Source organism: Embiotoca jacksoni, unplaced genomic scaffold, assembly GCF_022577435.1.
Source record: "Embiotoca jacksoni isolate LCO1_2020_lvr unplaced genomic scaffold, fEmbJac1.0.p SCAF_23, whole genome shotgun sequence".
In the NCBI taxonomy this organism is placed as follows: Eukaryota; Metazoa; Chordata; class Actinopteri; family Embiotocidae; genus Embiotoca; species Embiotoca jacksoni.
This window is the reverse complement of record NW_027185374.1, coordinates 2,056,508-2,178,403: the sequence shown is the minus strand read 5'-3', so window position 1 is coordinate 2,178,403 and position 121,896 is coordinate 2,056,508. Positions and strand designations below refer to the sequence as shown.

The 121,896-nt window shown below is 40.6% G+C and overlaps 5 protein-coding genes across 11 annotated transcripts; 2 read left to right on the top strand and 3 right to left on the bottom strand.

Moving 5' to 3' along the window:
* Nucleotides 1–1,626: 1,626 nt before the first annotated feature.
* adgb (androglobin) lies at nucleotides 1,627–40,643 on the bottom strand. Of its 4 annotated transcripts, none has more exons than XM_069158213.1 (35): nucleotides 40,502–40,643; nucleotides 40,021–40,168; nucleotides 39,733–39,825; nucleotides 38,453–38,524; nucleotides 38,014–38,190; nucleotides 34,576–34,715; nucleotides 32,683–32,769; nucleotides 30,614–30,789; nucleotides 28,025–28,101; nucleotides 27,159–27,333; nucleotides 26,656–26,749; nucleotides 25,924–26,071; nucleotides 23,458–23,503; nucleotides 22,296–22,407; nucleotides 22,123–22,186; nucleotides 21,864–21,944; nucleotides 20,160–20,268; nucleotides 19,749–19,887; nucleotides 18,018–18,132; nucleotides 17,095–17,262; nucleotides 16,448–16,586; nucleotides 15,925–16,059; nucleotides 13,863–13,956; nucleotides 12,994–13,125; nucleotides 12,554–12,707; nucleotides 12,040–12,227; nucleotides 11,719–11,888; nucleotides 10,943–11,079; nucleotides 9,292–9,403; nucleotides 7,118–7,254; nucleotides 5,759–5,914; nucleotides 5,485–5,557; nucleotides 5,264–5,366; nucleotides 2,469–2,643; nucleotides 1,627–2,311 (listed from the first exon to the last, which is right to left on the bottom strand). In XM_069158213.1, exons 1-35 carry the CDS (start codon nucleotides 40,570–40,572, stop codon nucleotides 2,210–2,212), a joined length of 4,299 nt encoding a protein of 1,432 aa, XP_069014314.1. In that variant the 5' UTR covers nucleotides 40,573–40,643; the 3' UTR covers nucleotides 1,627–2,209. The 4 variants fall into 4 exon arrangements, with proteins under 4 accessions (XP_069014314.1, XP_069014311.1, XP_069014312.1 ...); XM_069158210.1 differs by having other exon boundaries at nucleotides 1,628–2,311; nucleotides 5,473–5,557; XM_069158211.1 differs by having other exon boundaries at nucleotides 1,628–2,311; nucleotides 5,473–5,557; nucleotides 15,925–16,056.
* Nucleotides 40,644–41,505: 862 nt separating this feature from the next.
* Nucleotides 41,506–55,912, bottom strand: rab32a (RAB32a, member RAS oncogene family). The gene is made up of 3 exons (XM_069158209.1): nucleotides 55,537–55,912; nucleotides 45,085–45,362; nucleotides 41,506–42,755 (listed from the first exon to the last, which is right to left on the bottom strand). The coding sequence occupies exons 1-3, from the start codon at nucleotides 55,748–55,750 to the stop codon at nucleotides 42,606–42,608; spliced, it is 642 nt and encodes a 213-aa protein (XP_069014310.1). The 5' UTR covers nucleotides 55,751–55,912; the 3' UTR covers nucleotides 41,506–42,605.
* Nucleotides 55,913–56,459: 547 nt separating this feature from the next.
* Nucleotides 56,460–90,903, bottom strand: grm1a (glutamate receptor, metabotropic 1a). Of its 2 annotated transcripts, none has more exons than XM_069158207.1 (9): nucleotides 90,801–90,903; nucleotides 89,099–89,942; nucleotides 85,908–86,157; nucleotides 67,443–67,678; nucleotides 65,856–66,102; nucleotides 65,104–65,272; nucleotides 63,415–63,541; nucleotides 60,886–61,822; nucleotides 56,460–59,323 (listed from the first exon to the last, which is right to left on the bottom strand). In XM_069158207.1, the coding sequence occupies exons 2-9, from the start codon at nucleotides 89,814–89,816 to the stop codon at nucleotides 58,525–58,527; spliced, it is 3,483 nt and encodes a 1,160-aa protein (XP_069014308.1). In that variant the 5' UTR covers nucleotides 89,817–89,942; nucleotides 90,801–90,903; the 3' UTR covers nucleotides 56,460–58,524. The 2 variants fall into 2 exon arrangements, with proteins under 2 accessions (XP_069014308.1, XP_069014309.1); XM_069158208.1 differs by having other exon boundaries at nucleotides 59,082–59,288.
* Nucleotides 90,904–93,846: 2,943 nt separating this feature from the next.
* On the top strand, nucleotides 93,847–98,761 carry LOC138203394 (F-box only protein 30-like). 2 transcript variants are annotated; one of them, XM_069158206.1, is made up of 3 exons: nucleotides 93,847–93,974; nucleotides 96,011–98,093; nucleotides 98,353–98,761. In XM_069158206.1, the coding sequence occupies exons 2-3, from the start codon at nucleotides 96,024–96,026 to the stop codon at nucleotides 98,542–98,544; spliced, it is 2,262 nt and encodes a 753-aa protein (XP_069014307.1). In that variant the 5' UTR covers nucleotides 93,847–93,974; nucleotides 96,011–96,023; the 3' UTR covers nucleotides 98,545–98,761. The 2 variants fall into 2 exon arrangements, with proteins under 2 accessions (XP_069014307.1, XP_069014306.1); XM_069158205.1 differs by having other exon boundaries at nucleotides 96,006–98,093.
* Nucleotides 98,762–103,820: 5,059 nt separating this feature from the next.
* epm2a (EPM2A glucan phosphatase, laforin) lies at nucleotides 103,821–112,792 on the top strand. 2 transcript variants are annotated; one of them, XM_069158202.1, is made up of 4 exons: nucleotides 103,821–104,271; nucleotides 105,359–105,536; nucleotides 109,866–110,110; nucleotides 110,909–112,792. In XM_069158202.1, the coding sequence occupies exons 1-4, from the start codon at nucleotides 104,025–104,027 to the stop codon at nucleotides 111,190–111,192; spliced, it is 954 nt and encodes a 317-aa protein (XP_069014303.1). In that variant the 5' UTR covers nucleotides 103,821–104,024; the 3' UTR covers nucleotides 111,193–112,792. The 2 variants fall into 2 exon arrangements, with proteins under 2 accessions (XP_069014303.1, XP_069014304.1); XM_069158203.1 differs by having other exon boundaries at nucleotides 104,070–104,271; nucleotides 105,334–105,536.
* The last annotated feature ends 9,104 nt before the right edge of the window (nucleotides 112,793–121,896 follow it).

The following is a 121,896-nucleotide window of genomic DNA, read 5'->3' as shown; positions in this document are numbered from 1 at the left end:
CACACACACACACACACACACACACACACACACAGAAGAAGGAGAAGGGCGTGTTTAGGTGTTTGGAAAACCTCAAATACCCACCGAATGTCTGATGAAGGGAGGAATGAATTGGGCGACAGGGAACAGTGCAGAGACAAGAGGGAATGTTCTGTGCCAAGAACAAGGCTTTCAGGATTAGCTCTGTCGTGCAGTTACAAGGGTAGAAAACAGTGGTTGGCTAGACGAGGCCTGACGGACTGAACAGACACACGAAACATGTGTGGGATGCACACATAACACAGCAGCAAAAACATTTTGAGCAGAGAAAACACGGAAGCAATGCACACGTGCAGTGTGCGCAGATATTCAAACATACACTTAAATTACTCTTAAAGTTCGCATGTGTCTACAGCATCCTTGTATTAGTTCAACTAAGCCTCTCCCTAATTTAGGTCTATAATAGGGTATCACTCCTTTCAAAGAAGAGTTGTAATCGATGAGGAGTCAGCAGCTCTGTACAGCAGAATGCTGCAGGATGCACACACCAGCAGCTGCTATCTGGTACACACAAGCACATCCACACACGCCAACACATGCATATACTGTACACACAGCATAAGGATGATTTCCTTCATGCAGCAGCACAAAATTGAACTATTCATTTATGTCAACCTTGAAACAGCATAGTGCAGGAATGGTAATGAGAATTTATTAACGTCCACAGCCACTAGATGGCACCCTCTTCCCTTTCATTTCCAATTTGGCTTCTCATTTTTCAGCTGACTTTCTGGGATGAAGAGCAATTGGATGCGTTCTCAATGCTAAACTGAAAAAAAAAGCCCACTTACCATTTCCAATTCATTTGACAAAAAAAACAAATTGATTGTTCACAAGTCTGACACACATTAAAAACCTAACAATCTGTTTTGAAACGTATTCACCTGCTGAAAAGATCTGCCACCCACCTGTGTTGCGTTTTTAATGGGCTCTTCCTTGTCTTGCAGAATGTGAGGCTCATGTGGACTTCAAGAATATGTCAATCAACCAATCAATCGGTATCACTCAGCTTGCAGGAGGTTGGCTGTTTCCACCATGCCTTGAGTCAGACAGTCAATACAGTGACCTTTAAGAAAACAAAAGATTCACAGAATATAATCAGGCATATTGGACATTAAAAAGTCACACTGCGAAGTGAGACGGCTTGGCATTCTCAGTGCTTTGAAAGAGGAAGTGGTTGTTTTTTTTGTACATACCTGTATTTAGTCGGTACGACCATTTTGTCATTCCGGGCACGTTTGAAGATATATAAAAATACTCTGCTTTTTATGACAATTTCAGTCCGTTTCCAAAACTATAAATTAATTTTAAAGTTGAATTATTAGAGACAAAATGGTCTCCTATATCACTGAAAGTCCAAATTTACGCACAATGCTGGCTTCAAGTTTCCACATCACACTGGAGACTAGTGTGGGTCTCAACGACAAGTCTGGATCCCACTGGAGCAGGGTTGGCTTCCAAACTACTGGTGACGTACCAAATCCTCCATACGGATACACTCCTTCAGTTCAGATCTGAGGGGAGCTCAGGAACACTTTACACATTCAGCAGAAGAAAATAAAAAGTCTCTTAGTGTCAAACTCTGAACATACATCATTCATCATTCTGTACAGTGAAGCGAAATTGTCAAGGAAAGCAATGTTTGAGTGGAGAAACGCTTTAATTTATTCCAAAGGAAAATTAATAATAAAAAAAAAGGAGAAATGACTTATGTAGGTGTTGATACATGTTATAGATGAAAAATGAAGAACGAGTGTGCTAAAAGGATATTATTAAATATGGTATGGAATACAGTCTAAATATTGAAATAGTATAAACAACTTTGTTATAAAACAACAATGATAAATATTAACATTTCAGTTGAGAGTTAGTTTAGAATAACATTTTTTTTTTTTTTTTAAGAGTTGAAAGACAAGAGACAACAGCCATCGCAACTCTGAGTCATGTCCAATCAAACTTTTGGGCAAGTGTTGTAAGTACAAGCGACGATGCTGTGATTAAACCAAGATACTTCAGTGTTCCAACAGACTTGTTGAGAGAATGTCTGCTGAGAACTGAGACGGGATGTTAATGCCAATGACCATCATTTCTTCTTGCCAGCGTTCTTGGCATGTTTGTTGGGCTGCTGAGTGGGAGCGGAGGTGGGGGTTGTTTTTTCCAGAACTGCCGGCTAGGCCTCCTCCAGAGTTTGTTTCTCTTGTGCCTGTTTCATGAGCGCCATCTGATGGAGCCTCAATTCTTTGCAAGCATCGAGTAATTTCTTATTGGCTGCCTGGAGACAAGACGAGACAAAGAGACAGAAGTTACAGAATGATGTCTGATCAGAAGAGAAGGCAGCTGGTTTCACTTTGATGGTAAAAGCAGCTCATTATTGCAGTCTACGATTTCTACACACAATTTGGGACATCGCATACTTCTGTCTTACTGACCTGCATGTGCTCATACTTTACATACTGACATCTTATGAGCTCCTGCCTGTCGAAGGCCTGTTCTTCACGGTACTCCAGCCATTGGTCTCGGACCAGCCGGTAGGTCTGGATCTTTTCTAAGCGCTCCATCTCCTCTATCTGTGAGTCCATCAGCTCCGGAAAATCCTTCGAGCATCTACATGCATACACAAGGACTTAATGTATACAATGTATATATGTATACTGCAATTTAGTCTCACATAAACTTATACCTGCTTCAATTATGTCTCTAACCAGAATGAACAGAGTTCAGGTTGGACAATTTTGTTATAGACAGTCAATATTCAACACTTTTTTTTTAAATATAATTATATATATTGTGCTCCATCCATCTAACTATGAAAGGAATATCTTGAGGATCAGATAATAAACAAATTTCAATCCAAAGTACAGGCTGGATTGTGAGATGCGACGTATGAGGATTTTGACACAGGCATGACCAGTTGAAATTGAAATGTGGTCGATAAATGAAGAGATGGGTCGAGGAAATGACAGGACGCACAGTCCCCTGCCGTATCTTATAGTCCAAGTCGTATATCCAGATTGATATCTGAGCAGTCTATTTAGTTTTGGTCGTAAGAATCATATTCTAGCATTCCTCCGTACAGAATTGATTTTTATAACTAACCCCAAAACTATGTGTTGGCATAGAAAAGGGACAAAAACAAAGAGTAGAGAATGAGGGAGGCAATTGGTCCGCCAGCATGTGTCCGTTTGTCGAAAAGAATTGACAAGTGGTAACCTCTACAAAGCGCACACACAGTGAGGAACTCCAAGTGAGATCGTACGTGCTAAATGTCGTCCGCCATTTCCTGTAAACTGCCCTTAATGAAGCAGGAGGTCAGTGGAGGTGACGATGGAGTTCATCTGGCTAATGAACATTTCCCCGCTCGGCCTCTTTCGCGACGTGTGCAAAAGCTTTAACGTTGGCATGCGAGTGTGTGTCTGTGTGTACGCGACTGTGAATCTATGAAGTGCTCTGTGGCGTGCCTTTGCGAGAGACAAGCGCAATTCAGACTAATCAGACACACCTAATAAGATACTCCTCAGGATCTCTCTCTTTGCAGGCCATCGTGTCAGCAGCCATTAGCAACTGGACACAAACACACATGCAGTCACACACACACACACACACACACACACACACACACACACACACACACACACACAGGAGCACAGCCACAGCAGGAGAGGATGGAGAGGTGAAGGGAGAGGGGCACATCTCATCGGAGCAATGAGGTCATTGGAGCCCTAAAATAGCTCTCTAATTAACAGACCCAAATATCATCTCATTTATCCTGGAGAGGGATGGACAGAGGGAGAGATGAAGGAAGGGAACGAGAGATGGTGTGAGGGAGAGTGATGGGAGACTCAGGGGGGAACTGTGGCGGAGACTCTTCTCTTCAAAACTCTGACACTGACAAAAGTCAAAAGTTGACACACACACAGCTTACGTAAAAAGTGCTTGTGACCCGACTGGCGGTATGCCTTGTATGTTAAAACAACAACTGAACCCATGTAACCTTGACATTTCAAGTATTTATGTAAGCCAGAAAAGCATCAAGTTGCTTGGCTGGGTGTAATTTAAACATGTAAAAAAAGAATAATTGACTAATCATTGATAAACATTCTGTCCTCCAATGGGTAATTCTTGTTCACAGCTGGACATATAGCAAACCACATGACATAACTTTTCTGAAATTGAATGAAGATTCAGAATTACTTTTTGTGAAACTGCAACAAAGAAATACAAACACAAATCATGACACGACTATGTGGCTACGTAACAAAACAAAAAAACGCATAGTCACTTGTAACTCGATTAACAGCTTGCAGCTACGCTAACTATAAATTAAATCAATGTTAAACATAATTTGCAGCAAAGCAAATATACATGAAATATTTCGTGCCTGTGATATCAAAGAAATCACTGACGAACAGCGTCCAAGGCAACAGCGCAGGAGATTGCAGCAGGAGAATCAGTCTGGTGTGCTCTCTACCCTGCATCTGAGGGATATTCCCCTGCTCTACAACTACTGGTGATATGACCAACAGAGGGCGCTACTGTTACCAAAAATCAAATTCTCTATGTTACGTGCACTGGGACGGAGGGCAAAACAATAAACAAATGCCTTTTATCGCTAATGATTCAGGTACAACACACAACAACTGTATCTCAGTAATGACAAGTAATTATAATAATTTACAGGAGACATAGCCCCCCCACTTATTGTCTATAAACTCCATACAACACTGTCCTCCGGAGTCCACGCATTGCCCTTTGAGAGGCCAGGGAAAGAATACAGTGTAACACTGATGTTCGCTGCACCAATGGGAGCAAAGACAAGACGCTAAAAACAAGCCAACATGTCTGTCAACACAGAAACGTGCATACTGAACAGACAGACAAAAAAAAAAAAATGATGCTATCAAGCCTTGCAACAAAGGCTTAATTCAGGCCTACAAAGCAGAGTGATATGACAACGACATCAGACAATTTACCTACAGGATATCAACACGGAGAAAAAAGACAGAGTCTTACAAAACTGAGCTGTTTATGTATTATAGTCCATTGTTGCCCTCTGGGCACAGATATAACTTTGTCTGTTTGCACAGTCTGTTGTAGAGAGGTACACAACCTGAAACCCTGCTGGCTGTGGTCTCATTGTTATTCTCCCTTTATACCCCTCTTGTCTGTCCCAACAACAGTATGAGCAATCAAATACATGGAAAAAGAGTGAAAAACAGGGGAGAACCTGGTGAGGTGGCTGAAGTCCATGTGAGGATAGGAGCAGATGGTGTCACCCAACTTTTGATCTGAAGGACTGAGCGAAGTATCTTGACTAGATCTGGAATCAGCTATGAAAGAACCAATCAGAAAAGGCCTTATTACCACACTGTACGTGACAAGTAAGAAAATTTAAAGTGCCCAAATACATATGTGCATGTATCTATAGTATAATACCAGGGTCTTTGCCTTCATTTGTAGCAGCTTCATCACCTCCTTTATGTTGGACTTTGTTAAGACACTGGAGACGAGACTGTAAAGCCTAAAAATAAAGCAAAGCATTCGGTCTGCAGAGTATGTTTGAGTATAGATGGGGTCAATAAAAAGGAACTTTTCTTTTTCTTTCAGTTTTGCTAAAAATAGTTATTAAAGGACATTTCTAACTCAAACGTTTTATATTTCTACAGGAGCCAAAAAATATAATGGAAATTGGTTTAAAAGGACTTCAGGTTAACTGGGTTACCTTGGCACGGCGTCCTGGCTCAGCCATTTCCCAGGCCTTTTTATTGGCTTTAATCTGGTCTGCTCTCTCCGTGTCTTTCTTCATCTCAATGCCCTCTGTTTTACTCTTGTCTATGACAACACGCAGCGTCCAGTTTGGCTTACTTTGGTCAAAGCCCTGCACAAACATATAGACACACAAAGCACACACAGACAAAAGTATAAACCACATACACACAAATATCCGAGCTGAAGGTCATTGTACCACAATAAATTATGAGCATGTCTCTTTCACCGAGTGACACAAGACAGTCTGGCACACAACCAGCCGACCATTTACCAAGGTTTATATGTTCTCTTCCAATGTCTTGTCTTTGCTGTAAAAAATAGATCATTTTTATTGAATGTTTTGGAGATTGTTACGTCCTTTGCCTCTACCAACGCTGCACTATCAACACAGAAGGAAAGACTGAAAATGGGAATTAAAGGGGACCAGTATTATAAAAACCTGCCTTTCAAATTTCATTGTGTTCACTGTTCGGTGTGCAGCACAGCTGAGAGCAAAAGGTATTTATTACATGGATCAGAGATCTGTGAAGCAGCTATGGTTCTGGCTGGTAAACCAAGACCATCATTCAGAAAATTATAGATCACAGGATTATAGTGTAGGATGAGAGTCTCTTGTATAGTTTGAGTACACACAGGTCATCCTGGCAGAGATTTGGCTGATGCCAGTTGCTCTTTAATAGCATTTAAGAGTTGGCTGATGGCAGAGTCAATTAAACCTGTAAATGCAGACCTCCCTGATAAAACAAGCTAACAATACAAATGTCAAGACTAAGTTCAACAACAATGCCATTATGCAGTGTGTGGTTCAGATGGGCTTCTGTGAAGAGAAGTTAAGAGTCCACTTACATTAAATGCCACCAGTCTACTCTCAAAATGACTACAATGAATATTTGTGCTAATTTTTACCATTTAACCTTGTCTTAACATGGAATACTGGGGAGAATACACGTTAAAGATTCAATATGACAAAATCAGTGTATGACCCTCAATTTAAGTTTATATTGCCAAAAACATTTTAACGTGGCAAAAACTCATTTAATGAGTGATTATTGTATGTAAAATGATGGATATCATAGCATCTTGCAATAAAATAGGAGTATCCAATTCAATAAAAGCAATACAAACCCATACTGTTCTTATTTGGAAATGGAATTTAGGAGATATGATATAAACCTTTGTAGATATATGCTCAGCTGTACTGACCAGTTGTGGTCAGTAAAAAAAAAAAAAAATACCCTTTAACAACTCATAGCAGTTGACAGTCTTGTGGTGTTTAGTTGTTGTCTGTCACAATGCTGTGGTAATGTGTTACCGTGTCCTGCCTGGAGGCAAATTTGGATATGGCAGCAAGCTTCCCCTTCTCCTTGTCACCTTGGCGGTTGGTTTTGGGCCCATCACGGTTTTGTATGTTAGTGATGGATGAACGCCTCGGATACTCTTGGCTCTGTTCTATATTTTGAAGCAGAAAGCAGAAGTACAATCACAACAAAATCTGACATGTACTTATCTTACAAATACTAGCAAAATGGTATAACATTTTATGTTATATAAAAGCATTACTACTAACTATTCATTTTTATCTTAGGTGAGCAATTTACTATTTTTTTTTTACATTTTTGATCAAGTTTTTGGGAATGTGAAGAACACTCCCTTTTATATATATATACCATGCCCACTGGTGTACATTCGACTGTTCACATTTTACTCAACACAAGTGAAGCTCATCTGAAGTGACAGTGGGAAAACAATGCACGTGTTATACCGTTGCATGTCTGATAGATGGCACTGTTGGACTTTAAAGCTAAACTGAACACAATCCGCAGCTCAGATGAAGCATTAACCGAGTCTCACTACTCTGATATAGAGGCGTAATAATCCATCATTTAGCTGACACCCTGCCATTCTGCCTGAAGAGCTTTGGTGCATGCTCACTGTGCCTTATCTCGAGTCATATAGAAATTCTGTGCTCAAATTGGATTGAAATATCAATCTGTGTTGTGGTAATTTCAGGCTGAGACGTGTATTGAAAAATTATCTGAAGCTGGACAAACTTAAATAAAATGTATCGGGAAGATTTTTTTTTTTGAGTGAAAGCCTAAATACTGAAATGTGTTCTTATTGTAGCACACGAAAGAAAATGTCAGTGGTTGGTGAGGGACTGAAAACTGCTTGCACAACTGTATGTGCAGCTACTCCTGACAGCTTTAACAGTATATACTGGGATTTAAAGCAGAGATGTGAAAATGTGCATACATTAAACATGTGCAGTACAGTATTTTGACTGCAGCTTGTTAAACAGCTTGTTAAAGAGGTTTCAAAGCTTGGCGTGGCATGTAGTGCGTGCGTATCCATGTAGTATGTAGTGAGCATGATCAAGGGCACAGCTTCACCACTGAGACAGAGTTAAACTGGGTGAAATTAATTCACTTTCCTGCGGAGATATTTCCCAGGGCACCAGGGGGCAAGAGCCAACTTCATTTGACATCCCATTGACCCATTTTCGCAAGTTTATTGGGAAAACACAGGAGGTTTGTGTGGACACTGGTCTATACATACATAGACAAACACGAGCATAGAATGGCAAGAAACTTTAACATGCTTAACATACATCTATGAAGATAAACCACATATTAACGGCTACATAAACAGGGAGGTAACAAATCATTAGTGTTCATCTAGTAGATGACATATACATACACACACACACACATATATCATCTGTGGCTTTTATGCCATGGGAAATGAATGGGTAAATAAGGGGAACATTGTCAGGATCTTAAGAGAAAGAGAATTCAATGACAGCAGACTGATTTTTCTCTTCAGGCAATCATGCAAACTGTCGCCATGCAGCACCCCTTTCACATCAACATCCACCCATGCGGTGATTAATTCATCCCATTCAACATTTTAAGAGGCTTCAACAAATTTCAAAGTCCTGATTTTTCAATTGATCCAATTTGTGCAGCATGATTAAAGACAGAAAAGCCGAGCTGGTGGCAGAGGTCAGGATTATTGCCACAGCCAACGAGCAGCGGGCCCAAAAACAAAGAAATCACACTATGTGATCTGCGAAAGCAGCTGTATTCATTTGGCTTTCATTAGGCTTGTGATAACAAGCCCCTGGCTAGCAAAAGCAAAGAATAAACAGCGCCTGCCTTGGCCTATGACAGCCTACTGAGTATCAATCACATTTCACACTCAACCCAAAAGCTGTGCAAAAATGAGGGAGAAAATTCATTCAGAATTTAAATAATAAAACTGGAACCGCTTCATGGTCCATTACATGCATCTTCGGAGATATCATATTTACAACATTATGTTCAGATCAAGATTCATGTGACGATGCTTAGGAACCTAACATTTGTGTACTGTATGTTTTCAGGAAAAGCCAAATATAAATATGGACTTTCTTTCCCAGCCTTCCCTCAGGCAACTCAGAATGTCTGACTGTTTGATGTGGCATTTGTGGCTATCTTGAATGTGTACCTTTCATCTCATTCTTCTCCAGGTCTTTAAGCATCTGGGTAAAAGCCAACTGGGATTCATCCAAATCCCAGCTCTTATGAAGCACCTCTGCCTGCACCATGTACTTATGACCCTGTGAAACACAGACGAGCAAAGTCAGTGTAAAACGCCCACCTCACACTATAAATACAATGTGATAGACAGATAAGACGCATTACTAAAAAGACATTTACAATGTAATGCATAAAGCGTACAACACCATAAACCTAAAGCCAACATGAGACACACAATATTTTCTGAACATTCCACTGTGAATTATACTAGAGCTGATGATTCAGAGAGATATAAAGACCTTAAAGAAGAACAACACATTTTATTTTGGCTGTTCTCTGCCCTCTTTGAAATAACCACATGCTTAGCACAAAGGCAGAGAAGAGGCAGAGGGCTTGTTAGCCAAGATTATATCACGGGTGAGAACTCCCACATCCGTCACGCTGAACAGAAAAGACAGAGTTTTGACAAAATTCCAAGGTGAGACTCAAGCTAATAGAGCAAGACACACAAAATGCTAAAAAAAAAAAATTATACTTAAAGTCTTACTTTGTCTGGTTTTGATGTTTATGTGTGCAATAGAGCTCAGTAAATGCATTTTGAAGACATTGTTATATTATGCATTTGTAACACCTTTGAACATATCTACAGACAAAATGAAAGCAACAGGGACATCAGTGTTTGTTTATTCATGTGCTTACATGTGTGTTTAAATTCCAGACTGATTACATTATAGGAGTCTTTCCCAGTAATCCACCATTACCGAGCATCCATATGTCTGCTGTGAGCCCCTGTGGTAAAGAACAGCACCTTAATCACTGACTCTCTGCTCGAAGTCTTGATCAATTCTAAGTCCTAATCAATGCCCGTTTATTCTGGCTGGCTGCTGATTGATGGGATCTGACATGATCTGTCTCAGTATTACAGATTGTCATTGGGTTATTTTGTTACGTTGGGAAATTTGTTATTAAAAAGTATTAGCAGGTTGTAATTAAAAGAAACTTCTTAAAGAACAATGTTCTTGTTGCTAAAAGGCTTAAATCACTGCTGTAATGGCCAAATAAACTGTACTGATTTACGAGCGGTTGCTGAGGGAAATTTTTTTGGTTATTCTCCAGATTCATGCTGACAGTCACGACAACAAAACAAATAAACCTTTGCTGATTTTCCGAGTCTTATGGACTTGTTTTGTGTGCATGAAAATATATGATGGTACACACTTATAAGAATGTACAATAGGCTTTGGCAATCATCAAACTATGACAACAGGTCTGTTAGACTGGGGGTCTTCAGACAGCGAATCATGAATCACCCACAAATCACTGTTCCCTGACAAGCCCTGATAAGTCAGACAGTAACAACAAACACACCCCTCCAGTTTCTGCTGCTCTCCTCTTTTTGTCAAATTTTGTCTGTGAGAATGTGTGTGTGGGTGAGTGTAAATTCATGTGTGTCTGCGAGTGTGTGTGTAATGCGTACAAGTAAGGCGTTATCTGGCCGGAAAAAATTGATATGAACAGGCAGCAAGCAAGTGGGTGAGAAAGACAGAGAGGCAAAGTGAGATGCACATGCAGAGTGTTTGAGCAATAGCAGATACCACGCAGACAGTTGTCAGTGATACCATAGTCTCTGTGGGAGGCTGGTACTGGTCAGATGAGGAGTCTGAGTTTTTAACGGTGACGTCCTCCCCATCTCTTTTCTGGGCAGTGTCCTGGGTGGGGGATCCTTTCTGGTTCTTTTTATCTGTGCTGCTAGGGCCTGTGACAGAGAGCGAGACACTAAACTAAGTCCATATCAGAGAAAATACCCGAGTAGTCAATAATCTGTCTTTGTAAATACTTTGAAACCACTTTTCATGACTCCGGTATCTGGCCTAAATAAATGCCAGATGTGCAAAAGAGAGCTGCATTTAACCACTAAACATTCACTCACTCTTTTATAACACAAAGAAAAGACTACAATTGTAAAACAAGTTTGTTTTTTGGACTTTTACAGTGAAAATAGTGTGCATTAAATAGTGATTCAACAAATGTGTGTCCCTCGCTGACAAAAGGAAAGAAACTACCATTTTACTGTGTATAGACTCTAATTATCAAGTAAAAAACTATTGTTGCTGCTTTTGTTGCAGTGGTATTTGTATCTTGAAATTGTTTACACCGTTTGAATTGTAAGGCTTTGTTCCTTCAAACAATGTATAATTTAATGTACATTCAGAGTGGGCCAATGTCATTCAAAATACAGCTGTTCACTCAGCTCATATTCAGGCCAGGTGGGTGGTAATGGGATAATATTGAATGAACAAGATAGAACATGCAAAATGGTTTCTGTATTAAGAGGCAGTCTTAAAAATCTTTTGCAATGATCCAGAAGAAGTTTCTGAACCAAATGACTGCTCACGTTTATCAGCCAGGAAGTAGAACACAGGAATTATCACATGGCCTGTCCCAGTGTTGCTAGCCACTTCCTTCTCCTGGTCCAGAACAGACAGGCGTATCCATACATCTGTCTTGGAAGTCTGAACCTGAATTGTTCCGAGGACGTCGTCGTTTGACACCTGCAGATTATAACTGTAGAAATGATCGAGGGTACCGTTAGTTTCTCAGACGATCCTTAATTTACTCCTGTGTTAGAAAATGTAATAATGAATTTCATTTGACCATTACACAATCTATCCGTTCTTTACCCTTCAATTAAACGTGTACCACAAAATTCTCTCACCGACATATGACATTTTTGTCATTGGGAATGTAATAATCCCGGAATTCCTTCACTGAGAATGCATTGACTGGCGTCTCACGGCAGAGCTTCGGAAGAGGTTCCTTTGAGCCAACCAGGCGCATCCTCCACTTGGCACCAGAAGGGGGTAATTCTGATGTGACAAACTCGGCTACAAAGGTGTAACCAAGCTGGGACAAGAGATACAGAAATATTTCATAATGAAATCAAAATAACTATATTTTCAGAGGGAGGGTGTAAACAGGAAAAACAACAATGTGGAGATTTTGCAAATATTTCTGTCATATCTAATACTAGAAATGTAAAAAAAAAAAAAAAAAAAAAAAAAAAGGCATCATGCCATCACAACTGTCCCTGACACAGACAACAGGTTTGCATTCAGTTGAGGACTAAGTCATGGTGGGAGTAAAGTGAAGGGATTTATTATGGAGAGTGTGCCAATATTCCCAAAAATATATGAAGTTTTGAGGTCCAAGAAATGTTTACATCCACACACCTTATTGGGTTGATAGATATGGGGTGCTACTTCGTTGTGGACCATGTTGACCTCCTCTCCTGTGTCATTATTTATGACGTGCAGCAGATGATTTGGGACTGGAGAGTAGACCTTTGGTATCAGCAACATCTTCTTTGGAAACTTGAACACCTCTCTATATAAACAACAAAGATGAAGTCAACCAATTATGTGACCAAATTCCAAGGTCTGACCAAATTTTTCCATTATTTTTTTCAATGCTACAGAGGTGTATTTCTAGCCCCATATTAGCTTTACCAGCACAAATGAAAGCTGAATACAATGCTCGAAGGCAACAATGTGAAATTTGGTAAGAAGGGAACATCAGTCATTTACAGCAGGATTCCTCCTGATTCTCCTCGATAGGTGTGGAATTCTTTTTCACTGACAAGTAAAACCTTTAAGTTACAAAGTTCTCTAACCTGAAGACCAAGACCCAGGAGTTGGCTGTGTCTTGAACAGAGACAGAGTAATCATTGAAGGCGATTCTGGTCGATTCATCCTGCACACAGGGGTAGACCTCTGCTTTCCTCTCAGAGTTTTCAATGATATACCTGCACAGAAAAACCAGAGGGCCAAAGCACATTTACAAACTTCATTTTCAAATAAATCCATGTATACAGTGAAAGGCAATGATAAATATACTCTCAGAGACAACCTACGCAAACGTATCCTCTATGTAGCTGATTATTACTCAAATTCAGTAAACGAAATAGAATGAAATAAAAAGAATACACTGGAGGAGAGGGGAGGCACTTTGCTTCTCAGCGTGATCTTTGACTGAAGTGGTTATTTCTGTCATTTGAGAAAAAACACATGCTCAATGATTCACAGCACCCAACAAATTCCCCCTTCACCCTCAATACACACACACATTGACCGAGCTCTCGATGCTCACGCACACACACACTTCCCCAGGCAGCAGGTCATTCGGCAGACGCTGCTAGCCGATTGGAACGAGGAGAGTATAAACAGCAGATGGTACCACTGGGAAAAGATGGAACACAATGTGGAAAATGCTCCCTGCATGGCCCCCACAGGCTGCCACAACAAGGAGAGGGAGCAGATTCTGGGCATGCAGTGCAACAGAGAGGCTAAACGCATGCCACACACAATGCACATGGCATTGACACACGACTGTAGTAAGAGAGCCCTCGTATTCTCCCAGATAATGACATTTGTTTGAAATATCTATGATGCGTAGTACAAGCCGAGGAAATGTATATATTTTTTATTACTTGTGAAGAAGTGATTGATAATGTGTATTTGAAATGTTTTATCCCTCATTTACCGTAGCAAGAAGGCAGCATGTTTGTCCGCATCAGATTCAATCTTCAGCCACATTTGTAAAAGGATCTTCGCTGCACTAAGATTCTCCTTCGTTCCTGGATGATATGAGCGTACATACACGCACACACACAGAGAAAAGTAGCCACCATTAAAGATGAAAGACAATCCATGTTGCTGTCAAACACATGAAAAAAAAAATTGTAGCTGACCTAGTTCACAGACAGTAATTGCAAAATGCATTTTTTTTTTTTGCCTCATTCAGAGAGAGATGATCGGGGGGAATTATTCTCACCTTGACATCAACTTTCACACTCATTTCACCAGAGAGGTAACCACTCTGAACAGAACATAATCTTTGATAAAGAATGTAGTACTATGTGAGTATGAGTATGTGTTTGTGCTCATAACCATAAGAAAGGCTCTGAGAAGACAAGCCGAATGATAGACTTTTGTTTTGCGTATCAGACATGTGGCAAAGGTGTCCTCAGATTCTCTTACCACACATCCCTCTTTTCCCTCAGCTCTCTTTTCAAATGGCCACCTTTCCAAATAGACCATTATAATGTACCTGGACTGCCTATTGTGAGAGGAAGACCTTCTATCATCTTTATGAGCAAAGAGAGAACACAGAGGCAGAAAAACAGGCAAACGTGAGAGAGTGGATGGAAAAGTGTAAAAGAGCAATAAGCAAAAGAGCTATGTAAGGAAATGTGGTGTGAGCACTGCGTTGTTTGAGGAAGCCTCATAGACACGTGTGCCGGGGAAATTGGCCCACTTAAAAAAGAAAAAGCCAGTTCTTACTTTTATTGGAATAAATGGCTTCTCAAAGTGTTATTAGACAGTCAGGGCTTCTAAAATATGATTGGTGTTTACATTACAGTACCTTCAACTCTGAAAGCTGCAATTTGTGCCTTGACAAGTCAATGAATAAAATCTGAGAGAACTTAACCATGACAGGCCAATTTCATAGAAGTCAAGCTGTTAAGCCTGCGTATATCTATGTGTGGCTCATGCTAATGCCACATAACTACCAGCGATATTTTGTAGCATTGCAGGCAGATGGGTTCGATAGTGATCTGAGTATTTTGGATGTTTGATGCAAAGTCTCATCGATGCCATAGTGCTGTGATGTTTTATGCAAATTATGTAGTAATGAGACTGTCCATACTCCCATATGTGCAAGTTATTCAGAGGGCGACAGTGTCATGTGTTGTGCCAGGAGAAGACAAGGTTAGCCCCAGGTCAATGAAATAAACAGAATGTCTGTCACCCCAAGTGTTTCCTCCGGAGTCAACAAACGGCGGTGGTGCACTCTCACATGAAGATAATTACTGTTACGTCAAATCTAAAAACATAAAAAATATTTGATCTAAAACTGCAGAAAATGTCTAAATTGCCTGCAACTAGCACAAAAACAAAACTCACACTAAAAACAGTGATCAATAAAAAGAAAACATTATTTCAAAGCAAAATTCCTTAATACATTTACAGAGGCAGAGCTGCACAGTTCTGTCTCTCTATTTATTCTCATTCTTCCCTGGAAACTGCTCACCGTTTCTCTATCTTTTCCTCCCCATCTTTCCTTTGCTGTCACTAATAAACGATTTGGTTGTGGATGCAGGAATGTTGTGTGCACATGTGTGTGTATCCCCTCTGTGGCCACCCTTCATCTGTCAGGGTGTATTAGTAAGAGTGGCAGTCTCATCAATACATATTTGAGCCTCGGCTCAGAGGCTCAATATACGCCATCAGGCTAAATCAAGCAGCGAATGCAAGAAGCAGAAGGCGTTTCGTACGTGTGTGTTGTGCATTTTTGGACACTAAATAATGACCTACAAATGAAACACGGGCATTCTCATGTTTTCCCCCCCTAATATAGTCTTTTTATCCTTCTGCAATGGATACAGATGTTTCTGTCTTTCCTTAATAAAGCACTGACAAACAAAAGTATTTAATGGCATTGCCAAGTCTATAGTCAGTATTTTTGTTCTCAAAGATGAGATTTAAATCTGACCATGTTGCTTGAATTAATATATTTTTTGTGAGTACATGCACTTGTTTACCAGGTTTTGAGGCATTAAGGACCTCTCGCACCAAGTGCCCTTTGAATCCAGCCTGCAGGATGGTGACTGCCTCGACCTCTTTGTCTGTTGGCTGCCTGTCTCTCCAGATTTCTGGAGGCTTTGACTCTGCATCTGCTTAACAGCAGAGTGACATCAGAAAAAAGCAAGTTGTGGGTAAATATTGAATTATGAAAATTATAAAAACTGTGAAATACCATTTAATTAAAAACATGTTAAAAAAATATTGTGGATTTAATTAATTTACACACTTACCTGTGTGGCTTATCTTATGCTATACTTTGATGTCAACTATTATTTGGGTAGAGTAGGTGTCAAAAGTGCTTAATTCACTGATTTAAGAAGTTATATACTGCATTGAAGATGTAGTTTAAAGTAGAATATGTGAACCTTGGTGCAACTGACAAAAACTGTGTAACTATTGTATGTTTTAGGTATATACTTACAATTACATGTAAATGTACATCATAAAAAAAAAAATTGCAAACACATAAGTGGCACTTACTTGTAGGGGAGTATTCTTTGGGGTCAGTGGCCAAGAGTGAAGGGTCACCAGTGAGGGCCTGCACAGCGAACCGCTCCTCTGATGTCAGCTTCCGACCCAGAACCTCACACAGCATGTGGTAAACTGCTGAGTTAAACACCTTCAGACCCCAACACACATACTGCACTTTACACCACGGTAAACAGATGAGCATCACCACATTCCAGTATCTAAAATGTACAGAAACATTGTGTATATTTAAAGAAAATGGTGCAATAAGTTTCTAAAATTTGACCTTTGTCTTCCTTTTGTCTTGAAAAAAAAAGAAGCATTTTAGTGTTCCAAAAGTAGAAGAAGCAACAGCCGTGCAATAGCTGAAACAGGTAGGCAACCTATTATAATAATGTTACTCAACTAAGCTACACAAATATGGTACAATAGCTAAACATGGCTGCTGATAAATAAATAGTACAACAAGCTATATGGTAAGTCAAAGTTAAGCTGTACTTTCATATAATATATCTGATCAGAAATAAAGACATGGCCTAATGTGTGCAGCATGCATTTATCAACCTGAAGACATAGCAACTGTCAATCAACTGCCAAGGTATAAAGTACAGTGAGGTATTCATTGAATGTCTAACTGTGTACCACTACCAGTAAACTACCTTGTTGTGTTTCCATTTTCCCAGGGTGGTGGTGATGTTTTGGGGACAGTGAGCCTCTTCTAGGGTCTTTCTGAGTGCTGGCAAGTCCTGCTCATCTCCAAAGGAAGCCATCAGTCTGGACAGGGCCCCAAAGATGGATGAGCTCCACTCAGTGAAACGAGCACTTTCCTGTCAAAAGAGCGGGGAAGCATCTCCGTTTTATTTAGTGCTGCAGGTCAGATGAATGCTCTTAAGTTAAATGGGACAGTGAGGCAGTGTGACCGCAATACCAATACATTTGGATGCACTTCCATTGTGAAAGAAATCAGGATTTTTTTTTTTTCATTTTTTTTACAGGAAATATGCCCCAAGTAAAAAACTGCGCCGGCCTGTGGATGACAGATAAGATAGAGGCCTTTTATTTCCTTTTTTTTTTCTCACATATACACAGCCTAAAATTTAATCCAGTGTCTCTCAAAAACGATTAAAAAATTATTCTTTCAACAACAGAAACACTGGGCTAAAATGTGAGAAAGCAGAAGCAGCGTCTTACTAACGTGATGTGATTTTGTAAAATGAAGCTGGAATAAACTCTATTCAAAAATGTTACGACAAGGACATTGCAACAAGGGCAATGTAATCCTTTCTGTCACTATGTCCAAGTATGCAGTATTTTGTACAATTCATACTGTCATGATTTAGGTTGAGGAGCTGGTAGGCTATATCATCTCTCCTATTTTGGGATATTTCTATTTCTCTCTCTTTTTTGTGTATTCTCTCTCTGCTCCAACAGATTTTTTTGATCCAGTAATAAATTGGAATAAAACACAAAAATTGCTATTCACCTTTGTTACTCCGAAAAACCAAAAATTACCTTTCAAATCCACACAAAATTGGACTCAAATTACTATCATTCTTAATCGATAACTACAGGCCTTGGTCACCTTCGACAGCTGTGACATGACAGCGTCTTCATCCCCAAAGATGAACGGTGTCTTGCTGCACAGGTGGACATTGTAACCCAGAGCTGCTCTTGTGTGGATGCAGTACACATGGCGCCTGAGGGGGAGAGAGGGAAGGCAAACTGCATTTAAAAAAAAAAAAATGATTCCAGTTTGAATAGTTTTTAGAGGCTTTAAGAGATCCATCTATCTAGAATATTAAAAAAGAAGAAACATTAGAAATGAGAGTGCTTCCATAGAATACATTTTGTCTTGAGCTTTATCTTGCCGCCCATTAGGCTCCACTGCTTTAGAGATAGATGCTAGTTTTCCCCAAGTCAAAGTCTGAAGTAGTTAAATATTACACAACAGAACGGTTTAAAAACAAAGTAAAAAAGAGTACAGAGGCATCCCTTCACTCACCACCATGTGGCTCCACCGTTTTTGGTAGCAGTAACCACATAAAGAATAAATTCCATTTCCTCTCAATAGTAGAACTGCTATGTTTCTGTCAAGTAACATTGAGTGGGTCAAACAGTCAGAAGTGTCGTAGTCTAATGTCCTATCTGCCAAGTGCCAAGCTGAGTTCACAGGGCCTCGTCAGGCATGAGAGAATGGAACCCCACTTCCTCGGCCCCATTAGCTTTACATAATTCAGCCATCACAGCCTAACTAGGTGGATGAGCACTGAGGCAGAGCTGGATAAGGGCTGTACAAAAGTGAAATGAATGGGAGAGAGAGAAGAAGATAGGGTGTGTGGGAGAATAGACAGGGAGAAGAAACAGATCAAAAGTGAGACTAAAGCAGGGGATTAATAGACTAGCGAAGGACAGTATGTTTAAAAAAAAAAAAACAACAGTGTCAGTGGAGCGACTCAAGAAAGCAAAACATTCGTCAAATAGCGTACCACATACAGGTGGACTTACAAGGAGAAAAGAGAAAGGAAAAAAAAGATTGCTGCCCAAAAGCGTGGACATACCAGCTATTACGTCTTGGAAAGAAAAAATAATGGGGCGTAAGGGGAAGGTGAGTGCTGTGTGTGATTATGGCTCAGTGGTAATTGCCCTGCTGCATACCTGCACCTGACCCCAGAAACTAGGCCCTCTGCTTCTAGGCCAAGTCGGACCCATTAATAGAGACTAGGACAGACGCTTTTTAGCTCTTTTCAGAGCATCTGACGTAGGCAGATATCCTCTGCCCACTTTATGATCGTTTTAAGTAGATCTCTGCATAGATTTAAAAATGACTACAGGAGATTATACGTTTCATGTCTCTTCATCAAAACATCCCAAACTGTGCAAAAAAAAAAAAAGCACACATTTTTAGAACAGGTTCCTCATGATGGGATTTATATATCGCCATGGGTAATTTAGGGTTATGAGGTGTAGATGTGAAAGCAGATAAATTAAATGTAAAGAAATATGAGAAGGGGTGATATTCTGTTTAGATACACAACCTGATGATATTAAAAGGCATCCGAGAATTCCCGTATGAATTTCACAAGATAAGCATTGAGTCAGCAAATGTCTAATGACATTAGACTAGTCATAACTATAACGCTTTTGCTTACTATGGTGTGTAATATGGTAACTGAAAAGAATTAAAAGTACCACAATATCAAATATTTTAAGCAGCATACTGAGGACATACTAACATGGTAGTGCTAACAAACCTGATTTAAGCTGAATATTTGAATTAATATAGTGCACACTTGTATTCATCAGTGCTACCCACCCTGCGGATAAGTTCAGCACAGCTGCCTTTGAGGAGGTGGTCCTGATGGTGAGAACAGGCAGGTGAGAGGACAGACTTGTCCAGCAATGCGGCAGGACAGTGAGAAGTGCAGCCCAACGTGCGGTTGACTTGTCCTTTTCTATGAGGTGTTGTAAAGTGGAGAAAAAAAATTGTATTAGCTGCACACTGCAGTCAAATATCACAAACCCAATGGGTCACATTTATAGAATATTAATACATTTTGGAGTGGTTTCATGAATAATTACATACTGTATATCCTGAATATGGTTATGATATGTGGTTTATGCATGCAAATACAGAGATATATAAATGCTGTTAAACAGTCAAGCTGCTTACATTACTTGCACATCAGAAAATCTGTGTCTGTATGTGTGTGTGATAAATTCTTACTCTCCTCAGCTGTATCTCCCCAGACAACGAGAGGAGAGAAGCTGATGACGATCTGAGACGGTTGCAGGCTGTCCACACTCAGGTAGTAAGTGCCTCTCACATCGAGACACTACGGGCAGAAACACACACACACGCACACACACACACACACACACATACACACACACACACACACACACACACACACACACACACACACACACACACACACACACACACACACACACACACACACACACTGCCCTTAGTTATCAGCATGAAGGCAGACAAGGAAAAGAACAAGTGAAAGAGAGAGAGAGAGAGAGAGAGAGAGCAGAGAGCCGTAGGAAGGGATGATGGATAAACTGATAGAAGTGTGGCTTAGTGGAGGAGAGACTGGAGGAAACTATGGAGAAGGGAGGGGAAGGAAGTGAAGAAGCGGTGGGGTTGGGAGGCTGAGGGGAGGAAAAAGAAGAGATAGAAAAGAGCCAAGTGAGCTTAAGAAACATTTGAGGTGGCACCTGACGAGGAGAGACCAAGGCAGTGAATTTAATAATGTAAGAAAAAACATCAGGTGAGAAAGTCAAAGGGGAGGGAAGACTGACAAAGACTACAGGGTGAGAATGCATACTCATCTTGAATGATGAGCAGAATCAATTACTCCATACATGCAGGCATAAAAATACAACCCTACACACACACACACACACACACACTGATACCACAGACAACTTCAGTGGGGTGTCTTCAGTATGTGATGCATGTGACATGAACAGGCAGTGCACTTTACAGAGAAACCTTACAGATTTAAGTAACTATCTATCTATCTATCTATCTATCTATCTATCTATCTATCTATCTATCTATCTATCTATCTATCTATCTATCAATCTATCTATCTATCTATCTATCTATCTATCTTAATACTCTCTGAAGAAAGGCATTTTACACAGGCTGTTATTAACAGAGACTCTAAAAAAAAAAATCACCCTAATTAGTAGTAAAGCTTTATGTAATCACTTGTAATCATTATGTATGCGAATGCCTCAAATATCTTTTCTCTAATAAAGATTTAAGTGTGGAGGTTCATTTAAAAGTCATGGGCCAGGACTAAGCAGGCAGCCACGAAAGATCAAGGAGGTCATTGACAACCGACATCAAAAGGTAATAAATTCCCCCATTTACATTCACCTGTTTAAGCACGCTCCATATGCTGTTGAAGAGCACTAGATGAGGCGGGAAGCTCCAAAATGTTTAGGCTATTTTTGTCAAATCAAAAGACCCGTGTGACATGTTTTCATAAATTCCTCTATAGTCACTTTTTGTACTCTTCGATACGTCGTAATTGTTTTGCCTTAACAGTAGCACAGACTGCAAAAAGGATCAGATGAATGAAGCATCTGCAACACAAACTTTAAATTTCTATAAGAATCAAGCTTAGAACTGAGCTTGGTAGTAGCTTAAACCATCAATATCTAACTTATGAAAGGAATGGATCTGAGCTAAAGTGTGATGAACAACTGTCAACCCCTGCTGAATTTCAGCAGGAGCAGCATATTATTTTATTTGTTTTGCGAGAGATTAAGTTACCTTACTTTTATGCACTAGTCACAGATCTACTTTCATACAACTCACATGTACAGGGTTAGGTATGTGTCCATGTGCATTTCTTAAGAGTGCATGCGTGTGTTTCTGTGTGTTGTGCATGTCTACTTCTGGGCCTACCACAACAGGGGATCCACTGATTAAGCTTGTAGGTGATCCAGTGCTGCTGATGCCTCCTGTAGTTTTGGACACAGTGGTGCTCTGCAGACAATAACAGCCAAGTTCATTGCAATATATCCAATACATTCACCATCAATATGTCAAAGCACAAACATATGAAAACCTGTGGGAAAATAAATCAACAGCTTTAACATTGCCAGCTTTGTAGAGTAAACCTGCAGAAATTAGTCACAGAGTTATTTTGTGAAACATTATGTACCTTAAAATATGATCGCTGGATATGATGCTGGTAAATCTGTTGCTTATGAAACACCAAGAGAGCCCTGGAAGAAAAGTATTATAATCTTAATTGTGGTTTTTTTCACAACTGTCTACGATTATCCACTATGTTTGCAATGCATAAGTACATATTTGTGTCTATCTGTGTCTCACTGGAAGCCGTTAGTTAAATCATCCAGGTCCACCCAGGTCTCCTTCGGGGAAGGTTTGACAACAGCTGAGAGTTCCTCAGTTACAGGCTCCTTCTTTGTAGTTTTAGGTTCATCTGGAAGGAAGGTTCAGATTGCATAATTTAGGAATGCAGTTCCTGATAAATTATGAGTTTAAAACATTTTTGTTGGGTTACGCGTGATATGTAAAGTAGCGGGTGCGCAGTACACAGCCGCCGAGCATAGAGATGGATTATAAAGCAAAGTACTGTGTTTAATATCGTCCATGGCTAATAGAAATTGGCAGAATCTTAGTAAAAGAAAAACATGTCTTTATCAAGCTGAGTAGCATCCGAGTCGACTCGTATTTTTCATGCCGCACTTGGTTCTAAATGGATATGGAATTGCCTGTGAAATCTTCCATTTCAAAATGCTGCGAGTAACAAAATGCCTTTTCTCTTGTGACTCCAGTTATCCGAGACTCAAATCATTATCTTAAACATAGTGAGTCGAATTGGCCAAACTCCCACATAATGGTATAGTGTAACTGCACATGCACATCTATACTCCCACTCACCGACTCCCACTATCTCAATGCGTGCAGTGCAAAGCAGTAGACATATGCACACAGACACTCTCCACCCCAAAACAAACACACAGATGCACACACACACACACAAACAGTCTGTCTGCCCCCCAGCTCTACTTAAAGCGAGAGTCTGATCAGAAAGCTGAGGCGGCAAGGGCCAGTGTCCCTGCTTCTGAGCAATGGTGGTCCGCTAACTCCAACTGCAGGTGTTACTAAGCAACTAAACGGGGGCAGAGAGAAGGCAGGGAGTTGGCTCGTTGTCACCAGGCATAATTTCAGTTTTTATCTTCTTCAAAGTGTCTTGGCCAACTGATCGAGGCACGGAGAGAAAGATGGAGGGAGGGGAGATAAGAGATGCAAATACTTCTAATCAAATTAATTGGACTATGCTGCACAGATGCTGTTCAAGTCAACCAATAATGAAGACCTTCACGACATCTTCAATATAACAGAATTAATGAGCATCTGCTCATTTTGGAAGTTGAATATTTGACCTCGGGTAAAGCGATCTTGTTTACAGATGCAAATTTTTTTGAACATATATGAGGGCCTAACATTGCAAAGGAACAGCTTTTACCAATGGAGATGTCATCATTGTCCTTCTTCTCGTCCTCTGCAGTAACCTAAAGGGATGAGAGAGAGAAAAAAAAAAAAAAAGAGTGAGAGAGGCATGAACTGTGAGTTGCTGACAGAGTAACACTGCCAGAGATACGCCTCCACCCTCTAGTGATTCCATGCCAGCTGTGGTGTTGCACCATTCTTGCCCAACACCGAGACACGGTTTAATGTGACAAGGGCTGCTCCTCCCCTGCTAAAAACACCACCAGGGAAGACCAGCTCTAATTTATTTGGACTGTGAGCAACAAATGAGGAGTTATTATGTTGTTTAGCATGGTTTTTCTCTTAGAGGGGAATTCAGCAGCTCTGATATCATGCTCATCTGGCCAAAGCAATACAAAAAAATATGGTGAATTAAGCATATCAAAACATTAAAATACAAAATTCTTCTGAACCTTCTAACTGGGAAAAACAGGAGGTGGTGTGGTCTGGAAAAAGGCAGTTATCTAAGCTACGGGCAGAAGTGGAACACCCGTGTCAACTACCTAAACTTTCTTCAAGGCCCCATCATTTTACTTTTTTTTTTCAGGACAAATCCTGGTGAATGTCCAACAGTTTACTCAACTCTGAATAAGAATTGTGTCTTTGTGTCGTGTAACTTCAAAGCAACCCCTGCCAAGACTCTCTGATGAGTCAAGAGTGTGTGTCTGTGTGTGTCTACGTGTGTGAGTCACCACTTGTGTGAATAAAAACCCAGAGACCCAGACAGACAGAAAGAAGCATTTCGATTGGGAGGCACACTTGACCTCCTCTCCCCCACTACAGCAACACTTTCCTGCAAGAAAAATTTCAACTTGCACACCTTTTTGTGTGAATGTTTCTGCATGTTCACAATAATGCATAAAGGTTTGAGTGAAGCTCTGAGGCATGGTATGTCCGGTCCACCCACAGCATACCATTTTAGCAGACTGCTTGTACAGGAAGGGGACATTGAGACTGATAGAGTTTACACACAAAGCTCCTGGGATTTTTCGTTACTACTTTTGGTGTAGACGGCTATTTTTTTTCTGAAATCAAATCACATTCATTGTTGATGGGTGGGAGCGGGCATATAAACCCACACTTCATGGGGCTTTATTTTACACAATTTGCTCAACAAGAGACCCCGTCCAAATTTCCCTTGACTATTTTCTTCAAGCAAACTGAAATTATGGAGATACTTTGGTGATTTTGTGATTCATCGCAACATATTAGAACTTAGAACAAAACGCTTACACCAGGAACTAATGCTCTAACCCACACTACAGCTGAGTGAGTAGACCATTGAAGGTATTAGGGGCATCATGTGACAGCACCTTCTTCTATCCTGGGAACTAGGCATAGTGGTTGATTCTGTTGGCCAGGGTTGACAGAAACAGAGGGAGGGGTCAAAACAGAAAAGAAAAAAAACCTTCATTCTTGATTTACAGTCAGTCAGCACATTATCCGTCATGTGCTTGGGAAGAGCGAGAACACACACTCAGTATAAATGTGGCATACATATGATACATGCACAAACCAACCCAAACGAGTGTATGTGTGCACACATCAAACGACACATCAAATTAGCTTGTCCACCCTGCCCTAACCTAACCGCTCTATAACTGGTCACAGTTACACAAGAGGGCGATTAATATGAACTATATTTTTCCTCTGTATGCCAGGAGTGAAGTGTAATAATGAAGCCCCCAGGAGATGCAGACACTGATGGCTCACCATCTAATTGCGCTGCTTTTTTCATCAGCACAGTACACGACCTCTCCCTGTATGAAACCCACGCGCCCTGTTCACTACCACCATACACCAGAGATTCTCTTTTCCCATCTCCCTCTATTTCCTGCTCCGCTTTCATCTCTCCCTGTCCAATCGTCACTTTCTTTCAGTTTTTCAGTCCCCTTCCTTTCTTATTGTACAGTACAGTTGTCCCCCTCCTTATTCCTTGCAATCTTTGTTTCTGTCCTCATCTCCGTGTCTGTCCAGTGCTGCTGCTCTGAACCCCACCCCCTGGTATTTTCCTTTCCTAGCTGGTTCTCTCTTTAGTGCAGATGTGCCCCTGGTCAGTGGTGGCCTGGCTGGGAGACAACAGAAGTGACTTTGAGACTGGGGGATGGAAGCCTTGTTGTCACTGACACACAAACTACTCTGATGAGCCTTCAATTGCATGCTTACAGGGTAAACATAGGGGTGAGGGAACACAGAGGAAGCAATGAAGTGAATAAATAACAGGAGGCAACAAAATTTTGGAGACAGCTGCTGCCATTAGTTGTTTTTTTTCCGACAAATGGCATTACCCAGGGTTTCGCAGATCCTTAAAACTATTTATAGGGTGAAAACAACTACGTAAGGTCTTATATTACCAATATTCTGGAAACAATTATCTGTAAAATATTAAATCCACACAATCGAATATACAAATGAATATTGTACAGGCAATAATTCTATGTACCTCTTTTTCATCCTTGCTGTTTGGTGAGTTGGTGGTGCATTCAGTTGCATCGGGTTCAAAGCCTTCTCGACATTCAGTCTCTTCCCCCTCAGTAATGGACACCAGAGATCTGTGGGAATGCTTCTTTGAAGCGCTCTGCTTGGCCTCTCTGACACACGACGACACATATTCATGGAACAAGTTATGTGTGGATGCAGCGCATGCATCATATCATAAGCATGACATCTCATCTCATGGCAACACTTTTAGAGGCAATACACCATGTCATCCACATGAGTCATACATGCCACATTATAGACATCAAAGTACAGCAGAGCATTTCTACCATTAGACTGCTTTGATCTATGAATTTATTTTTGGCTTAAGCATGTATAAAAACATTTGTTTCAGTCAGTATCGTAGTAGTTAAAATGGCACAAATTCCCAATCCCAAAAGAGCTTACATTTCTCAACTACTACCAAGTAGTATTATTGGCTTGTTGCATTGAAAAATAGAAATAGAGAGCGGGATAGAGCAAGACCATGGGAAAAAGGGAAAAAGACAAATTTGATCATAATAATGTTCTCTGGTGATCTCTGTATATAAGCTGTTTTCTTGCTTTCTTTCCTCGACAAAGAGGTAAGTGCATGCACAGGTTACCTGTATAATACTGAAAGACTCTTTGCAGAGTAGAAGAACAGAAAACATTTTTTTTTTTATGTTTTAAATGTACATTATTTCAGTATACGCACAGTTTTGGTTTTGAGCCATCCCTGCTCTTGACACCGACGGAGAGAAAAGGAGTGGCAATCCCAATGAACTGCTCTGGTTTTGAAAAAGGGATCTCTGCAAAAAGAAAAAAACCTTTACACATCACGCTAACACTGCTTTTTCACGCTGACTTTTTACTGCATCTTCTGTTTTTCACTCAGAGATCAGCTGATGTCAGATATGCCTGAGCCAGCAGCTATTTTCAAAAGTGAAATATTGTAGCTGCCCTCCTATTTTCATTTCAGCATGTGGTGCTGTATGCCCTCTGTCCTGTAGGTTTGAAATCTCCTGCATTAACACACACTTTTTGTTCTAGTCATATTTATTTATGACATTCACCTACACGCTATCTCACAATTTGTGCTTTTCGGTTTGTTTGATATCCTCCCCTGCATCCTCCTCCTGGTTCCCCTTCACCACCTTTTTTTCCAAATTTAATTTTAACATATTTCATTTCCTGCTACCTTCGCCGTCTCTCACTCACTCTGTGGTTCTGAAGTGACCACAATGTTCTTGGGGGGACGGATGAGTTTCCATTGGGGTACAGGTGGAGATTTGGGTGGTGGATCCAGCGGGCAAGTGCGGGTCCTCGTCAAAAGGACAATGTGGCTGTGCAGCAAGGTGAGACCGTAACGATGTAGAAGTTCTGCAGGATTAGCCTGCGTGACCACACAAAGACAAACGTACAGAAATATACACTCATGCAGAACACGTGCAATTTCAGTCTTTTGGATAAACTACAATTCATTTATGGTTTTAAAAACAAACAGCTGTTTAAAATTTACACTCCTATACTGACAATTACTGTCAACACTAACCAACTGAACAGGGGAGCTCAAAAAGTCAACAGGGAATTCTGACACAAGATCACTGGAGTAATTTAACATCTCAAGCAGAGAAGAATCTTGGAAATTGTCCTCCAATTAGGTTTAGCATGGGTGTAAAAAAAAAAAAAAAAGGGAAACCTTTTGAGGCAAAACATCCAAATAGAACACACCACGCCCCCAGATTGAAATCAAACATAGTTTAATAACCACCACCCACTGCTACTACAGCGCTTCAATGCATTTTGATATTATTGTGCTATATAGAAAGCAGTAGGTATTTTAAAAATGCATTAAATTGTGTGAACATGCAAAAAAAACATGATATTATACATTAATATATGAAGTGATTCAAGAAAATTCATGCGGGGAGTATGTGAATCTGTATGCTTCCACATTTGAGATTAATATCTGAGTGCCACCAGCAAAGTGTATCTCGGAACAGTATGGCTGAAGTGCTAAACTTGTACTTGTGAGCAAGTGTGTATACAGTCAGGTAGTGAGAAAGAATTGAAAAAAGACATACCATTTGGCCAAACCCAAAAGGATATTCATGTAGTTGATGAGGGTAGTAGCAGGCACACACCACTAACTCAGAGCCACCTGAGAAACACACACAAAAAATAACATAAGTAACCAACAGGTAAACTCATGCAAACATACATAAGCATGCACATTGCAACATTACAACATGGACACATTGACAATCACATTGTAGACTTTGCACAGTGTCACTAGACAGTGGATTTTATTGAGAGACTGAAAATGATTTACTCCGATTTAACATACAGATGAAGTAAAAGTGGCATCTAACAGTGCTCGAAGTGGGCTTTACTCACAGTAATGGTAATTCCACTCCTCGAGGTACACAGAGTTTTTATTGCGTACTGGCAATTCTAACAAAGTGCTTTTTCTTCCCTCTCGATATCAGGTTATCTGTGAGGTTCATAATGTCTCTGTATAAACTTGATTACCAAGGGGGCACTTCATGACACTCGTCTTTTCCTGTTCTTGCTTGCCAGCTTTTCTGTCAGCGGCTAGTCTAAGTAACGTTATATTAGGACTTCAAAAGTAAAATCCTTCCCGACCAGGTCTAAATGCAGGCTTGGAGCAGAAAGCTACTGAGAGCAGTGTTGACGTAACAGGAGCATTAGCAATAAAACTTGTAACTGCAATTCAGTTTAAACCCGGGACATACTGGTGCCATTTCCGGAAATTCTGTTAACATCTTCTTCATTTTGAGTAACAGTGTTGTTTGTCCTTCCAAAAATGTCTAGGGCTTTCTGAAATGATGCTCCCATCAAATATTATATGAAATAATCCAAATAATTCTAACTGTATGGTGTTTATCATCTCAAGAGTTTGAATGAGGAAATGGCTGAAGTCACCATTCAGACACTTTAAACGCTGACATCAACAAATGCAAAGTAAAGCTGACAAAAGACAATAACTGAGCTTTTCCAGTCAATGTTAAATGAAACCCTGGAGATGTGAAAACACTATTGGCCACCACAAGCATAAATAAGACAACAAGGCTATATCAAGGCTCGGTAGAGAGTCACCGCCCCTATGCATCTTAGAGTATAGCGTATAAAAGCACAAGGGCCAGGAGACATGGAAAATCAATTTAAAAGGACCATGTTGTAGAGAGATGATAGCACGGCTAGGCTAATATAAAGGCTACACATTAAAAATTGAACAGAGATGTGGTTCTCACACTGCATCGTGATTTTTGCATTTCAATTTGTGCATTTTAGTGGAATATAACAGTGAGCGCCAAAACAGTGAGAGAAAGAACGTGTGGTTTTTTTGTGTTTACATGTGTACGAGAGCACCATGCAGTGCGTTTCCCTTAAGAGGAAATGTGTGAAGTAATACCACTTATGCAAGTATGCCATCACACAATGTTATTATCCAGCACTTGAATTGTTGCAAACAAGCAGGAGAGCAAGGTGCAGTCTACTCTCAGAAAGTGCATGCATACATACATACATATAACTGTAATCAATATGGCAGAATGACAAAATGTCATGACGAGTTTTTGAGGACAATATTTTGAATACAACATGAAATATAATACAAAAAGACATTTTTGTCCCACAAAAGGACATTATTTTGTCTCTTTAGTTTGATTTTTTTGACACTGGAAGTTCAGCTTATTCCTCTTAATTTTGTTTGTAAAACACGGTATAATACCATATGATTAGTGTGCTTGAGTGGATTGAAAATGCATTTAAATTACAAATTCCTCTTTAAATGAATTGTAAAGGCTTGCAGATGCTTTTCTTTAAGCTGCTACTATGAGCTGAAACAACTCCAAGCCACGCACTCCTTTCTGATGACATGTTTCAATGCTGCCATCATCAGATAACCACACTTGACTTGGGAGGCTCCTCTGCCCTGCGGGAACACGAAATAATTCACCCTTCTCCTGCTCCCTCTGCTGGTTTATTTATGGTTCACCATACACACGTTAACCCTTCCTGCACTCCATAATACATGAGCTCAGAAAAACAGGAAGTGATGCTTGAAAAAACAGGAAAGAGGCAGAAGGGCACTGACTGGATGAGAAGAGGGCCCAGGAATTTCGATATTTTGCCGTATGGCACAATAGTAACACAAGACATGGAGTCTGTATTGTTATGATGTAAACACCCAGAGTGTTGCAAGTGTTATTTCTGCAGCTGTATAAAAGGAATGGAATCAGTTGCAAGAGTGAGTTTCTGAATTCAAGGATGGAGCATGACAATAAATATTTCATTGTCATGCTCCATACTTGAATTTTGGATGCAGGGAGAGGAAGATATATACATAAAACTATATAACTACATATGGTATGCAGTGCATCTATATGCATAGTGCATAGACACCGACGCAAAACACATAAATACATTTCTAAAATCAACAGCTGATAAATTAATCAAATGAGAAAGTAATTATTCAGTGCATACAAATGATCACAGTAATGGACGACTGATTCAATCGAGTCACTCAATTAAATGTGCAACTAAAGTGCGTAATTGAGATGGGTGTTTATACGCAAGTACGTATGATTGCATAATTGTCTGTCTTCCTCTGACTGTGTGTCTGTGTGAAAGTGTGATGCAATTTGAACCTTTACTTTTCTTTGGCTCCGGTTGCTGACTTTTATCGTGATGCAGGGCAGAGTCACGCCCTGCTGCAAGATCTGCACTGTCAGGCTTCATCACTGGCAAACATTTATCATCCGGGTGTGTAAATGCAGGAATGGTGTCTTGTAAAAAATCCCAGATCTTTTTCAGGTACACCGACCTGTGAAAGAGAAAACGATTAGTTCCAGCCTACGCTGGATGATGTTTCACCATCGTCACTTCATGGTTAAAACATTTCCAGTATGTAACTGATAGCAACATCAGGTTTGGTGGGTTTTTTTTCCTTATGAGTCTCAAGTTGTGTACAAGCAGACAAGCAGTGATTTCAGGCCCTCAAGTCTACAGTTTAGTTTACACATAGATGGAAACAATGACTGCTCTGCTGATATCAGATAAAGTCTACTGTTTTTGCCGTTTCTGTTCATGTTCTGTCCCTCTGTTTGCAATACGGTGGGCTGCAGTATTATTGGTCATGTAAAAAGTAAATACAATTTGTGGGGGATTTAAAAATAGGCAGGATGTGCAAGAAAACCTTTAAACATCTCGCAACTTACGGAACTTTGCATCAAAGTTTTCAGCAAGCCAATGTCGGACTGGTGGACAATTATGCACGGTAAGCTATTTCTGCTACAGAGGGTAATAGCATTGGGTCATTTAAACACATTCAGGGAGACAGTTTGAGCCCCAATAGAGGCAACATTAAGCTACCATCTTAATTTAACACACCAGAAAGAGTGAAAATGTTAATGTTTGATTAGTAAGTAAGAGGCAGACTTGTGTTTTTATATTTGAAGGACATATCTTTGTCAATAAATTAGTCATTGACCCAAAAACTCTGCGTTCACCTGCATAATTAGATTATTTAAGAATAAGAGAGAATTCTAAGGCACTAAAAGCTTCTTTAGTTTATCTAAAGGGAGCGCTTCATTGGTTTTCATTGTGATCCTGTCATTCTAATATCACCTTAAGATTAAATATATACGTCCTACTGTGGTAGGTGTCTCCACAAATCCCCGGTGCCTGCTCTCTCTGCAGCCCACTGCTTAAAGGTCAGTCTCCAAGAGTTCAGCAAAATCACAGTCTACAAACATGTCCCTCCATCTTGTTAGCTAACTCGGTGTGGATAATGGCGACAGTGGATTTCAGCGATAATATTGTCAAAAATACACATATATATATATAGCTTATTATACAGTTTTACGATTATAACAATGCATGTTGTGCGCTGATTTCAACAGTCAGTCAGAATAATAAAAACTCCCAGATTTCTAAGGCCAACCAGCTTTCATTAGCAACAAATATCTTATTAGCACTGCCACAAAAATACATACATAATTAGACAGTAGAATATTTGCAGGCAATTGCTATTTTGTAGTAGATGAAGTAAACAGAACCCTGTGTGTTGTTTGTGTGTTGTTTGTGGGTACGTGCACAAATGACTGAATACCCATGTGTCATGAATCAATCTGAAACACAAACATAGTCCTGTTCAAAGCTTGTAGGCGTCGATAGATTCCCCAGGTGACCCAGCAACAACACCTAACCTGCTGAGCCAGAGAGAACAACGCTCCCCGGCTCTCCTCCAAAACATTGTTGTACCATTAAAGTTCCATCACTGACAGGCTGGGATTCTCCACTTTCCACTAAATCTCCTCCCCCTTTGTTTCCATCTTAGATCTCAGTCAATTTCTTACAAAGAACAACTTTTCCATAGTATTGGAGACAGAAAGAATTCTCAGCAGGATTTTGCAACAGTCTACTTTCTAAAACAGTATACTTGAAAAGGAAAAAGGAAAATGTCTGACTGTGTGAGTGAATTTAGTGCCACAGCCTTTACTGCAAAAAAAATCCCAGATATTAAATAGCCTTTTTGATTCTGACTGTATTTTTTTTTTTAGAGAGGACAATGGAAAGCAAACAGAGAGAATCTCAACCCACAATTAAGAGGAGAGATGAATTATATAATGTATATAAGACAGACATAGAACAGAGATAGAACAAGAGATGCGGACGACAGAGATAGAAGAGTGGAGTCACCCAATGAGGATCTTACTTTAAAGGACTGATTTCCGGGATCCAGCTGGTGAGTTTGTGGATAAAGGTGAACTCGCCTATCTCCCCACTGAGCATGGACACGACACTGTGGAACAGACACACAAAAACTGTTTCAAAAAATAAAGACAAATGTGCAGAAAACCAGAGGCTCCATTTAAACCACGCATAGTGGCGCTGGCGCTGTTCTCAAAGACAACTCGTGAAATCATAGTTTCAGTATATGAAATTCATACAATATGTTTGACATTCAAGTGGTTTAAGTTATGAGAATGCTTTCAAATGAAAACCAAAATATGACTTTCTCTTTTTGTAAAAAGGTGAAGAAAGGTGTTTGCTGACTTTATATCGACATCATAGAACAACACCAAAGAGGAGAACAAAGGAAATTAAGCTTCATTAACATTTTATACAAAAAAACTGTTTGTGACAAAAGTTTATATTAGGAAATAAAGAATTTAGTGAAATCATATTATAAAATATATCATAGGAGTCGCCAAATCAACAAACCAGGCATATTTCTTTTTACTTTCTGTGTGACGAAATGTCAAGAATACAGGCCCAACCCATGTTTTACATTTTGAAATTTGTATAATCTTGTAAAGCTCTGTAAATGATTTTGAAGAGTGTACTGTAAGTGTCCTTCACAACAATTTTCACTTGAACCACATGGCTGCAGGCCAACCTATCCAGTCCACAGTCACACCAGAGGAAGTGACTTCATACAACTTTAACGGTAAAGCCACAATCCCTAACCACTACAACTATATGCTCCTCGAAACCAAAGTGAAGTAGCCCTCAATTCAGACACCTGCTTTTCTGAAAAGCCCAAGTAGACACCTGGGCAAAGTTTGGTTCTTGTTCAGTGCAAAGAACTTTCACTATGGCTTATAAATGATTCACCAGGGGAGAGGCTCCTTTGTTTCCTGTCCCAGATGAAACATTTATGTCTCGACCTTCTGTGGACAGTGGAACAGCCACCTTTACACACACGCCATGTTGCCCCATCACAGACATGAGCACTGTCTGTCTGTCTGTCACCAAGTTCAACACAGCCCACGGCAGAGATTAGGTCAGGTGAAGGTTTGGCCAAGTCAGCAAATGGAACTCTGTGGGGGTTCTTCTGAGTGTGAGCTTTTAACTGTTTGGTTCACGTTGTTTCCATAAATGTTGGGACTACATGTGTGTATTCCAGTTGAAAACATAACGTGTTGACCCCTAATTTTACTTTAAAATTCCCCTTTAGTAATTTAGTAATATCGCATAAAATGCTGACAGGAAGAGTTCAATTTAGAGGCCTTCATTTGAGAATATTGAGTTGGTTTTAAGATCTTCTTGAGGTTATAAGGACTGCAAATAAAACACTGGAATCGTGTTAAAGGCGGTACCAGCGCTGTGGGGTTTATTAGTGTCCTTGATCAGGAAAGGTGAAGACATTCTTAAAAATCAGTTTGTAGATTTAATGGCTTGCTTTCATTTTCCTTCATGTAGATGTGATGGCTTCGCATACTAATGGTGAATGATTGTAAGCATGTATTGATATGCATTTAAAATTAGGCAATAGGTTAGGTTAGGTTAGGTTAGGTTAGGTTAGGTTAGGTAGTTACTTTATTAATCCCCAAGGGGAATTTTTTTAAGTACTACTAAAATAGTACTACCCTGTGTACTGCTTCAGTAAAGCAGGGTTAGTGTTCAGAGTTAATATAAAACGGTTCGTGTGCATTCTGTGCGCTGTATTTTCACAGAGGTCTCATTAAAGTCAAGCTGCGACCAAATCTACTGGGAATAAGGCTGAGTCTGTCCTAGAGCAGCCTTATATTATAATTGTGTTCCTACTCCTCGGGGTTGCACAATGAAGCTCTTAGAGTTTCTATTGGAATGTATAGTCACTCACTTTGTGTTGGCCACTTTAATTAGAGCTTTAGCCAACAGCATTGGCCACAGCTCTGACTGACAGGCGGAGGCAGGGAGAAGAAGCCTATTTTCCTCATCGAATGGCATGGAATCATCCACTGTTATCTTCCTCCAAGAACCCTGACAGCAAGAAAAGGAAAAAGACAATAAGTGAAGAGATGGTGTAGCAATTAATGCACCTCAAATATTTTCTCTAACAAATTAGACACTCTCATTATGGTAGTTTTCCCAATGTATTCATATTGGAGCAATTAATGTAAACCTTTCACATTTTGAGATATATGTACTTTTTTTGGTGGCAGTCTGTAACCTTAATATGAAGCTACAGTCTGCAGCTGGCTGTCACTGTTTCACAAGGACAGAGGACTCAAGTGCAGAAACTGGAGGCAGGAACTTGAAGCAAAAAAACGATCTTTACTGACGATAAGCAGCCTCTCGGAAACAAGAAAACCAGGCAGGCAAACAAAAACACAAGGAGAAAGCTGGGGCAGACTCCAAAAGACAGGCAAGGTCCACAACACAGTCGGAAATAAACAGGCACGTAAAGAAATGAGCACTGCAAGGTTAAGGCACCGAATACAACACAACAATCTGGCAACTGAGAAGTAGTGAACTGAGGGTATATCTACAGTGAGGGGTACGTTAGCTGTCTGGGAAGAGGTGAACTGATTGAGGAAATGGGAGCAGGTGAAGTGGGTGTGGTAGACTGGGAAAACAGGGAGACACAGGGAAACAGACTGAATGAAAAACTACAAGGCAGAACCATAACACTGGCTAACTTCAAACAAAGACTCAAAACAGGGAGGAATATAGCACGTCCAACGAAATCTGTCACAAAATCCCCCCATCAGCATCTCCAAACCTCACCAATTAACAAAATATATCTTGCTTATTCAATTTATACACAAACCAAAGTACATATATGACACCACACTGATTTACGATGGGTTATGTGCCGCACTTTGGTTATTTTAAACCAGTAATGTCCTGGGCCTACTTTTGGTTCTGTCACTGTTTAAACAGCAGTTGTTTTGTCAGAAGAAGCTAAATGCAACAACCTCATTAACGACTTTGGTAAAACAAAGTAAAGGCTACCTACATCAACACACAGAAACAAGATATGACATGTTCACCAGGGTTTCACAAACCACTAAATACATATTCAGCTTAAGAGGTATCATCTTACATATGTGCAATATCCTGGCAAATAGCATATTTCTTTCTGTTATCTACAGTCATAGTCATAACTCAGCTGCTGTATATGCAGATTCGCAACTCTGAACATCTTAGACCAGAGTCGAGTATTGCATTAGTTCAGGCAGAGCAGAGACATGGTTCTGCTCAGCCTCTCTTGTTAATGCATCATCTGCTACCAACTAACTAGTAACATTCAAGTGTACCAGCTAGCCTAACAAATCTGACTATTATTATACTAACTCGTTGAGGCGGTCCTCCTCTACCTCCTCTTTGAGTGTTACGTATTTGGTATTGTTGCCTTAAATAGGATCTTATGCTCCTGTATGTAAACAAGGTTGTGTAAATATGTACTACAGTGTAATGCAATTTGTTCTCCCTGCAGAATTCTCAGTGCTGCTCATGTTCTTCAAGAGTTTGATCACAGTACACAACCATTTGCGGTTACCTTCACTTAAATGTTTTCCACTGAAGTAGTAGTTTCCTGTTTGAAGAAGCTTGTTTGTGCTCTCAAGTCCTTTACCAAACCGTCAGTACGTTGTGATGTGGAGGATGACTGCATTTAGAGATAATAAGAGATGTGACTGACTTTGACATTGACTATACCACCACCTAACAAATGTACTGCTCCTGTAAATTATTTGATTCCTCTTTCCATTTCCAAATGGGCCTCAGCTCAGACTCACATCATTACAATAAACACCTGGAGTGAATTAATTTTTTGAAAACCTAATCTGTAAATCTGATTACGGATTCAGCATCAGTTCAGAATCTCTGTGTCTGTGGCCTTTATATTTTCAGCTTTTCTACTGGCATTCGCTACCTTATGCCTGTGTGGTGTCCAAGCTTGCTACATGTCTGTGATGTGGTCTATCTACTCGCTGTCTGGGGGAGTTTCACACTGTTTATAAGTAAAAGCAGCACTAGCAGGTGATAATCTGACAGACTGTGCCTCATTAATTATCAGAAAAGTGTGCATAAGCAATGCAAGCCTATGTACAGTGCAGGCGGGCGCACTCCGCTTCTCACTTGTCCTTCCATTTTCCTGTCAAATTATTGCCCCAAGGAGGAGCTTGATGTGTTCAAAAGGGCAAGTTATAGTAGAGATAAAGAAAATCAAGAACAGAGAGAGAGAGTTTGTTGAAAACAGGGCAAGAAAATGAAAATAGGATGGATATTCTCTCCAGTGGGAAAGAAAATGTTGAACAAAATAAATAAAAGAAGACAGATGTGGAACAATAGATAATCAGATGAATGAGAAAAAAGGAATAACCTATGAGAAAAATGACAAGGAAAAGGAAAAGGGGAGGTGGAGGAGGGTGTGTGTGGGGGGGTGGGGGGGAGCTGGGTGCTTAATGCACTCTCAACAACCATCTGTTAGCGTGCTATGGTTGGCACGGGGACTGCTGCCTACAACTGTGTCATGCTTGTTTGTCAAGGCAACAGTCACAGTGTTACAGATTACCATCACTTTTAGCTCTGTCTTTTTCACTCGCGTGCTGACCCAAATTGTTGTGCGGGAAGAAGTTTCCTCTCTGAAAAGACACAACGATGTAGTGTCGGGTACTTTTAAGATCTGTGGCAAGCGACACGCATACTGAAACTTACAGAACAGCCACTTCAGGCTGTATCCCAGCGCAATTATGACCTTTAATATGTTGCCAAAAATCTGTAAAATCCGAACACATAATCAAAATGAATGACAGTGCCATGCATAACACCCTCACAGGGCTGTGCCTGCTCTTGAGGGTCCTTTCTAAGTGTGGATATCCAACTTGAGCGTTGCTCTCTGAGAAGCAGCTGACTCCTGTTAAGCCTTATCTATTCATCAGACGATGTATGAAGCCCAGCCACGTTTGGCACAGCAGTGAGACTGATTGATTTTAGCTCTGAGAGGATAAGGCGCTCTCACCCCGCCGTCCCTCAGTCCATCCCCATTCCCCTCTCATCTGCTGCATCCTATGGGGTCTGCTGAACAATGTAATGCAATCTTATGTGATCTAACTGTGCCTCTAAAAATGTGTGATTAACAAAGAGGTATTGTGAAACAGTGACTTCCTCTGCAGTGGCGACAGAATCTCTGTGTTTCCCACCACGTTCTGCATTTTAGTTTGAAGATCCGACCTCAAAGACATCTCACTGTAAATGAGAGCTAACAATGCCTCCTGCGGATCCTTAACTATGTGTCAATGTGTGTTTGCATTCATGTGTGAGTCAGTCTTACCATCCAGTAAAGTCTGACCACGTATTTCCCGTAGATGTTGTAGAGCGGCACATGACCTTCTACCACCTTACACAGCGAGTAGATGTGCTCCCAAGGTCTCCAGCTACCTTGCTCTGTAGATGTGGAGTCATTCAGCATCCAAACAATATGGATTTCACTGATGAGCCACCTCATCATCTTGATGGAACGTGGTGGAGAGAAAGGATAGAAAAGGAAGAAAATAATCTTTCAATCTATTGGCTGAATCCTAAATTATCTAAACGTAAATTCAAAAAATCACTAGGGCATTGCGTCACCCCCCCCCCCCCCCCCCCCCCAATCTAATCTATTTCTCAGTCAAACATCACTCTGTTGACACCTAATTTAAACTATCCAAGAGCTGATCGATACTGGCGGGAAAAAAAGTCAGTGCAAAGTAACAGGCATGTTGAAAACTCACCTCACTAAAAAACAGATGTTCGTTGGGGTAAACCAGGTCAAAGGTCATTCGATTTTCAACAACAGTGGGAGCCTAAAATAAAACACGTCTTCATTGTAGGCACAGACATTCAAATCTTTACTTTTGCAGACAAAATTGACAGAAAAACTGCACTCACACTGGTGTAGAGTACAGCGTGTTGTAGAGCGCGTACATAACAGAATCATTCATTAATAACGGTGTCACAGGTGAGCAATTTAAAAGACACGAATAAGTGATCTACATAATGCTTCTGAACTCATCCAAAGACCTGAAGTGGTCTAACCTCCCCATGACACTCCCAAGACTGTGTCTGCAATGAATATTTGACTACAATGTTAATAAACTCTTCCGTGTTACTAATTAAATATGAAATAATGGGTCAGATGATGGTGAGCCAGATTGGCTGCAGGAGAAGGAAACTTTTGTTTTCTCTCATTGCAAGCAACTTCAAACGAAAACCAAACTTTAAACCATTTCTGTCAATAACATCTTTGGAAAAACAAACTGGTTTCGACTGCTGGAGGGAAAATATCACAGAAGAGCCGCTGCCTGCCTAACTGCCTGCATCTGCAGGGCTGATTGCTTTTGTAATTAGCCCGTGCTCCTCTTGTATGAAATGAATTAAATGATTTTGACATCTTGAGTGAAAAGGCAGCATGTGACCTGACAAGGACTAATTTAAAAAAAAAAAAAAAAAAAAACAGGAAGCTCCCAACAATTGCTCAATACTGCACTGAGAACGGGGTCGCAAAAAAGGTGGAGTGATGCAATTCAAACATCATTGAAGCAGACTAGAGAGCATATTTTCCTTAACTACAATTCACACTGTGGAGCAAAAATAAAAAAGACATTTTCTCTGACATATACTTCCCAGAATATAATTAACCTGTCTTTTATTTATTAGGAAATTAATGCATCAGTCTACAAAACAGTGAATAAAGAAAAATGACCTTTGAAGGCTGCAGAAAGCAAACATTGCCTTTAAATTGGGAACTGTATGTGACCACCAATCCGAATGTTTTTGATTCACAGTGTGGAAAAAATAACTTGAACAATTAAAGAGTGTAAAAAAGTACAATCCGGTCACTAAATTGACATGAAATGCGGACCCGTTTATTGGTCATCCTTGACATGAACATGAACATGTGCATGTACTTCTGCAAAATGTGGTTGACTGTAACAACTCCTCACTGCATAACCGGGACGTGTAATTAGCTGTTCCATCTCGTTTTGAACCATATTATTTTAATAGAAGTTACCTTGTCAACAATAAACTCTGCAACACGCTTCCAGGAGTGCACTTTCAAAGATGGAGGCAGAGCAAGTTTTCCCTCCGGATCTTCAAAAAACGGCTGCAGACAAAAGTAAACAACAGGAATGTTAAATACGGAAAGAAATAATGAACGTAATGTTAAATGCATATCCACCGTGAAGTGGGTTTGAAGCTCACTACACATTTTTGAATGCTCTGTAGGGGGATATCGTTGCTGCTGGCAACTTCATAAAATCTTTTCAAAATGTAGAATATTTTCCAACTCCAGATTTACAGCACTGGGAGTCTTGCTTCTCTTGTTTCCATCTTCAGCTCCTTTATTTGAATCCCATTTCTCCTTGTTCACTTCTGCGTCATTCCACTCAGGCCAAATGGGGAACCGGCCTTTCCCCACACCTCCGAGGTTGTCTGAGGACGGAGCTCTGCAATGATGACACACATTTCATTCACCTCACTTCGTCTTTCCAAAAAGCCCTTTAGTCAGCATTTAGCAACCAGATTAGCCAGCTCAGTACCAGTACGTTATTATTTTTAGATTAAATCCATCAACTGCCCATTTACCCTCGTGATATTGCAGCTGACTTATGATAGTCACAAGGGGGGGTTAGGTTAACTCACATGCCATGTGTAACACGCTGTATCTCGTCTTAAATGACTGGCAGGGTTTTCATGTGTGTTGTGAAGCTAAAGCTAAAGCTAAACAACGGCGGTCCTTAAATCGACTGTAATTTGCCAACAACTCGCCCAAAACTCACTCCATCTGTCGGTCGGACGAAGACAATTTGCTGGAAGAGTACTCCTTTTTCTTCGGCTTGTCCTTGGACATGGTGTTTGGTGGAAGTGAAATAACCTCACACAAAAATTTAAAAAAATAAAATAAAATAAACTAAAAGCCACGTCCGAGCTCTTGAAAGTTTACGCGTTGCTAAGCAACCGAGCTTTTAAAGGAGGGGGGACGGGGGGGGGGGGGTCCGGGGCTGCCACGTGACTGCTCGTAAAGTGCAGGGATGAACGTGAACAAGGTGCTCCCTTCAAACTGCATTTCCACGTACAGAAAGTTACCTCAGATTAGACATCTGGTCTTATTCCCGAAATTAAATTGACAGCAAATAGGCAAAAATATTAGACACGTTTTTTTTTTTAATCTCTCTCTCACACACACACACACACACACACACATTTTGTATTTTTCACACATACAGCTTCATTCATGGTGCTTTGCGCTTGGAGTTACTTCGAGGGGAAATTTAACACTTTGGTTTGTGTTTTCTCAAACGTTATTTTATACATCTTTATTTCATTTTATTTTCTTCCACTGTTATTGTTGCTGTTGATGGCAACACCGAGTTCCTGCCAGTTCCAAGAACCAACATCCGGAATTATTTATTGTGCGGTATGCTAATAAGAAATGTGTTCATATTAGAATAATCCCCGCTGAGTTTGTTTGATCCAAGAGGTTGAAGTGCCAGAAAAAAACACACAAAAAAATGATATAATCATAAACATTTGTTTAGACAAATAACAGTAAAAGCCATGTAGGGAAACAACATTTTTATACTATGAATAAACCAAATACTGTGCCTTAAGTATATGGTGCAGAGTTCATTTACTAATCCACAAAATGTGTCCATTAGAAGGTTATATAAGGGAATGAACATTGCCCCAGTGTTTTGTTCTTATGCAAATACATTAGATAAACACATAATCTATTAGGTCCAATCAGATTAGCAGGCAGTCTAATTACAAACAGACAACACAAATCTGTTAAAATGTTTATTCTATTTTGGTCTTGAAGATTTAAAGTATTTTCACATGTAAACATGTTTTAATAAAAAAAAAAAAAAATCCTTCATATTTCATCTGAACACTTTCATAGATTGCCATCCCAACGTACAGGAGTGTGGTCCTCTGATTCAGTTTTTATATCTCACCCGTTACATAACCCATGATCCAACACATTTTAAAAATACATCCTGTAAATCAGATCTACATTATCATACCAGCAGAGACTATCACGCACAGGTTTCTCAATGTTTCATATCGTACCATCATTAGAGTTCTTTTTTTATATACGGTATTGTCCATCTGTTTTCCTGTGTGTGTATAAACAGTGAAAAGAGTGACCTAGCCCCTAAGTAAATTAAGAATAAACAGTATTATGGCACATTACCTCAGAGAAAACATGGCCAAGATGACCAATCTCAACATAAATTTAATTTAACACTTTGATAATGCTTCACTGTGATGCCCATTTGCTTACTTTTTACACACAAGTCCAATATGAGAGTGCTGTCAGATAAATGTTTAAGGGATGTTATTGACCTTCATTGTCAACTGAAATAATACTTCAGAATTACAGTAAAATGGCTTTTTAACAGACAAATGTTGGGTGACAAAATTACATCAAGATACAAAAAGATAAAACTACAACAAAGTGACACTAATTAAAAGGCTATATTTTGTGTTTCTCAACTTTCTGCTTAGCTTGCACCCGTTGCTCAGGGGTGTGTACAGTCGGGGATTCAGAGGTCGTCAGGACAACAGGAGGTGAAGCAGGGTTCAAGTCTGCACAGGTGAGTGGGGAGTGAAATACACAATCAGGGTTTAAAATGAGACAACACTGGTAAACAGCATGGCAGATGCAGTGAAAACATTTGGGGCAATATCAAGATAAAACTGGGCTAGGAGAAACTGTGCAGGGCAATGAGCATCAGTGCAGAGAGAACCTCCTGGAGCTTGAAAGACCCAAAAATTCACATTCCTCTCCGAGGCTGCAATAGAGGGACGGAGCCACGGGCCGGGTGCACTCACTGGACCCTGCCAAAGGGAGGCGGCTGGCTAATGTGAATGGATTGAGTGTTAGCAGCAGCCTGACTTGCTCTCTGCAGCCACAGTCTCCTGGTCCAGTTTGATCCGGTCTCCATTGCTCTCCTCGTATGGTAAGCCTTTGTCGTTAGCCAAGATATTCTCCACCAGGAAACGTGCGGCCTCGTCCACGTTGATGTTGTCCTATAAAAATTTTAAAACAGTGAGTCACAGGTGATAAAACACATATTCTGAATTTCTTCTTTCATAACAATGCAGACACAAGACTCCTGACTTGCCTCTGCCTGCACAACAGCAGAAAACAGCGACAGTGGCTCTTTTTAGTCGCCTTGGAAGTTCACCAAACGCCTTTATATAAACCAGCTTGTTAAAGCAACAGCTGGGTAACAGAGAGACAAACTGAGGCCAGCAGAGACAAGCTAAAAAACACTGTTTGCTTTTGTCCTTCACACTGTGGCCAAAAGCTGTCATCCTATGGGTTGAAGAGGTAATGCATATTAATGAGCTTTGTACACACCCTACAGTAAGTAAGATGTTTACAAAAAAGCCTGGGCATCTTGGGTAAAGGCACACAGAGGGTAAGTGTATGTTCAAAAAAGAGGTGGTTTGTCATTTAAAAAAAGTGCCTGTGTAGGAAAAGGATATTGAGCTACAAAAGTCAAGTGGAACTCAGAAAGGGATTTTAATCTGGCAAAAAGCCATGTGCCCAAGATTTACCCAAATTACCCAAGAACACTTGAAAAAATAGTTTTTAGGATTATATGGCATGTGAATACAACTAATAAATATGAGTATTGTCTGTGTAATTTTTCAACATTCACAGTTTCTTAAAGCAGAGGGTGTGAAATAATCGCAATCAGGCTTTCCTTCTCATCAAACAGATTAAGTTGATAACTACATAATATAAAAGGCTGGCGTGTGTCAGTCCCAAACTTTAAGAAACTCTGGTTAAAATAATGCGTATCCCGTCATGACTACATTTTTCTCTTGTATGGCCTGAAGGAAACTGTCCTTTGTGAATTGAGAGTAAAAGAAAGTTTGGTGCTCCTTGACAGAATTCCAATCACAGGTTGCTGTGGGTTGAGTTTAACACCAGCGTGACAGGCACACAAAACACAAACACTTCATCGCACTCGCAGAGAGGAAATTGCTTTGCACTCATCATCACACACACCCACATACTTCACATGACACAGCATGTGGCACAGCTCCAGGACTCCAAAAGTTATTTGGAATGAGTTAATAAAATCAACTAATTCCTAATATTAAAGCATTCCTAAACAATGGAAGTGTGTATAATAGATGGTTATATCTCAAAATGTAAAAGAGTGATTTTGTGAGTGATTTCAGGCTTGTAAAGTTCCTACCATCTTGACTACATTCAACAGTGAAGAACAGTTTACATGTTAATGCATAAATAATAATTATCCCATGTTAAAATAATGTCATTCTGACAATGGTCATTATGAAAAATGACGACTGCATGAATTGCTACTGTACTTTAGCTCGTGGTCAGATATTTTCTACACATAAAACTTTGTGGAAGAGAGAGGCTGCAGAAATGATATCACTTCTACCCAGATCTTCTACTCACGAGGACAGAAGTACAAAGGCACAGGATGAAAACACCGAGGCAGTAACACCAAACCTGTGACCTGAGTTAAACAGAGACACCACCAAACATTATCTTTCAGGGCTTCTATCCCTCCAATCCTCGCAGCTCTGGGCTGCAACATCAATCAATGTCATGTGATACCATATCACACCAGCTGTCCACCAGAACTTTCACTGGATGTTGTGCACACATGGCAAAGACATCAAATTCCTGCTGCATCATTTGTACAATTTTAACACAACTTCAGTGTATTTGGTAACATTTTAAGGTTCTAGAAAATACTAGAGCTCTATTATTATACTGATTATGTCCAAACCCTCCACCCTTTACATTGAATTTCGGATCAAAAATGCTAATGTGAACAACTGCCCGACAAAACCATTACAACATGAAACTACTTCGCAGTAACTACACTGTAACCAGTGTGATGACACCATTCAGAAGAGACCCGGCTTCCCCAAAGGACAACTACAAAGGATGTCTTGTTTCATGAGAAGTGAGGGAGGCATTCAGAAAAATGGCAAAATATCTAGTGGCTCTTTTTATTTTTACTTGTTTATGTGGGCATTTCAAAGCTCTCATCGCATCTAATTTGTCGGATTCATGTGCAAAATAAGGTTTGAAACCAGCGCTAATCATGTTTGTCGATGACTCGGTACTTAAAAAAGAAACATTCATCCCAATGATACAAAATATTTCAGCCAGCATTAATAACTTTGGTAATTTGTTACCACTGTAGCCCAGTTTTAAAGTGCAGAAACACTAGAACTAAAATAGAAATAGACAACAAAGGAAAATATTTTAAATAGAAGCCTGTTGAACAGATACTGTATAGAGAGGAATGCATGTAAACGGTCTATTTCATGCCTATTTGTGTGTCTCGGAGAGATTTCTCACCTTAGCTGAGGTTTCAAACCAGCCCAGGAAGCCAGTTTCTTTGCAGAAATTGTCCATGAGGGCTGTGTTGTTGGAGTTATCCTTCTTCTGGTCACATTTATTGGCGAGCAGCACTGAGGGGATGGGGTTGCCATTAGCCAGCTTCACCTTACTGTCCAGATCATGCTTCCACTTAGACACAGCCTCAAACGTGGAGCCCCTCGTCACATCGAACACCACGAATGCCCCCACGGCCTCTTTGTAGTACACCCGCGTCATGTTCCCAAATCGTTCCTGGCCTGGGGGACGATAGAGAGAATTCAGTGGAACATTTGCATTTTTACAGAGCAGAAAAAATAGATGAGTAATACAATTTGGAGTTTGTGAGAGATATTAAAAAATGTGGATGTGATTAAACACCCCAAACCAAACACCAAACTGTATTTTAAGAACGTAATTAAATGTCTAGCCTTGAGAAGGTTTGCAGGAAATGTTGCCTCGTTCTCATTTCTTTCTCTAACTCCGTTAGTACTGTACAATTTTTCTCCTCAAAAAGTGGCCCAAAAAAAAAAAAAAAAAAAAATGGGTATAGAGATGGTTCTTCTTCGACCTACTTTCCCCTAATTTGCCATGGGTCTAATCCGCACACAGTGAATGGCAGAAGTAATATGCCATAATAATGAACCCATTCTCTGTAGTCATTCTCTGTGAAAATCTGAGATGATATTTCACAAAGGCAAAGCAAGGGGAGTTAGTGAGGTATACAGTGTGTCACTGTCAATCTGAGAGAGTTTCCTGTTTTGTATTTTTCTCAGACTACTAATTGTAGTTACACTACACCAGTTCTTTTGAGGTTCAGCAGCCAGTGAAGACGATCCCTTTTATTTTACTAAAACACTAACGCACTAATTCAAAGTATTTATTTTGAAATAGTTTGTTGTATTTTTCCCTTTTCTCAAGCATTTGTGGGTTTTTTTTAGACACCACCAGAATACGGAAAAGGATTAAACGTATGAAGTAAAAAGTACAATCATTTATTTGCATATGTAGAATGAAACTATAAAAGAGGAAATCAATTGTATATTATGTAGGTGAGAAAATATGAACTGGGCTCAAACATCTTTTTTTTTTGTCTGCCCACATTATTTCACTTCAGCCCAAGTGTGCAGTGAGGCGTACAGAACAGCACCTCAGCGGAGGGAAGTGAATCTATGATCAGCAGCTAAACTGACAAAAGTTACCTCTGGTGACACTTGACTAACGTCACATTTTCAGATATCAGATCAAAAGATGCCTTGATTTCTGCCTCGGATCACTCTATCTATATCATATAAAGTGATATATAGCAACAGTGACTGGTGGAGTACCCAACTCCCATATTTTTTTTTCAGTTTTTAAAGTGCAGCTGCTGATATAGGCTACTTTATTTTTTGTTGTCAAAAAACTTCTCATGAAAGACCAAAACCAACACTATCTTAACTTTTCTCTCAGAACTTTTGAGCTTCTCCGGCCTGTTTGCTGCACTCAGCCTCAAGCCCATACCTTCCTTCTGAAGACAGACATCTCCAAGCAAGTGTTATTCAAACAGGAGTTTGATTTACATTCAAAATAACACTCATATTGCTGACAATAAAAATACAATATGTATTCAGACATGTTGCTTAATGGCCACTGTGGTACTATAGATTAACCGTTTACCAAAAAAATGTGCTCTGTGATTGGGGCCTCAGAATGGAAGTAGAGGTCCTCTTATTAAAAGGGCGCACTGGTGTGCGAGCCTACATATTTAGATTTGATAGTACTGTGCCTGAACGCAGCATGCAGCTAGAGGAACTGAGCATAAACAAGCATGATCATAAGCTGTGACTTGTGGAGGGCCGTTTGCGAATGTAAACTTTCAGTTGTGGAAGTCCTGCCAAAGAATGGATCCTTTTCACGCCAAGAGCCACTGGTTATGATTTCCTCTGTGTTTCAGACTGAACTATTTTCCAGATGCAACAACATCAGGTTCACACTGAAAGTTAAATAATGTTGTTTGTATTTCCTCCTTTTACATGACAGTTCTTTTCTTTTTACATAAAAAAATACTTTCTCACGCACGAACTTTAGCTTCCAAATAGGTTTCCTGTCTTTTATCTTTGATAATTATACTGTGCAACTGATATTGGTATATAAAATCTTAAAAGGCCCAGAATACCGAGTTTGAATAAATACACAAAATGCAGATCTTCGAAGAATAACTAAAAGTTAAGGTCTCCTTGTTTTTTGATGGAGCTGCAGATTATGATCCTGTGGACTACTATTTCTTTATTTGTTTTGGTAAGTAAATTTGTTTTCCCTGCATTTTGTGTCTTTTTTTGTACAGCACAGTAGCAATAAAGAGAGTGGGGCTGACGAGCAATGAAGGTCCAGCCGACTTACACCAGACTCAGCTTCTGAGGGCATTCAGCTGCGTGAAATGCACCCTAACTCTTCAGCCCTCGGGTTGGCCCAGGGCTGTGATTTCTTAGCGTATGTTCACAGATCGGGCCTTCAAAGCACCTGCTCATTTTTAGACCTTCTGCAATTATAGCAGGCCTCCAATGGCATGACGTAGCATGTGATGTATTTAGCACATATGTATGACACACTGCTTCAATTTGAGAAAACCTGCAGGGCGAGTGTAATTGTACAGTGTATTCGATAGTTTCCAGCTGTCACTCTTGCTCTGTCACAAAACTGAAAATGATCTAAGAAAACGATTGAGGAACTGCGAACACAGCTTCTCCCTGCATACTTTCACTTTACTGTAGGAACCTGCCAAACCACGCAAGGAACTGGAGTGGCGTGGCGCAGTGCGGGTGTGAGCGAGAGAGTGAATACACTGCGGGGCCCACAGGCCTGACAGTAATTGCTCATAATTGAGAGTCTAATTTTAGCTGTTATAACCCCAGGTGAATTCACCAGAGACATGACACAGTGGGATAAAGAGCCGACAGGCTGAAATAAGGCTTTCATTTTCAGGCCTTGTAAAGCTCCTACCTCCAGAAGAGAGGAGGCAAGGGCAGAATACAGAAAAAAAATAATGGCTTAATCATTTTCAAGGCACTTTTCTTTCTTTTTATTCTATTGCAAGGTCTCACTGAGCCTAAACATAACAATTTTTTTTTGCCAGAATGGAGAGACCGAACAATATTGACCACATGCAGAAGCACTTTAATATTTTCATGATTTTCAGTTGTATGACTTGATAAAAAAAAAAAAAAATCGGCAAAAGAATATAGCATGACGCGGTTTATCAAACAAAACAAAAATCGATGAACAGAGCAACATGGACATATGATGTAAGATCCAAAAACACCCTCTGTGCTAAGATCAAAAGATGGACATGTGCTGCTACAAGGGCTCAAAATGTCTCACTGGTTCATATAAAGTACAGAACTGCATGAACAGCACACAGACTTGCACAAAAGCTTGTCGGTTAATTGTTTAATTTGTGTCTTCTGGTTCTTGTTTTGAATTTACAAAGAGTCAAATGAATGTGACAATAAGCACAACGGGTGCTCTGGGGAGCGAGGACAAGCCATTCGATGTACACCAACAAGGACATGACATCATGTTATGGTCTACATTAAACACTTGACTTTCTCTCACATCCTGTCCTTATTGCTTGTTCGATATGTAAGCAGTCAGCCCCGGGGGCATTAACAGCACTCCTCATGGGAGGGAAATGGCTGAATAGAGAGGACTCACTATCAGTCAACATCACTGATGTGACAGTAGTTGCACAGTGAACGTACACTCGCACGCACACCTGACTGTTGTACAGGGTAATGAGTTAGTTGGGGTATCAATAAGGTTTTGTGGTTTCCCACATGAGACACTAACATTAAATGACAGCAAATCCCATGAGGCCTGACCTTTCAAGTGCCACAAGTAAGGTCTAATAATCATTATCTGCAGCAGAAATACAACACACTGTGCACCGCACTCATGAACTGATGTTTAATTTGTTTAATAAAAGCTCCTTACAGTTTTCTTCATTCTTATTCAAACTGTTGAGTATTTTCTTCATTAACTTATTGTTTGGTATTTAAAATGTCAGAAACTATTGAAAAGTGCCGATTTCAATTTTCAAAGTTTCAAGGTGACAAAGAAATCTTCATAGTTTAGAAACTAGAGGTAATACATGCTTAGAAACTCTGCAGTCGATTGACAACCCGCCACTACACTCGTGTCAGTGTCATGTTTTGTAAGTAAGTATAAGCATGATAGATCATTTTAACGGTATTCAAACTTTCCTGTTGTAATTTTTTTCTTGTTCTATTTGTCATAATTTTTAACATTTCATAAGCATTTCATAAAAAAGTATGTCTAAAATAATGGACAACTATAATTATAGCAAAGGCAAAAATGAGGGTCATATGCTGCTTATCTAATCAACATAAAACACAGGGATGGACTGAGCTGGAGGAACAGTTGAGTATTAAGTCAGTAAATGCCACAGAGGAGCACGAGACTGCAGGAAAGAACAAAGATGTGTGCTGCTGCGTCAAAAGAAAAACATGACAAAACAAAAGTTTAGGAGAAGGATACGTCTGAATCTCTCAGGACAGTGAGCTGTGGTGGAATTTTAAGAGCTTTAAACATTTCGCTTGAGTCTACATTCAGTCTACCACGCTGATGAATACTGGTGCATGACCTCAAGTACAGTGAGGCACCCTGCTTATGCACACATGCAATCTTCACTTACAGAACTCCCTGATGAAAAAGAAACTGTTTAGTCGCAGCCGCTGTATCATTTCTGTTTGCTGTGTGGGAGAAACAGAAATAAAGCAAAGTCTCATCATTATCCATAGCCTCAGCAACCTTAGTTTCCTCTACGGTCGTAGATATTGCAATCCTGTGGGTGGGTTACCATAGAAACTGTCCAAGCCAGACACGCAGTAGCAACAGCAGCAGTCTCCGTCTGTTGTTAGGAGGCAACTGGCTGTGAAACTCCCCAACCCCTAAAACACAAACACACACACACACACACACACACACACACACACACACACACACACACACACACACACACACACACACACACACACACACACACTCACACACACACACACACACACTAGCAACACTAAAGTAAAGAAGTCAACACAAGGCCCAGTCATTAAGGTAGTCTTCAGCACGAGTTTCAAAAGAGGGACTGAACAACACATGACTGGCACATTCAAATTCCTGTGAGCAGCATGTGAGAAATGATTTACTACAGCTTACTACAGCCTTTAGCACTGAACAGAGTCTGGATTCAGGAAAAATCCTCAACCTGTAAGTGGTATTACCCTTGTTTTCCCCTTCACATTCAACAAAAAGCTTGGTTTGGCCTGCATAACGTAAAGTCTTGGAACAAAGTTGAAGGCATTTAGCTCAAAATTAAAATATTTGTTGTAGAATATTATACAGAATTATTAAAATAACCCATTAAAACATTCATAGTCTCTATTGGTGGTAAATATTATATTACTATAACACTAAAGAGGTAGCAAGAATACAGAGAAGAACAACCAACAATGCACAAAAGATCCGTTAACAGGCAACAAATGACTTAAAAATTACACCAAAGATATTGTCAGCGTAACGTGGCGTGACCAAGAAAATCTATTGCAATAATTGAAAAGCAGGCATGGTAAGGAAAGAGGTGAATCAATCTTAGCACTAAGGAGCACCTACAGGCGTATATCTAGTGTCAAGCAACAAACATGTTTCCAATGTTATATATGGGAGACAATTTGAAGGAAAAACCTCAAAAAATGAGGGAGAAGCAGGACGATGCTCATAAACAGACCACTAAATGGTTCCATACGAGTGGAAATAACGAGAATTGGGTGCTTCAACCTTAACACTCAACAGATGTCAACACAGTTAAGAATCTTCAGAGGATTTACGGATTTAACACCACTCCTGACCATCATCAATACACCAAATAAGAGAATATCATTTGGAAGAATGTGTTGCTTAGTTTCAGACTTGTATGATTGTACTGTATCTACGCCAATAAATACTGAGGCTGCTCTGGCAGCTTGTGGTAACACCTTACTGAGACACTTCATGATGTTTTTTTGCTTTCATGTCTCATCCATGGGTACATTGTGTTTTCTGCTGTTTCTGAAGCAGTTAAGAGTTCTTTCCAGGTAAACGTCCACGTCCACCCTCCTGTGACGGTTGTGTTGTTCATCACACAGCCTGCTGGAAAATTTCACATTTAGTATGCGCAGCCATAATTGGTAAAAAAGGAGCTAAATTGCTTGGCAGTGATTGGGTTTCACTCAGTGGTTCACAAGTAGAGCACAAACAATAAGCTGATTAACATATTACTTCATTGACAGGAAATAAATCTGTAACTATTCAATCAGTTTTGTAATTGTTGTGTTACATATCTTGTTTATGAGGACATGGTGTTTTTCTGTGTTTTTCTTTTCTGGGGGGAGGCGGGATCTGGGTGGGTGGGGGTTATCACGTATGCTTCAGGGTTCAAGGTCAAATCTGTGTTCCTAATGGGACTGAAAGTTATTAATAACAGCTTACATCCCATTTATGTGCGACCTTCTCTCCCATCCAGAATGTTTGATCTTACAAGGTGCCGGCTTTTTTATACCATAGCGGTAATCATCCTGTCCACTGGCTTAGATAAATCCAGGAGAGAGTAGCAATTCTGGGTGAAAAGGGGTGGCAGACCCACACTGACTTCGCCCATCTTGTTCAGGCCTCTGATTACCATCATTTCTCCCAGACTGTAATCACTATCTAGGCTGGTAAAAGACAACGCAAATCTGAAGTTGCTGTCAGTGTTGCCAAGATAATTGCTCCTGCTTTTCTGCACGATTAAATGGCTTAATGGCCATTAATTAATGGTCTTAATGACTTGGCAAATATACATCCATCTTTCACTCTCATACAGCCTCATTTTGTTCCTTATTTTATCCTCATAGTGTCCTCAGTCCAAGCCTTGCTGTAGGTGTAAATAGCAAAGTTTAGTATCTGTGTCATCCAACCTCAAACTTTCGCACATAAAAGCTAGCGTGTTCCCGAATCTCGATGAATGATATCAGTCTATCCAAGCGTGTGCGTGTGTCCGTGTTTTATTTACCCTCACAGATCCTGTGATCAAGTGCTGTCTGGCTGTGACAGGCAGACGGCCCTCTCTGGCAATGCCCTGCACACTGAGCTGGTGCTGCCAGGGTCCCAGTGACATCGGGGAACGGAGCCCACACTGCCAATCAGTCTGTGACAGACATGCAAGTTGGTGTGACGACCAACCCCCCCCACACACACACACACATACCCTCCCCACCCTACCCCCACCCACCTCCACCACCACCACCCAAATGTTTGCCCCCTTTCTGTCACTGCTGTAAGCCATGGAATAAATATAAAAACAGCAGTCTTCTAACCATCTGTCCCAATCTGTCTCAACATGTGAGGTTTGTTTGATTGAGGGAGAGGATGGACCTGCTCAACCATGGCCAAAAGTAGGAATAGAATAAGTATATATGCCTAGAGGTAAGCAAAATAAAAAAAAAAAATGTGTGAAATAAACAATACTCGCATGCCTCTATCTACAATGAAAGTGTTAATGGTCACTATAATTCAATTGCAACAAAAAAATTGTTTTACCATTTCACCAGTGCAGCTCAGCAAGAAAACACTACATGTGTGTAAAAAAAAATAAGTATTAATATGAGGAGCAAGTCCAGTGACCAAAAACTCCTTCTGTGTACATTTGGCATGTGAGTTCTGCTTTACACTTCTTAAAAAAAAATCTGTAAACAGACCACAATGAATGGAATTTGAACCAACAACATCTAACTTGAGACAGATTTAAAGTCTCAGAAAAAAAACACAAAAAAACCCAGAGCCAGATGAGAAGCTGGAATTGCCCCTTTAGGCCAAGACAATATGAACTAGAAACACTTGCTGCTCTCTGTGGCACATACTAAACCACTTGCACATGTTGATGTTGCCTCATCACAAATATTTTGGAAAAGCTTGTTTTGTGAAGTTTCCCTCCATAGTTTCTCTAAGCATATCCTTCTCTATGTGCATTTCTGGTACTTCCCATAACTTCACAAAGTCAAAGTCACTGTATTTTTAATTCTCTGGCTGCTACAGGTCAATCAGCTGGAGGGTAGGGGACATATATGTGTAACTGGACCATACGTTCCGAGCACACAAAGTCCAATTTTAATTACAGTTGACATTTCATACCGCCACCTCAGGAGAATACTTTTTTTAAATTATCTATGTCACCAATCTGTTTTGTTTTTTTTAGAAAAAACAAATCTGCAACTGAACTGCATCATTATACAACTGTAGTAAGTCAGGAAGTTAAATGTTTAAATAATTTTGTCATTTTTTTTTTTGTTTTCTTACATCTTCATGATGAATATCGTTCTTTTGACTGATTGATATAACAAGAATTATAAATATGTCAACTTCTTCTTGGGAAATGAATCAGAAATGAAAAGAATCATTAATTGTAGCCCTACATGACTTTATCTTCTTGAACAGTGTAAACATACTCTTTACACAGAAAATCCTACCGTCCTTCTCCACAACTGAGATCTTGACTGTTTGGTATGGTCTAATCCATGTGTTGTCAGAAAAGACCATTTTCATTTAAATAAACTGCCTCCATTTAAAGGTCCCATATTGTACAAATTCAGATTTTTAAATCCGGTTTAGGTGCTACATAAATACTGTGAAAATGTAAAATTGCTCAGTCCATAGAGATGTGTACACTGCCTTGTATTTAGCAACTGGGTCGTTTGGACTTCCATGAATTTGAGATGTCACAGGGAATTCACGTTCATGACATACGTCAGCCCTCAGCATGACCAACTGTCCAACCTTTTATCTGGAGGTGAGGACAGAGTGGTCGAGCTAGCAAGCTACAAGACCAAAATGGTTGGCCTGGGCCAGTGTCTCCTCAGAAGAGAGTCAACCAATCAGAAGAGAGGACCACTGATATCAGTGCCCCTTTAAGACACACATACAAAACAGACTGTTCTTGGTAGAGTTCCAGAGACAAGCTCCAGAGAGATGTTAAACTATTTGGAGATACCTTATTATGAATATCAAGACTGCAAATAAAACACCAGAAAAATTTAAAAATTCACATAAATGTCACAGTGAGATTTCTACAAGACGTCACAAATTTGACCCAAAGATAGTCCCTGTCACAAATAACAAAGAAAAAACAGACATAGAATCAACTGTTGGCATTTCCATGACAGGAGACCACACACACACACGCACGTTCAAAGGCCCTTAAGGCACGTGATCTCATGACACTTGGCATAAAAATAACCAGCATAATTTGGCTTTTTGAGTTCGTCTCTGAGACCAAAGACTTTCACAAACCCTAATGTCAGGTGTATGTTTGACTATGAAGACGCTCACATCAAACCAAGAAGGATAAAGGCTAACGGGACAACGCTGACGCCCCTCACTCACTCAACACCCACATCACACCCTTCATCAACTGTACCGAGCCTACCGAGAGTGTCTTTCAGCTTTGGTTGCCACTTGTGATTTGAAAGTTGAGTCTTTTTGGTTGCTGGTTTCTCTGCTTCTCATCTTTGCTCACTTCCTCCCTCACTGGTCCTTTCAAATGTGTCATTGTCAGGCTTCTCTGTTTACAGTGTGATTTTCTCTCTTCTTTTTCTTGCCTGGAGATGACAAACACTGGGAGTTTGAGCAAGGCTACCAGCCTGTCCGCCTGCCTGCATGTGGGGAAACTTGTATTTACACTGCTCTGATTTCTCACAGCTTGCTTACTCAAGCTGCTGGAATGCACAGGTTGGCAAGTGAGGAGAAGTTACTTACTGAAAAGCTTTCAGGTCTGCATTATAACAGGGGTCTGTACGGCAGAGAGAGACAGGGATGACTGGAGAACACTACAGTGGCATAGCAACAGGAATAACAGCATGACATAAAGATAAGGGACAGTACAGTCACTTTGCAGGTCCATAAACACGTTTTCTATCCCAAGAGAAAACATCACAAGAGTATGACGGTATGCGCTCAGCCGGTTATAACAACGTGACCTACATTCCACTGACAATTATGAGCTGCTGTGATCATGAAGTGGAAAAGACAACGAGCAGACGTGATCAACCGGTCTTTTCTCCAGGAAACTACTCTCCTGCTTTCTTTCTTTGGAGTTCACGACCAACTGGGAATTTAAACGTCTTACTGCTGAATAACAGCGCCAGTGTACCCCCCCCCCCCCCCCCCCCCTCTCCCCTTCAGGCTGCATCACTTCATTATGGAACATATTGAGAAATAGTTCTCTAAACTTTCGTCTGTGAAAGTGGAAGTTCCCCTCTGTGACATAAAAGTTAAAACTTCACCAGCTCCAAACCATCTGTTTTGTAACACTATATGTAAGGCAAAAACAAACAAAAAAAGAGAGAGAGAGTCAGTGTGTCTTCTTACCTGCGATATCCCACAGCTGTAACCGGACCAGCGTTTTGCTGTCCCAGTTGATAACTTTGAGCGCAAAGTCGACCCCGATCGTCGCCCTGTAGTGCTGCGAGAAAAGCTGGTGCACGTAGCGCTTGATGATGCTGGTTTTGCCCACACCTAGTTCCCCGATCACCAGCACTTTGAACAAGTACTCCTTACACTCAGACACCGAGCCCCCGGCCATGCTGAGACTGACAGCTGTGCGCAAAACCCGAGACAACTTCTGCTTTCTCGCTCATATAGGTGTCCGAGGAGAATCTGTCGAGGACTACGCTGGTCAGAGAGCTGAGGGCCAGATACAACAGAGAAACTGCATGCCCTCCCTCATACCCCTCCTAACTTTCTAATTCTCCTTTTTCCCTCCTCCTCCTCCTCCTCCTCCTCCTGCTGCTGCTGCTGCTGCTGCTTAGAAACCACCTGATAAGTCATAAGACCCGGAAATGTCGGGGAAACTATGCCTGACCTCCTCCTGCTGCGATTACAGTAAGTCTGTCATGTTTATATTATGATTTCTTAGTCTGCATTAAGTACCCATGAAAAATCCTTGATCAATTATCCATCAAAGACACTGTGCTTTCTTTTTCTTAGTTGTCCTTTTTTTTTTTTTTTTTTTTTTTTTTTTTAGATAAAGCAAAACATTCACTAAATTCTGGAAAGTGGGGAATAAATTATTGTGGTGAAAAAAAGCATTTTAGCACCAAACGTCTTCTGCACAGAGAAGATCAAACATCTGTGAAGAAACAAAAACAAAAACATTTTCTTTGGAGACTTGAAAACCTCTTAAACTCAAACTTGAAAAACATTTTCAAGGATGGAACTACCGACCATTGACAACTTTTTTTGCAGCCTAACCTGGAGAAGATCTTTCAGGCTATTGCAGACAGTAATCAGTCTTCTTAATATAAATCTTTTTGTTTTGTTTTATTTTACAGCATCGTTCATGTTCAGCTCACCCAAAACATAAAGGCCTATTTCATTCTAGATTTAACAGTGTTAAACAGGTGGCACCTCGAATATTTTACATCGGTTCAAATCATTTAACAACTTACACTATAATAGACTAAAAACATTTGGAAATACAATACAATTGCACTATGTACTGTGTAGCCTTGTACTGAAATGATTTGCATTCTTATAGATAAAGAACTAAGAAACTTAACCTCAACTTACTTAGGTTTATAATGCAAGATTGAAGCAAAATTGAAACATGTAGAATCTCATTACAAGAAGCAACTAATCATTGGTCACTTTTACAACCAAATGTTCTCAAGAGGATACGGCTGACTCAAGTTAGCTTAAAAGTTACCCAAAAAACCAAACACACTGCTCCTTGACAAGTATCTGAGGACAGTTTCAAAATGTATAAACGCTTCTTCTTTTTTTTTTTTTTTCTGTTGACATTCTAAATATAGAAACATTGATCAGTATTACAAACATACCACCTGTGTGAAAAACAAGAGATGGCTTAACAGTATTACAAACTTTGAGAACTGGTACAACTGTGTTTTCCATTACAATGACACAGCAAACTCAGAAAACGTGAGAAATATCAACACGGCATGGAAAGCAAAAGCATTTCTTCGATCACGTCCCTCATCATACGTGTAAAACTTGTTCTCTGGGTTTTTATGATGGAGTGTAAACGGAATAAACAACATCGCCATCATCTACAATCACGCTATTACCTGTATCAGCTACATTATAAAAATCGAAAGCAGGGATGTAGTTTGATTGGCACATTATATCCATAATCACGTATCATACAGCGCAAGTCTTCAGCAGAATCGCAGTCCGTGAAGAATATGTTTGTGATGAGGACACGTCGCGACACATATAGGTGTAATACTCCACCGATGTACTGCACTTTTCTTGTTAATTTGTAATGCTTCAACTACAATGGCGTCTGATGAGAGAAAGCTGAGGTGCAGTTCATTAATTAATTAATACAAACTTTTTTTTAAAAAAAGGCAAAAAGCAAATCGTTTTTCCGATGCAGCTGTTACTGCTACACTCATGAAGAGACCTGTAAGTGTGCAGCAGAGAGGAGCAGAGCTATTGCACTTGAGCTATTGCAGTCCAGCGAGAAAGTTTGTGGACGTGTCTTAAAGGACCGGTGTGTCAAATTTATGAGGATCTAAGGGCAGAAATGGAATAATATTATAAACATATTTGTGTTTTCATCAGTGTGTAATAATCTAAAATTGAGAATCGCTGTGTTTTTGTTACTTAATGAGCCCTTCAAATTGACATAAAGAGCGTGTCCTCTTCAATTGAGCACGCCATGTTGCACTGACATGTTTCTACAGTAGCCCAGAGGGGACAAACTAAACGCAGGCTCTAGAGAGGGCCTTTTGTGTTTTCCGTGGCCACCCTAGACTCTCTCACACACTTGGGAGGGTGAAAGCGAGTGCTATTCAGTTGTTTCTCATCAGCAACCTCGTCGTTAAATGTCACTAAATCCTCCACACTGCTCCTTTAACAGTATACACATACAGTTGTGTCTCTCTTTCCAGTTACCTCTTGACAGTTTAATTGCACCGCCTCTGTGAGAACCACAGCTACATCTTTTATCGTGATTCTTAATGTTGCTTCATTCATTAAAATTTGGCATGAGAGCTGACTAGTTTTGGCACTGTTGCCAGTTTTACGTTTTAAAGAAAGGCTTTGTGCTCCGACAGCCCTTCACAAATGTAAACACTCAAAGATAATTCCTGGAGTATTTCTACTTAAGAGTTTTCATGAACCACTAACTGATAAAAGCAGATTAATAAATAGAAGCAAGCAAAATGACAGAGAAAAAAATAAATGTTAAAAACTTGGAAATGTTCAATTATACCTTTGTATCTACCTGTATGTGTTTGTGTGTGTGTGCCTGTGTACCTGACCTGTGTGTGGAAATGCATGTCTGTGTGATGCACAAGTCTGCTGACAGCCACCGTGTCAGTGCCGGTCTTGCTCTCACAGTGTTGAGGAGCTGTGTGCGAAGTCTCGCAGGATGTTTGAGGTGTACACTAAGCTTGGAGGACTACCGAGCATCGACTCGAAGATGGGGGAGCCGGTGACAGACTCCTCCGAACACACGGAGTCTCTGAAGGGGGAAGGGGGAGACAGAGCGAGGGACTCCTCCAGAGTTGGCTTGTTTTGAGTCAAATCCTCGCCCTCTCCGTCCTCCCCCTCCTCCTTGGCATCGTAAATGTAGCTGTGTAAGAGGTCCAGCTCCTCATCCTCGGTCCCCTCCTCTTCAAACACCCCGACTCGTGGGGACGAAGGAAGCCGAGAGGGTGTCGAGCTCGAAGGCTCGTTGGCAGGGATTGCCTCTCTGGCAGTGTAGTCGTTCAGTGCAGGGACGTGGGAGCTGTGTGTGTCCACCACAGCTCCCTGCAAGCGCTCTGCGGTGCGGCCCGCCAAGCGAGGGGGCAAATACGAAGCCGGCTCGTCTAAATCAGACTCCAGCCCTTCAGAGCTAGTCAGGGTCCAGAGGGGGCGCTGTGCGTCGCCCTCGTCTTCCTCCTCCAGGTTGTACAGGGGCTTAGTGCCAGGTGGTTCTTGAGGGAGATGGGGGTCTGTGCCAAGGTTGCAGGTAGAGGGCTCACAACTGTGGGGGTCGGGGGTGTTAGTTAGGGGCCTGATGACCGCCGTCTGATTCAAGCCGGCTTCCTGTTTCCTCACATGCACAGACAGTCTGTGCCACACATTCCCCCCCCTCGGAGGGTGTCTTGCACCTGATTCAGACCATGACACAGACTTGCCATTAGAACTATGAACGAGATAAAGACCCAAGTTACTATCAAAGGAAACCGTAAAGTGGAGGCAGAAAAAAACGACATCAATATAGCAGCAACATAACACAAGAGAGCAGCAGCATTTCAACATCTCTGACGCATGTTAAAATACTTTTTAACCACATGACTTGACATTAACAGACTCGCTAGGGGGTTCACTCGTGAGCTCTAAAGAGCGTTACGTTTATCAGCTTCACAAACAGTGATTCATAATGTGCTGCAGACAGCATTATGATCCTCTAATTGCTTAAGACACTGAGTTCACGGAATTAAGAGCCATCCAGGTCATTTCTTCTTCTTTTTCTTCTTCCTGTTTGCTTCTATAGTTAAAATGGGACGCATGCATTTTTTTGCAAAGTATTTTCTGTTGGTGCCTGAACTGGCCTGAAGACGACACAGAGTTTAGAGCAGAACGAGCTAGGACTGGCTCTAATGTGATTAGTTCAGGAGGTGGTGAGGGGAAGGGGGTCATGCTGAGTAAAGTTAAATGTGGGGTTAATTCAGGATAAACCAAAAGCAGCAGGGTGGCAGAAGTCCTTCTTGGAGGGCTGCAGGGTCAAAAACATTTTGGCTCAGGAGTGGCAGGATCACAGAGGCAAGTGATACCTTTAATTCAGATACTTTAACCAGCCAGGTTGTATTTGCCACTGGATACAAAAACACTCAAACTCATCCGATGTAAAAAAAAAAAAAAAATTCTTTATCACATTTCATCTCACTGAAGCTAAATAAGTAAAATAAACAATCCACGTTTTTATTGAGGAGTTCTCATTCTTTAGGGCAAAGATGTGTGGACAGTCGTACCAGTGGTCATCTGGCTGGTAAGTGTCTGAGTTTTCCCCCCTGATGATAACAACATAACTCCATAACTCAGTTGACAGTGCAGCTCTCGGGGAAAGGAGCTCAACGACCGCCATGCCAAAACATTTGCCAGCCTCGACACTTTGCAGTATGCCTCTCAGTATAGACAGTTAAAGGGTTAGACGATCAGATAGGCTGCATAGCAAGGGTAAGAGACGACACTTAAACATATTGGGATCCCTCTCATTCTCTGCCCCCCCCTCCTTACTTTAGTCACCTGTCCATGTTCCACTGCTGTGGATCTCAAAAAAGTTATATGCAAGTCTTATATCTAGTTTAGACGTGTAAAAATCTATACTTTATTAATCACTGGCATATGCAAACGTCCCATCTTGAGTTTTCTGCTAAGTTCAGCTTTATTTCATTAATAATATTTCATTCTCAGGGAGTGGGGGATGTGCTATATGAACCAGTGTTTACTGCATCTACGTTGTAAATCAATTTATTAATTTTACACATATTGGGGCACTAGAAAGTTTGAAATGGACCACTAACATAATGCATAAACAATCAAATATTCTTATATCGTAAAAAATAAGCACCTGCATCTTACTAGCTAATAAATGATAGCTTTATTTCATATGTAATTTCAGTGCTTAGGCATTTGGTATCCGGCCATATACCCGAGGAAACATCTTAAAATCTACAAAAATAAACAACACAAAGCTTTACTCACTTGGCGTTGCCAGATGCGAGCTTCTTCCGGCGGAACATGTTGAGGAAGCTGTTGGTCCTGCACGGCGCAGCAGACTTCCCGTCTCCAACATGCATCCGGACCACATCGGATGTGGTGAAGGCGCTTCGGACATTCCTCTCTGGTTTGGCAATGATAATGTACATCTTGGGTGTGAACATGCACCCCAGTGCCACCGTTACGCTCAGGCTGACAGAGAAGGACGTGGTTATGATCTTGTAGTTGGAGCCAAAATAGATCGGCACAAAGGCCAACCAGATGATGCAGGTAGTGTACATTGTAAAGGCAATGTATTTAGCCTCATTAAAGTTGGCAGGCACGTTTCGCGTCTTGAAGGCATAGTACGTGCAGCTCATGATTAGTAGGCCGTTGTAGCCCAGTGGCGCCACCATGCATGTGTTGCTGGTATTACAGATGAGGTAGACCTCACTTATGCTCGGGTAGGACTTGACGGGCTCAGGAGGCTCCAGAATGATGAGCGTGACCTCCAGAGTCAGCTGCACACTGATCAGCATGAAGGCAATGACCACCTGGGCCCATGCGCTCATGAAACGGGGTTTCTTGGTGCAGATCTTCTTCTTGCTGCCGGCCAGAATACGGGCAATGCGGTTAGTTTTGGTCACCAAGGCAGAGTAGCACATGGCAGATGAAAGGCCCACCAGGAGTCGCTGCAGGTAGCAGGAGGCCACGGTGGGACGGGCGATCAAGGTGAATGGACAGATATAGCCCAGGAAGATGCCTGCCAAGATGATGTAACAGAGTTCTCTGCTGGAGGACTTAACCACAGGCGTATCACGGTACTGGATGAACACAAAGGTGACAAAGGAGGTGATCAGGATGCCCACGCAGGAGAAAACCACCGCCACTATGGATTCCACATCTGCCCAGTCAAGATACTTCAAAGGCAGGGGCTGGCAGACTGAAAAGAGTAGACGAGATGTTTAGTCAATCTTTCGGTGTTAGTGTAGTGCACGCTTTTTTTTTTTAATGAATGGTACATTACACGAAACAAAAAAAGAACCGATGAGTAGAGGGATGGGAAGAAGTAGAGAAAAGCAGAGATCAGAAGATTCCAAGATGGGCTAAAATTGTTTGGAATTGGGGGCCTGAGGACCCCAATTCCCAAACAATTAATTTAGCACTACTCTCAGTTTCCAGGCACTGTCAGGAACTAATTTGCATGTGTCATCATTCGCATCCCAAAGCTCTAGTTCTGTCAGATTTTTCCGTCATTTTCATGTGGCTGTGATGACACGTGGGTACGTGTGTGTTAACTAGTTCCATACTTGTCATCTAACATGCAGAGGAAGTTCGTAGAGCTTAATGGGAGAAAACTGACATCCCTAGACTTCCCCAGCTTAACACTCCATAAATTACATGCTTCTGCTAATAGCATTACAGTGACTTCACGGACAAACCCACTTCTGGTCTGCGTGCTTACTCCTAATACGTCAAATCATGAGGCATCTGAAATTTTAAAATAACTTGACTTGTTTCCCTCAGGAAGGTATTTTTAATGCAAAATGTGAAAAGTACTACTGAGCACATTGAGGTTAAAACACTGGGGTTTTATTTACATGCAGGACCAAAATGTCTGAAGCTCTTAACTATGAACTGTTGCCTGTTTTCTTTTGACCACCCATCAACCTTACTGCATGCAAATGTTCAAGAGTGGCAAAGATGAAATGCACTTATCTGCATTCCCCTATCTAAATGCACTTATCTAACACAATCCTCAAATCCATTATTCCTGACTGTCATATCCCAGCTCTGGGAAGACCTTTGAATATTTCAAAAACAAAATCTCCCTCTTCTGCTATACACTTTCAAAAATACACCTTCACACTTGATTTAAAGAGAAACGAGCACCCTTTAATAAAAATCCTGTCCTAAATTACCACAAGTGAAAGTATGGACAGCATACTGAAACTGTATGAATATAGGAGATTAACTCTCTTCATTAGTATTCTCCAGATGTGATGAGAGTAAAGGGAGAACGTCTTCCTAGACAGACTGCTGAAACGTATCCTCAAGCCTCTCACGGCAGTAATAGGATTTTACACCTGGGAACCGAGAGCTCCTCTCAACTTTATAAAATCGCTGTCAAAACAACCACTGGGTCACAACAAGGCAAAGAGTGGAAAGGAGGGAAGTGAGTAGTGTCATTTTTAGGGGAGAGCAGTGTGGAGGTTGAGGAGGCTAAGAGAGCAGGGGCATCGGACCTGGATGATGAAGAGCACCAGCGAAAGGAGGTGTCAGGCTATCGAGGCGTGAATAGCCTTATGGTTGGGAATGATGATGTCTGAGAGGACAAAGTAGTCTCAGCACCAATACACCAACTTCACTGCTGGGATCAGGCAAAAGGTTGGTTAGCTGAGAGCAAATACACGAAATGGGTCAAATAAGGCGTGTGGATCGGTTCAAGGGTATCATGAATAGGGGGTGTGGATGAACATTGTTTATTAGAACAACGTCAGAGTGGCTCAGAGTGTGCGGTCTTGTCTCTCCTACCTGCCAGGTCATCGTCGGGCCACCAACCCAGCTCACATGCCTTGCAGGTGAATTCATCCTGGACGTATTCATTGTCCTTGCATGTGGTGCAAATCCAGCAGCAGCTCACCTCGCCCTTCCTAATCACCTACATGCAGAGAGGGCAGACATCAACAATGGGGGGGGGGGGGGGCATCTTAGAAACCAGTCACAACACTGATCAAACCGTAAAAAGAAGCACATCACACTGGAAGCAAGCTAAATAAGTAATCAGCATCAAGGGGATATCAGAGACGAGGAGATGTTTGTGCAAATTGTTTTTTTCTTGAGCCCCAGACAGTCTTTAGAAAACAAGGCCAGCTGCTTTTACATTCTGCTCCCAAAGAAGCTGTTCCCAGCACTGTGATATGTAAAGCAGGGTGATAAGTGGGGCAGGAAACAAAAGCAGATAGAGGAGGAAGCGTGAGCAGCCAGGAGAGAGGATGCACCCTCCCTCAGGGCAACTCAGCGTATAGCCAGACTGAAAACAATCGGCCCCAGATGAAGCAAATGAGGGCATTTCTTCAAACTGGGCTCAAAACACGTCTTTACTTACTGAGCCAAACTGGCCTTCTCCTCATCCAGGATGGGTGAAAGTCACAGGAATTCATTTGTGCACACTTAAATTTTGTGTGATGTTATCGGGAGTGTTTATTTGATGATGCTTATTTTTTTTTACATAATTTCTAATTGATGAAAAAGGATTTGGAAATGTAGGCCACCAGAGTAACATCCAGAAAGTTTTTGCCAGCTGTTAGATGATTACCAAAAATAACAAATGCAAAGGGTTAAGATTCATTGCAAGAAAGGTAATAATAATAGCAATGACATAGTTACCCGTAATGACAGCTATTTAACAGCAGTTCTATTTCTTAAGTGATTGAACTCTCGTCTTAAGCACAGGAGGAATTGTCTTGAAAATTAGTTATTCATAGTGCCCAGAGGCTGAATCCTAATAACTACAGAGATCTTCTGACTGTTCTAATAAATCCACCATAATCAGGGAAATGTCTAAACAAAAATCGGATGGTGTATCCTTAACTTTGGTCCAGATATCCATGGTAACCAGAGGCTTAGTCCTAAATCTTTGCTGATCTCAGAACTACCTATTGCCACCAGGTTAGTTAATTCATTCTGTGAAATATTCGGTGAAATGTCTCCATCATCTACTAAAGTGACTGACAAGAGGTTAAATACAGAAATACTAATGAGTTTGGGATGCCCTGGATTTTTCCTATATTGTGGTTGCCATTTTTATATATATTAAGATATATATCTTAACCACTATTCAAATGATTGTTATGAAATTTGGTAAAAGTATTCAATCCCCCCTCAGTATGAATTTTAAAAACTTTTTTTGATGATCAGGATCAGGTTATTTTAGTTTGGCCAGTACTTACGTTTATTACAAAATACCTGCAAAAGTAATGATATTCTCCTCAGCCACTGAAGTACTTTGTATTGACCGCAATCAAGCTGTTTTTATTTTTTTGTGATTAAATCTATTTTTCTTACTTTTCAATTCATACAGTTAATTTACCAACAACATCCAAACATAAACCCCCAAAAATAAAATAAGAAAATTCACAAAAGCTGTTTTTTTAATATGCTAAATTCACACTGACTTTATTTGACAGAAGATTTTACTCGAAGGAGGATTTGAATGCCCACCTTTATTTGTCCTTTGGAGCAGGGTTCACTGCAGACTGAGCGAACCATGTCACTGCTGTTCATCCACAGCTTGTAGTCATCGATGCTTAAGATGCCCTCAGACCAGGACCCCACATTTAAGTAGTCATAGCGATCGCCACCCACGCTCTGTAGATTCATGATGTCATACCTGAATGTGCAGCGGGACAGACGAAGGAGTATGAATAAGTTTAAGTAAAAAAAAAAGAAAAGGTGGGGTGGGTAAGACTAGATGTTAGAGAGGGTAGATCGGAAAGGAGTTAAAGATCACAGAGACAGAGCGGGGGCCAGGGAGATATGGTGGGACGGGAGAGTGACAGGCAATTTAATGAGAACCAATTTACAGCTTAGCAACCTTTATTTTCTTATTCAAACTTATTCAAACAGCTTATAGCCCTGTTAGTGTGACATAAAGAGCTCATGCCGTTGCACACTGCGGTCTCGTTTTTATATTGAACCAGAATGTGCTCCATCTAACCTCTCGCTGACAGAGGAATGACATGGTTGTGTTTTCTGACTGTCAAACGCTGTCCGTTGGACTGAGCACAAATGAAAGTGGCTGCCAAAGCAGACACTCCACGGAATCTGTTCCAGTCCAAACTAATTACATACTTTCCTGCTCAAGACTGGGTGCACACATGTGTGCATATGCATATGTGCTAATGAGTAGGAGAGTGTGTGAAGAGAGAAAATTCACAGTGTTCACTTTCTTACCACCCTCCTCATCCTCTTACCTGCCTGGGGTGTCTCCGTTTTGATCAAAATAAATTTCTTCCCCTGAGACTCCTCTGAAGGACGTCTTGAGCAGGTAGTCCAGCAGCTTGCTGCCGTCAATAGGATCCATGGCTTCACAGAGCCCCGTCAGCCCAGGGCACAACTCCTTGTGCATATCATGGAGGCCGTGAGCCATGGCGTAGATGGCATTGATGACAAAGCCCATCTTACTATCCTGAACATAGTTTTCATGCAGACCCTCGTTTCCTGTTAGAGAGGAAAGAAGAGGTCATTAAACAGTTGGAAGAATTACAAATTACAGGTGAAGCTATTGTACTGTTTGCTGATTTGTGTTGAAAGAGAAGTTACTCTGTGAGAGTGAAAGCATGGGAAGTATGATGGAATTTGAACCAGATGCGGAGAACAGAGAAAGAAACAGAGCTTCGTTTGCACCAAAGTATATCAGCATACATATCCAAACATGATGTCCAATAGGAAACAGATGTGGAAAGCAACCGTTGCCTGGGAGGAGACTGTACGTACGTTTTACTTCAGTCATCTAAAGGCACTGTCCCACAGTCCAACCTCAGTGTTTTAAAGAATGGGAAATTGTATGAAAGAAAAAAAGGATGCAAATCGTTTTTCCAGTGTTTAAGAATGAAATTAGATCTTGAGACAGTGCATTTAAAATACTGATATTTTTTTGTCTGTGACATTATCATGCACATAAAACAAAGGGTGTGCTCCATCTCCATACAACATCCTTTTCAGGTGTTTCAGCAGGTTGTGTAAACAGTGTGTGCTAGTTGAGCCATTCCTTTGTGCAGTTTTATAATGTATAAAGCAATTTTTAGATTTTTTATTTTTATTTTTTTTACTCCCCATACAGTGCAAACAAGCCCATATTAGAGTTTGACTGATGTAATTCTCACTCCAGCCAAGATCCCGAGACTGCCATGATGAAAACGTCTCACCTTTTCACTAAATCACAGACATTACAGAGAGTGTTGTGTTTAAAAAGAAGCATCAGTCAAACTCTTCCTGCCTTTGAGGAGTCGAATGCGTAGAAAATGCAGGTAAAATTCTAAAATTTATATTATAATAGTGGCTACAAAGGTACACTTACCACCTTGAAGATCTTTGGAATATAAGAGGTTTGTAAAAGTGTGATACAGACAAAGTAGAAAATCAACAATGACCGTACTGCTCTGAGATGGTAAAGTCATCACAAACCATTAATTGATTTTATTTTTTTCTATTTGATTAAAAGCATGCTGGGCAATTTATTTCAAATGACAATCTGACTGCAGTGTTGATTGAATTTGTTGTGAGAAATTTTGAATAGTGATTGAAATGCTATAAACAAGCCAAGAACACAATTTACCGTGGTCACCTTTTGCGAGCAAGTGGAGAGAATATTGAAGGATGAAAATGGAGAAAAAAACAAACAGTTTTTGTTATTATTCATGAGTTCTGGTCAAATTTAACCCTGTAGTCTCTGTGGTAAAGATGGAAGAAGAGAGGACAATGCCCGAGAGCTCTACATGGAAAACAAAACTGTATAAAAAACCAAAAGCCAAACCATGAATTCCTCTGTTTTCACCTACCAGAGCAGACTTTTTTGTAGTTCTTGTTCTCCTGTGGATTGCCGGGGAGGCGACACTGGAAGCGGTACTGCCAGAATTCGGAGAACCAGGGGTTCCTGATGTTGGTGTCCAGACGCAGTTTTAGGTAGTAGTCGTCAAAGGACTTGACCACCGCCGACTGCAGTTTCATGGTGATTCCTCCCTCTGCTTCCTGCTCATAACCCTCCACCACCTCGTACCGGTCGGCCCAGCCGTCACTGCAGAGGAGAGAGGAGGAGGCTTTAATATAATGATCACGAGAAGAGCTGTAACATCATGAAAAAAAGATCTGAGGAAGAATAAAACCTTGTCAGAATAATGAGAGGTACTGCTAGACAGTGATGGTACTCTTTGCTTGTCACTGTCATGGGCCCTTTATGTTGAATTGTTGTATATTATAATTTGCACTTAACTGCTAATTCACATTGACAAGTCCATAAAACTGTTCACAGGAGCTGCTTTAATAATTCATTCATTCATTTCACACAACATCAATAAAAAAAAGGTTGCACTGATCTGGCTTTACTTTACAATAGATCCTCTTTTTCATTCATAATCATCTCTGTCTCCCTGTGACAGGGCTGTAAAGGTGTTTAGTACAAGCACAAACAAATCTTTAACACCAGCTCTTCACACTGAACTACTAAATCACTGTTCTCAGTCTAAATCAGTACCTTTTAGCAGTGAAGCTGCTGTCAGTCGAGATCAACAGTATCGTTGTCAGCTCCCTCCTTAGTTCCTCATTAGAAGCTTATTCAAATGCCACTAAAGGCACAGGAAAACCGGGATGTGTAAACAGGTGGCTGTTGGGCCATTAACACAGCTTGTGCAGGCTTTGTACTGGGCTGAGTGGAACAGCTTGTACCAGCCAGCAACTGAACATCCAAATGAACTGAAGACAGAGAATCGATTGGATGTTCCTGTGTGTTGCCTTTGAATGGTGATGTGAGGCGTAGCTTAGAGAAACAAACAAATCTTTGACCTAAACTGAATGATTCAAATCATAACCATGTCATTCGGTCAGACAGAGCGGGAAACATAAACCGCAGTCCAAGTGGACTAAATCCGTTGTTCTGTATGTGTTTTTGGACGGAGACTTACGAGAAAGTTTGCGTCACACAAAGCAAATGCGATAACAGAGCAACATAACATCACGGGCCCCAAACTTTAAGTCGTGTTGCTTTCATTAAAAAAAAAAAATCCACCACAAGTAGGTAGACTACAACCTCCCCTCTTGTACAATGTTAAATCAGCATAGCAGTAGTGCTCGGTGGCTTATCTCAAGTCCACTGCAGCAATTTAAGAGGATGGAAATCTCAACAATAGCGCCTCCCCCATAATTGTAAGCTTTACACAATCCCTTCAGCTTGCTTGCTTGTTTGTTTGCTTGTGTAACCCTGTGTGCAAGAATGTCTACCCTACCGAGCTAATTTGGACACAACTGGCCGGTGGGCTTGAAGAGAAATGGAAAACACCCGTGCAGGGGACAGTGAGAAACAAATTAACAGATAAACAGCACCGCTCTGAGCTCCTCTTCCTCTCAATCAGAGCCAGTGAAAGTTTTCATCTGGATTTCAGTCTCCGTGTCTCTGCCTCCCTTTAAGGTGGGTTCCAGCCCGCAGTGCTGCCTTCAAATATCTGAGCTATTGACAGCTACACACCAATTAGGTATGACTCACCATGGAACCAATTATAGCACACACACACAGGATGTTTCGCCTGCTCGTGTGTGTGTGTGTGTGTGTGTGTGTGTGTGTGTGTGTGTGTGTGTGCAGGTCAAAGTCTCTGACCTTTGAAAAACGAGACAGTCAAACTAATTTGTGAGAATGTATGAAAAACACTATAAAAAACAGAATTTTGAACCAAGTATAGCACTTCTTGAGCTAAATGTCATATAGATGTGAAGACAGGCTGGTTACAATTTAAATATAATTTGCCTGAATCAAATAATCCCAATATAAAATCACAAAATATGTAATTTCCCTCCTAATGTATGAGTTTTTTCTGCATTTTGTGCCCCTATCGTGTGTGTGCGGGTGAATCTTCATCAATATAGCCTTTTACAAAAATCCCTCTTTACAAAGCAACGATTAGAAATCTATCCAATCAAACACATGCAAGAGAGAATAAGAACAAATTGGGGCATGAAAGCGTCAGTAAAAGGCATTTTAGAATAAACAGGTCTTTAGATGAGATTTAAAAGTCAGTATTGAACTTGAATTTGGGAAAAGTCAGGAGCCCTAGTTCTATATGGGATCAGTTACTCATCAATATAAGGTGTAAATGTAATTAAAATGATTTTTAATTCAATCCTAAATTTGACAGGAAGCCAGTGTAGCAAAGCCAATATCAAGTAATACAGCAAAACCACATATCATCTAATAGATGCTGAAAAGTCTGTCTATTTTCCTCCAAGACTTTCTAGTGTATAACATCCCTTGACAGTCACCTGTGCTTCTGATGAAGGAGTCACACAAACACAAAAGAAAAAAGTAAAGAAAGACTGTTTTAGGCATTTGAACAAGTCACTGATGCTCTTTTTGTGGTGACGACACTGAGAAACAATTTACGCAGCTCCGCTCTGAGATCGTCTTCCTCTCAATCACAGTCAGTGGAAGTTTTCAGCTGGATTTTACTTTCCATGTCTCCCTCTCTTTAATGTGGGCGTCAGCCCACAGTGCTGCCTTCAAATACGCTCGCTATTGACAGCTACACACCAATTAGGCATGAATCACCATGGAACCAATTATAGCACACACACACGGGATGTTCTGGGTGATGGATGAGGACGTGTCTGTTCATGTGTGTGCAGGTCAAAGTCTCTGACCTTTGAAAAAGAAGACATTTCAGACTCATTCGTGAGAATGTTTGGAAGACAGTTTGGGTTAGTATAGCCCTTCTCAAGCTAAAAGAACATGTGGATGTGGAAGCCCATGTCATCCTGAAGTTAGCTGACCATAAGGTCTGACTCTCTGATCCTTTCATGTCTGGACAGGCTCTGAGTCAAAGGGTACGCGACCTGCACTCAAACGTACGCTGTCATCCTCTCACTGATCAGTATCAGACACACATCCGGTGGAGCTGAGAATTCAGAGAATAATAACAAACATATATGTTTTTCTTACTGTAAAATATACAGTACAAGTGCAACAGTTATTAATGCATTTCTGTCTGCCTTCCCTACCATCTCTATAGTCTTAAACTGATGTGGATTAATACACATTTAGTAAACTCATAAGTATTTACATCACCAGGCGATGTAAGAAGCATTGAGTGAAAACAAACAACAGTGTCTACATTCCTTATAATGAGGGAACGTGTCACCGAGTGCAACAGTTGCATCACTGCTAAATAAAGGAACAATATACATTATATCAGGCTGCTGATACCCAGCTGTGCTTCTTAAGAGCATCAATTTATTGTTAGTTTTGGTTGTTTTCATGGAATCTGTTGACAATAAAAAAAAAAAGTATTTAGTTTTGCTGATCAAATTTATTTTAAAAGAAAAGGTAAAATAGCCAAATGTTTTTCACAGGTGTATTTATGTGTTTATTTAAATGCTGTGGTTTAATTTCAATGTTTATGTCCCGGCAGGACAGGTATCCTGTCTTTGGTATTTTCTACCTCTCTCTTTGTCGATTGCACATTCAGAGGCAGTTAAATGTTTTGGACAGCAGAAAATAGAGCCTTAAATTTGCATAGGAGAGATATGAGTGTGCAGATTATTAAAGATTTATAATACATTACATGGCTAAAGTTGACAAAGGTGTGCTGAAACTGTTGAAAAAAAGTGATGAGACACGTTTTTATAACTGGTAGTGAATGTTGTTTCATAAGGCAGTCTGAGAACCATTAAATAAAACATGTATTCTCCTAATGCACGCAACAAATATTGTTAAAGACAAGATCAATGTTGGATAATTGTGAGAAAGATAGCAATATGGTCATAACTGTCCTTTTTTCTGAGTAACTACTGCAAATCTGCTTACGTCTCAATACGTTTGCTGTACTTTTGCTGTATATTTATAAAGCACAATTCAGCTGAGTCATCCTTTTCATTCACTTAATCGAGTTAAGAGTCAGAGACACGTGAAGTTCATTGGTGCTAGTCACATTTCTTTCATTTACTCCAAGTGAATACTGTCTCTGTCCCTCCCTCGAGACACAGGCAAATGCACCAATTTAAAGATGTGTGTGTGTGTGTGTGTGTGTGTGTGTGTGTGTGTGTGTGTGTGTGTGTGTGTGTGTGTGTGTGTGTGTGTGTGTGTACTTAAAGAAGGGTATTTCATAAACGCATGTACACCTGACAGCGTAACTGCATTTAATGTGGTATTTTTGGTATAATTCAGTGTTTAACATATTTGTTCTAACACAAAAGTGGAAAGAAGACGTCTTTAGATAAAAAGAGAGAGAGGAAGAGGAGGAGTGCTGCATGAATAATGCACAACGCATTGAAGACATGCTTGACTGTTTCTCACAGCGTAGTTTGTGATGAGTTAAAATGACATCCTCTCGCTTTCCTGTCTCAGGATAGCACTGTCTGGCAGGAATCCAAACAGGTCATCAGAAGTCTCGTGCCACCTGAGGACGCCTAATGGGACGAAATCTGATTTAATGTCACCTCAATGTTCCACGGCTTCACGCTGCAAATCGGAAGGTCCATTATCACATAACCTGAGTCACACATACCACAGGAACACCTGTTTAAGCAAATTAAGGAGTCATTGCTGCTCAGGTGGGCTATTAGTTCTGTAGTTGCTGCATTGACAACAGAGTGGCGGGAAGTCTGAATTTATAGTAGCGCATACCTTAAAGGGTTGCCGTTGAAATATAATTCCTAAAATCAGCTAAATTAAACTAGCCTGATGTCTAAACCACAAAATATGTCAATGCTATCCTAACATCATTCACCACTGCCTTCCAAAAATGATCTTTGTGACTGCTACAAAAGGTATTCATTCGAGTGTAATCTGATCTGATTCTTTCTTTAATCTTGATCAAGGAAAGAGAAGTCAGGCGGTCCACCACAACACACAGTGTCCACGTCATTTCAACATAGTGTCAAGACCCTTTAATTGCACCTTAAGCAGTCATGGCAGTAAAATGATTTGCATGTAATTCTTCAGTTATATGGAAATCTGTCCAATAAATATTCAAATCAGACAAGAATTGCTAAAGAATAAAAACAAACCAGAGCATCGAGGTGTCAATGAAAGGTCCTTATAAATAGGTTTTTAGATGTGATTTGAAGTTCCTCTCCTGGCATTGATTAAACTCTTAAAAATTAATCTCTTCATAATTAAAAGTTTTTTTCCAGGAAAAAAAGAAATCCTCTAATGCCATGAAGGGGTTTGGATATAACTCTGCACCTTTGCCTTCATTCAGTATGCAACCATCAATTCATTAGCTTACCGGTTTATCCTGAATAGGGTCAGGGGTGCTGGAGCCGATCCCAGCTGACTCTGGGCGGGAACCATTTAAACTCTAACCCGCAGCCAATCTAGAATCACCAATTAATGTCTTTGGGCTGAGGGCGTACTCACAATAAAACCCATGCAGGCACAGGGAGAACGTGAAGGTTCAAACACAGAACAATCTTGCTGTGAGGCATCAGTGCTATCCACTCTACCTCCGTACTGCTCATTCAGAATGTGTGTACATATGAATATGTAGATAGTCCCCACCTCTATCTCCCTCCACCCCTCCATCGCTCGCCTGCAGCTCAATGATATGAAAAGCCCAACCCCGCAAGTTGGTGGGACAGACTGTCAGACTGTGACTGAAGTTCCAAAGTGGAAAAACTCAGCCATGACCTTGACTGCTTATTTTTGCCCTTCAGATGTCTCCTGGCATTTAAAAAAAAAAAAAACAACTCCATATTGACAGGTTAACAAGTGTCAAGAACTTGACTTCTATTATAGGTGGTCTTAAAAGGCGCTTTCTGATCTGACCTTGTGGCAGACTGTTCCATAATCTACAAACCAAGACAGTCAAATTGCAGGCAGCTCAAGTCTTGAAGTTTGAGTTGGGCACAATCTAACAAATCATATGGCGTTTCAGGTTAACAGAAGAAGCCGTTGGTCCATATGGGATCAGTAACTCTTTGATATAGGGCAGGAAAGAGAAAAAAAAATGGACAGGAAGCCATGTATTAAAGCCAGCAGCAGGTATTTAGATGAAAGAGATGTGGGGTCCAAACATAAAACATAAAGGAAAGGAACGGTTGTTTTAGGGATATAAACAAATCACTGATGCTAATCATCTGGTGAGGACAGTCTGGATAAACTGTGAAACACTGACCGACCATGAATCAGACCTGGAACTTGTGATCTGTGAAATCAAGACTGGGCGGCAACCAAACAAATTTAGTGGGATCAAACTAGTAAAACCCACAAGACTGAGGCAAGTCTTGATATTGCAAACTCAATTTCATTTCCCCTTTAAATTAAACTTTCCAAATACATTTAATTAATCTTTCTAATCAGTATTTATCTTTGCAAGTAAAGTCAGCAGGCTGCTAGTCCTTCGATGTCATACACTAAGAGATTGGATGTGTGTATTTTGATGATTTACTGAGGCCTGATAACATGGTTTAGAGTAGCACAGCATGTCAACAGCTGGATAATTTAAAGCATTGTATACAACAGTGAGTAGACTGAGAGCTCCCCCGACTCTGCCGGATGATCTAGTTCCAGTTTGATAGCACATTTGTATATTTATGAAGCCATGAATTAATTGGCAGGGCAGAGATTTAATCACATGCGCTGTTTCCCCTGGAGGATGAATGAGAAGAGTTACTTTAAAAAGAGGAAGGGGAAGATAGGGGAGTCAAGAGTTTCCTAATTGCTCTGTGCAAATGTTAAAATGAAATTTCAGGTAGTTAATGGGAAAAACTTTGAATCTGTCATTCACAGACCATTAGAATGTCAATGAGTTTAATTACAAGAATTCAATTATACTAAAACTGCTTTAAATCTTCACTTTAACATGAAAAACACACCGACCCACAAATTTGCATGTCCATTATTGTAAGGACCCTCACTGACATAATAATGCAATCCCCGACCCCCCCAGTCCCAACCCTGAACCTTAACTGTGTCACAACCTTTTAAATACAGTCTTAACCTTTCAACAGCCCTTTAATGACGTGTCAGAGAGTGACGACTGAACAAAATGTCCTCACTTTCCCAAAATAATCATATTCATCAAACTGGAACACGAACACACACACACACACACACACACACACACACACACACACACACACACACACACACACAGTTCATTTACTTTCAATAATATTTTTTGTCTCCTTGTTCAGCTCACTCTGATTGGTGGAAAAACTTCTCAGGTTGTCTACATACAAGTCACCGTAATTGTTTATAGGAATATATGCTTAAGTATCAAAAGTAGAAGTACTCACATTGGCCTCTATATTATCAGTTATATTAGCATTACTGACGTAGTATGCAACATTTAAACCCTTGAAGGTCCTGCAATATTTGATGTAAAGAACTATGAGTAATTCTTATATCTACACTCAAGAGTTGTGTTAAGATGGATTTTGTGAGAAATCTAATGTGACAGCCAAATACAAAACTGAGGTCCAACTAACCAGTGAAATGTGTGAGATTTTCTAACAGCTAACAGCCTCAAAACCAGCAAATAACACAGGCGAAGATGGACAACAGCAATCTTTCCTCAAGTAGCTTTCACTCAGATTTTAGTCAGGTTAAAGATTCTCCCCCACAACCTTTTGGACTCCACATGACTCCAAACCAAATTATAAATACCTTAGACAAGCCTCATAACCGATAAATGCCATGGGCAACTATTCTTTGGGCAATTTATAGCCTTTTGCACCATAAAGAACAATGAGACTCACCCAGACTTTGATGGACACACATTACTTGGACTGCTGTTACAGCACAACGAGTTATAAGCATGAAGCTTGTTTTGCTCACAAGCATCAGAGCACTTGATATGTTGACTGATAGCAAGAAAGATCAATTATTTCATGAACAAGCATCAGCTGAACAACAAACAAAAGCTACAGCATTGTTACCACTTTCATTTCTGATGGTAGAGTTCGATCTACAACAATGTCTCAAATGAAACAAGACAAACATTTAGTAGTTTCATAAAAACTATGTAGACAGAGGGATTTAAGGGAGTAAAATACATCACTAAAATGGTTTTAGTTTTTTCCAACCCGGCTCTTTCTAACTTCACACAACAGGACCTCCTGCGGGTAATTTTTGTTTTCAGTTCTGCATTTTATCTCCACTGTGATCCCACAACATCCTTAATTAATTCCAAACTGTTCTGGCTGTGGAGAACAAGCCATACAGGGGTTGTTTTCCACAGCTGAAAACTAATGCTCCGTCCCCACCTCCCCTCCCTACTCATGTGTCTCCCCAATCTCCCATTCTCCTCCTTTTATCTTAATTCTGGGAATCTGTGGAGTTAAGGCAGGAGTGGCGGTGGCTTGTTAGCTACATGGCAGCAAGACTTTTTCGAGGTGACACGGAGGCCCTGGGTGCGCCAGGCAGCCTTTAAAAGCCTATCCAGGCTGCTTTTATTTATTCATCATGCCCCAGTTTGAGTTGGGAGATCAGTGTCCTCTACATTGATAGGGAATACTGCTGGGAAAATATCCTTTTTGCTTTATACTACTGCAGGATATCAATTCACTGCTAAACCCCATGACAAAGCCTCTATATCGAATATCAGCAGTAGCAGTGACTGATGGGTGACGAGATCTTGTTTTGGTCAATTCAATGTAAAACCATAATCTAAGGCTGAAGAGAGCACTGCTGCTATAGTAGTCCTACATTTTTAAGTGTTTCTGTGATCATTTTTTTTTTTGGCATTTTGGTTGCTTATTATCACACTACCAACAACATTAAGAGTCATTGCTCAGTTTCACTTGCATTAGGGTATGATGATGTACCACTGATGTCCAGCTTCTCTTGTATCACTGGAACTAACACCTGTTTATAATCCTGACGAATCTGTATTTACTCCTAAATGATAAACTCATTAAAGAAGCTGTAAAATGTTGGAAAATAGTGAAGACGTGCTTCCAAAAATGTGTCATACAATGTTCTGTCCAACAAGGTCTTTGTCAGGCAACAATTCATTTGAACAAAGACAGATATGTACAGTATATGGACATACTTAGGAAAACATGATAGAATATAACAGCCATTATTACAGCAAAAACAAATACTGTATTACAAATGACTGTATATCTACATAATACATACATAATATGTATATTTTGTGTGTGTAATGTTGATACTGTCTATATAGGTTTCTATATCACAGGGAAACAGAACAGATAGGTGGGTCTAAACGTATTTGCTTTACAAATGCTTTGTGGGTCAGAACAGAACAGCCTTTCCTTTTCATTTGCATGCTGCTCCACCCAGCTGGGTGGATGCACACCATCCACCTCCTTTGCTTTAAATGGTGAAAAATGTGACATCACAATTGGTCAAAGCTCAAGATGATGTTTTCACATTACCAACGTCACGTTGTTCAATATACAATCCAGATAATAAAAGAACAAAAACAAGTTGAAACTGAAGAATATTTGGAATTGTTGCATTTAAAACAACTTAAACTAATGATTTTTAACAAAACTACTGTTGATTCATTTTCTTCTTTTTGTCAATATTGTTTAAATTATTGTTCTCTTGTTGCAGTTCCTGACTGATTTGTAGTTTTTCGAGTGTTTGTGGTTACAATTTTTGTCACCGTTTCCTTTGTGTATTTGTGTTATTTCTAAACACTTTAGTCCAATGGTGGCTGTCTGTTCAAGAAAGCATCTCAGCTTCTACTAATCAGGCTGTGACAACTATGTCCAGATGCGAAGCCTGTGTGCTATTTTTGCTCCAATGTCATTCACCCATCCCCTCGCACGAGGGAACACAAGGCATCAATTGGAAAGAGAGAGATGTCCTTGACAATGTGTGGCTGCTTGCAATTAACATCAGAAGCGTGTTATAAATATTCAGATGCAGCTCATTGTTGCTCCGTTGCGCAGTGGAACACAAAAACATATAATCATGAATCCTGACTAGATTTGAATATACGTTAAGGTCACGTGTGTGTATGCAAGCAGGGCTCCATTACGGAGCAAGCGTCAACAGTGTGGTCTTATCTTCTCATTACAATCTTTGTTAATGTTGCTGCTAAAGGGGAATTTTTTCAGATCACAGCCATATTTTCTGAGAAGGAACAATTGTGTGGTACAGTGTGGAGTCCCGCTGACAGACTGAATGACAGATCTACAGTGAGACGATCACACCAAGTCCGTCATGAGGCCAAACAAAGTCTCCATGGTGACCGTAGCACAAGCAGCACACAAGTCTGTTCTTCCAGCAGTTCAGTAAATCTGGCTCCGCCAACAAAAATGAAATTGAGCTATATTCATCCATTAGACCCCCCAGTAAACTCTCACTAAACTTTCATGGGGGCTGCTTTAGCTCAGAGGGTCAAATAAAGGAAAAGAAATCATGCAACACTGAGAATAACGCAAAGAGGGAAGGTTGGCGGTCCATCCCCTTTTTACTCCCCCACCCTACACGCCTTCTTTGTCATTCGCCAGTCCTTACATTCATAACTAATGTGTGAGCACTATTGTGCTCCAACTGGAAGTCCAACGAAGGAAAGATGTTTCTGGAAAGTAAACCGAGCAACAGCATGAAGCATGTTGCCAGTGGTGGGGCTGATGCTTCGCCATGCTGAAAAAAATACAGAGAATTACAGATGATCTCGGAAAAACTTGTCTGTGGTTTTAGTATGAAAAGCGGGAGGGTTAATAATATTTCCTCTTTCCTGATAAGCTGAAACTGTAATAAATGCAACTTTAAAAGAATAGTATATATCAAATCAGAGGAAAATAATTCGCCGCCATCTTGGTTATCCTTGATCTTCTTATCAAAGAATTTTCATAAATCTGAATACATTTTAAAAGATGTGATTCAGAAGGATTTATGGAGGATGGATGACGCCTCGAAACAAAAAAAAAATTCCGTCTTAACCCCTTGTTCAGCTACAATTCTGGATGGCAAAGATACCCATTTATTTTGGCATTGTTTTCAGTGCTGTTGCCAGAGATAAGGTCTCTCTTTGCTCATGCCCCGCTTTTTGCCAAATCACTCGCAAGAAGGAGTCAATCGGCAGAATTCCACATCCTCCGCGCTCTCCTTCCTGAGATGGGGAGATGAAAGCCTTTGGAGATGACAGGAAAAAAAAAAAAGCAGCTAAATGTGTCGCACCACAACTCCTCTCTCTCTCTCTCTCTCTCCCTAAACATTTCATTTATTCAAGCTCAGAGCGAAACCTCAAAATACTGAGTCCCCCTTCTTATGGTAAATTGAATAGATCCATGTGACACGCACAATATGGGTCTGCAGCTTTCTTTGCACCTCAGTGTAGACTCAAAAGACAGTCACACCCTGTTAATGACGAGTGCCAAACCATTACAGAGGCAGAACATCCACATTCCTGTTTCAGTGTCCATTTTATCGAGGATAAAATGAAATATAATGAAATGTTAAAAAATAAAATAAAGAATTGAGCATTTAAAATGGGACCCAGACCAAAACGGTGTGTGTAAGACAGGGACAGAAATGAGCGTTACATGTGGAAAATCAGCTTATGCAAATGATGTTTAGTAATAACAGCATTCAAGCAGCATTAGAGAGAGCGAGAAAACAAATGCTGCTAATTGCAAGAGAGCAAGCAGGCAGACAAATGAGTAGGTGGATTCACTGCATGTTGCCATTCAGAGACTAGGCTTGGTACCGGGGAACAGGCAGCAGAGGGGATCATAACAAACGACGCTGTACACTAAATGTACATATATTGAGCCCTCAAATCTGCACAAACTACAGCTCAGCAGTGACACTTGAATTCCACGCCAATTTCTTTATATAAGTGAGTAGGATGAAATTAACACCCAGGATTCAGAGCTTTCCTCTAATAGTTTAATGGTGTTAGCCCCAGAAAACCCTAAGTTAAAACACACACATACACATAACTACTGCCAGATCATTTTATGATGCATTCCTGTCAGCTCCCACACGTGTTCCCACATTCACAATTTTAAAATCCACTTTATGAATGAGTAAATCTCCCATTTCATGGTTCTTTTTTATTTTTTTTTTAAAAACATACTTCTGAGTGTTTCATCTTTAATCGAAAAGTCATGACTGCAAACATAAACATATTTGTAAATGTTTTGTTTTATATTGTAGCTGAGTTTGGTGTACTTCACAGCACCAAGTGTCATAGAAGTATTCATAAGAGTTTTCATGAATCCCCATTTTTACATGTTGCAGGGATTTTCAAAACAGGCATTGAATCGTGAGGAAGCTTTTTTCAAAAAAATCTCGAACATGACAACACAATCTATTAATGAGCTTTAGTAAAAAAAAAAAAAACTAAAAAAAAACACATTGGTTGAAAGCAGTGGTCACATTTCAAAACCAGAACTGGATGTGTTTTAATACGCACAGATCACTCCTGGGAGTCGTTGTGTGTATCGCTCTCCGTTGTCAAACAACAGGTAAGGGATCTGTGGCCATTTTACAGCATCAAGTGCACTTTATGCAGCACACGCTGTTCCCTCCTGATGTTCCAGTGTTCAAAGACAGAAATACTGCACCACACAAACACTGATAAATTAGTTCAATAATGTTTTTAATCAACTGCCAAGATAAACTTTCTGGTCTCATAAAGTTTTTGAGGAAGAACTTTTTAACTTCTATCTTAGAGCTGTGTGGCTGTGAAATTGGAACAATTATTTCATTTTATTTTCATACAAATCCAACCCATATTACTCATCTACTTGCTCTCCAGTGTACATCAAAATGATTTCTCCCTGTGGTGAGACTAATGTATGATTTATGTCCTAAATTCTCTGGATTCTGTAAAAAAAAAAAAAAAAAAAAAACTCCAGTAACTTCAACAAAGCTTTGAGAAAAATTGTGGAGGCTTGATGTGCTAATTTATTTTACCAAGGTCTATTTGTCATGGACTGCCAGATGATGACTTTGGTCTTTCATAGTTTATGAAATGTAAATTTTTAGGGCGATATTATCAGTGCAACAAATATCTCATAATACTGCCATCTGTTAATAAAGATTTTAAAAATTGAAAAGGCACATTGAGCTTGAACTAAGTTATGATAATAAGTGCAGTCATTTGTGTGCTTTGCAAAGAGCCAACCATCCATCAAGAAAAACAAAACTAGACCTCCAAACCAAACAATGAAATATGTTGTTCGTCACTGCCTTCAAAAACCATGCTCATGCGTTATCAATATGACACTCCTTATGCCAAGCTGAAGGTTTGTCAGTACTGTAATAAATGACAATTCTTACATCTGCAAAAACTGATAATAATGCATTGATTCATTTTTTTGTCACTTGGGGGCAACACGACAAGCTGTTAACACAACAGTGATTATTCTCTGTTACTTGGTTATTACTGTGAGCGTGTTAGCTAGCAGTTGACTATTAGCACATTGAGCAGATATGATGCAATATTATTATTAATTTTTCAAATTTGAAATTGTGTTTCTGAATATTTTTCATTTGACAAATGTCCAAAGTCCAACATTTGGCCCCTCCTTTTAGCTCAGTGTGGGTCTTCCATACTTCCTGCCTCTTTCGATTTTAAAGTCTCCACTTTGTTTACCAGCTGGATGTTAACTTCATCAGTCTGCTGTTTGCTTTACCAAACCTGGAAATGTAAAAACTCTACCAGACTCAAAATCAGTCCCTAACACAATCTGCTCCCCGCTATGCTTATGTAACTCCTTCTCTTCTCTCTGTGTCCATATCGACATCTCTGTTTGTCTGTGTTTTCTCTGACACATTTTCTCAGCAGGTTACTCTGGAGGGTTCTCCGCCTCAATGTGTGGTCAGACCAGCAGGAATCCAACTGCTAATTGATCTGCATCTACATCTATCCATCTCCAACCAATTTACTGCAGAACTGACTGATTCTCCTGGGCTGTTCATAAACCAGCGTCCAGCTCGGTCACACAGTCACTTCTAGTTGTAAAACATTCAGGCTAAATTAATCCATTTCTTTTTCTTTTTTTTCTTTTTTTTTTTATCTAACAGAATAAAAGCACTTTGAAATGCACTTTAACACAACAAGGAGACGGACATTAATGTCTACTTGACTGGAACGAAGTCAATAATCTACGCTGTGTGTCAGTATCTGCGTGCCAGATTATATGCACAGAGTAGATACAGTCTCTTCATGCCTGCCAATGTGTGTGTGCATGCAGTAATGGAGGCAGCTGGCAAAATCATAACTGTCAACAGAGAGAGGGAGAAAGACAAGAGACCCTCTGACTGACAGTACCAGAGCTGAGTGGATGTAAAGTGTTGAAGTGATGCAGAGTAGAGGCTGCAGATAAGGGCTAAAGTGGGTCGAGAACGCTGCCACACCTGGCCCTTGTCTAAAGAGCAGGTTAGCCGAACAGCAGAAACAAAAGCTCTCCGATTCAGAACTCTCTGCGTGCCTACTTGTAGTTTACGTAGCCACTGCTGGATAGTGTTTTTGTCTGCCTCTGTGGTTTTCTACGATCATCTCAACGTATGGAGATGAGGAGAAAAAACAACACTTGCTGCTCTTGGATTTTCCTAATCTTCACGTTTGGTACACCGACCTCTTATATGATTTTATGTATTTGTGCCAAGTACAAGTATGCAATTTAAGACAATAACCACCTCATCATCTCACTGATTTGAAAACAACACACCTTGTTATCCTTACAAAATATACTGACTGCCATCAGGTGGTGTCATAATTTAAAGACGAGTGTACTTAGATGCAGTGCATTTTGGGGATGTTTTGACATTTAAAATGCTATTATATTTAGCCCGCTGAGGACAGTACAACTGAATTTTTTTTCTACTGAAAAAAAGCTTTAAAAGCTGCAACAGAATTTGCTTGTTTTAATCGGTTCATATTTTAGGCTTTACGTGATGACTTCTTTAAGATAAATCTTCAAAACACTTTACCGGTGCTTTACGTGGCTCATGCAAAGATCAAATGAAACAGAAATTACGTATGTAATTTCTTCTCTGAAAGGAAGCAGCAACAAGCTGTCACCACAGCTGAGACTTATTATCACCTTTCCAGCTGATTTTGTGAAATGGTTTTTTTACACATGCAGCAGACACAAAGCAACATTAGTAGTCATTTGTCGTGCTTCCGTGCATCACTCAGCCAGTCGTTAACTTTGTCAGCGTGGAGCCGGGCAGGTCGACGTGAGGGGCGTTTATGGAGCCAGCGACCCGCAGCAACTGCAAACAACGCTTACGAGAGCAGCGAGGGGGAAAACAAAACAGTAAAGTAGCAGGTCGGAAAACTAAAACTGTGAGCTGAGAGATGTGAAACAGCTCGTAGGTGAGGTGCAGAGTTGGGTGATGATTCCTTGTGAGTACATTACTACAAGTGACCCACATTTACAAACAACAATACGGCAAAAACATTGATAAAAGCAGCAAAATCAATAATAGTGCACAACATTTTTCTTCTGTCCACACTGCTTTTTTGTGCTACATTACCAGTTTTCATAGAATTATCTTTTTGTTGATTTTATAAAGACAATGTGTGTCTTAGATATCTCCAACTCTCTTTAGCTCTGAGTACATACACTCACACACAAATACAAACAGACACACATGCACACTTCATAAAAAGAGGCTTCTTCGGGGGTGGAAGCATAAATTAAGAAAACAAGCTTCTCTTTGATTAGCTAATACCTGTCTGCCAGCTTCATTCAGACACACACACATGGCTTGGCATCTGTGCTGGCCAAGACTTGGTCTGTCATTTTTACACACTATCTCCTTCTCTCTCGCTCTCGCTCTCGCTCTCTCTCTCCCGGTGACCCAGAAGCTTTTCTTCTGCCCATGGAGACTTCTACAAAAGCTAAAAAAAGACACACTTTCCCATCTCCTATGGAGGAAAGAGAAAAGGAGAGATATGGGAAGGAATGTAGCCAATCCTAGAGTGTCATTATAATAGATCATTTAAAAGGCATCTGAAAAAAAAGAGTGCCTTTCCCCCTGCTAAAAACCTAAATATGCATGCATGCATTGAATGTAACAGATAGACAGAGGTTGCTAGTAAAAGCACCACTTGTCTTCCCTTCCTTTCGACCAACAGGAGATATAACAGGAAATAGAGAAAGGCTTCTTCAAGGATAGTGGCAGTGACAAAAAAAACAATCCCTCGGTGCCAGCCAACAGCACAGGTGTTGGCTAGACCAGAAAATCTCTATGAAGTATGTGTACAATACAAACAAGAGAATTAGATATAACAAAAGCTCATTGCCAGGTTTTATCTCAGGCAACAAGGAGTCTCGACTCACATCTTAAAGACAACTTGAACTTTTAAAGCATGAGGCTGGTGGTCTTTGTATTTTTCTTGTCAACAAATGTCATTACAGGAGCGTGGTCAGGGTGCATACCACATGAGTGCAAATGCCGTGAGTAGTTAGTCCCCGGTTCGATTCCCAGCCAACTGGACCTTTACTGCATGTCATTCCCCTGCTCTGTTTCCCTACCATCTCTGTCTGTCTCTACTAATGGTGATCTAATAAAGGCAAAAAATAAAACATCTTTTAAAACAAATCTCACGAAAAGACCAAAAAGAAAAAACTGTGTTCATTTGTGTCTTAATACTTCCCTGCTGTGTCAGTGGTTTTTAGGCCCAAGAAAAATAGTTCTTATGAAAAATTTTAAAAAAGTGGCCAATAATACAGTGCATTGTTCATCCTAAAATAGCCAGACCCCTTTTTAGCTCAGGTCAGTCGAATAGGAACTGATTAAAGAGCGGCAGTCTTTGGCAAGGAGGAATAAGCTGTAGGGGGCCTTGGCTACTCAAATGCTTGGTAATAGTTTCAGTTCATGGTTAGTTTTAACATCCACTTTGTTGCAATTAAAAAAAAAGAAAAAAAACCTGCCGAACTGTACGAGATGCCAATATATTTCACCAAGATGTTTGTATTCCAGTTTCAATAGAAACTGATGAAAGACAATTTCTTCAGTGTAAAACAACTAACATCAACAGTAAGAATCAAAGAGCAGAGGAGTTTGTCTAAACACAACAATTTGTAACTATTTGTAACAGGAGAAGTGTATTAAAACGGACGAGACAACAATCTTTTTTGTTGGCACACAAAATGCAACGCACCGGTGTATCTTTGAACCGTTGTTGTTGTACTGAAATGTAAAACTATCTTTACGGTTATTTTAACATGGAGTTACTGCCTCGACTTATCCTTTTAAACATGTTTGATGATGAACAGAGCTTCTCACTGTTTCAGATTGCTTATTGTCAATAAACCAAAACAAGCCTTTCAGTGTTAATCGCACAATAACATCTCACACGCAATTAACATCCAAATGTGATTTGACCCAAACAGCGTTGAATGGATTCATACGTCCTTTTTATGCAGAACAAAAGGAGTCTTCACGTTTGAAAATGCAGTGGATTATGTGGCAAAATGTTCATATAAGTGAACATACTGTAGAGGTGGAAGATACTGTACTGTCTTATGTCTCTACAGCTCAGAATCTGCGTTGCACTCATGCAGTGTTCAGCACATCTTCATCAAATACAGCTTGGCTTGTCATCCTTAGCTGTCTTATTAATATCCTTTTCATGTAACATACAGCTGACAACTAACCTAGAACAGATGGGTGCCAAACAAAACCTCCTCCCTGTCTGAAATGATGTGGGAAAGATACCGCATGAATGAACTGAAAAGTAGCATCAACTGTGCTGTGACTTTTATTGACAACTGTGAATGTTGCTCGAGGACGATCTCTCACGCTGTAATATGACACTGTATGAGCGTGTGAGACGACTCTAGTTGCCCTTCTCTAATGAATACAGTCAGTCACTGTCACTCAGCACTGACTAACAGACAGAGAAAGCGAGGAAGAGGACAAATATGGAGAGAAAGAGGTGGGGTGAATATCCAATAAGGAGGTGTAATCACAAAGAGAGAGAGAGTTTTATAATTCAATTTGATTTCTCATGTGTACACACAGATATGTACATGCTAATATTTGATTACCATATACGAGATGAGTGGCAATGCCTTAAAAAAAATAATAATAATAATAAGAGCACGAACAGGAAGAGAACGGACCAGAGGCATTGTTTCCCTCTAGTTTTGTGTCTGTGACAGAAATACCAATTATTCATTGCTGGAGAACATTTCTATTCAGTGCTACTGGTATGTGGTCTAATTCTTCTTGGTTGCCTTGGTTACACGCACATCAGGAAGACAACGCAGTATCTCGCAGGCTTCCAGCCTGTTAACCGAGTCAATGCCATCCAGAGAAATGCTCTGAACTGTGAAGTGAAAGGTAAGAAAAGAAAACCACACATCCATACCTGCCAACAAGGAGGAACTCCCCGTTCACCCCCAGTCGCCTCATGGCCATCAGGAGACCTCGGACCGTCATGCCCTCGCAGAAACACACCACGACGCGAGCTTTGGGTAGACGTTCCCGTAATTTCCTGAGAAGCCGATCAAAGTGTTTCTCCCCTGCGTTACTGTAGATCTTGTCCGAGTGGGCAATGCATAAGCCTTCTTGAGAGGCCAGCTCCTTGAAGGCCTCCATGCCACTCTCCCCATAGTTTCCTAGAGGTGGTGAAGAAAATATTGAGAAATCGGCAGGAAAACATTCTGTCCTTGCTGAGATTAAACAACAAAATATTTGTCTGTTCATCCCATTTCTTAAATTAGCCTTCCTTCGTGTACACAGATAATAGAGCGTCTGTGGCATTTTCAGTTATTGTGAGCTGTAAAATACGAGGCATTATTCTCCAATTGGGACACAATCAGCATCTCAGTCATGACAAAGCATTACATGCCTTGTTACTCTAAGAAACGACATTGATGTTATTTAATAGCACAATTAATTGCTTTCAACCATTCATCTCTAAATATTTCAATGTTATGCTTAAAGCACATCTCCCAGCAGTTGTTCCCCGCATCAAGCCCTGACTGAGCTCTGGCCCTGATCCACTGATAATAAGTGTCAGACAGTTTGCTGGCTACTGATTGCAATCAAAGCCAAAAAAAAAAGGGGGTGAAGATGGCTATCCTTGTTTAGCCGCACGCTATCCCAATCAAAAGGCCTGCAAAGCCGTTTTCAGTCTAAATCTTCTGTTTCCATGTGGACTGCAGTGCTTCCCTAATGTGCCACGGTCTGGATTGTTGATGAAGCCCACGGCTCTTTCGTATGAGAACTGGATTACACAGACAATCCAATCGCTCGTGCATGCGGGAACATGTGTTTGGTTGAATGTGCGCGTTGTCAGACAGAAATTAAAAACACCTACACAGAAAAATCTGAGAACATTTGTTGCACGGTTGCCTTGATGAGGCAGGGTTCCCAAGGGTCTCCATGCCACTCTCCCCTTATATGATGAACAACAAATACTCTGTGTGGCGCTGCTTTATAGAGCAATGATGACAGCAGCTGAAACAGGCATCACAGTAATGCATTTACTCTGGTGCACAATGAGCCCATGTGTTGGTTTTCCAACAGTCCTTTGATGATGTTTTCAATTGCCTCATTTCATTCTCTCACTGGTAAATGGAAATAATGATATCCAATTATTTTACTCTTTCCATCTCGGCTGTGAGACAGGTGGGTGGTTGTGCATTAGTTGACAGCCCGTTTGACAATGACCACCAAAACAACCCGCTGTGCGCATTCCCTACCAGACGGATGATAATCGGGACAGGTAATTTATGCAATTTCACAGCCCTAGCTGTTGCTACGGGCAACAAGCTGCATTTATAACTTGTCTAAGGTGGCGGCGAGTGAAAACTCATGAGCTCAAGCCAGTCATGACCACTGTTTAAGAGGCAACGAAAGATAGAGCACAACAAACAAGTGGATTTACATATGACTCTTCAAAGGTCACGAGAAGGTCCGCATCGGGCAAATTAGGATGTGAAGTCTTGGTTGTTAACATTTACTGGGGCTCCAAACTTCTGAGCTGCTGTTCCTTAGAAAACTGAATCTACTTCCAGTGTAAAGGCTTGTATTTACAGAATGTCTGCATGCAAAAGAAAAAAAAAGATTAAATTGCAATTAAAGATTAGAAGTTTAAACATTGAGCTTCACTTTTTATTGGGAAAATATCCTTCTTTTGTCACACTGCAACATATTGAGTAAGTGATGTTGCTTGCAATCAAATTCACCCTCCTCTGACTCGTCTGTCATTACTGCTAAATTATGACTTCAGTCCCAGAGGATCCTCCTGGAGGTGTATGCTGAAGGTCAGACAGCTGATGCCACCTAGTTATGCCTCCAGGTACTGCAGTTCCCTAACTCCCTCTCTTCATCAATCTGATAGCAACGTGTGTCCAAGCCCATCTCCATAACACCGGACTATAATAGGACTTTCCAAAGATGTTTTACACTCCCCATGAGTCCACAGTTCCTCAAGGGGGGGATCCTGGGTAATGTAGCCTGTCAGTCATAATTTGGGTGCACATCACTGACTGTGTGTTTCACTAAGACTTTAATGAAAAGCCATAGACATAATTCATTTCACAGTAATTACTTCGCCTGCCCAACCCGCCTCTCCTTTTTACCTCCCGTCTTCACCGCTGTTGTGCTGTTCGGCCAAACAAATGGGCAAAAAGAGTTCTTGAAAAGAAAGTGAGCACATCGTGGTATGTACTGCTGAATTCTAGGTTGTTGTTTTTTAGACAATGTGATACTAATTTTATTTCATAATTATCCTGAGAAATTTAAGACAGTCATGCCATTATTAATTAATAGAATTAATTTAACATTTCAAAAGGAACACCTACATTTTTAATGCTAATATGGCCCCTCATGTGTTCCCCTTGATATCAACTTCAGAAACTTGCTATGATGACTTCGATAACACAGCCAAGAAGCTCCAGCTTTGGTTCTACAAACTAATGCACATTATAACAAAGTGTCAGGGCAGCAGAAAGAGAAACACTACCTATATTTCTCAATAGAACAAAACACGAGGCCACCCAGTAATTACTCAACATACACCGCATAGCTGAGTTGTTTAAACCACGCACAGGCAGCTCTGTGACGAAGCACAGGAAAGATCCTTTCCTGTAAGTTATACCCACACAACCTTCAAATGCAGTCAATGTCAGTGAAGAGAGACTCAGATATGCACAGGTGTGGATGTGACTGACTGCTCCAAAAAGCCTGAGTGGCAGACTGAGACGGGAACAGGGAAGAGTGACTAAATGTCTTTGACTAGTTCCCCTCAAGAGACAAACATGTAAGTGCACCTGTGAAGCTGCAATTCCAAAAAAAGAAGCTGTGATTAGGTTAGTGTGAATTGTTTAGGAATGAAGGCCAAAAAATGAGCCATGAAGCAGACCCATAAACAATTTTGCATTTGGGCATTTTATCAAATTAATAAATAGGGCAGTAACAGTTTATTATCGTTCCATAGTCAATGAAAAAAAAATACTAAATAATCAGATCACTTTAATCTCACCATATTGTCCACTAACAGACAACATGACAACTGGCAATATTGGTGATTTGATAGTGATGGCCTCTCACCCTCAGTGTGCACTGCAGACACATAGGTCCAGTTGTAGAGCTTGACAATGTCCAGCATGGCCCGGGCCTGGAGGGTGTCTGAAGGAACCACCCTCAGGAAGTACTTGAACAAAGTCTTGTCGCTCAGGTCGATGCTGGTGGCAGAGTAGGCAATCTGCGGGATGTTGAAGAGCTGCAGTAGGTTTTGCACCTGAATAGCCACAGAGCTGGATCCGGGTCCGATCACACCCGCAATGGGTTTCTTGGAGGGCGGTGGCTGGTTGGACGGGGTGCCGTCAATACACCATTTGGACCCGTCCTTATCATCCCGGATGGAGATGAGGGAATCCCGAATAAACTCGATGCTCTGCTCCAGGGCAACAGAGGAGTGCCAGCAGGAGTCCCGGATCTCACAGCCGAGGCTGATGTTGGGGAGCAGGTTGGGGTCTGAGTTGATCCGGTCCAACGTGTGGAACATGGCCTCCACCCTTTGGATGCCATACTGCTCGCGGACGTCCCCGCACTTCCGATCGGCCACTCTCTCCGCAGACGGCTGGTGGTGGACGGAGAAGAGCGCGCCGATGATCACGTCTCCGTCCATGCGAGCCACGGAGCGGGCCGCGGCACGGGGGACCACCGACCGCTCATAGATGTTGCTGCTGTGGGAGAGCACGAAGACGTGAAAGAAGCACGCGGGGAGACACAGGAGAGCGAAGAGACCCATCTTTACGCGTGCCATATTGTGCCTAATCGCGTGAGCAGTGCCAATAGCGCAGGCATATTATCTGCTGTCTGTCAGTACTTCCACGTTCATCCCAACCATGACCCGCTGTGAGCACGACTCCTGGGACGCATCCACGCGCACCTGCAGAAAAACAAGACAAACTGCTGTGACATGGAAGCAGGAGGAATCGAGGCCAGATGTGCCAAACGTTTAAACACGCATGCTCTTTTCCATCAACGCCCTGTCTCACATTCCTTCAGCTGGCAGCAGTCCTCACGCCTCTGTTATCAATCGAGATGCCTTCGAGCAAGGCATTTAACGCACACTTTGATCAGTGGACAGTTGTGGCTGAACAAGGCTGCTGTCTGCACCGCCTCACCGTGCATGTATTTAGCTTCGGTGGAGACCGCCGGTCACTTTAACATTTCTCAGACAATCGTATTTTTTTAAATGTAAATGTATGGGGAGAAGCTGCAGGTGCTGTTCCTGATGTCCATTGAGAAAATCAGGCGGAAACCTGATTTCAGCACCACGGACAGCGCGCTTTCCAAACACGTTACAAGGACGTGTTTGGGACTGTTGCCTGGACTCGTCATACCCTCACACACACATTCTTCACGATTTGACCCAGCTCATTACTAAAAAAAAAAAAAGAAAAGAAAAAAACGACAAAAAACCTTCCCGTAGTCGACACCTAGGCTATTTGAATTCTGCACGAGGAATGGTGCCAGATAAGAATATTTCTGTTCTACATATATTGTATGTTCTCCTTTCTAGCTGTCTGTCGTGCAGCCCATCGCTCGGTTTACAACAACAATAAATACTAATACTAATAATAATAATAATAATAATAATAATAATAATAATACACGCACTAAGCTGTTTTTTTTCCATAGGAAGCAGAGCATGAGTGCTCTATGATATATAATCTTTTTCACTGTTCTGTCCACATTATTCAGATTCGAAGCTGCTTTTTCTGTCTGTTGCATCAAAACTTACCTGAATCCTTGAGACATGTCGCATGCCTTCGTCCGTCTTCTGTAGCGCGTGGTCTTCGGCGATATTACTTGAGTTTCTCTCCCACTCCATTCCCCCTCCTTCCCATCTCTCTCTCTCTCTCTCTCTCTCTTTCTCTCTCTCTCTCTCTCTCTCTCTCTCTCTCTCTCTCTCTTTCTCTCTCTCTCTCTCTCTCTTAACTCGAAACATGAAAATGAAGATCTCTCCGCAACTATCCCATTTTCTTTCTTTTTTTTTTTTCTCAATATGTATGCATATAGCCAAGTCTGCATTACCATGTAAAGATCTGCAATGTTTTAAAGCGAAAATAATAGCCCCAAAAAAAATCCACAGTCACATGCTGTATAATAACCTACATGTTACAAATCATATCAGTTGAGTTTCAGCTTGCTCTGCGGAAATGTCTGTGTTTATTGATATATGTGGTGCACCATTGTTAGGCTGCTGTCGGCTATTTCAATCCAAATATTTCAAGTAACTCAGTGTATCCAGTATGTCGATAATAGTTTCATTTTGAAAGCTAAAGAGAACATGGGATTAGTCATCATGTCTGTCGTTATCCACCATGTGAATTATTCGACAGCTCACTGTAATTGAAGACAGTTATGGATGTTGGACTGACAAAAGGCATCTAATACCTCCACTAGCTGAGTTTACTACAGGCCGCTGGGTTCTATACTACATGAAAAAGATGAGCTCCGGATGTTTTCAGCACCACGAACAGCAGACAACAGACCATCTAGCGCCATCTAGCGTTTGATTGGTTGAAAGTGATCGATGACAGTCAAACATAAGCCAATCAAAGATTTCAGTTTATCCACTCTTGAAGCAGATGAATAAAGCTAAGAGAGATGAACAGTTATGGCATGAGGTCTAGTCTGCCTTGGTGCTCTCTATAAACACCCCTCCCAAAGTTCACCTGCCACTGTGAGCTGCTGTCACTGAATGGAACATCTGAAAAAGCTCCGCTCCCATGTGGCGAAGCGACACTTCACCCCCATGCATTATCATGAGCAAAGCCAGAGCTCCCATCCCGAGGGGCATGTACTTTACGTGGTGGGATCATGTCGTGACTCACGCCAGGCGGTATAAATCACAAATAAACTTATAAAGGAGCTGCTATGTCACTGCCTTTGCTGGTGCCCAGGGCCTCGGGAGCGAGCATCTGAAATTGAACCTGAATAGAAGTGACATGTTTGAGAAGGAGCTGGAGACTACTTGATGCTGCAGCCGCACTTCAGGGCAAAGGGCGACGGCGGTGCTTGTTCTGTTCGAGGGCTGCAGTCTGTGTGGGTTGATCGCAAAAGCAATGACTTCAAACTATAATTTTAGCCTACTTCCTTGTTGCAATATTGTTAGAGAGATGAGTTATAGATCTAAGGATAGGCAATGAATTAAAGGACTGGTGCAAACTAGATGAGGTTTTGAACTCTCTCCCCCAAACGTTTTGTAATATTGATGTCACCATCGATGTTTATATTTTCAAATTAAAAATAAAATTGCATTACTGTTTTATTTCTTCAAAACATAAACGCCATCAATCAATCTGTCGGCAAGTCTATTTTTGTAAGTCCTTGTTTTGTGACACCCGCGGCAACATCTGTCCTTCTCATCAACTCGAGATTGATAACTCTCGTTTTAGAAAATAGACATTTTACAAACAACAGCACACACACACTCTTATATTACTTACTTTGTTGTCTCAAGTATTAAATTAAACCAGTTAGAAACTTGCAAAGCAGGGAGGTGGGTGGATAAATTGAGTTTTGAAGTTTGCAGCACCAGTAGTGGTGAAGTTAAGGCACAAAATGTGGAAAACACCATCTATTTGTGAAAAGGAAATTAGCTTTTTCTGTCACATGGTCTAAATAAAAGTTCCAAAATGTCCTGCACTGATCACATGTTTGCATGACAACATATTGACAACGTACAAGTTAATATCAGCCTGAGAGAAGATCGACACAAATGATTGCATTCTGTTCTTATGCAAAAATCAGCTGCACATATAATTCACCATCCATAATACATGACATCATTTAAAATGGGCAGCAGGCCTAATTTGAAATGAGCTGAGTTTGGACAATGGTGGGGACAGTTTGTGATTTTATTTGCTTTCTTACCTCAAACTTTGAACAGGAAAAGTCATTTCATTTACTGTTTTTAGGCATAATAAACATTTCAGATTTCATTTGACGTAAATCGGGATTGGTCCCACTGTATGTTGTTTTTGTTTTTTTTTTGTTTTTTGCAATGCATCATGACAAGTGTACTCACTACTGCTAAGCCCTGTCTTGTTGATGTGGCCATGAGTCAGCTCCTCCAGCTCCTCGGGTGCTGTTGTGTAGGTGACCCCGACCTCGAAACGTGCCGTCTCCCTCTGCTACCAACAATGAACTGTGCCACAGTCCAACTATTAACACGTCGGGAGGGGGGAGGAGGGTGGGGAGGGAAACAGCGAATCAACAGTGACCTCTTCTGGTTGTTACTGGGTACTGCATGCTATTAAAACATAATTAAAAGGCAAATGTAATCAGTTCCAAAGGTTGTGACTCATAAAACACTGCTATACCGTAACCACCCTGTCACTTCAAGATGACTTAGTAAGTATATTTCGGACTGTTTAAACACATTTTTATTTTTATTTAGGCCTACCAGTCCTCTTCATCCAAACTATAGCCTAGTCAAAATAAAATACACTCTTTTACAAATGTATTTTTCTACCGGTCAGATTTTTACATCTAACTTTCACAATAGTTGTTGTTATTGATGTTGTAAGAGTACAGTAGGGGAAATAGATTAATTATGGTGTAAATTATTACATTTTAGGTAAATTGCTTATTTACAAACGTGGCTTTGTTGTATTGTTTATTCATGAACGTTTTTGTTAAACTGTTTGAAATGATCTATCTACCTGATTTCCCTAACTTTGAATTAAGTATTATTTTTTTTGGACCAGTGTAAAATGCGTGTGTATTTTGGTCAATAAAGTTTTGAAAAAAAAAAAAAAAAAAAAAAAAAAACACGGAACTGTAACTACCTTAGCTGCAGCTGGCTTTCACGAGCAGTTTCTCTGCAGAGGCAACTCCAGTTTTTCATATTTACATTTAACAATCCAACATATCTTCTGACGCGTTTCACTGTCGACGCGACAGCCAGGTAAGAAAGCGCCTCGCCTGATGAACCTGACGACATCTTGTCCAACTGTCTTGTCGTGAAACCGTTCAACTTCCGAGCTAGCCCAGCTGTTGTTAGCCGGCTGAGCCATTGTTACAAAAAAAACAAGTTGATTTGGTAAATAAACAACAGCTGATAAATAAACAACAGCTGACAGCAGGAGGACGTATATAGACTGCTTTACACGGCAAGTTAGATCGTTAGATCTTCTGCTCATCTGTTCTTAGTCAACTTTGACTGTCAGGAACAATAACTAGTTATTAGTATTACTAATTATTATTAAACTAAGTATTATAATAACAGCTTTTCCATTTATTCATACGTTGTTGTCCTAAAGGCTGGAAAAGACACGTGTCATGCCGGCTTGGCAGGAGCGTTATTGAAGGAACATCTCGGCTGCAAAACAGCTGTTTTTGACTGTTTCTGTCCAAAACTGTCGGTTTTTTTTAGGTTAATATATAAAAATAAAAATGTTACACTAACAAGAAATTTTAAACAACTGCATGCTTCATATAAGTCAAACTGCAACTTATCACAGCCAGTTTAACGTCACAAAAGGAGCATGATTTATTTGTCCACATTTAATGCAACTCTTACTTTGTCAGATCGTTTCATGTTTTAATAACTGAATGGCTGCTCTGCTTGTTCTTTGTTGGACAGTAGTGTCCAGTATGGTCAGAATACTCTAAAATCAAATGGTTTTTTTTGTTTTAATGTGCCTTTTTTTTGTGTGTGTGTGCTGTTTTTCAGTCACTTCTCCAGTGTGAACACACCACAGACTCTAAACCTGCTTTGTATTAGAATGTAGTATTCATTTAAGACGTGAAACTGTTGTCAAGTGAGAGAAATGAGGGTTTTTTTTTCCAGCCTCCTCCGTATCAAGCTGGGAAGCTTCCTAATAAGGTGCTTGGATGAGAGCCTTTTGGATGCATCACGTGACTGCAGTCCTCACAGGGTGGCGTGGGGGGGCACTGTTGTTGTGAAGGCTGGAAACATGGCAATACAACCACAGGCAGCTTAGTTTACTTTGTCATTCAGTTTGTTACTGGTATTTGTTTTGTTTATTCATTCAGATTAGGAGACTATTAAACCACAAATGATAAAAAAGATTAAATCAGTTTTAATATTTGAATGTTATTACAAGCCACTCGAATATAACTGATGTCTTGGGTGTATGCAACTCAGCCAATTATGATGTCGCTGCTCTTTTTAAAAGAAGATTTGAAATGATGGCATTTTAAAGGGTAGTCATTCATTTACATGAAATATAAATGCAGTGGATTGTCTGCTGTGTAGAAATTGTAATGCTGCCGTACCATCGCATATCCTGTGATGAGCTGACAAAGGTTTAAGGAGTATTAACGTTTTCTTCCTGTTGTGAGAAAATAAAGGTTTGAGGCACGGAGCTCAGTAAACACAGTGAGATCTGGTGGTTTGCTGTTTTTATAGCAGCCATTCAAGGCTGGACAACAACTCTGGTACAACAACATGCATATTAATAGTTTAATTCTTCCATGTGTGCAATCAAAGGCTTAGAGGGCTACTTCATTATATTTCTATCTTTAATTTAATTTACAATAAATAATTGAAAGATGTGTTCAGAGAGCCCACATGAAATATTTTTGTTGATGAGTGACCTGGTGTGCAGGTCAATGTGGACTTGAGGTCATCCTGGTTTACTCTGTAGCTACATTATGCAACATTTCATGAGTGGCAGTGTGATGTGACTGGAAAATGATGCTCATTGAAATATATTAAAAAAAATTTAGGTCAACATGTTCTTATACTTTATTTCCTTCTATTGTGAATTGCTATATTTCTCCTTGGTTTTCTTTTACGGTATGTTTTAGGCGAGTTGTTGTTTAACACAAGGTCTGACACAATGTATGGAACCTGTTAGCTTCACAGGTGGGAAACAGACTTTAGTGCCTCTTTATCATCTGTAAAGTCTTGTCTTGTTTGTATATTTAATACACTCACCTAATTGGTTTTTTGTTTTTGTTTATTTGGCAGGACAGTGGCTTTTCCACCATGGAGGAGGACCATGTTCACTGTATGTCCTGTTTTAACCGGAGATGCATGGTCAGACCTGAAGCTGGGACTTCTTGTGATCTTATCACCTGTCCTTTGGTGTGTGGGGCTGTATTTCACTCCTGCAAAGGTGATGAGCACCAGCTCCTGTGCTCACTGATGAGGATTCCCTGCCTAAACAGTGGCTACGGCTGCCCCGCCACCCTGGTGCGCAACCAAATGTCTGCACACTTGGAAGTGTGTCCAGCTGGAGTGGTGTGCTGCACTATGGAGTGGAACAGATGGCCGGTGAGCTCCCTGAACTATACCTCCTACGAGAACCTGAGCCGTGGGGTGGAGGAAGTGGAGCAGCTGGACATGGCACTCGCCCTTCAGGACCAGCGAACACTACTGGAGTCCCTCAAGGTGATCGCCATGGCACCTACTGCCCAAGGAGAGCCACTTGTCCCCTTTAGTAAGGAGAAGAGGGCAACACATTCAGCTTTGGCAACCTCTACTCCTGAGGCCTCCACCTGTATTGAGTCACCTTCACAGCTGTCACCCTCACATGAGCCCCAACCGCCCCCACCAGGCTCAGCAAAGGAGAAAATTCTCAGTGGAATTAATGGTTTGAATGAGGAGCACTTCAGCAAACTGTATGAGGCCACAGTTGAGACTGCAAGAAGCTTAGTCGCTGCTTTAGAATTTGTTAGCAGTGCAGGCTCTGGTGAAAGCAGCACAGAGTGTGTCAACAGAGGAGCCGCTATGCAGACAAGACTGATCAGCAATTTAGACCCTCAGAAAGGACCGGAGGACACAACTCTTGAAGCTGCTGATGGTTTGCATAAAAGAGACAACCAGGAGCAAAGTGTTTGTTCGAGCTGTTTGAGTGAAAAAGGAACAGACTTAAAGGTAATGAACACAAACAATGGAACAATGTCAGGAGCAACACAGGCCTGTCTGGAGACCGCCTGTCCTGTTGAGGTCCAAGACAACATGAATGCTGGTGTTCCTCAGGAGCCGGCGACCCCTCAAATGACATCTCCATTTGTCAGCCAGGCTGTGGCACAGAGGGCTGGTCATGTGGTCCTGGAAAACAGAGGGCTTGTTCTTTCAGAAACCCATGGGCCTGAGAGGAAGTTCCATAACTACCAGTTCTTCAGGGGCCAGGCCCAATGTTCATTATCTAACGGACAGATAGGTTTCATGCCAGACAGGCCACTGTATCGATCGCGACCCAAAATGGAGGACAAGGCGGTGGATACCTCGGACCTGGAGCAAGATGAGGACCCAATGGGTCTAGGAGAGATCGATCTGATCACAGCAGCCCTGCTCTTCTGTTTAGAGGAGTCCAGAGAGTGTCGCAGGATCTCCGACACCATCTACGTTGACGGTTACCGTGTTGACTTTGGCACACAGACTTTCACTTTTCCTGCAGCAATCTTGGTAACCAACACCAGAGTGGGTGACATGGCCTCGGCATCTGCCTGTGACCACGCTGCCCCACAGCTCTCCTACCCCAGCCCCTTCCGCACTCTCCGCCTCGGCCTGGTCCTGGAAGCCTTAGAGGTCGAGGCGGTCCCACATAATCGTTACCTGCCTACTAACCCCCGCTACCAGCACATGTTCCCCTTCATCTGTGGTCAGTCATTCCGTCGGGACCAATTTTCTTCCCATTTCACAAACGTCCACGGTGACATCCACGCTGGTCTCAATGGTTGGATGGAGCACCGCTGCCCCCTGGCATATTATGGCTGCACGTTTTCCCAGAGGAAGTTTTACCCGTGTACCCGGGGAGCCAAGGTGGTTCACGACAGGCAACTCAAGTCCTTCGGGGTTCAGCCCTGCCCAAAGATGAAACTTCCAAGTGACTCGCAGTCAAACCAATTAAGTGGGCTTCCCATTGAGATACTGTGGCACATAGCTGGATTCCTGGACAGCTTCAGCTTGTGCCAGCTGTCATTGGTATCGAGAACTATGAGGGAGGTGTGTGCCAGTCTCCTCCAGGGCAGAGGCATAGTGGAGCTGCAGTGGGAGCAAAGACAAAGCCCAGGTGCACATGGCACAGTGTCATGGCAGACCAAAAATAGAGTGAGTAGAAAACTAGTACTATAAAACTACCGAACGGTATGTTGTTGTTTTAAATTCAGAATCGGATATTAAATTGGTTACTTGATGCGTGTGAGCAACATTCAAAATAGCTGATGTTAGCTCTACATTAAATATTACAATATTACATGTACAGTAAAGTCAATGTGGCCATATTGTAACAAGGCTGAAGAAGAGATATTGCCGTGTTGATTTTAATACACAAATGTACGAGCATATTTTTTTTTATTTCCTGTTGCAGGTGTGGAGATTCAGCACTGCCTTCAGCCCTGTGTTGTCGTGGGGTTTCACCGATATCCCCAGCATGTCGGACCATCTCAAAAAGTGCCACTTCAACATCGTGGAGCACAAGACGGAGCCCATTCCCCTTCCTGCCATGTGCACCGCCCGAGACGGCATCCTTCGTCGTGTCCTGCGCCACGTCAACACCTGACCAAACAAGGCCCACCTCCCACAGCTGCATTCAACTCACTCTGTTATCTTGTGGATGTTGCAATCAAAAATGTTTTCTGTTTTGAAATAAATGCACTCTTTCTGTATTACACTAGATTATGAATAAGCCTTAATGAAATGACACCTTACTTACCAGATCTGTTGTGGTTGGCCCCTGTGAAGAGAGAGAGAGAGAGAGAGAGAGAGAGAGAGAGAGAGAGAGAAAAAACAGCATTTAGCTTTGCATGGATTTGTGCTAAAAAAAAAAAAAAATGCTCCATTATTCTGGTAAAATAAAGTATATTTTCTTGAAGACACATATACACATTAGATTTCTATTATTCTAATATGATATTTTAAAAATGTGGATTTGAAATGTTTTCACTATCTTGCCTTTCAGTAGTAGCAATGGGACGAAGCAGACTGTTGGTTAAATTGCATTATTTCTGTGCGTCAGAGGTTTTGCCAGCACTTTACACAATATTTGCTAATTCTTCCTCAACTAAATGTTCTAGTGTTTCTGATCCCAGCAGGAGTCGACCCAGTGCAAATCTGTTGACTGGATGTCAGGACGTGAGTCAAAACAGATCGCCCAGTAATGCATGTGATTTGCTACCGTTTAATAAAGTCTTTACAGCCTTTTGTATGCGTGTTTGTCTTTAAAGCTTCACTGAGTTATTCAGTGTAACATTTCATCGTGGTTATTAGCCACAAGAAAATATCTGAACTTTACCCACAAACAGCTTAACTGAAATTCAGCTTTTAACGACAAAGGAAACACTGCATTGAAACTAAATGCTAGATCTCAGACAGTATGGTCTTGTATTACAATTATCCAATTCTCTCAACAATGAGTTCAAGTAAGGTTCAGCTGGCATGTTCTTGCAAATATACATTATAAATGCAAAAGCTCATTGTTATGGGCAGTTGGTTAAAATAAACAATGAAAATATTCACGATAAATAGAACTTATTCTGTCGAGGAGCCTGAAAGATGGTTGACATTTAATGTGAATCTAATTAAGTACACAGAAGTGCATGTGCGGAGGAATGAAGGAAATTGATGGTTTAAAGACGTCGCTAAACTTTGTTTTGATCTGTCATGCACGATACGTGCATAATATAGAGGTTTGAAAGGGGACATCAAAATCATACCAACTTTTGATCCACAGAAACACAGCAGTCGAGTACTGTGAGGCACAGAGGGTTATTTACTTTCACGGCCTGTCATGGGGAGCGAGGGACCCGTGAGCCCCTCTGCGGAGCATACTGAGTAAATTTGACTTGGTTTTGCACATTTGCTGAGTGATTTGTGTTGCCTTTTAATTTGAAATGGTTGTAAACTTGCTGAATCGATCCTTTGTCTCAAAGTACTGATGTTCTTTAACGTCAAAGACGGTGCAACTTCTTTCCAGGTAACAGGGTAACAGAGCTCCTTGCAAAACTGTCTTTCGACAGACACGTGTTCATCAGATATGTAACAATATTTTGAATGGCTGAGTGAATTGAAGTTACATTTTCCAAGTGGTTATAATTTACAATTGATCAACTTAACTTTCATCTGCAAAATGTTCAGCATTTCTGGAGCTGGCTACTATCAACTGTGATCATGGTTTAATGACTATCCATCACAAACATAGAATTATCTTTGTTTTAATGTGAGGAAATGTGAGTAGTTGCTGGTGACTTTGGATTCATCTGGCCTCCATCCAACTCCTCTCCTTGACTTTGGACCAACTCTTAACTTGTGAATCACTCTCAGAGCCATGAATCGGACACACTCTGATGTCTCACTCCTCTCGTCATCAAGGGAACGTCCAGCACCTGTGAAGGTTGTTAATAGTTCAACTGCTGCTGGGATTTCTGCTGAACTTTTAGTGGTTCAAATTAAAAGGCCGGCTTCCTTTCTACGGAGCTTCATCTGTTTACTGAGAATAAAGACACCATGCAAGTGCATGTTTGATGCCATCATTTTTTTCATTTCTGGGGAGGAGCAGAGGTATTTACTGGAAGTAATCAGTGTTGGGTTTTCTGTGATTCTGAGTTGTTGCCGCTAACCAGGCACCACGCTGGATTACACTCTTGAAGTGACTACAGAAAAAGGCTGCATGCTGGCACATTTGATCATTTGTATGTTTCCTTGATCGGTACTGAGAGGCAATCTGAACACACGCCGCTAACCAGTGTTCAGTTGGATGATAAAACCGGAAAAGTGAGCAGTAAATTCATGTTGGTGTTGGTGACACCCGAGGAGGATAAAATAATGTTTCCCTTTCACAAATGGCTGTCCAGGGGGGAATTTGTGTTGCTGAGAGGCGGCAGAGGTTTGTCAAGTAAATTTTAAGCATTGGTTGTGTCAAATGGACAACATGAATGGGAAAAAATACTGTATTATTTTATTGATGTTGTTTGTATACAATATAATGTGACTAAATCAGTTTTAAAAGTATCTTCAGAGCTGCATGATGAAATTGAAGAGCAATGGAAGCAGCGTTTTCTGTGTAAAGCAAGTTAAATAATTACCTTTAGAGTAATATATCATGAGTAGTGATTAAATATATATATTTATATATATAGCCCTCTTTGTCAAATACTCTCCCAATCAGCGAGCAGAAGATGCAGGTGCCACCGTTTATACTAACATTTATAAAACAATAGCCGTATACAATCACTAGTCTAATAACCTACAACCATGTTATTATTTAAGTCTTAAAGCTATTTTGGACCCAGAGGGAATCAGTAACGGGAATTATACTGTGCATACTGTGCAGGGAAAGTAAACATAGAATCATTGGTCTCATCGAACATCGATGTTATAAAATGGATTATTTTCAGATGATTCAGTACACTATTTTAAAATCTTAAAATCTTTTTTTTTTTTGTGTTCTAGCTGCATCAACAACCTTCTGAGCAGAACCCCATCTTCCTGCCCAGTAACCTGGAGACAGCCTGGCTGCTAGCTAAGATATTTGTTAAGTGTGGATCTGATGGAACATGAGGCAATCTATCACCTCATGGGCACTCACTATCTGTCAGAAGTCTTTGCTGTGGCCGCTTTCCGCTGCTTCCCTGTGATTCATCCCCTCTACAAGGTATAATTACACATTACACAGCTTTTCAATTGTAAAAATGTAGAGGAGGAAAACCTATTTGGGGCTGTAGACCCCTTTGGGATACCTCCACTCTAAAAATGATCTTTATGAGAATATAAATAACCTTTTTTTATTTGTTTTTAATATTAATATTAATTTTATTATTTTCTGTCTGTGTTGCTGCTGGTCCCACACTTCCGTTACACTCTGCACATAAACATTTTGAGCCGCAAATTACTTTTTGGACCTGGGGGCGCTTTAGATAAGTTATGACTCTATTCACACAGGTTTTTATAATTTACATTACTTTTAAAGGTGTTTTTCATTTCAAGAAAAGTAACTTTTTTTTGTTTTTGGACTGTTATTATTCGAGTTGTCTGGGATATGAGGGGATGAAAGAGCTCGCCAGAAGGGGGCTCACTGAAATGACCTACAGCTCCCTCTGTCGGCCTGACAACATCACTGCACGACGACTGGAGTCCACCTCCAACTTCTACTACAGAGATGACGGTTTGAAGCTGTGGAACATTATTAACAGGTCATTGAAAACATTGACAGTGTGAAACTATTGCTGCAGCAAACTGATCAATTAAGCAACAACATTTCATGCGTGTTTTTGAAAGTACAGCAATGATTGAACAGCTCGTCTTAATCTCAAAATGACATCCATCTGTTCTGTTTGTACCAGCTTTGTGAAGGCTATGGTGGAGCACTATTATCCCTCTGACTGCGATGTGTGCAAAGATGCTGGCTCCTTCCTGCTGCGCAAACCTCCTCCCACCACTAAGAGGCAGTCAAGCATGAGGACAATTTTGGAGACCCTCTCAAACGTTGGAGAGACGGTCACCTTCGCAACACTGGCCTGGATCCTTTCAGACAAGTACGCCGACGTGGTAAGTTTAGTGTTCATGAGCACTGAATCTAGATTCTCAAAGTGGTTTGAAAAGTCTATCACAAATAAAATACTGTGTCAGTCAGACTAATTGTTTTGATCACTTTTCAGGTTCTCTTGGTTGCCTGCCCCGAAGCAGATGATAAAGGAGCTCCAAGCAGAGCTGTCCTACCTCCAGTGAAGCCATCACAGCAAGAAACTCTCAGCTGAAAGTTCCCTACACATACCTGGAGCCTTCTTAGATAGAGAACAGCATGACTCTTCAGGAAAGCCTGAGGAACAGCTGACAACTGTATCTTATCGAGTATAATGGAAATGTATGGATTCCTTTAAATTTATATCAAAATAAAAGTTGAATTACCTCTATATTGCCCTTCTTCAACTTAAAAAGCAGTTAAGCTTTTTGTTGTTTACATTTGTAACCACCAATTACTTTTCCTTTACCTGGTAAACTAGCTGTGACCGAAGTACCTAAAATTGAAATTTTGAGAAATGTAATTTCCCAGATTGTGTGCAGTCCCTTTATTGTACGAACAATTGATCCTTGGACCATTCTGTGATGTTAATTAATTGATCTTTATTTCTTGAAATAAAACCTGAACCTCCTGTTCTGTCGCACTCCATTTCTCCAGCTGCATCTTCAGAAGGCTCACTGTCTTGAGTTTGATTTGTTTTGCTTTTTTCAAATTGTGAAGGTCAGTCGTGGAAAATCTACTCGGGATACTTTAGTTAAGTGAAAGTGCTGGTACATAATTTGAAAACATCAATTACAAGTCAATCTCCAGCATTCAGAATGCTATTTAAGTAAACTTAAGAACTATTAACAAAATGTACACAATAGATTAAATGTAGAGGTACTGGTCCCTGTGATGAATATATTAATACAAATGATAATGTTAGATTGGTTGTACAGGGTTATACGAATGAAACGATATGTAAGAAGAATTTTACTGAAGAAGCAGGTCAAGGTGGTACTTTGTTATATAGTTATTACACATATACTATTACTTGGGTATGTTGATAATCTGAATTTCTTATTTAAAAGAATACATCTGTGTGTGTATGTGTGTGGGTTGCATTACAGGTGTGAACAAATTGTGATTTTATATAAACCTGCAAAGTAACCAGTTACTGTAGGCTACATGTCAGATTAATGTAGTAACAATAGAGTTAAAAGTTAAATATGCCCCTCTGAAATATTGTGGCGTGAAAGTTACAAAAAAACATGTCCCTAAAAATATTTGTTTGTATCAACAAAGATAGTCTGAGTACATCTCTACTCCCTGTGTGCCTCATGCATGGTGTCCGATAATTGGAACAGAGCTGGACATCAACCTCGATGACCAATAATCTTTGCTGCAAACTGCACCCTCCGAAACGGGACCGGGTTATTTTTAGACTGCACCGTAACAGTCCACGGGACGATAACGCAGACTATAATAACCCAAAGCCATCATGCTAAACGACTGAGGATACGTCATTCATCCCGGCTGCGACCATGTTATTCAGGTTCGGTGTCATTCTCACTCCGGAGTCTCCGGACGTGGAGGTCTTTGTTTTGGGATCGCGTGAGGAAATGGGCCACTGGGACCCCGACAGAGCGGTTCAGATGACGACGTCACACAAACTCCCGTCACCCGATGAACCGTGTCTGTGGGTCGGAGACGTGCAGCTGGCAGAACCGTTCAGAGACGCGCTGTGGTTCAAGTTCGTCCAAAGACGCAGAGGAGCTTACGTCTGGGAAGGTACGCCGTTTAATTTGACCGCGTGCGCACGGACGTGGCTTTTCACACGTGACGCAGATCAAAGGTAACCCCTGAGGAAGGAAACATTTCACAGGACAGCCGAAATAAACCAACACAAACCCTGCGCCATGTTTGGTTCATAAGGTGTAATGCGTCCTTGCTGCCACGTGATGGCGGTAAAGTGACACTAGTCGTCACTGATTTCATTGAACCTGCATTCTCTAATGACGAAGTGTTTTTTTTTTTTTATCAGACTAAGAGTTGGATTTCCACATTTAAAATATTAAATGACAGGTAAAAATCCTGCATCTTTATTTAATTATGAGAACAAACATAACAATATAAATGTACATATCAAAAGTAAAAGCTTATTGAAGGATGCTATTATTTACATAATATTGATGAGCATGTTGATGAGATGCTAAATTCTTTATAAACTGTTTGGTTGTTTACAAAAATGCATTTTATTTTAAAAAGCGATCATGGCATTTCTATTTTATGAGAATATGCAGTGACATCGTGTCAGATGAAGGTAGTGGCGGAAAACGTTAACTCTATTTTATTCTCTTTGGCAGCACCTACAGCGATAAGCAGTAATTGCCAAGATGTCAATCTTTACTTTGTTTGCTCGGCCATTTACTCCTGTCGCTCGCAGAGATCGGGGGAAAAACGAAGGCTACCTGTGTGCAGGAGTGTCACCCCAGACACCGAGCTTGTTCAGCTTTCATCAGAGGGGCTGCAGGCTCAATCGCCCGTGTTACATGTTCCATCAATACATTGTGACATATTAAGACTTTTATTAAAGAGAAAGTCTGTGAGATTAGTGCTTTAAGTAGCATAAAACGTAGATACAAATCCTACAAAATTGTACTTTAGAAAATGTAACAAGTTACTCTTCACCACTGGTTGTTAATGTTAGAAGAGACAATTTTCTTCTGCACTGGTTGATAGAATAAATATGTATATTATGCCTCTATTTGTTTTGGGGGAAACAAATCTATATTTAAGAGTTCACTGTGTCCCAAATCATCCTAAAATAGGAATTTGCTCACCAACCTGCAGAAATGTTTGTCTTCCTTGTCTTCAGGCAGCGGTGCGAGCCATGACAGGTGCTGCTCATACGATGAGAGGAACGTGGTGGACGAAGGAGTGTACTGCCACCCGATCGGCCACTGGATAGAGGAAACAGGACACACGGATGAGATGAGACACACCACCAACTTTTACTTCAGTGTGGCTGGTCAGAGGGCAATGCATTTCTCCAGGTGATACGGTACAATAAAAGCAGCCTTTGTATGATGGTGTATGGGAATACTGTCAGTGGTGAAATCTCATGAAGCAAGTCAAATAGTTTCGGCTTAAATATTTTAGAAACCATAACACTTAAGCCGGCTGGCTGTGTCCCCGCTGTGTCCTTATGCGACGTTTGTTGGCTTCATCTTTACTCGACAGACATGACAGTGGTATAAATCTTTTTAGGTAACTCTTGGCAAATAAGCTAACAAAACATATTGGGGCGGGGGTGAGGGTCTTTGTGATTTTCAATCATTTGGACTTTAATATATTCTTCACGCCATGTTTGCAATTTCCAGAACGCCCAAGTACTCTTGTTGTAGCCTGTAGTAAATACAAACAGAAATCCATCACTCTCTCCACTGTAATGAAATGTGATGCTAGTTCAAAGTTTTCTGCCTCATATAATACTAAAAAATTAATGAGGTCCTCCGGGGCCGATTAATTTCCATGCGGCAGTGTGATTGTTTAATTAGTTTAAGAATGATTTTTTTTTGGCATTTTGCCTCTATTTGATAGTTTACAGTCTAAAGAGAGACAGGAAACAAGGGCAGAGACAGACAGATCTACAGCATGTAACAGATGTCCCCCAGCGAGAAAATGAACCATTAATATGTGGTGTATGGCCTGACTATTAAGGCACCGGATGCCAAAGTGTTATTGTTTCTTGAACAACCTTGAGAATTTCATCAGCCCCTCTGCTCTTAACTAACAGTTTTCCAACATTACCAGTCGTCTTTAATAAGCCTTGCGCATTGATCTACAGTCCATTGCCCATGCAAGTTTAATTTCTGCTTCGTTCTGATACTAAATCCGTCAGAGGAAGGTTTTCTTCAATACTTCAGTGTTAGTCACATCACAATGCCCTTTCTTGATTAAAGTTGTTGAGTTTAAAACTTCCACCTCCCTTTCTTACAGGGCAGACAAAGCCTGTAAAAAAAAAAAAATGCTCTCATGTCTCTTCACCCCTTTGTTTTTTAACCTTGTTTTCCCATTCAGCTAAAATTGCTGTCTGTCACTTTGAAAAGGATTGTCCTTTCAAAAAAAGACCACTACCAGTTGTCTTATCGCCTCCTTAACCTTGCTGGTGATCTCAATAGAAAAGAGAGGGCATCCTTTAGAATTCATTTCTATTTCCAAGGCAACCCATACACTAACTGGCTCAGGTGATTCATAATTACTCAGTTGTATGATGGGAGTAGTCCTCTTTGTCCTCCTGGGTGATAATTTTCTTTAAAATCGATTTCCTATTCAAAAGTCTATAAAAGGGAAATAGTGAGTTGTTTGTCGTAGTTCACAACATCTCAAGGTTTGGCTAGTTTCAGTCATTCAATGGATTTTAAGCTCAATAGTTGCATTCAAATCAGTTTATGTTCCACTCAAAATAAGCATTCATCTAAAGGTTGAGCAAAACATTTACAGTTGGATCCTAATACTTCTTTGGTTTTTAATATTTATCACTCGCTCTTAAAACGGCGGCACATTTTTCCCAAACAAAACATTTTCAAAGGGAGACTCGACCGTCGGGTGCTTTGGATGCACACCACCTTGTTACAAATGCCATCAGCATTGAGTCCACAGTTCAGTCCCTGAGCGGCTGGGCCTTTATTGCATGTAATTCCCCATTATTCACTGCATTACCTGAATATAGGAAAAAAAAATGCCCCTCAAAATGATCTTTTTGTTTTGTTTGGGAAAGCCAACATTTCTTTGATCCTGCTTGGTTGGTTTTGTTTGTGATTTTGAACTTGCTAAAGTTGAAGCATTTGCTACAATGAGTGAGATGCTAATATTGTCTGAGCAGTCAGTCCAACACTTGTGTCCATGGAAACTTTTCTTCTGTTGTTTGTGCTCTCACCAAACCTGTTCTTTGCCAAAGAGTGAGTGAAAAGACACATCGTTCCGCAACATTACTTCCCAAACTGGGTTTCTGAAGTTCAACGGTGCAAAACTGTTACAGGGAAAACATCAGCTTTACAGGAGTTACGGTTCAAGTTTTTATTAATGTCACATCAAATGATCTAACAGTTTTCATTCCCCTCCCTCATTTTGGTAAAACGGGCTATGACAAATCAGGTCAGATCAGCTGTCATGTCATAACAATCAAGCAATAATCAGCATTCCCGAGCTGCTCATCTTCAAGTTCAGGGTGTAGCTGCAGGTTGGCTGGCTTAGTTCACATTATTTAGTAGCTACCACTAAAAACTTTATTATTTCTGGCTTTCCACACAACACCTCTTATTCATTTCCTGCAAAAGATGAAAGCACAAATTATTTTTGGTCAGAAATTGGAAAGGATTCAGACTTAATAAGCAGATTTGATAATGGATTGAAAGTTAATCGATTGCTTTTGACCTGATGAACCCCTGATATCTCCTCGACAGCCACCGTTAGAATGACATTTGTTGTTTTCAGTGAAACGTATTGAAAAAGTGCTGGTGCCTAGAAGGTGAATGTCTGTCTTCAGGTCATTCTTAGGCTGTTTAATGCACTGCTGCACTACCTTTTGATGTGCCAGCCTCATACACCACAAACGACAAGCTGTAACCTTTGGCAAGTGCAATGCTGGAGCATAACCAGCGGCGGAGCTCATTTGCTTAACAGCTTGAGTTGTCTGTGATGAAGACAATTCAAAGAGATGGTTTTGAGGATACATGTTTATATTTGAATGAAATCTCCATATTGATCATAAACAGATCATACCAAATAGTCACACACAGTATCCAGCGTACATCAACCTACTCACGCGTGCCCTCGTTTTGTACCGACTCAGTGCCCCGGCGCACCGTGCACAGCAGAAAATAGCCCCAGGACCTCGGAAGGCAGTGAGCACCTAACCTGCATAAGAATGAGCCGGCTTGGCTGGAGCCATCAGGTTTTAATTTGGGTCCGAAGACCTTACAAGGCTTATGTCAAGGACCTGTGTTCAGTCAGAAGCGCTGCGCTTTTGTACCAGGCCTATTAATAGCTTTTTAAATTAGTCTCTCAAACCTTACATCCATGTAGCCCCAAGTATCACACACACACACACACACACACACACACACACACACACACACACACACACACACACACACACACACACTCTCTCTGCAGTGACTCATTATGAGATTCAAAGAGACTTTTACTCACGTCGTAGCAGGTAACTCGTTTGTCATGCTCATGTTTAGGGAGATGAGCCCTGAGGGGTAATGCAGCCATTTTTGCCATGACGTTTTCACCATTATTATTTCAACAGATCGTGATGTTTGTTTTTCAGTTTGAGTCCACATTTAAAATCAAACTGGAACAGCTAAACACTCAAGGCAAAACAGACATCTTCCTCTGACGCTAACATATTTATGAACTGTTTAGTAGACCGTTCATGAAAGGAAAAAAAGAAAAACTCGAGTAGAGACTTCAAACATAGCTCACATTTTCCTTTTCTAATAAACTGAACTTGTCAGTTTAAACTGCTACTTATACAAGACGGGCAACAATAAAACGTTACATACAATCTGGGCAGTTTTATAAAGTCCACTTTATCAGTACATATTGACACCAAGTAAGAAAATAACTCCTGAGAACAGTTGATTCACTTAATGGCAGAGCTGAGGTCATCTGGTAACTGCAAACTGAGACGAGACACTTTCTCTGCAGTGCCACTCTGGGACGTCGAGGTTTAACACCATCCGTCCTTTCTTTTACGTGTCACCTCCTCCGGTTGTTGACTTTATGCATACCAATGAACACTAAATGGAGTCTGCCTCGAACCGTAATGGTCAGGAAGAAAATAAGGAGAACAAGAGGTCAATAAAGCAGCACTGCTGTGAGGGAGAGAGGGAGGAAGGTAAGAGAAAGAAACATAGGAGAAACCTTTTGCTTATTAGTGACCTGGTAAGGTCAGCTCTCCTCTGATATGTCAGAGACAGTTGTCAAAAAATAATACTTATCATTTTGCACAGGAACAACTTTAAACAACCTATTTTACCACGCAGCAGCCTCTTGTTACCAATCTCATTTGTCCTTTCCGTGTCTGTGGCTCTCTTCATACCTTTTAAATGATCTCATCTTATAATAAAGCTAAAATCCATCATCGCATTTCTTTATTCTGTATCTCCACTTTACATCCTTTACGCCTTTTATCGAAATATTGAAAGACAGATACGCATATAATATGCACCAGTACATTATCTTGCAAATTCCTGAGTGCCTGGCCGGGCTAGTAGAACTACCAGAAGCAAGTAAAAACCTTAATGCTACCCTGCATTGTATGTTATGATCACTTAAATGATTAATGCCTCCTTGTTTATTGACCCCAGGGTGCTGCCTCGTGTTTGGCTGGGCAGCTGCCCTCGACAGGTGGAGCACGTGACGATAAAGATGAAGCACGAGTTGGGCATTACGGCAGTGATGAACTTCCAGACAGAGTGGGATGTGGTGAACAACTCCCACGGCTGCAGGCGCAACCCTGAGGAAGTCATGACCCCGGAGACCATGACGCAGTTATACAAAGACTGCGGCCTCGTGTATGTGTGGATGCCCACGCCTGACATGAGCACTGAGGGTAAGAAGAACTGTGTGGTCATGAGAAGGAACTCAGTGATGATATTAATGGTATTCAGTGAAGATCAAACAGAGGGAGCAGACACAGCTGGGAGCTGTTAGGTTCTTAGAATCTTCCCAGAAGACACTCAAGCAAAGTCCGTGCTTCCAGTACTGTGCTGTGTTTTCACTCCTAACTGTTCTTCATACCATACATACTGTATTTAGGTATATTTAAATTTCTTCTACAAATTGATAAAAGTACTCAGCTAACACATCCAGTTCACAGTATTTTAATTACAGGTCTGCCGATATTCTATATTTTTCTTCTATGAAGAAATCCAATAGAAAGAAGAAAACCAACAATGAATTGGCCCTGTCAGCAAATATGATCTATGTATCCAAAACTTAGTGTGATATAAAAACTCTATTAAAACACATTAATGACTCATGTCAGTGGTGACATGTGTCTTCCTTCTAAATCAGTAGCCACATAGAACTTAGGTATATACCCAGTAGAGGAGCAAATATGTATAAATCCACAGCTGAAATAGTCCCCAGAAAATGTACTTCTGTTTGAGTAATATTTGCTTAAAAACTACAATTTCCAGCTGAAGCAGCAGAGCATTACTGAGACCCTGAAATAGAAAAGTCTAAAGATTTCATTCAGTAGGTATTTGTAGCCTTGAAGCTGAATACCACAGACAGTATAGAAGCCAGAGATCATTGAGAGATGAACTAACGAATTGTTGGCTTTCCAAGGACTTTACTGCGAACACAGAGTATCGACTGCATCATGTGTTTTTGTGTTCTTCCGCAGGTCGGATCAGGATGCTTCCCCAAGCCGTGTTCTTGCTTCACGGCCTCCTGGAGAACAGTCACACCGTCTATGTTCACTGTAACGCCGGAGTGGGCAGGTCCACTGCAGCTGTGTGTGGCCTGCTCATGTATGTGCTTGGCTGGACACTGAGGAAGGTGCAGTATTTTGTTGCAGCGAGGAGGTCTGCCGTGTACATAGACGAGGAAGCTTTAGTCCGCGCTCAGGCAGACTTTGTCCAGAAGTTTGGCCAGCTGCGATCATCCTTATCTTACTCGCAGACATGAGGGGGGGGGGGGGGGATTTACTTTGTATTGAGGTCTTCAACTTTGAGGCAGAGTTTACACTTCTGAGAGGAACCACTGGACTTTTGGAAAAATATGACAAAATCTAAAATGATTTCTGATGTGTGAAAAAACAACAACAACACTGTATAATCAGTGAGAAAGAAGGTGAAATAACCTGTAGCAAGTAAATGAACTGTTTTTCTACTTAAATCTAATGTATGTAAATGTGCCACTTCAGCTGAGTGGCTTTCAAAATGAGGTTGATCCCCAAGTATATCTGGAGAGAGTTCTGCTGGCTGCCAGCATAGATGGTGCAAACAATGAATCTTCCTGTGATGTGGTAGCTTTTAACTCCCTCCCATTTAGCACATGCAGCTGCAGATTGAAACGAAACGTGAAAAACCACTGTCCCAGGCACAATGGTGTAGTGGGAAACGAAACGTGAAAAAAAAAGTCACAGTATACTATGTCGTCCGAAATATGAAAAATAAATCATACTATAGCGTGTCGTCCAAAATTTGACAAAAAAAAATCACACTGTGAGTCAGCTGAGGATGCTGTTTGTGATTTTCAGTTTATGTCCGCAGGGGTGTTTGGAAAGACCTTTTATTTGAGCCTTTTTTATAGTAATCAATAAACAGAGCTGACATTTTGAGAACTTTTAACTGATGTGTTTAATTACAATGAATGAAAGGAACATGCGGAAAAACAAATAACAAATACTCCAACAAAAAGGTGAATGTAACAAAACCACAGACATTGTTCAGGTGCTAAGGAAACAGACCAAATATTTAGAGAAATATAGATTCTGCCTCTCCTTCCGCTGTTGTATCTCCATCTCCTTCAAAACAAGCTCTGCTCCTCAATAACGCTCCCCTTTTCAATTATGAAATTATCAATTTTTTTCTTGTTTTGGAGAAGGGTCTTAATGCTGCATGGAAATGACATTCTTTGCCAAAGCAGCAAATCAATTCTTCAAACCAATTCATCAGCCATGCCCGCCCCACTCTGTTAGAGAGGTGCTCTGCTCCCACACATGGATTAATACAGCTCCACCCCATCTCTCAGAGAGCTTGATAGCATTTCCTCTTTATTTATTTTTCTGACAGATGCTATTTCTAAGTAACAAAAACATCCAGACTTTTTTAATGCATACATAATGTCCTATTAAGACATTGTTGTCTGTTTTGAACTTTCGACTCGATTCTTATTGGGGACGTGTTGCTTTTTTTCGATGGAGTTTGTGTTCGCTGCCCCTGATTTAAGAAAGTTTGTGAATTAGAGAATAGGAGGCATTCTTTTCCTCAAGCACAATTCTTCTACCTTTTCATTACTTTTCAGAGAGTTGCTGCAGAATGCAGCGCCTGATGAGGGTGTCAGTGGGGATGGGTAGCTGGGTGCATCTGTGCTAGCAGAAGCGAATCATCATTCATTTCTAAATATTCAAAATATATTCACAAAACTGAATATGAAACGAGTAAAAAGCTTCTTTTTTTGACTTAGGGGAAGTCTGTGTATATCTTACCATGTTTTCTGCAGGTGAGTGTTTGGGTTTGTCACTTCATGGATGCAAGTGTAACTGGTAAACATGCTGCATTTATTCCAATGGCTTGTTGTCGGTAATTGATGTTAGTATAGTAATGTCAGTATTGGTAGTCTACAGGATTTCCAGGATCCGATAATCACCTACAACCATTCCTCCCACATCCTTGGATTCAAATTAGAGTCAGCATCGGAAAGCTTTTGCAACTGTCACAGTAATGTACTTTTTATGCTGCAGAACAAACTTTATATGAAATGAAAAATCCACAAATATCTCAAAAAGTTCCATTGTGCCAAGAGAATACACCGTGTATTTGTGTTGTTCCTATTGTTTTCTCTTACATTGTCTCTGCAAGCCATCAGCCTGCATTTATTCTCTCGCTCCTGCATTTACAGGCACATTTATTCTGCTGAGGGATCACAGACCAATTCTTTAGATTCACCTCTGCAGCGCACCTTCTCCTTTATCCCTAAATGGATCCACTGAGAATGACCATTTCCTTTTTTTCTCTGCTGTAAAATGAAAAAAACTAAACACAATAATAAGGGGAAAATTATTCAAAAGTAACAACCTCTTAGGAGTGTAAATCACATGGTATGGTTCAATCACATCATCTAAGAAGATTGTCAAAGTTAAGGCTGATCCATTTGTATTAAATATGGACATATCCAGTGTTCTCATTCACGAGGATTGTGGTTCATTCCTCGGCATTCATGACTTGTACATAAATTCTCCAAATGAACAATAGACAGCATACTTTGAGCAGATTACAAAAACGCTACTACAGCAATATTATAGATTTCTATAATCTTGTATTACACTGAAATATTGGAATTCTTGTTGACTGCATTAAGCATACAAAATATTAGCACCACATCAAATAGACTGACCTGGTGAATTGAGATTGGAGATGAATGATTTCTGCCATAATAACACCTACTAATCAGTAGGATGGGTTAAAATGATTCTGTCTTTGCTGGGTCATTAAAGATATTCCCACATTTAGAGCGAGGCAGGCAGGAGGTGGAGGGAACCATATTCAAACTAGATGCTCACGCACTCTTGATGTTTTGTGTATTTTGACAGGCAGTATATCTCTTCCCATGCCATGCTTTTTCATATGCTATGCACCAGTGACTTTTTCAAGTGATGGATTCAAATAGGTCTGAGGCAGTACCACAGACTGATAACTGCACCAACAAGATGAAAACAAAATACAAGCTGTGCTCTGATTTTATGGCCAAGCTTCCTAAATAACATCCACAGAATATCTAGCATGTCTAAAAATCAAATCGAACCAACTGCGAGGACGAAATTCCATCATTTGTTGCAGTAGAATTAATGCCCACCGCTATGTTAAAGACAGCAATTACCCCAGACATCTCATATCACTGGCAGCCTCACGATCAGCATAGCAGCCACCACACACACACACAGAGGTGCACGCTGTTTTTAAACATCAACCTGAGCTAAAGGAGGACACTAAGACTTTTGAGTAATCATAAGAGCTGTACCACTCCTAGAAAACAAAATATATTCAAAATACAGACTCTCCAACAGCTTGAATTCAGCTCCTTTTAAATCATCAGCTGTGAAATGAGTGCCTGCAAAGCCTGCAGGTATATCAACGATTACTAAATGTAGGTTAAGTTCCTTAACTAATCCAGCTGCAGCATTCTCTGTGTGTGACGGCTTCCTTTGCTTCTATATCACTGAGAAACAACAGTCAGGGAGTGCACACATAGTCCAGGTCTCTAGTCAAATACATTAGATCAAAGAGATGGTAAATAAGTGTAATTCAACCACATAGTTAGTATAGTGTAGTCTAGCTGCAAAATACTATAAGCATTAGAAAGCTTCTCCTGAATTGAACACTATTATAAACTATGGATTATGTTACATGCTGAAGGAGGTGCTACATCATGTGGCTGTCTCACAACCTCTTACCAACATCAGCCTCTTCACAACATACAACTGTGCATCATTCAAATGCACTCTGGTCAGAATCAAAATCCCTTTCAGATATGGACTGTGCACACAGAACAAAGTCCAAGAAGACATCATTAATTGAACTGCATGCAGTCGAGTACATTACTCTAGCTTCAAAGACTAGTATTTTAAATTCAACAGTTATATTTATTCTCATCTGAAGTCTCATTTTATTGATTTGTAACAGAGCAGGATTGAGGAACAAACTAGACACTCCTTATCTTGTAAAAGCTCATTAAATGTCCCTCTGCTTTATTTTGCATATTTCATATGATGAGCAGAGCCATTTAAAGTCAGTATGGCACACTCAGTAGAAAACATTGTTTGTTTACTTTCTGCATTAGATATTAGATATTATTATGAATAGCCAGCCTAACTCAGCTTTGAAGAATGAATTCTGTTTTGTCCAATGAGACTTTGGTCTTGAACATGAACTTTGCCCTTTGAAACTTTTATCACTCATCTGCAATGCCGTTCTATCGTGACCAGTCTGCACTGTGCATTCAGTCAAAATAGAGAGCAGTAAAGCATTTTCACCTGCACAAGCAGTCCCACATACAAAGAGCCAAAGATGATTTATATTCATCACGTCAGTCTGCATAACCCTGGTCAATTTACTTAATAGATTCCAAGTCCAGCCATATCATTTGCATTGTCTGGGCTCATTGAGTGCTTAAGAAAACTCCAGCAATGAAGACATTGCTCCTAACCTTGCTCCTGGACAGAACTCCAGCCACCCTGGCAGGTACTGACTGTATGATTATGACTGCATGAGGTTAGGGCAGGGTAATGTTCAAAATTTTGTAATACCAGTACCGATACTTTGACTTTAATACCGGTTCCTGAAAATGCATTTCATCAAAAAGAAAATTACATTGAAATCTTTAGTTTATTAGGGTGTGTAAGTTAGGTTTTTTTTTTTCCCTGTATCTAGAATTTGAAGACGGTGTCTAAATGCCTCACATGACAGGTCATTGGTTGACGTTATTTAGCCGGCTGTGCACACGCAACTCCGATATGTGGCCAAAAATGTGTTTGAAAAGAGTGAAATGAGCTATTCTTAAATAAAATGTAACTCCCTGGGGGGCTGCCCAGGTATATATGTATGGTATACGCTGTATTGGCTTGATGATGCTGCTGAAATGTACTCCTGCCAAAATGTAGAAAAAGTTTAAAACATATTAATGTGGATGTAGCCATGGTGTTAGTATCAGTGTTGAAGTTATTCCATCAGCGCCATAAAAGCTTTGGCGTTCGGTACCCCACCCTACATGAAGTCTTTCAGAAACACCAGAGACAAGCCTTGCCAGATGTAGACACAGACAGCAGTGAGGTTTATTGGAGTCTTAAACAACCTACGTGGTCCAAGCTGACCCAGAATGTGGCGAGAGCCCCCTTCAAAATTCTGCTGGGCGCAAACTGGGTCGTTTCACTGAACTTGATGACTTATTTCAGAAGATTCATTTTATTTAGCAGTATGTTACGTACTGTTTTTACATACATGAATGTGACCTCTGCATTTAGCCAATCTGTGAGCAGTGAACACAAACGCACTCATAGGAGTGGGCAGCTGCAGCGACCCGGGAGCAGTTGGGGGTTTGGCACCTGGTCCTGCTTCTCAACCTCCGGGCCGTGGTTGCCCTGAGGTGTATTTATACTCTACAGATATATAAAATTTGAAAAACTGTAACACGAACTGCAGAGTCAAGGAGCTGACATAACCCCCACCAGAGCCAAATGGAGGCACTATCCCTGCAGTTAACATCTGCTCAGCTGAACTACTGGCCAACTGAACTTTAATGGATCATTTGCAGTCGGAGTCATTTCACCGGCAGCTAGTGGCGGTGCCCTACTGATATTCAATAACACGCAGTCTTTGTCCCTGAAGGACCATAACAATGACCAGGCTGATATATGCTGACTTGACATTTTCCATACAGACTGTGAATACAATCTGAAAATGGTTTAATGCTGTAACACATAAACTATGCACCCAATTAATTTTCTAATCAGTTGGTGTGCCTTTTCCCTTTACTCAGGGTGTACTTCATTTCATTTTATATAAAGAACCTTGTTGAGATTTATGAGAGGGACTCTGTGTCACAGTTTCCATTCTGCATTTCTTTTCGTAGATTTATTATACCATAGACCTCTTTCCTGAACACCTGCGAAATAGGTGCAAATTGTTTGTGACACATTAGCTTTTTACTTTATTTTACATCAGTGAGCTAGTGAACATACAACCGGTTTCATGCTACTTTTAATGATACTTACAGACACCATGAACATCTTGTATTTTTCAGTTCCATGAGCACATTTACCCCAATATTACCTATTCGCTTGACAAAGTTTCTTTAATGGTCTGGCTCTCTATTAGCTCAGGTCTTCAGGTCATCTTTAACAAATTTCCCTTGATGGCAGTAACTGGTGTCAAATTTATTCAATGACGATAAATGGTTGTATTTTAAATTTGTTTTTCAGAGGCTGGCGGGTTTCTCAGCTGGATTTTAAAAAGCTTTTGCTGATACATGTAACCTTGTGTGTTAGTTTTGACAAGACTAATGTAAGTCACACAAACATTGCTTATGCTCTCATTACATGCATGTCTGGAGTCATTTAAAGAGATTTTAATTACAAGACACAACTGATTGTCGCTGGTTGCAATTATTGCCTCCATTTATGATGCTCAAGTTCTGCAGTCAGTTTAAGCACATCACGAACAGAAAGGAGGAGCGGCGGGTGAAGAAAAAACTGAAATGGATAAAGTCAGTCATTAGCTTTGGCCACGTGACTGTACCGACTGCCTTCCCGTAAAACCCACTCTTGCTGTTAATACCTTTGTTGCGCTCTCCGTCTTTTACATTTCCACTGCTGTTGATCAGCGTCAGCAGGACAGAGTCTGATGTGAACACGGGTCGGGGCTACAAAGCCGTTGCACCATACGGAACAACAAAATTGCTGATGTTGTGCACAACCCCCGATCAAAAGTCTGATGTTTTTATGTATACTCTGTCATGAAATGTTACAACGATATTTCACACTCTGCTGGTCTATATGGATAGAATATCATTCCTCGGGCTCGGCAAACACCGACTGCTCTTTGTAGGTAGACGCTAGGTTCAGTGACCTTGGACTTGGATAATAGAGATATATCCCGGATCAATAAATCCCATCCGTTACCTGCGGCTCTGCTCCGGGTCAATGTGCACAGTCCTGCCTGGGCTCTGAATATCAGTTTCTCTGTAGACCTCATTTCTCACAGGAATCTCAAGTCACGCTGCTCGTGGCTTATTTTTGGTTAGTTAATATCCGTTACTGATTGTTTGCTGTAAACCAAAGTCACTAACTAGCTGACAATAAATCTCATTGTTTAAATATATATTTGTTTATACTATTAGTTCCCCACAAAAAGCTATTAAGAAATCTGCTCTACTGCATTCTTTAAAAAAAAAAAAAAAATTCAAAAATGTAACACGGTTGTTTTATTTACAATGATAAAAAGGGCTCTATTGAGTGAGCACGACTGGCCCAGCATCAAACCAAAGCGTGTGCTTCTCCCGTCATCATACTAGAGGATCCCGTGGCAGTGTCATGTTTTGCTTCGCCTCGGCGTAAAAAGTACCAACACTTACGACAAGGATCATACGTTGTGTGACAGAGTTCATGTGATGGAGGTCATTTCACAAAGTTGAAAAGTGATTAAGTCTGAGTAGAGAGGTGCGTTGGGTTTGGAGACCAGGGTTGGAGTCCGGTGAAAGCAATATGGATTTCTCAAAAGAATATTTTTCTGTACCCCAACCAAGTAGTTTTTGTACCTAATCCTAACAACGTGGTTTTGTTTTCCTAAATCTAGGTTGGGTGAGACAAAACATGACACCGACACAGAATAATATAGTGGACAGGCAGGTGTATTATATGCAATGGTATGATAATGGTTGGAGTTTGTCAATTAAGTGCAAACCTCCACTTTCTGTCCACGAGCGCAAACATTTTCACGACTTAATCGACTCTTATTGTTGTGGGCAAGAACCAAAACCGTCTTTAGTGCATTAAAGAACTCCAACATAATTCTCTAATTGATTTGCATCACGTTTTGATTTGCTCAACAAATATCACACCTGCGATACTTTTTGTGTTCTAATCAAACTAAAAGGGTTTTGATCAGAATATCAATTGAAATTGGGATCCCTGAAACTACTTTAGCCAAAGTGATTGATGGTGCAAGCTCCGTGCGTGATGAGGGAACGTGCAGTGTTGTTGGTTTTTTTTTCCCAATGCAGATTTACAGCTATATAAATCAGAGCCTCAGATTGCTTAAGATAGTATGATTAATCCGTTGGTGGTGGTCACATTCAAAACAGTCTGTCTCTTTATCTGATTCTGGAGGCAGATGGATGTTTGACAGTTTGACAAAACAATCACTCTGTTTACGCGCCCCAAATCCCGTCAAGTGTTTGTTTTTTTTCCTTTCAGTTCATTTTTGTAAACCGTGTTTCTGATCCAATAATCCATCATGTGGTTTTTCAGTAAACAACAGCAGTGACATGTCACAAAGGAAATCTCCTCCATCTAAAATGTATGCGCGCTGTTTGGGTGCGTCCGTAGAAACTGTACTATTGATATTTGCCGTCCTCTTTGAACTAAATAAGACTGGACAGGTATGCATTACTTTGTGAAAGGAGCTTGTTTGAAGACTTTCTTTTTTTTAAGCACATAATTAAGCCGGCTAGCCTTCAGAGAAGGAGAATAGAGATTGTGTGGCCGTGCATGGTAAGTGGGCCTGCCTCCTCGTTTCTTTCCCCTGCTTGAATCAGTGATGCCAGATGCCAAGGCTGACAGCTCAGTTAACATGGTAATCATGAGATCAACGAGCGCTAAATGATCCAACGAAAGACATGCCTATCATTTTAACTTGACTCTGCGGTGAAAAGGTTGCCGTGTGATATGTATCGGTCCTTTATTCTAAAGCTGCAATTTCGTTTGTTTCGGGCTTTTGGCTGACAATGGATTTACTCCAGTGAAAAGGAGAATCATACTTTGACAATGAGAATTTAGATCAGAATGTTTAATAAAATGCATACCTGGGTACCGAAATTTTGTCTCGGCACTAGCGAGTATCAAAAAATGCCCTTTTACTCCGTACCAGATTTAGATAGCTACGCCTCATCCACATGAATACAACTTGTCTCTTGTCAAATGTCTGTGACAGGTTTTACAATATATAGCCTCTAATTGAGCGACTCAAACATAGTTTAAAAAAAAAAAAAAAAAAATCACTCAAATTCAACGTAGATAAGTCTTGGAAATAGCACATCTTATTTCACTTTTTGTTTTTGGCCATAAACCCGTCTGAGTTGTGTGCACTGCAGTTATTTAGATTAGATTCGATTTAGACTTTATTAATCCCACGGGGGTGAAATTTAGTCCTCACAGCAGCATAGAAAAAACAAAAAAGGTGCACACAGTATGAAAAAAATGTACAAATACGTATAACAAGAATTAAGATAGATACAAAATTATTATTTTAGAAAAAAATAAGAGCAATGAATGAATAAATACGTACACAGACTATTTACACAAAACAAAACAAATACAATTAAAATAAATAACAAATAAATACAGCTTGGGATGAATGGGAAAAAAAGTGTCAGGTGCTATGAAATGAAATGAACAGTGCAACGTTATTTTATGGTGGTGTTGAACAGTCTGACAGCCGTCAGAACAAACGACCTGAGGCAGCCCTCTTTCCTGCACTGAGGATGCAGTAACTGTTGGCTTCTCTGCGTGCTGCCAGAAACCTCGCACTTTGTGATAGCCTGGTATACTATTGGTCAAATGTAGTCTCGAGAGATAGCTTCCATCTGAGGCATTTAGGGAACATCTGTTACGTGTACCTATAATATATATATATACAGTATATATATATATATAAACAATCTCCCCCTCTAAATTGAAATGAAAACTAAAGATTAGTACTTTAATGTGTTATAAAAAATTTCTGTTATTGAAGTGAAGGTATCGGTGTTGTAAATCTTTAAAAGATACCGATCCCCAACAATGTAAAAACGTTGCTATAACAGAAAGTTGTCATGCTTTTTCTACTTTTTTGACCCACATCTTCCCAAATTTTAGTCGTTGTATCAACAACTTGCTCGGTATAATGTACGAGTGCATTGCCTCTGATTTCAGCCATAACATTATTACTTTTGTCTTTGTAAAACAATCAACTTAATCTCTTTGCACACGTCCTCTGACATCATATAACAAGGAAAATTGTTGCGAAGAAACTGTCGACTTTAAAGCAGAAACTTTCCCAGATGACAGCTCTGACGAAACCGTGTCTCTGAACGTCCTTGCCCAATTACTAATCCGAGAGGAGGCTGCTCACGCACGGAGCAAAACAGATTCCAGCACGGCTGCCCCGATCCCATCGTGTTGTCCATGATCAGAGAGACCCAGCAGGCCACTGGAGGGGGGTGGGGAGGTGGGGGAGGAGGCTGGGGAAGAGAGTGACCTAAAGTGGGTTGACAGGGGACAGAGCGTGACTCCAGCATGATTTGTCACCCTCCTCACCCTCGCACTATTTGACATGAATTCCCTGCCAGAACAGATAACACTGACTACAGACCAGTGGACAAACCAGCACACATGGACCAAAGTCCAAAAACACACAGTCCCGCTGACCTCTTTTCATCACTGTGGATATTCTGACGTATCTCCGTGGCGGCATTACTACAAAAAACACTCGCCGTCTAATTATTCCTCTCTAATTATTTGAGGAAAGTCTCTCAACTGACCAGACCTTAAAAATAAGCATTTATAAGGCAGCGTTATTTAAGCAAATCGATTGTACATAGTTGGTGTATTAAGTGTGCTGAAAGTTGATGATGTGCATCTCATCCTTTACATGGTATTAGGGCTCTAATGAAATAATGACTCCCTCCACACAATAAAAAAAAAAATTATGTTCCCCATCAGGTAATGAACCATCTTTGGACCTAATGTTATTTTCTTCCTTTCAACCTCACACCACGCTGGCTGATGGATAACTGGAATAAGTTTATTTCTCTGTCTCGGGTTTGGCAAAAACACCCTTCAGTGGGAACCAGAATTGTTTTACGATGCTTTTTCTGTCCCAAATCAAAGTCTGCAGTTTTGCTGGTTAAGCAGAG

What these genes read in the sequence shown, in the direction of transcription:
- adgb (XM_069158210.1), bottom strand. Translation starts at nt 40,572, where the DNA reads ATGTCCAAGGACAAGCCGAAGAAAAAGGAGTACTCTTCCAGCAAATTG. An exon ending in CAAAGAATACTCCCCTACAA is followed by an intron (nt 16,060 to 16,447) that starts GTAAGTGCCACT and finishes TCTGCTGTTAAG; the next exon opens with CAGATGCAGAGTCAAAGCCT. An exon ending in AGCCTCCCACAGAGACTATG is followed by an intron (nt 9,404 to 10,942) that starts GTATCACTGACA and finishes TGTGTTTCACAG; the next exon opens with GGTCATAAGTACATGGTGCA.
- rab32a (XM_069158209.1), bottom strand. Translation starts at nt 55,750, where the DNA reads ATGGCCGGGGGCTCGGTGTCTGAGTGTAAGGAGTACTTGTTCAAAGTG. An exon ending in ACAGCTGTGGGATATCGCAG is followed by an intron (nt 45,363 to 55,536) that starts GTAAGAAGACAC and finishes ATCGTCCCCCAG; the next exon opens with GCCAGGAACGATTTGGGAAC. An exon ending in GGTTTGAAACCTCAGCTAAG is followed by an intron (nt 42,756 to 45,084) that starts GTGAGAAATCTC and finishes AAATTTTTATAG; the next exon opens with GACAACATCAACGTGGACGA.
- grm1a (XM_069158207.1), bottom strand. Translation starts at nt 89,816, where the DNA reads ATGGCACGCGTAAAGATGGGTCTCTTCGCTCTCCTGTGTCTCCCCGCG. An exon ending in GAGTTCCTCCTTGTTGGCAG is followed by an intron (nt 67,679 to 85,907) that starts GTATGGATGTGT and finishes TCTCCTCTGCAG; the next exon opens with TGACGGCTGGGCCGACCGGT. An exon ending in CTCGCATCTGGCAACGCCAA is followed by an intron (nt 59,324 to 60,885) that starts GTGAGTAAAGCT and finishes TCTCGTTCATAG; the next exon opens with TTCTAATGGCAAGTCTGTGT.
- LOC138203394 (XM_069158206.1), top strand. Translation starts at nt 96,024, where the DNA reads ATGGAGGAGGACCATGTTCACTGTATGTCCTGTTTTAACCGGAGATGC. An exon ending in CATGGCAGACCAAAAATAGA is followed by an intron (nt 98,094 to 98,352) that starts GTGAGTAGAAAA and finishes TTCCTGTTGCAG; the next exon opens with GTGTGGAGATTCAGCACTGC.
- epm2a (XM_069158202.1), top strand. Translation starts at nt 104,025, where the DNA reads ATGTTATTCAGGTTCGGTGTCATTCTCACTCCGGAGTCTCCGGACGTG. An exon ending in AGGGCAATGCATTTCTCCAG is followed by an intron (nt 105,537 to 109,865) that starts GTGATACGGTAC and finishes TATTGACCCCAG; the next exon opens with GGTGCTGCCTCGTGTTTGGC. An exon ending in GCCTGACATGAGCACTGAGG is followed by an intron (nt 110,111 to 110,908) that starts GTAAGAAGAACT and finishes GTTCTTCCGCAG; the next exon opens with GTCGGATCAGGATGCTTCCC.